The 113,291-nt window shown below is 45.8% G+C and overlaps 1 protein-coding gene across 6 annotated transcripts; it reads right to left on the bottom strand.

Moving 5' to 3' along the window:
- Positions 1-3,279: 3,279 nt before the first annotated feature.
- Positions 3,280-83,816, bottom strand: ACADVL (acyl-CoA dehydrogenase very long chain). 6 transcript variants are annotated; one of them, XM_030187358.1, is made up of 21 exons: positions 36,237-36,439; positions 36,097-36,205; positions 19,068-19,143; positions 14,904-14,978; positions 14,726-14,798; positions 14,153-14,217; positions 13,866-14,000; positions 13,560-13,704; positions 13,348-13,477; positions 12,748-12,873; positions 8,348-8,546; positions 7,984-8,088; positions 7,641-7,727; positions 7,435-7,497; positions 7,196-7,297; positions 6,986-7,083; positions 5,368-5,440; positions 5,088-5,160; positions 4,863-4,935; positions 4,510-4,585; positions 3,280-3,897 (listed from the first exon to the last, which is right to left on the bottom strand). In XM_030187358.1, the coding sequence occupies exons 2-21, from the start codon at positions 36,156-36,158 to the stop codon at positions 3,760-3,762; spliced, it is 1,974 nt and encodes a 657-aa protein (XP_030043218.1). In that variant the 5' UTR covers positions 36,159-36,205; positions 36,237-36,439; the 3' UTR covers positions 3,280-3,759. The 6 variants fall into 6 exon arrangements, with proteins under 6 accessions (XP_030043218.1, XP_030043219.1, XP_030043217.1 ...); XM_030187359.1 differs by lacking the exons at positions 36,097-36,205; positions 36,237-36,439 and adding an exon at positions 83,696-83,808; XM_030187357.1 differs by having other exon boundaries at positions 36,097-36,439.
- Between the last annotated feature and the right edge of the window lie 29,475 nt (positions 83,817-113,291).

Genomic DNA, 113,291 nt, shown 5'->3' with positions numbered 1-113,291 from the left:
CAGATGGCTGCTCCTAGCTAGAGCCTGCTCTTTTTATTTTTGATGTAGGACCAGTATAGCTTCTGGTCTCTGACCCTCTCTAAGGACTTGGGCTGTTATGGAACATTGTCTGAATATGGTAAAAATATGAAGCAGACCAAGCTTCCTGGCATTCCATCTGCGGCAGAGAGAATGAGCAGGATTCATCTATTGTCTCCTCTCTGGAAAAGGTGGTCATCAGTTTTGCTAGAGCAATGGCAGCCTGGAGAAGGGGTAGACATCTTCCAGTTTATCTCTTGCCCCATGAAGACATGGCAATGCCCATTCTCATCTGTGCATCCTTAAGGATGTCATAACCACTTGTAACCACTCGCCTCCACCTACCTTCCTTCCCGTTCACATTAATTGATTTGATTACTTTATTTATTTTTTGTCTATTAGATGGTAAGCTCTTTGAGCAGGGACTGTCTTTCTTCTATGTTTGTGCAGCGCTGTGTACGCCTTGTAGCGCTATAGAAATGCTAAATAGTAGTAGTAGTAATATAGGAGATACCATTCTTGCTGTGGAACCTGTCAAGAAACTTTTGCCCTATGTGCCGAGCTCCATGGTTGAAAAGCAGCAGGTTTGCCGCAGTGACCCAATCTGCTCTCATTAAGCCCAAGTAGATGTAGAATAACTGTACGATGCCCCAGGAGGAGACATGACAACCCTGGACAGTGAGTAGCCTAGTGGTTAGTGCAGTGGACTTTGATCCTGGGGAACTGAGTTTGATTCCCACTGCAGCTCCTTGTGACTCTGGGCAAGTCACTTAACCCTCCATTGCCCCTGGTACAAAATAAGTACTTGAATATATGTAAACCGCTTTGAATGTAGTTGAAAAAACCTCAGAAAGGCGGTATATCAAGTCTCATTTCCCTATTCTGGATAACGTAGAGGGTTTGCCACAGTTCCTCAAGAGAAACTTCATAGGAATAGTGGACAAGGGAATATGGAAGGCACATGCTAGAACTGATCTGTTTTAGAGATAGGTATTGGACTTCAGATCCAACATACCTCCAAAGGGCTGGGTAGAGAACCACTGTATTACCATTTGAAAACAGATTCCTGATGCAACACGTGCTCAGTCTGTTTTAAAGAATCGCACTAGGCCCAACATCCAAGGGATTTATATGTTCATAAATTGCTCTCTGCAAATTTACTAGTGTAACTTTATACTCCAAGTGGAAGACTGGCTTAAGGGTTAGTGCAGCAGGCTTTAATCCTGGGCTCCAGTCCCACTGCAGCTTTTTGTGACCCTGGGCAAGTCACTTAACCCTCTCTTACCACAAGTACAAAAACCAAGATTGTGAGCCCTCTAGGGACAGGAGGAGGACCATAGCTTGTTCTCCACTTTAAACTTGATGGTTATGCCAGAATTAAAAATTTAAATTTCACTAAACTAAAATTTAGGAGCATAAGTAGTGGGTGGGGAAAAAAGTTTAGCACTGAATTTCAGTAGTGGGCTTATTAATTCAGCTCATAAATCTAGGCAAATACAGGAAAGATCTAAATTTATGAGCAAAAACCTTAGGTTGGTTTGCAAATAGGCATACATTTTTTAAAATACTATTAGAATTCAACATCTCCCCCCCCACCCCATTTTATTTCCAGGATACCTTCACTTAAAACAAATGCAGAAACAGCCTACTGCCACCACAAACATGTTTGTTCTGTTTTCCCCCTCCTTCGCTGAGTATCACTCCTCATAAAACCTCCCCACAACTTTGTCTTCTCCTGGTAATTGCATTTGTATGGAAGTAAGCGGATCCATATTCTGCCACGGTGCACGAGTGTGAGCTTTCCTTTACATTCTCCAGCCCAGTTCTAGCAGAGGATGGTAGTCAAGTGTGCAGACTGTTATCTATTCTCTCATGGGTAAGCACTTTTTACCCCGGCTGATGTTTTTCATCATCTACAACCAGTAACCAGAGAGAAAAACATGCCCCCCTCCCCCTAATTTTAGTACCAAGCTTTGGAGTACCTTTTGGTCACTTTACCTTCTGCAGCATGGAGGCCACACATCCCTACACCCTGCAGTCTCTAGTGTAACCAGTCCCTCGCCGAGTTTACAGATGTCCTTATTGTCGTAGGACTCAGTAGTAAAAAGGGCAGCTGGGAGGCTAATCTCAGTGTTTGAAATTTCCATGGGTGCAGCTTGGTTCCATTTTAGTCACAGTGTTCACAAAACTGGTGTAACTTAAGTATAGGCAGACTTAAGAGGTGTGACAGGGTGTAGTTACCCCAGTGCGTATCATTTTTTTTTTAAAATAGCTGTGTCCCCGATTGCAGCCAAATGACCCCCCCCCCCCCCCCCGGTGAACATAAGACTAGTCATAATAGGTCAGACAAATGGTCCATCTAGCCAAGTATCCTGTTTCTAACTCTGGCCAAGCTAAGTCAGAAGTAGCTGACAGAAACCCAAATAGCAGCAGCAGCTCATGCTACCAATCCCAAGGAAAGCAGAATAATAATAATGTACCTATGGAGAACACACTTACATTGTGATATCAAATGGAGGTGGTGTGACCTCGTTGTACTTTAAGCAGATGGCACAGATATTAGGCCCTTATCTATTTAACCAGTCAGAAAAATAGTTGTCCCTCAGTGAACTGAATTTTAAACAGACTGCGCTCCATGATAAATTTACCCAGTTCATTTTAACTACAGATCAGCCCTATATCATCCAGTTTGTTTTCATTTATTTCATGACAGAAGTGAGCATTACAGGAGGCCTCAGCGGAATATAATCTTTTATTAATACAGAGAACAAAAAGGGTGACTGATGTTGCTAAACAGATCCCTGCCATTCCACAGCATCAGGGAGTACACTGTCAGCCAATCACAGTACAAAAAAACTGCCAAAATCGCCTGCCATTAGGCCTTGCAAGGGGGAACGGTACTAACAAAAAGAAAAGGTAGAAGGGGATGGGTAAAACATCATAGGAATAGCGAGTAGAATGTGTTAGATCTGTGAAACAGCAACATTGGGACCAGGGCCGCCGAGAGCCGGGCCCGGGACAAGGCCGCCCCCACCCCACGTCATTGTTGTCGCCGCTGGGCCCCCCCTCCACCTGCTACCGGGCCCTGAACTAACCTTAATCGCCTCCTTCAGCAGCAGGGCAGACCTTCCTTCCGTGCTCCGCCCTCACGGACGTTACATCAGGCGAGGGTGGGACACGGAAGGAAGGAGTGGCCTGCCCTGCTGCTGCTTGCCACGAAGGTGGTGAAAGGAAAGGAAGGAGGCGTTTAAGGTTAGTTAGTTCGGGAGTGAGGGCAGGCGGGCCTGACTGCGGTGGCCCCCGGTCGCGGGGACTTTTGTCCCCCCTGTCCCCCCCCTCGCGGCGGCCCTGATTGGGACCAAAATGGGCATACACTTGAAATCATTTCAACACCTACTACAAAGGGATTATTATGAGCTGAGACCCCAGATAGAAAGGCCCACTTTCATTCCAACTAAATACATCCTCATATTTCTGTACATTAGAGGCAAATGGGTGAAAAATCAAGAAAAAGGGTGCTTTAAGGATGGCAATGTCTTTAAGGCCACAGGTGTAAGAGGTATTTAAATTAACAGTGCACCCTGAAAGGGAGAAGGGGATAGGACCTCTATGAGTTTTGAATAAGTCTTTCATCGAGCCAGCCCTGGTGGTTATAGCCACGTTCTTGCCTTGGGAGTGATGCAGCTCGAAGAGACTTTCAGTACACCAAGACAGGATAAATCACAGCTTGGGGCTAGCGCCTCAGAAGCCCAGAGGGTTCTGGGTCACCACCCCACCATTCTCGACCAGCGCATGGGAGATCCCCCGCAGATTCTTGAACACTTGTTTCGAGAAGTCTGTGCTGAGAAATTTCAGGTTATCCTGGATGCGGTCTGCAGCCTACAGCGGAAAAACAGAAGCAGGTGGAGTTGAAGTAGTCTACAGCTGATGGACTCTTGTCTTGGAATGTTCCTGCCTCAATAAATTGGTTAGTCTGGAAAGTGCTTCTAGTTTTTGTCATTGTTGCTGTTCCACACTATTAATAAAAACCGCAGGGGAAGGGAGGTGTGTAGTGTTCAGTGGTCAGACTTGGGCTCCAAATTATACTGGAGGTTGCAGGGGCAGTTCAAGGACATTTGCTTGCTGCTACTTAAGCAGGGGTTATAATGAAGGGGCCACAGCCAGCTTTTAAAAATGATTTGGAGGCAGCAAGCCTATGGAACTTTGGAAGGCTAAGTGCTTTGAAAATATGCCCCTAGGGGTACTAAACCCAATGAAACTCACCCCAGGAGTTTGCTCAATGTTGCACCTAAAGAGCTGGCTCCTATGGGGGGGGGGGGGGGGTGTAGAAGCCAATATAGCATTAGTCCAATAAGAATACTTGTGTTGCCTACCTTATGCCTATTCCTAGGTGGAGCTCAGAAGGGGGAGAGGGTGCAGGAAACTTGCAATGGTGCTGCTTGTGTGGGGGTGCTTGATGTGAGAAGGCTGTACTGCATGTCAGGTACTTACCTCAACGCACCAGCTATCACACAGCATCTTCTCATGCTGGGCTGTGGGGTGCCCCAGGCTCAGGGAACGGGAAGCTCTGAGAGGAAGAAAGAGTTTGCATTAGCCTGTTACTTTTCCTTACGTTCAGTTGAGACCTCTAAGAGTCTAACCTCCCATATTCTTTTCTGTCTTACATCCTCCAAAAATGGTAACTCGGGAGTATAGGTAGGGTCCTTATTTCTGTCCCTGCCCTTCACTTAGGTCCCCACTGCTGGTTCTTACTCCTATGAAGCAACAAATGAGAACCCTGCCTCCATCCCAGATTGGCATCTCATCTCCACACCAACCCAAAAAGATTCCAGCAAGGAGAGTACCTGGACAGGACAACGATCATGGCATAGAGATCAATAGCACAGTCAGCCACTCGTTTTAGCAGGAACTGCTCATCTGCAGGGCAAAAACATGAGAAGGTCAAAAAGGGCAGAGCCCAGGCGAGAAGAGGTGCAGGGCCCAGCCTATGCAGGAGGAGAGCACAGCATGCACCAGAGGGAAGAGAAGAGATCACAAAGACTAGAGGTCATGCAGCAGTTGAGAATTACCTATGATTTTCTTGCCATGTTTTATCAGCAGCATCTCCACGGCTCCTCCAAACTGTTCTACAGCTTGCACTGTCTGTAGGGAGAAAGCCTTGGTCATCAGAATGAAACAACCGCACTCCTCTCAGCCTTCCGTCCCTTTCCACCCCCATCAAGCTGCTATTGTGCCCACCTTCACCATGAGCCCAAATTATGAATACAGAAGCAAGGTGTGAAGATTGAGGTGAGGGAAGATTAGTGAGGCTGCACACCACTGACTCACTGTGCCGTTACCGATACTCACCAGCTCCCCACTGTTCTCCAGCTCCGGGTGGACTGTCCCCTTCAAAGTGAGGCCAGTACCAAGCCCAGCCTTCCTGCAGAGAGAGAGGAGAGTGTGAGGGGTATTACCCTGAACTCTGGGATCCGCCTCCCACCCAGCCCCTATACCCCCTTCCCCTAACACACGTTCTCCTTCCCGTACTCTATTTCTCTCTCCCTTCTATACGTCTTCTCTTTTCAAAGTGGAGGAGCCGCTTAATGGTTAGAATAGCGGACAGACCCAGGGACACCAGGGTTCAAATCTCACCCACTGCAGCTCCTTGGAACCTTAGGCAAGTCACTTAACCCTCCACTGCTTCAGGTACAAAATCAGACCGAGTCCTCCAGGGTGATTGGAAATACCTACTGTCCATGAATTTAACTCACCTTGTGCTACTCCTGAAAATGTCACATGCTAAATCCAATGTTCCTCCCCAACTCCTGCTTCCTATGCTGATCCCCCAATTCCAAGCAACCTTCAGGTGCTGCTTCTATCACCTACAACAACTACGCTGTCTCCTTCCATACTTGGAGGAATCAAGTCTTGCCCACACTGGTTCTCGCCATAACATCAAGGCTGAGTTTCTGTAATCCAGTCTACATTTTCTGACTACATAGGGTTTGCCAACAAACTATAATGGAGAAGATACCTGGTCATCTAAAAGAATGTTCTTTATTAAAATAAACACTTGTAGGTCTATAATCTTACAGATATTAGGGTTCAGTCCCAATGTTTGAGTGACTAGAAAACTGAACCCTAATGCCTATATGATTTTAATAAAGAACACTGTTTTAGATGACCAAGAGGCATATTTTCAAAGAAACCTATGGAACTTTGGAAGGCTAAGTGCTTTGAAAATATGCCTCTTCAAGTTTCCTCTCCATTACAGTTTGCTGGTCATCTCCACTGTGGTTCTCCTACTGTATAACTCGTGGAGTTCGGTTCTTTCCCCATTTTTTGTGTTACAAAAGGGTTTGCACCAGCTCCAATTAATTCAGAAGGCCATAGCAAGACTGACAGAAGGTTGTAAGTGATGTGACCACTGCTGCATAAAACTTCACTGGCTACCAGTAAAATAGGCTAAATTTAAACCCAATTTTCATGGCCCTTACAGGAAATGGGTCACTTTGCACACCTCCAAGGTCACCAAGATCTTCCCAAGGAGTATCCCTAACCCACCCTCTCCAAAGGGCATCACACGATGTGACACCCCACCAATGAATCTTCTCTTCCTGAAAGGCTTTACTCAACACAATGTGTAGTTATTTGAGTATTTTTACTGCTGAAATTGCCTGTTGTCTACGTCCAGATTTTTTTTTTTTTGTAAAGAGGTGTGGTAGCCGTGTTAGTCCACTCTTAAGGTTATCAATAGAAATCAAACAAAAGAAAACATGGAAAAGAAAATAAGAAATTCACCCAAGTTAGTGTAGAGCAAAAACAAAGTGGTAAATAAAGTCATGATAAACCCTAACTAAAGAAAGAAAAGTGTTCCCCTCTCATATTTTTTCTATTTGTCTCTTTTCTTCACACTCCTCTCCTTCTGTCTTGTCCCGCACCCCCACACCCCAGGAGGATGTGGCGCATCCCAAGTGTCTCATACCTCTTAACTCGCTTGCTGGCCTCGCTCACCAGGAGCCCGGCATTCCCTAGTGGGTTCCTGAAAGCACTCTGCAACTGTTTGAGCTGGGTCCCGGCGTTCTGCACAGGGAGATGAATGGGAGACTCAGAAAGGATTGAAAGAGGTGAGAACAAAAGATGAAGGAAGAGAGGAGGAGACCAAATCAGCCCAGGCCCCCGTCTCTGCACTCACCTGGAACCCATTCAGGGCCACAAACAAGCGCAGAATGTCATTGGTCCCTTCAAAAATGCGGAATATTCGCAGGTCCCGCATCACGCGCTCTAGGCCGGCTTCCTGGAGGCACGAAAGAAAAGTGTCACGAGTGAGACAGCCTGAATTACAGGCACTGGTGGAGTTCAGGACTCCTATGAATTTCATTGTTGAATCTCTTGCTAACACACATCCTGCCTCCTGACTCTAGGCTCCCTCACCTTCATGTAGCCCATACCACCCAGGACCTGGATGCACTCGTCTGTCACTGACCAGGCAGCCTCCTGCAAGGAGAAAATTTAAGATAAAAAGATTCACAGACCTTCACTTGACAAAACATCACATCTGTGGCCGGGAGAGGCTGGGATTTGCATCCAGAGCCAGCGCCTCCTCCTGGAGAACTGTGAATTAACCATTAGATACTTACAGAGCCAAAGATCTTGCTGATGGCCGCTTCAATCTGAAAATCCTTTACACCCATATCCATATTGGCACTGACCATATATGCCATGGACTGCATGGCAGGGGGCATCAAAGGAAATAAAAAAAGAGGGGAAAATTATTACAGACCTCTGGAGGTCAAGTACAGAGCAACATTCTCCTCTTGTTCCTTCCGTCCTGTACCTCCCTCTCCCCCACCTTCTTGGTTTCCTCCAACCTCCTCCTCAGTGTTAGACAATGGTTCCTGTATACTTCCTACAATTCCTTTGATTCCATGTCTACCAACAAAAACAGGGAGAATCTTCCACCCTGAACCCCTCTCTCCTCACCTCTGTCACATATTGCAGCACAGCCATACGAGCAAGCTTCTCCTGTATCGCCCCAAATGTGTGAATCTTGCTTCCAAACTGGGTGCGGTTGGCAGCATGTTCCACCTAAAATAAAAATGTACATACAAGGTGAGAACATAAACGGAAGAGATAGAACAAGGCGTTTGAGACATGCATGGGGGAAGGAGTATTGAGAAGGTGTAGACAGAAACAGCCTGGGTGGGGGGGAAATGGGAGTACATACAAGGTGAGAACATAAACGGAAGAGATAGAACAAGGCGTTTGAGACATGCATGGGGGAAGGAGTATTGAGAAGGTGTAGACAGAAACAGCCTGGGTGGGGGGGAAATGGGAGAAGTCTCACTGCTTTGGTGATGGCAGCCTTCATGGTACCGGAGAGGGCGGCGGCCATGCCGAAGCGTCCATTGTTAAGGATATTCATGGCCACTTTAAAGCCGGCTCCCTCCTTGTCAAGCACGTTCTCTGCTGGCACTCGCACGTTATCAAAGTATACTTCGGCCGTGTTTGATGCCTTGATGCCCATCTTCTTCTCTGGGGGCCCACTGAAGAGGAGACCAAAGTAACATGGTGAAAACACCCTCAAAAACAATGCCCAGCAAGCCCTGCACTGATCTGAACTACAATTCCCAGCAAGCTCTACACTGCATAGTTCTAAGTGGCCCCTGACACATCCTCAGAATATAGACCATTCCTTTGGTAACAGCAATATCAAACATTATAACCTTTAAAAAGGCTGACCTTCCTCTATGCTCACCGTATTCCTGACCTACTGGCCTGTCACTTCTGTGCCCTTAATTTGATCATGGACAGGATCCTTACGGGAAAGGATCTCGGCACGGTTTTCGAAGCTCCCATAACACAAACACTGCTTAATACTTTAGCCAGGGATGCAAAAAGATTGCTAATCTAGAGAAGACAAACAATACTATTACAGTTTGATTTAATGGCTGTATTTGATACAGTGGTTCACAATCTTCTGTTGACTATGCTGAAAGAAATGGGTGTCTCTGGGTCTGTTTTTATTTGGTTTGAAGAATTTCTGCATAATACAAAAGTACAGGGTCAACAAGAATAATGTCTTCAATCTGGAACCCCACCAGCGGATCTCTCAGACTCTTATTATTCTTTTCTATTTATCCATCTACGTAAGCACATACACACACACATATATATATATATTTATATATATCGGCGAGATTCAAAATGGCCGCCGAGAATTGATGTCTCGGCGGCCATTTTGAATCTCGCCGAGACCGTCATCACAGGCAGCATACAGGAGGATGCAGAGCAGCGCGCTGGGCAGGAAAGAGGGGGCTCTTTCCTGCCCTGATGTCACTAGACCACCAGGGAAGATCGCGTGAGTAAGGGGAGAGGTGGTGACAGGGCCGAGGGGAGGGGAGGTAACCCTAGGGAGGGCGATCCCGAACTCGGAGGGAGGGAGATCCCAAACTCGGAGGGAGGGAGGGATTCGGACAAGACGCACCGGAGCACCTAGGTTTTAGAGGAGGGAAAAAGTGCGTCTTATAGTCCAAATTTTTTTTTTTTTCCTATTTCCCTCCTCTAAAACCTAGGTGCATCTTATGGTCCGGTGCGTCTTATAGTCTGAAAAATACGGTACTTTCAACTGAGCCTTTGAACCTTGTTAATGATTGTATGGTGTTGGTTGAAGGTTTGTGTCCGACTCATTTTCTTAAACTAAATGAGTAGTCAAAATTGTTAGATCTATAGTATTGTAAGACATTTAACCATATTTTCAAGCATCCCCTTACCAGTTGACAAACTGATCAAAGTTTCAGGGATCTGGTTAGATTTGTTACTTTCTCTGACCCTTCAGGTCAGTGCGGTATTTAAGAGAGTATTTTTCAAGCTGTATGAGTTACACATTATTAGATAATTTTTCCATGATGAACAATTTCATATACTGGTTCAAGCATTAATTCTGTGTCTTTTAGATCACTGCATGGTTTTCAGCTACTTCTAGAGCTGAGTTGCAGTTAATGCAAAAAAAAAAAAACAAAAAACCAACCACATCAGGAAAGCTAATCTTTAACTCTCGTATGATAGAACTACACCCTTACTGGTACAATTACATTGGCTGCCTATAGAGGCACGAATCAGACTAAAAGTATTTATTTAATTTTTAGCCTGCCCACCCGGAAGTGCACAGAACATGATACAAAATAACAAATTATTCACAAATACAACAAAACACCAACTGAAAAATAACAAATATCACTCAAAAATATTTAAGAACATTATAATAAAAACAAGTCTCCCTCAAATATTTAAAAACAAAACCTAACTAAATAAAAAAGGTCTTTACAGCTCTCCTAAACATCAATAATTGATTGATCTGAAGGATAAAAGAACTTTTGTTCCAATGAGGAACAGAGAGAATAAACGCAAGATCACGCTCGTTCAAGATGAAAAGACCTACCAGGAGGAACAACAATGAGTCTCACTCTGGGAACACAAACAATTAAGAACATAAATCAGCAGTTAAATTATAGAAGTCCCATTAATTAAAAGTACTAAAACTACATAAGATGGAATTATGAAGGGAAGTGGTTCTCAACCTGTCCTGGGAGAATCTCAGCCAGTCAGGTTTTCTGGATATCTGCAATGAATATTTATGAGATCAATTTGCATGTGACACTTCCATTGCATGCAAATTTCTCTTATAACATAATTTTATTTTTATATTCCACAGTAAACCTTACAGTTCTATGCAGATAACAATGGAAAAACAAACAAACTGAACAACCAGGAATTATAAACCACTTAAAATAATACATTGTACCAAAATACAACATACAAGTCTAGTACAAATAGAATCTAATTTCATAAAACAGATCTAATACATGCAAATTCAGTGTGGATATCCAAAAAACATGAATGAATGGGGTTCCCCCTGGACAGGTTTGAAACCACAGGCAAATTACAGATGCTGCATAAAGGGATAACTTCTCTAGGGGGTCCTTTTACTAAGGCACACTAGTATTTTCAGCTCACGCTAAACGCTAAGTACATAAGTATTGCCATACTGGGACAGACCAAAGGTCCATCAAGCCCAGTATCCTGTTTCCATCAGTGGCCAATCCAGGTCACAAATACCTGGCAAGATCCCAAAAAAGTACAAAACATTTTATGGTGCTTATTCTATAAACAAGCAGTTGATTTTCCCCTAGTCCATTTTAATAATGGTCTATGGATTTTTCCTTTACGAAGCCATTCAAACCTTCTTTAAACTCTAAGCTAACCGCCTTTACCACATTCTCTGGCAACGAATTCCAGAGTTTAATTACACGTTGAGTGAAGAAAAATTGTCTCAGATTCGTTTTAAAATTTACTACTTTGTAGCTTCATTGCATGCCCCCTAGTCCTAGTATTTTTGGAAAGAGTAAACAGACGCTTCACGCCTACCCTTTCCACTCCATTCATTATTTTATAGACCTCTATCATATTTCCCCTCAGTTGTCTTTTCTCCTACCTGAAGAGCCCTAGCCACTTTAGCCTTTCTTCATAGGGAAGCCGTCCCATCCCCTTTATCATTTTCATTGCCCTTCTCTGCACCTTTTCTAATTCCACTGTATCTTTTTTGAGATCAGGTGATCAGAATATTCGAAGTGCGGTCACACCATGGAGCCATAGAAAAGCATTATAACGTCCTAATTTTTGTTTTCCATTCCTTTCCTAATAACAACAAACATTATAATTGCTTTCTTAGCCGCCGCAGCACACTGAGCAGAAGGTTTCAATGTATCACCAATGACGACACCTAGATCCCTTTCTTGGTCGGTGACTCCTAACATGGAAACCTTTCATTATGTAGCTATAATTCAGGTTCCTCTTTCGCACATGCATCACTTTGCACTTACTCACATTAAACATCATCTGATGTCCAGTCTCCTAGACACAACCATAGGAATATCTGTATGCTAGTGTAACCCTATCTCTCTTTCTCCCTAGTGGGTCCAGCACATCTCCATCTCCTACTCTCCCCCCCCCCTCAAAAAAACAAAACAAAACAGGTCTAGCACATCATCTTCTAAGATCCAACTCCTGTCCGCCTCCATCCAGCATAGTTGCCTCCCCCACCCAAGCCAGCACATCTCCAGCTCCCTTTCCCCCACCCTTGCATTCATCCACCACTTCTCCCACACTCCCCACCCGGATCCTCCAAACTGCATGCATCAGTGGCTGAGCGGCAGCGATTAAAGTACTTCGCTTATGGCTGGGCTCAGGCCCATTTTTATTCCTCTCCAATGTCTTGCCCTCGTGGAAACAGGAAATTGCATCAGAAGAGGTGGGGCACTGGAGAGCACAGCAACAGGATGGGCCCGAGCCCGGCCGGAGGCAAAGTGCTTTAATTGCTGACGCTGATACATGGGGAGGGACAGAGAGAGAGAACAATGATTTTAAAAAACGACTTTTGGGGGGGGGGGGGGGGGGGGTCTGCTGGCAGCCGGCCTAGCCATTGGAAAACATGCCAGTTGGGAACCCTAGAACTACACCTCCCAAGTCCTCTCTGTGGTGTTATTTCCTGCCCCAGCGGCCTCACCACTTCCTGTTTTGCTCCTTGCCACACAGTCCTGCAGTATACCTAGTTCTTACTTTTCAACTCCTAATCTGTTTAGAGGACTGAAGTTCCATTTTATCCTACTACACAAAGCTCTCTCTCCTCCCATGCAGTGCCCAAAAGAGACAGAGAACAGGGGGTGGGGGGGATGGGGGTTCACTCACTGTGTCACACCCCCAAATGCCTTCTCCACGATAAAGGCCGTAATCTTGTCCTTCACCTCTCCTGTGCGCTCATCCTTCACAACTGTCCTGGCGAACACGGTAAAGATTTCAGCCAGACCGCCATTGCTATGCAGGAGGGAGAGAGAGAAAGAAAAGAGCTGAGAGAGAGCACGCATTCCCAAGTCCAATGCCTTCCTGTGCTCCTGCCATGAGGCACATATAGAAAGTAAACCTGGCTCAAAGCAAGGAAGACAACCTGTTAGGTCAGCCTGCTCTAAGACGTCGGTGTCTTGCAGAAGTGGTTTGGGGAATCTACACAAATGGAATGATGCCAGTGCTCGAGTCCTCTGCCAAAGTCCTACCAAAGGAAGTGGAGCCACAATATCACATTTTCAGTCACAAGGAGCTAGATCTATAGGAATCCCAGGGACCTACCTACCCCTCACAATAGAAACCATAACACTGATCCCCTCCTCTTCCGCCATGTACAACAGGGTGGGCAACTTACATAAAATGTTGGGCACTGTTAATGCAAGATAGCTGTCTCACTTGTGGGCATCTCTTGCCTCTCCCCATCCCCTACCCTCCACCACTGTTCACCTGATCCAGATTTTGCTCCCATTCATGGTGTAAAATTTCCCACACGGACTCTTCACTGCAGTGGTCTTGATGGAAGCTGCATCGGAGCCACTGGCAGGCTCTGTCAGGCAGAAGGCTGCAATATTTTCTCCTGCATTGAAAAGGGGGTATGAGGAGCAGAAGGAATAATCAGAGGCATCTCTTCCCACTTTCTTCCCGAGACAGTTACTAACCTGATGCCAACTTAGGCAAGTACTTCTCCTTCTGGGCCTCGTTGCCAAACAGCAGAATGCCTTTGAAGCCAATGGACTGGTGAGCGCCAAGGGTGATGCCTACTCCAAGGTCGTGCATGCCTACGATCTCAACCAGCCGGGCATACTGCAGAGGAGAAGGGGGAAGGGAGGTCAGAACCTGTGTCAGTCATAGCACTCAGTGGAGCGACCGGTGATCTCCAAAATCCAAATCCACAAGTAGATGCAAGACATTTTTTACACTAAAGGGAAACTGAGGCAAAGTAACGGAAGGTGGTCTATTATTACCTGTGTGTTTGAAAGGCCTAGTCCACCCAGCTCACTAGGGATCTGCAACCCAAAAGCTCCCAGGTGCTTCAGCCCCTCCATTGTGCTGTCCTCCACCTTCTCCAGGGCATCATTTTTGGATGGGTTGTTCACTTCCTAGTGGGTGGAAAGGGAGAGGTTTCAGAAATTAGCAGCACTTTGGGATCTCCTCAGTACAAAATGATCTCTATATGGCAGAAGTTGATGCTTTACTAATGCATTAACAAGCTTCTCTCCTCCATCCTCTCCTTCAGGGAGATTGCCCTTACCTCAAAGAACTTGGAAACAGGCCCCACAAGCTCCTTTAGGAACTGAGTTTGCTCTTCATTTAGGACTGGAAAGGAAATCAGACGCACAAGCAATGAATGAATGTATTTAAATAAGTTCCTTTGGAGACACATTCATTAACAAATTATTAGGCAGGTGGACTTGGGAAAGTCCTTGCTTATCCCTGGGAGCAAGCAGTAAGGAATGCATCTACTTTTGGGATCTGCCGGGAATTTCTTAGTGACCTGGATTGGTCGCCATCACAGAGGACCTCTGATTTGATCCAGTGTGACACATCTAACCCCACGGACATAGGAGTTCAGACCTTGAGGGCCACAAACTGGCTAGAATTTCAGGATATTCCTAATAAGCAAGCATGAGGAAGATCTGCATATAATGGAGGTAGTTATCATTCATATTCATTAGAGAGAGGTTACAAAACCGGTCCACTTGCGGCACTTGATGCTTGAACTCTTGCGTGCCTGTCGTATTCTCTTGTATTTAGTGTGCCATGTAGTGAGCGGAAGGCAGGGGACACACTTCGATGCAAGGTCTCCTAGCATGCTTCTGGTTACCTGAGGGAAAGGGGAAGACCTGGTCTGTGACTATCTCTCCTCTGAACATATTCCCAGCGAATGACTTGTTTTCCTGAAAATGGAGAGAAAGCTCTCAGCACATGGAGAAAAGACCCAACACAAAGTTACTGAAAGGCAGATGGAAGTACTGGGTGGGATATGATTCTCCGATACGCACCGTGGCAAGTGTCGCCTTCTCAGCAGCACTATGGGATGCGGACTCTGTGCCCGTCCTGGCCTTGTCGACGACAGCCTATAAAGAGGAAAGAGACCGCAGTGAGCTGCAATTGGGGGGGGGGGGGGGGGGGGGGGGGAGGGGTGAAATTAGAGGTCCTATTGGCAGGTGGCAGCATTCCTCCTGCACCATCTGCTTAAAAATGGAGGAGCCATTACATGATTATTTACAGACTACGTAATTGGGGGAGCTGTGCTCTAATCTTCAAACCTGTGTGACCTTGAGCAAGTGAGTTCCAATTCTACTACTACTAATCGTTTCTATAATGCTACTAGACGTATGCAGCACTACACATTATATGCCGGTACATTCTCAGTCTCTAGAGGGCTCCCAATTTAAGTTTTGTACCTGGGGCATTGGAGGGTTAAGCGACTTGCCCAAGGTCACAGGAGCTGCAGTAGGAATCGAACCCAGGTTGCCAGGATCAAAGCCTGATGCACTAACCATTAGACCACTCCTCCACTCCAATCGAACCCAGGTTGCCAGGATCTCTCTTCCACTGACTCTATGCCTCTGGATGAGTCACTTTACCTACTTGTGCTTTAGGTCTAGTCCCTGGCTGTCTCTGTGTGCGTGATCTAGGAGGAGTCAATTTCCTGCACCTCAATTTTTTTAAAACTATCTTTAGGAAACTGTAATTTAGTACATTTTAAGTATCACATAAAACAGATTTCATAAACCTACTACAAGTCCATTAACAGAGTGCCAGACCCTTAACACAGAGCTGGAAAGAAAATTAACAGCTTACTTCAGCTTGCAAGTAGTATAGCACTAACATAACCATAGAGCTGTTTTCGTATAAACAGGGCAAGATCCTGATTAGGAGAAAAATTTTAGGAATAAGAAGTGAGAAAGGGAAGCGGACAGGAATGAGAAATCTGAACAGCAAGAAAAACCAGGGATGAAAGAACCGTTGGGAAACGATCTCATGGAAACTTGGCATTCTGCCATTTCTATAACAAACTTATCCCATGTCCTGACTGTCTGTTCCATAAAATGAAGTGGACCTTTGGGTCACATCTCCGTCCCTCAGTGGAAATCACTGTATGACAAATCCAAGGAAAAGCCACTATCCCCCAAATTCTACAAATGGAGCCCAAAGTTATGCGCAGTTAGAGAGAATAGGACTGGCTGCGGCATAATGTAACTCACTGGCAATAAATAAAGAACTAATTGGCACTAATTCGCAGGTGGGCAACTGACTTACGCCACTTATTCTGTAAACCGAGTTTAAAGGCAAAGGGGGTGTTAACATGGGAGGGGCATGGGCGTATCAGGGGCAGTTCGACTACTCTTGAGCACACTTTTGCATTTACGTGCCCAACTGCCACCATTTACACCAGCCATACATACGGCATAAGTGGTTGCGCCTATACTTTGGCAAAAAACTGCGGTCTGTATTTTATAACAGATTAGGCGTGCAACTCTGCCGTTATAGAAGATTAACGGCCAGTTCTTTGGTGTCTAACATTTGGCAACCTATTCTTAATTTACTTCTTTATGCTTTTCTTCTTCCAAAAAAAGGTGTCTGAGGCAGTAGCGATCCTAGGTCGGCTGCCACCCGGGGCAGATCGCCGCTGCGCATCCCCCCCGCGTGCAGCGGTGTCCGTCCCCCCCAGGGTGCAGCACGACACTCCCCTTCCCGATGCAATGACACCCCCCCTTCCCGACGCAATGACAACCCCCCCCCCCCTCCCGGGTGCATTCTTGGCTGCTGGAGGGTGCAGAGAGCAGCCGCACGCCTGTCGGCTCCACTGGCTCCCTCTGCCCCGGAACAGGAAGTAACCTGATCCGGGGCAGAGGGAGCAAGGAACCAGTGGAACCGACAGGCTGCTCTCTGCACCCTCCAGCAGCGTGCACCAGGGGCAGACCGCCCCCACCACTTTGAGGATTGGCTTCCAATGCTGACCTTAGAGAATGTTATTTTTGTACATTACATAGAGCCATGTCACCTTGAGTCACCTATTAGGGACATACAGGATCATCGTTAATTTCTGGAAGGATGTTTCCTCCTTAATTAATCAATATTCCAGGTGTGTATCAAGTTTACTCCCAGATAATCTTTGATGATTATTCCACTGTACCATAGCCAGGGGTGTGCTGGTAAATTTTTAACAATGGGCTCTCTTTCTGGGCATAGCCGGCCCTGAAATTTTGGGGGTGGTGTGCGGGAATACATGCCTCTCTCTCTTCTCCCTTGTGCGGGCACACTAGGCATACTTTTGCCGAGCCCCACCAGCCAAGAAATGGACTGCCACTATTCTCTGCTGCTTGTTTCTGGCTCTGAGCAACATGATGGAACCTTCATGCACTTGCATGAAAAGTTCCAGCCTGATGATCAGCGTCAGAAACAAGGAGCAGGGAGCAGCAGCAGTCTATTTACTTGGCTGGTGGGGCCAGCATCACTGCCAGCAAAGTAAAAGAGAATTCAGGAGGGGGCCCAAGCCCACATTTTGGGAGTCAGTTGTTAAAGTAGCCATGGGGAGGCCTACTTTATCAACCGGCTCCCAAAATTCTTAAAAACTTAACAAACGGCTCTCGCGAGCCCATGAGAGCCCGCTCCAGCACACCACTGACCATAGCTGATTAAATAAGCAGCTGGGCTCCTTCAGTGAATGCTTATTTTATTAATAAGAAGTGCATTCTTTTGAATTGGAGGGTTAGGGGAGTCTCTACAACGTTTTCAGATCTCTACTGCTATTTCTCTCTCTAGCTCTTGCAATCTTGTGATGTGCCACAATGGGAAATGTTAATCAACTTCCCACTACATTCCTGGCACGCCTGTGCGTCTCTGCATGACCTCTGTCCTACATTCCTAAGCGAGGCACATGGTGACTTTTCACCTAGTGAATCCTTCAAAAGGTGGTGTCAATTCATACCCAAAGATAAAGCTTTTCAGGGCTGCGGGAGGGGAGACACACAAAAGCCAAAAGAAGAAGAAAAAAAAAAAAAACAGGGAAGGAAGAATGAAAAGGAAAAATGGATAAAGAATGAGACAAGAAATTATAAAATGGAAAGGAGAGAGAAGGAGGGGGAAAAATAAAGAATAAAGAGGAGTGGATAAAGATTAAGACAAGAAAAATTATAGAAACAGAAACGTAGATAAAGGTCATATGGCCCATCAAGTCTGCCCATCCTCTGTAACTTTAGCACACACTTACGCAGGTCATTCCCTTAAGCTAAGACCATTTTTATCTCTGGGGTAAAATGGCCGATTTTTCAATTTTCCTTGTTAATAGCCACATGCTAATTTTCCCCATTAGCGTGTGAGCTCCTATCGCCACCCAAGTCCTCCCACATTAAACCTGCTCTAACCGGTTAGAACACGGCAACGCCCACGCACTAACCAATTAGTGCAGAACACGCCCACTCTCCACCCCCAGTGCTACAAAATAAATTTTATTTTAGCACAGGGATAGCACGCACACACACCCAAATTACCACAGGACGCCTCAGCGCACCTCACAGTAAGCCATCAGTTGCTGTGATAAGAACATGTTAGTTCTTACCATGTCTTTGTAAAAGATAATAGAGTTTGACAAAGCCTGATGGGAGGAAGAATGGCCTAATGGTTAGAGCAATGGGCTGGGAACGGGACGGCCCAAGTTTATTATACCTGGCAAGATCCCAAAAAAGTTCAATACATTTTCTGCTGCTTATCCCAGAAATAAGCAGTGGATTTTCCCCAAGTTGTTTTAATAATGATCTATGGACTTTTCCTTTAGGAAGCCGTTCAAACCTTTTTTAAACTCCGCTAAGTTAACCACCTTTACCACATTCTCTGTAAGGTGCCCCTTGTATTTTTTTCTAATTTTAATTTCTTATACATAACCTGCAAGCTTGAAAGCTATCAGTGTACATTCAGGTATAGGTGGTATTAGACTCACAATCTGAGTTTGCATCTGAGGCAATGGAGGGTTATGTGACTTGCTCAAGATCACACGGCACAACAGTGGGATTTGAACAAGGTTCCCTTGGTTCTCAGCCAGCTGCTCTGACCTTTTGACTCCTCTAGTCTCTTTCCTCTGCTCCTGTACCAGTCAGTGCTCCCAACTTAATTCCCCAGGCCTCCTGCCCACTTTCCCTTTAGGGCTTCAAGTCTCTTACCTCTGCAGCCTGAGAAGCATAGAAATGGGCTCCTCCATGGACCCTTGGAGATGAAGCCAGCAGAGCACGGCATCCCCTGCAGATGACAAAAGAAGCATCAGGAAAAAAAGTTAGGCATTAATGAATTTGAGTATTGGGATATGCCTCGGCCCTGCCTGAACACTGATAGACTTTGCTTCTGCAAAAAAAAGTCACAGACTCCACCACACAGTTATGTCTGTACCCTGAAGGTGAAGTTGGGATGTACAAGCGATTTCAAGAGAGTGTATGCAACTTTATTTTTTGAAGAGGAAGTTAAAATTTATTTATTTTTTGAAATAAGACATAGGGTCCTTTTACTAAGATGCGGTAAAAATTGGCCTTCGCGAATCCTTATAATGGTCTATCCTGCACTCAAAGGCCATTTCTTTACTATGGCAATAAGAACCCTGATTTTCTACTTTTTCCATTAATGGCTGTGTGTTAATGCTGCCATTTTTAAAAGTTATCATGGGAGCACTTACCACCTACTGAGGCGGGGAAATAAGAACATAAGTGTTTGCCATACAGAGACAGACTGATGGTCCATCAAACCCAGTATCCTGTTCCCATCAGTGGCCAACCCAGGTCACAAGTACCTGGCAAGATCCCAAAACAGTAGAATACATTTTATGATGCATATCTTAGAAATAAACAGTGGATTTCCCCCAAACCAATATTAATAATGGCTTATGAACTTTTAGGAAGTTATCCAAACCTTTTATAAACCTTGCTAATCTACATGCTTTTACCACATTCTCTGGCAACAAATTCCAGAGTACATAAGTATCGCCATGCTGAGACAGACCAAGGGTCTATCGAGCCCAGCACCCTGTCACTGACAGCGGCCAAAAGAACAAGAAATTTGTCCCGCCCATCCTAGAAATACTGTATTCCCTCGTCCATTCAATAACATTCTATGTTTTTTTCCTCCAGGAAGCCATCCAACCCTTTTTTGAAGTCCGCGAAGTTAACCGCCTTAACCACCTTTTCCGGCAGCAAATTCCAGAGTTTAACTACACGTTGAGTGAAGAAAAATTTCCTCCGATTCGTTTTAAATTTACCACACTGCAGCTTCATCGCATGCCTCCTTGTCCTAGTATTTTTGGAAAGCGTAAACAGGCATTCCACATCGACCCGTTCCATTCCACTCATTATCTTATAGACCTCTATCATATCTCCCCTCAGCTGCCTTTTCTCCAAGCTGAAGAGCCCTAGCCTCTTCAGCCTATCCTGATAGGGAAGCCGTCCCATCCCCTGTATCATCTTTGTCGCCCTTCTATACACCTTTTCCAATTCCACTATGTCTTTTTTGAGGTGCGGCAACCAGAACTGAACACAATACTCGAGGTGCGGTCGCACCATGGAGCGATACAACTGCAGAATAATATCCTTATTTTTGTTTTCCATCCCGTTCCTAATGATATCCAACATTCTATTTGCTTTCCTAGCCACAGCAGCACATTGAGCAGAAGTTTTAACCGTATCATCGACGACGACACCTAGATCCCTTTCTCAGTTTGTGACTCCCAATGCTGAACCTTGCATGACGTAGTTATAGTTTGGGTTCCTCTTTCCCACATGCATCACTTTGCACTTGTTCACATTAAACGTCATCTGCCATTTAGACGCCCAGTCTCGTAAGGTCCTCTTGTAGATTTTCACAATCTTCCCGCGATTTGACTATTTTGAATAACTTTGTGTCATCGGCAAATTTGATTACCTCACTAGTTATCCCCATCTCTAGGAAGAGAAAACCAATATTATTACAAGGAGAAATTAGGTGTTACCTAATAGTTTTCTTTCCATTAGTCCTTTCCACTATTCCAGAACCTTTGAGATAGTTGTGTCCAACCACCAAACAGGTGGAGACAGAGAAATGAAAACTGAGCCGAGACATCTCTCTTAGCATCCAGTCCAGCTCCTCAGTATTTACGTAGACAAGCAGCAAGGATAAACTCAGAAAAAACAAAACAACCTTAAACAACTCACTAACGTAACACTAACCAGATGAGCAAACACGTGTGGGTCTCTCTCGTCTCTGGACAACTTGTAGAGATCAAGAGATACACAGGAATCACCATGTAAGGTGACTGTCTAATTTGACCCATTACTTAAACATCTCAGAAACCTCGAGTGGGCCTCTGGAATAGAGCCAAAAAAAACCAAGTAGGCAAACAGTCTGCTAAGTCCCGAAGGAAAGAAACTGTGGGGGCAGAGTCAGTCAAAATCGAAGAGGTCTTAAAAAAAAAAAAAAATCTTTATTAAAGTAGGTTAAAATACTGCCCGGGCAAACTGATGCATATACTCCTACAATGGTCTTACAGTTGAAATGTCTCAAATCAAATCTTGCACCAGACTGTGGATCAATAAACTCTCTGGTTCATAAATTCACACCACAGAATGAGCAGTTCCCACATCTAAAATGTCCATATGGTAATTGCGTGGCCTCATTTCTCATGCTTGAAGTGGATGGAACTAGTAAATCTCTGAAATTCTGTCCTTTTTTTATATGCCACAATTAGTTGCTTGTTCTTGAATTCATCCAGATGTTCAATTACATGCCAGCACATCCTTATTATCTTGGTAATGTTCCTGGAGAGATTGTTGAAAGGCAGAGTGCAAACATTGTCTTGTGTTGGCCTAGTAACAGAATGTAATAGGTCTGCTCTAAAGTCTCTCAATAGTTTTTAGGGTATCCATTGGCTTCAAAACATCTGCACATTTCACCAGACCTGGTCCAATATATTGTTATATTGAACTGTCTCTTAATCCTTAAAAGCTGGCTGAAAGGAAGATTGTCCTTTAATGATTTATTGTGACAACTTTTATAGACCAAGAATTTATTTATGTCTGTTGGCTTCCTCCAGGGTTTATCTCCAACCCTTTCCATGACGATGCCATCTATGTGCGTTTCCACAAAAAAATGATCTTGAAATTCATGGTTGACCAACTGGACTACGAGCAAATCACTCAGAACCAGAGGCTGAAAAGTGTGTCTATCCACCTGCTGGAGATAGAAAATACCGAGGAGATGGACTAGACGCCAAGAATACGTACATAAGTATTGTCACACTGGGACAGACCAAAGGTCCATCAAGCCCAGCATCCTGTTTTCAACAGTGGCCAATCCAGCATCCTGTTTTCAACAGTGGCCAATCCAGGTCACAGATACCTGGCAAGATCCCCCAAAAGTTCAATACACTTTATGGTGCTTATCCCAGAAGTAAGAAGTGGATTTTCCACAAGGCAATTTAATAAAGGTCTATGGGCTTTTCCTTTAGGAAGTCGTCCAGACCCTTTTTAAACCCCGTTAAGTTAACCGCCTTTACCACATTCTCTGGCAACGACTTCCAGAGTTAATTTTCCTTCACTCAGCGTGTAATTTTTCTCGATTCGTATTAAATTTACTACTTTCTAGCTTCGTCGCATGCCCCCTAGTCCTAGCATTTTTGGAAAGAGTAAACAAACAATTCCCATCTACCCGTTCCACTCCACTCATTATTTTATAGACCTCTATCATATCTCCCCTCAGCCGTCTTTTCTCCAAGCTGAAGAGCACTAAATGCTTCAGCCTTTCCTCATAGGGAAGTCTTTCCGTTACCTTAAACATTTTCATCGCCCTTCTCTGTACCTTTTATAATTCTACCATATCTTGTTTGAGATGTGGCAACCAGAACTGAACACAATATTCGAGGTGTGGTTGCACCATGGACCAATACAAAGGCATTATATCGTCTTCACTTTTGTTTTCCATTCCTTTCCTAATAATACCTAACATTCTATTTGCTTTCTTAGCCACAGCAGCAAACTGAGCAGAGGGTTTCAACGTATCAGCATCAACGATGCCGAGATACCTTTCTTGGTTGGTGACTCCTAATGTCGAACCTTGCATTACTTAGCTATAGTTTGGGTTCCTCTTTCCCACATGCATCACTTTGCACTTACTTGCATTAAATGTCATCTGCCATTTAGACACCCGGTCTACTTGTCTCATAAGGTCCTCTTGTAATTTTTCACAATCCTCTTGTGATTTAACAACTCTGAATAACATTTTATCATCAGCAAATTCAATTACCTCACTAGTTACTCCCATCTCTAGATCATTTATAAATATGTTAAAAAGCAGCAGTCCCAGCACAGATCCCTGGGGAATCCCACTATCTACCCTTTCTCCATTGAGAATACTGACCATTTAACCCTACTCTGTTTTCTATCCTTTTAACCAGTTTTTAATTCCACAATAGGAAACTATCTCCTATCCCAAGACTCTCTAATTTCTCACCTCAAATATGTCTCAGCTCAGTTTCAGTTCTCTATCTCCTCCTGCTGGTTAATGGACACAACTATCCCACAGCTTCTGGAATAGTGGGAAGTTACGTAATGGAAGACAGCAATTTTGAATACAAACATTTGAGAACATTCGATGGTCATACCATCTAAGAGAATATATCCCGTCATCCTTATGTCATATGCGCCTATGCAAGAGGTCGAATAAAGATATAAAGATAACACCACAATGACCACTACTGTCTTTTAAACACTGAGGTGCATTCGTCTCTCCATCACGATAGAGCACTTCCATGTTCGAGAATCAAGGCTTGATGACAATCAGGATATTTTGCAATGGAATCTTGCTCTAGGTCAGGTTTCAGTTCCTATAGGTGTTTCCCTCTTCCACGCATGCGTCCCTGAGATCATTTTCAGTGATCTTCCTGGAGTATTTCATTAATACCTTAAATTACATTTTGCCAGCAGTACAGAGGCCCTAGAATATTCCTAGGGTCTGTATCTTGAGATTCACATTTTGCTTGCTGCTGTCATGCTGATCCCTCCGCAGCTGATGTTAATACTCGTCTGGAAGAAAAGCATTGAGCCTGGGTATAGGATTATTACCACCAAGGGGATGTCTGGTGGCCCCTCTGCTTCTGGCTGGTACAGGGCCTATGTGAACGTGACTCCCTCTGTGTTCGTGGTTGCTTTGGTTGTGACACTTTGTGAAGCGAGGCATCTAAGACCCTCCAGGGAGACTTTACACTGGTGGTTAAAAGAAAGAGTGACAGGCCTCCTATTGCAGGTCTGATTGCAGTCACCGTTCCTGGATTTTGTGGATTCTCCCATTGGCCGGAATCAGAGCAAACCACAGCTAGTGGAAACGAATATATCATACATATATAAGAAAAGAGGCCTCTGCTGAATTTTGGTCTAACTCTGCTTAATGTAAGGAAGGTCAGGTAACCCATGGTCTAGTCTCAGTGGGATTCCAAAAACCACTGTTTCAATGCCCAAGAATGAACAGAACCACCTCCACAAGAAGCCTACGACAGAATAAGTCAGAACTGCTTCTTCCTATTAGTACTTCAGAAGACTCAGCTTTTCAAATGAATTTAGAAGTGGGCTTCTTTTTTTTTTTTTCTTTCTTGTTTGTTTTCTTTGAAAGCCTAGTGAATGTGTTCTGGATGTATCAGTCATTCTGTGGTCGTATACATATATAAGGTTCTTCTCTCTCTTTCCAGCTATTTTTAAATAACGGAAGAGAATTAACTTGCTCGCCCACACACACCATTTAAAGTGCATTCCAAGGTAAAGCAAGCTCCGAGCTTCATCACACTTAAAATATAAGTACATATGTTATCAACAATTTTACAGAGGTGGTGAACATTCAGTGCAGTGGGGTGTATGACGTCTGTGTGCTCCTGAAAAATCTGACACACACACAGGAAGCCATTATCTCCAAACTAAATGAATAGGCAAAGTCATCAAAGCATTGAAATCCTCCAATGAAACCTTCCAAAGACAGGTCCAGCCAGTGCAGGGCTACCAATCAGATCCATGCCATTGGGGGGTGGGCTCAGCCTGTCCCGATTTTACCCTGCTGCACCTAAGACTTGTAGGCTCAGTGCCTGATAGAGAAATGCAGAACCAGGAGATAAATGTTACAGGGACAGCGCTGCCCTGACATTTCTGTATAAAGTTATACCTGCTATTTCTGTGGCAGCAATTGCACTGATTTTCCCACCTCAAATTTAAAATCAGTTAACTTGGGCAGTATAAGGACCTATGTCCAAATATTAGCCATTCTGGAGAAGGAGAGCAACATTTTTATAAAGGGACTTGTATCCAGCAACCACTATTTCCTCTATGTTGCGAAGGGCTCTGGCGCATATGCTCCTACCATCAGGTGGCACAGCAATATCGCAGTTTCAATCACAATGCACCAAGCAAATTTCATGAGACTCTAAGGGGCCCTACCTGCCCCACGCAACTGTAATAAAAGTGAATTTTAAAGATTGTTTTTCAACTCTGTCTTGACCGACCAGTGCACTTCGGGGTCTGTATTGTTGATTAGAAGTAATTCTGTTTAAAAATGATTGTTTAACTTTGGTTGTGTGAAAATAAGTTGGAATGCAGAAGATAAGACACAGCTCTAATTAATTTGGTATGTGAAGAGGAGGATGGTGCTTGTTTTCGGAGTTCAGCCTGGCCACCTGGACTTGGAAAACGTGACCACGTTCTCACAGTATGGCTTGTTTACCTAAACAGAGAAGCATTCTGTAATTTTCCTTAGCTCTGAATATTTATTTTATTTATTTGTAGCATTTGTATCCCACATTTTCCCACCCATTTGCATGAGTTCTAAGCCTTATAAAAAGGGGAGTTTCTTTCAGTGAAATTGGGAGCTCATCTGTGAGTTACGTACGAACTGCGCAGAGAACCTTGTTCCTGGTCAAAGAAGCTCCTGGCTCTCGCTGTGAACTGGGCCCCCCCAGCTGATGTTAAGAGCCTGGATGATGTAAGGCCCACTGATGTTGTATGTATAGTGTATTATTGCTTCTTTTCCTGATCTAAGAACTCTTAGCATTGCTTAGATATAGAGACCAGTGATGTAATGATTGTTTATAGATAGGTATTGTTTCTTTTTAGTTATATAGCTAATCATTGTATGCATATAGCTTAATCATTGTATATTTTAGCACCTCTAATAAAGGTCTCATTTACCTAATACGAATCCAAAAGAATCCACAGTAATTATTGAGTAGTCTTATTATTGAGTGAGACAGGCTGTAAATCCATAGCAGTACAGCAACTGAAACAGTGATATTAATGTACCACTCTGAATGGTAAAATACAAGCAGCAAACTCCGGCACACTTTAAAGGGAACCCTGGTGTCTACTGTGCAAGTCCTTTCGAATATCTGCTCCTACACGTCCACTGATGCCTTAGAGGTAATACCAGACCTGGTCTGTCTGCTTCATCTGGACCAGACCTCTTCAGGCTAGGGGAAACACTTGCTTGAACATTGTCTTTTATCCAGTCTGAACTGGAGTTGGAGTTCTGCATTTCCCTTTTGGGAGGGATCTGGGGTCAGAGATCACAAGTCAAGTTTTCACCGGCATAAAGAATGCATTTCTTATTAGCATTATGGAGGAAGGGAAGCAGATTGGGTTATTAACTCCCCCCCCCCCCCCCCACACCCCCCAAAAAAGTGTGCTTTTCGATCCCTGGACAGAGTTACCGAGTTCTAAATAGAAAGCAATGCTGAAAAGAAATCACATGCAAATGAACTATATGCAATTTTAACAAGCAGGTCAGTAGGCAAAGCGCCAGTGCAAGCACAGAACAGTAACCTGATAAGCAGCGCATGCGTAGGTCAATTGCTAAGCATGGCTGCTATGCGCATGCCCTGAACACAGTGGTGCAGCTATGGGGGGGGGGGACTTGGGGGCCTGAGCACCCCACCCCCAAATTGGATCCAGGGCCCCTGTTTGGCTAGTAAGGGTCCTCAACCCCATCAGCAGAAGCCTCTCACTAGCGCTGTTCTATGCCGCATTGCCTGCCCCTCCTCACGTTGCATGCAGATACTTTGCACATACTCCATTTCTTTAAAATCGAGCAGGGCAGGCAAAGCGGTGTAGAATAGTGCTGCAAAAAGGCTTCTGCTAGTGAGGTTCAGGGACCTCCACCAGCCACGGTATGTACAGTTGCAGTGGGGAGGCGGGCCAAAGTGTGCCCCCCACTTTGGGCTCTGGACCCCCCCCCCCCCAACTTTGAGGTCTGGCTGTGCCCCTGCCTGAACAGCGTCAAAAAATGAGCCTGGGGTGGAAGGGAAATGTGAGAGAACTTTTCCTATTACCCTACCTCCCACCTGCTCTTTCCTAAACTTCAAACACACCCTTAGACAACCATCCCCATGCGCTCTAAATGGCATCCACCGATCCGACAGTTCCTTGCCTGCCACATACAAGAAACGATAGGAGGAGGCAGGAGAGGTTACCTAGATGCAGACAAGGAAATACCCAGCGTCAGCTACCCCACATTCAGAAATGCACATCCCAAACCAGAGTCATGCTACGACAGCTCCTGAACTCCTGTTAAAATTTCCTTGTAAGAGGTAGGGGCTACATTCTGTGCATCGCTTGGAATGCACATTTGAATAGTAATCAGTTCACTGTAGTATATGTGTATATGATTCCTGGTCTGCTATTGTGAATGGTAAAAAGCATGCAGAATCCCTTTGTGCATTTCTTGCTGAACACCATGCTTGCTAAACTGGCTAGAACCAGTCAAAAAAAAAAAATCACATGTTGCTAGCCTGGAAAGTTTTTTGCATCAAGGCCTGGGTCTCTAATCAGGGGTGTAGGTGCAAAGTAATTTGACCTCTGAGCCACGGGAGTAACTGACACACGGTAATGACTGAGATGGAGACCTGGTACTAGGCTTGATGGAAGAGACAGTGAACACAACCCTGTAGAATAAGACTGGCCTAAGCTGGGGTTGTCAGAGCAGGCAATATAGGGGTTCCCCCACACCTGTCAAGAGTGCCAAGGCTCGAACCCAAGACCTCATGGTCTGAAGACTACTGATCAACTTCTGCACAGCCTTTAGAGCTTTTGAGTGGAGGTGGTAGAAGAAGGGAGCCTACTTGACCAACAAGAAGCGTGTCTACTATATATAAGGAAGACAGCTCAGCTTACCCTTGCTGAGCTAACATTTGTACCCCACAGTTTCCCAACAGTGTCAGGCTCAATGTGGCTTACAACGCACCACAGAGGCAGACGCCAATGCAGTAAAATGAAGCTAATACAGCAGAAAACCTACAAGAGATACTGGGGAAGAGTAGGAATGGACGGAAGGAGTAGGGAAACTTTGAGGGAAGAGGGAAGGGGGATGTGTCCAAATGTCTGTAGATCGATGCGCTTCCAGCAGTGGAGTCACATGAAGAGGCCGTGGAATAAGCACTTCCAAATAACATGTCATCTGTTGTCCTGGGCCTTGCTTGTATCATTGTTGCTATCCCCTTTTATACCTGCCTATTTACTTGCTGTGTCCCACTGGCCTTCTCTTCCTGGTTCCTCCTGTTTTACCTGCTTGTCTGGGCCGAGCCTCTCCACCACAGCATTGTGCCACTGCTACAGCAATGGTTCTATGATTAAAACATGTGCACAGCTGCTAGACCTGAATGCAAATTAAGCTACTACTGAAAAGCCCCAAGCTAAATTCAAATAAATACATACAGAAGGACTCTGGCTGGTTGTGTTAACTGCAGGATCATAAAGGCCTTCCAGCTGACCAGATCATCAGTTCAACTCCACAATAGGCCTGGTCCCACAGACTTGGTGGGTGAGGGGAATTGTTGGTTTAAGGTTCTGGAGAAGCATTTTCCAATAATTCTAACCAGGATTTCTTTGTGCTTTCTACTGCTTCATTCTATCCAAGGTTAGCAGATTAAGGAAACACAAGAAGTAATGCACAGAGTTTAAGCTGCATGTGTTAGGAAGGTATTTAATTCAGCCTTGTACTTGAATCTCAAATTCTGAATTATAATGGGACATTACATAACAGATACACCCAGCCACACCAGGTATATAAATCTGCTTATGTGAGGAACCTAACCCCAGCAATAACTACAACATAAGACCTGCCAATATACTGGGTCAGACCAGAGGTCCATCAAGCCCAGTATCCTCTCATTTTTTTAAACAGTGGCCAATTACAAGAACCTGGTAGGGTCCCAAAAGAATCCCATTGGATTTGCAAAGAGTGAAAGAATGCTCTGGATGAACTTGCCTTTGGTTCTGGACCTTTAATGCTTGGAGAAAGTATGTGCTTCTCTATCTGTAAGAAGCTTGTTGCTGTAGCTTGATAAGTTGCAATTAAAATATAGCAATTTGGGGGGAAAAGATGGAAGCACTTCCTATCCTGGTACTCCAGAATTCTAACATGCAGGAAGCGCTCGAGCGCTCTTAAATGTAACAGTGGCCTTGCTTCCCCAACCCAGGACGTCTGGGTTCTCAACCTTGCATCACAGTTCCCTTTCATCCCAAAATATCACTTTTGGGAACCACAAAGAGTAAGGTGTTATGTGTTGGTTGTGTTACAGTAAAATAGTAAATGACGGCAGATAAAGACCTGAACGGTCCATCCAGTCTGCCCAACAAGATAAACTCATTTTACATGGTATGTGATACTTTATATGTATACCAAAGTTTGATTTGTCCTTGTCATTCTCAGGGCACAGACCATAGAAGTCTGCCCAGCACTGTTCTTGTACTAAAAATTCTGAAGCCAACATTGAAGCCTCTTAAAATTTACACTCCAGCCCATCCATATCTATTCAGTTATGATCAGGGCATACACAGTAGAAGTCTGCCCAGCACTGGTTTTGCTTCCCAATTACCGTCGTTACCACCCAATCTCCGCTAAAATTCCGTGGATCCATTCCTTCTAAACGGGATTCCTTTGTGTTTACCCCACATGTTTGAATTCCATTACCGTTTTCATCTCCACCATCTCCCGCTGGAGAGCATTCCACCCTTTCCATGAAAATAATACTTCCTGACATTACTCCCGAGTCTGCCCCCCTTCAACCTCAATTCATGTCTTCTAGTTCCACCACCTTCCCGTCTCTAGAAAAGGTTTGCAGATTAACACCCTACAAATATTTGAATGCATCATGCCACCCCTGTTTCTCATTTCCTCCAAGGTATACATGTTCATTGGGGGGGTGGGGGGGATTGAGGGGAGGCAGAAATATTGACAGGCATGGAAGGCAAAGAGTTTTCTGCAGAAGCTGCAGAGTGCTTACAGATAGAATCTAGGTCATTACCTGGAGCTGGGCAGGATAAACAGCTTTAATACAGTGTGTATATATGGGAACAAATATTTACTGTGCAATGAATACTCTAAATGATTCTCATGCAATACTGCGTTTGATATCGGAAGATACAGAGGACAGAAGTAACCTAGTTCTGAGTAAAAGCAGGTCCTTTCAGTCATATCATACTTAAAAGTAATAAAAAACTGAAGACCCAATCATTCCAAGGCATATGCGACTGACTTGTCCTACTGTCTATGGAGAACACCAGTTACAGGTAAGCAACAAATTTTCTACGGACAAGCAGTATATTGTGGATGATGTCATTCAACAGCAACGAGGATGGGAAATTCCCTAGCACTGAAGTACGTTTGCTGTCTAGTGAGCACATGTGGATTCCTATATATGCCCAATAGTTCAATGAGGTCCTCTCGGTCTTTGTCCTTCTGCAGCTCTAATAGGATGGGCGCTGCTGAATTCTGGTCCCGAGATTCCCTCATGAAACCTCAGGAACACAGGTTTTTCTCTTTTAATATTTGTCTTCCCGCCAACGTTCTCAGCAGCATCCCCGCACCTTCTAGCAGTCTGCCATCCTCTAGAAAATCTCTTTCCTTCAGTTAAGCTAATTCCATTTTCCCCATCAGATTTGAAAAAAAGACCGACTTACAAATGTCCATCACAGAAAAACGCAGTATGTCTGCATTGGCTAGGAGAAGACCACAATGTTAAGAACTGTTTAGTCTGTTCTGTGATGTCTAAGACCACACAGCTGCGAAGACTCAAGATCCAGGAGGTCTTACCGTAGAGAAAGGTAGCAGGTCCAAGTGAAGATATCGCCTTTTCTTTTTGGGAACGAGATGGTACCATTTTGGACCTCAGAACCCTCAACAAATATCTTCATAAGACAACGTACAAAAGGTCAACGTAGCCAGGATCTTATACTGCTACTGGCAATGGGGACAGACTATTCTCTAGACCTCAAAGACGCCTATACCCATGACATGACACAGCAGGATCTTCGGTATTTCCCTCATATTTGAGGCAGCCCAACCCAACCTCCAGTACAGAGCAGTTTCCTTTTGGTTGTCATGAGCACCAATGGTGTTCACAGACTGCCTGGAAGCAGTGGTGATGGCACATCACAGGCTCCACACTACCCACATTTTTCTACGCCTAGATGATTGATCATGATCAAGATCACCCTATCTAGTCCTCCCAATGTAACATCCCAATAGTTGGGCTTTGTTAGAAATTGACAGCGAACTACCAAAAGTCCAGTCTCGATCCTCCTTGTAAACACAGCACTTTGAAGGCTATTTTGAGTCAAAGAAAGCCAAGGTATTTCTGTCCTGGGCCAGAATAACTACATCTTCAGTACAAACTGTCTCGGCATGGATTTTAAGATGCCTGACAACATATCCCCTGGCCTAATTCTATAATCTTGTGTACATGTGTTCACACTTAGTGGTCCATTTACTAAGCTGCGCTAGCGGCTGTCCGGGCATTAATGACTGGAGAGCCCAATCACTTTGAATGGCTCCGTTGGCATTAGAGATGGGACAGCCACTAACGCGGCTTAGTAAACAGGAGCGTTAGTGTGTGAAACTGTGCACATAAATTATTGAATACTGGCAGTTAAAAAATTAGGAGCTAATTGGAGTTAATTCATTTATTTATTTCTGCTTGATATACTGACATATGGCCTGTTCTAAGCTTCAAAATGGTTTACAATACAACAAAATGAGAGGGAAGACAGAAGAAAAAAACAAAACAAACAAAAAAAAAACAAACAAAAAAAATGACCTAGTGAAAAAACCTGAAGCAAAGACGAGCGATTTCTTAAATGCAGAAAGAGTTGGTAGGTTCCTAATGTGAAGCAGAAGCTCATTCCACAGTTTTCGCCCAACACAGTGAAAAGCGGTGGAGCGTGAAGAGGTGAGATGGAGTTCTGAAGGTGACGGCAGCCAGAGAAGGTAACTGCTGCTAACTGGCACCAATTTGCAGTTAACACAAGAAAACACTTAATTGCTATTCCAAATAACTGAGGGACTCAAAGCTCCCTAAATGAAAGGTATCAAACATATAAACGGCGAGTGACCGAACTCACTCGCAAATGCACAGTAAAGACCCTCTCTGTCCCGCCCCCGCGTCAATACGTGATGACAGGGCGGGACAGAGAGGGTGTCTACTGCGCAAGGGGAGGGACGAAACCGCCGTCGCTACCGCTCCCCCCCCCCAAGGTCGCCGCCACCACTCCCCCCACCTGGAGTCGCCGCCGCCACCCACCCTCCACCCGGGCCCTCGCTCTGCTATAGAAACAGCGCCAACGCAGCACACAGCTCAGCTGAGCTGCCGTCAGCCTTCCTTCCCTGCCTGTGTCCCTCCCTCGCCCACGAGGGCGGGACACAGGCAGAAAAGAAGGAGGGCTGACAGCAGCTCATCTGAGCTGTGTGCTGCGTTCCCGCGCTGTTTCAATAGCGAAGCGAGGGCCCGGCTAGGGTGGAGGGGTGGCGGCGACTCCAAGGGGGAAGGGGTGGCGGCGACTCCGGGGGGGGGGGCAGCGGCGAGCTCAGTGGCGGGGGGGCCTTTCAAACCCCCCACCCCCCGTCCTATACTAGCCCGTTTTTACGGGCTCAACGGCTAGTATAAGAATATGGGAACACTAAACAGGCACTTTCAGAGGACCTAACACACATGGTACACTGCCTTGATGCTGTTCACTGGTTCTCACACCAGGAACACCATTTAACCAACTCCGGAACCAGAGGTGTAGCCAGAAAACAGATTTGGGGTGGGCCTAGGCAAGAAGTTGGTGGGCACCAAGTGTTCTCCCCTCCCCCCACCACCAAAAAAATATCTCAGCTTGCAGGAAAACGCTTCTTTCCACCTTGCGCTGAAAACTTAGCAGGTACAGGTATCATACAGAGTAGCATTTTTGTTACCATCAGGGGGGAAGTCTTCAGCTGGCAGAGCTTGGGATCCCCACCAGCTACTGCTAAATGTGTGCTACTGTTGGGTGGGCCTGAGCCCTAAGTGGGTGGGCCCTGGCCCACCTGTGGCTACGCCACTGTCTGGAACTATAATTCTTAACTCACCAGAGTGAAGAAAAGGGGCGATTTGAGGTTTCCAGGCACAAAGCACTGCAGTAATATTCCTTGGAAGGAATACTCCTCAAATTAAATCTCTAAAATGAGAAACTGCAGGCTCAGACTTTTTTTTTTTTTTTTTTAAGAGGCAGGAGAACCCACAGAGGGGAGAGGTGGGGAAGGGAAGGGTAGGGACCTACACCCAAAAAGGCTGAGAGAAAGCCTTTGCTCCAGAAGTTTAACTGAATCCCCAAGAAAATGTCAGGAGCCCACCACAGTAAAGGGGGGATGTGGTGGAGGAGGGGGGGGGGGGGGAGACCTGGCACCACCAGGTTTACACCCAGAAGGTCAATTTATAAAGCCCCGCTCAAATGAAACCTCAGAAAAAAAGAAAATAGGAGCCCACCATAGGAACCTGACAAAGCTAGTTCTACCACCTGCTGGAGATAGAGAGATACTGAACGGAACCTAGCGCACAGCAGCCTGATGAGGCAACGTTCTAATTTGCTCTCTTATCTCCTGTACATAAGTACAGCCCACAAGTATGGACTAATCCTTTGGAGAAACTAAGGAAAAAAAAACTGTTATAAAATCAGTCCCATTTTCTACAGTGACTCCTAACTCTAAACCCAGCATTTTGTACCTGTAATTGCGATTATGTTCATCACTCTGCACTTGTCCACATAAAATTTAATCAGCCATTTATATACCCAGCCTCCCAATATCCTTCTAAAACTCTTCAGAACACTCTAACACTGAATAATTTTGTGTCACCTGAAAACATGACCACCTCACTCATTGTCCCTTAAATCACTTACGAACAAGTTGTTAAACAGCATAAGTCTCCAGCCTGAACGCAATATGTAAACTGCTTTGTGCCACAGAAATGCAGTATATAAAATAAATGAATACAATAAAATAAAGATCATTGGGGCTCTTCTCTATTGTCCCGTTTCCATTTGGAAAATGGATCATTTTCAATCAAATCAATTCTTATTTACAGCTAATATCCCCTTCCCAGGGGGGTACAGTGTGGTTTATAGTCCTACTTTTTTTTGTCTTTCAGCCAAATTCCAATCAATAATAGCACACTGCTCTTATCCCAATGACATTTTAATCCTCTTTCCCCATGAGATACTTGTGAGTCAGTTCATACAGTGTAGCAGAATTTTCACAAAGTGTTTTGACATTTATCCATGTTGTTTATATATACACCTTCACAGAAATCCAATACAATGGTAAGGCAAGCCCTCTCTTTGGTAAAACCTACAGTGATTCATACCAGTCTCTGGATCTCTCTTATGCCCTATTTCTAACTTTTTGCACTTCCCCTAATTAAAGTAAGTGATTCCTGTTCTCAAGCCAATCAATCTCATCTAGCCACTCTTTCACCGGCATAGCCAAGTTTTGCATAACCTTCTAGGAGACCCCAATCTCTGCAAGGTCACTCGATTTCAAACTACACTGCTTAACCCAACCTAAATTTAATTGGCCTCAATTACCCCCCATACAGTAGAAGATATCGTTAAACCCCTTCCCCATTTCTTAAGCTTTAAAGCCCATTTCACAGTTGTTTCGTGACTCGAGCGCAGAGAAGCCAACTTTTCAAAATGATTACTACTACCACTTGACATTTCTAGAGCGCTACTAGGGTTACGCAGCGCTGTACAGTTTAACAAAGAAGGCCAGTCCCTGCTCGTAGGAGTTTACAATCTAAAGGACGAAATGACAAGTTGGGGCAGTCTAGATTTCTTGGTTAGGTGCCGAAGGCGACATTGAAGAGGTGGGCTTTGAGCAATGCTTTGAGGATGGGCAGGGAGGGGGGGCCTGGCGTATGGGCTCAGGGAGTTTGTTCCACGCATGGGGTGAGGCGAGGCAGAAAGGGCGGAGCCTAGAGTTGGCGGTGGTGGAGAAGGGTACTGAAAGGAGGGATTTGTCCTGTGAGCGGAGGTTACGGGTAGGAACGTAGGGGGAGATGAGGGTAGAGAGGTAGTGGGGGGCTGCAGAGCGAGTGCATCTGTAGGTTAGTAGGAGAAGCTTGAACCGGATGCGGTACCTGATCGCAAGCCAGGGAAGTGATTAGGAGTTAAATTTGTACAGCGCTGCGTAACCCTAGTAGCGCTTTAGAAATGTTAAGTAGTAGTAAACCCAACAGAAACCCCTCCCTGGACACAGTCCAGGAGTTTGCTCCAATACTGGGGGTGCTCAAGCTCCCACAGAACTGGTTCCTACATACCCTTGGGTATGTCCTGGAACAGCTGCATTCTTTTCCTCTTTCTAGTCCGACTTTTAGCTTTAAGCCCTCTGTTTAGTTCTATTGTAAAGCACTTTGTTTTGAATGCTAAATACTTACAGTAAGCTTAAACTGTGTAGAGTGCAAGCTCTATGGAGCACGCAAGTACTCCCCATACTGTGTCCAAGTTCAGGAGCAGGTGGGGGGGTAGAGGGGTTGGTGGTTGGGAGGCGAGGATGGTGGAGGGCAGACTGGGGGTTGGGAGGCGGGAACTGCGCAGACTTGTACGGTCTGTGCCCTGAACAAGGCAAGTACAAACATGGGAGCCAACTCTTCAAAATTATTGTGGGGGGGGGGGGGGGGGGGTGCTAAGACCAGTGGAAATAACCCCTCCCTTGACATATACAAGGACTTTTCTCAATATTGGGGGTGCTGAAGGGGCTCCTATGGGTACAAATCAAGGTAAGGTTGTTTACACATATGAGTTTGTCTTGTTGGGCAGACTGGATGGACCGTGCAGGGCTTTTTCTGCCGTCATCTACTATGTTACTATACAAAAGGCATGCAATCAGCCTGGCAGGTCCCCTCCTACTTACCCCCGGCCGCTGAGGCGCAGGAGCTGCTGGCAGAGAGCAGGGGTCAGCCGGGCACTCTGCATCCTCTGAATGGGTAGATTGCGCTCTCTCGGATCCTACGCGTTTAAGTCTCCCTGTGCGCGTCTAATCGTACGCGTGGCTTTCTCAGACTCCAGCCACCCCCGTGGGCATGACTTCCACGTGTCCCTCGCCCTCTGCCCTGGCGCCGTCTCTCCACCGTCCTCCTCGCCCTGCTGTGTCTGTTTCCAGTTTCAATCAACTTTATTGAAAGGACGTCTGGGGCGAGAGCAACGTTCAGTAGGTCAATACCACGCGCCGCCCAGCTGGGCTGTGCGCGTGAGGCAGTCACTCAAAAGGTCACAAACGGCCGCAGGAAGCGCGCATCAGCTCCGGGAGGATCCGGAAGCCAGTTCCTTGACCCTGCCCCGCACGGCATGCTGGGAGGTAGAGTTCCTCAGGGCTGCGCAAGACGTCCACGTGGACGTAGGGGGAGGGACAGACAGAGAAGAGTGCTGCTGTCTGACGTTGACAATTGACGTACATATGAGCATCCCCTGGCTTCAGCTGTTTTGGTATCTGTGATGGTTGCTCTGGTTTTTGGCTCTGCTTTTCCTTTCCAGCCCCCTCCCTCTCTCCCTTCAGTAGTTCCTCTATCTCTGGTTTATTGCCTCTGTTTTTCTCCTCCTGCCTCTGCCTCTCCCCCCCCCCCCCCCAGCAGTTTCTGTATCTGTAGTTATTTATTGCCCTTTCCCCCTCTCTCTCCCCCCCCCCCCAGTTCCTGTAGCTCTTATTGATAGTTTCCCCCCCCCTCCTGCCTCCCTCAGCACTTTGTTTCTATGGTTATTGCCCCTACTTTCCCTCTCTCCCTTCAGCAGTTCCTCTATCTCTGGTTATTGCCTCTGCCTCTCTCCCCCCCAGCAGTTTCTGTATCTGTAGTTTTTTTTATTTTTTTTTGTAAATGTATCTTTATTGGAGTTCACAACTCAAATATCCAGATTACTTAGATGTTGGTGCTTCAACATTCTGCACAAGAAACCCAATCTTTAACATTCAAGTTACAAGTCATATTGTCAAAGGCGCCCTGAAGCTTGGGATTCCTTCATACAAAAACTGAATAAGCTGCTCATCTTCAGAGAAAACAAAGATCGCCGGGAGTATCACTCAGGGGCGTATCTGGACTCTGGCGGTAGGGGGAGCCAGAGGGAGGGGGCACATTTTAGCCCCCCCCCCCGGTGCCACCGAGCCCTCCCCCGCCATTTCTGGACCCCCCCCCCCCGCCACTGCCAGACCCCCCCCTCGCCACCAGTGACACTCTCCACCCCCTCCCGCCGCCGCCAACCCTCCCCTGCTGCTGTCACTTACCTTTGCTGACGGGGGACCCCAACCCCCTGCCAGCCGAGGTCCTCTCTTCCATGCAGGCTGCAAGTTGCAATGCTTCCTGTTCTTCTCAGTCTGACGTCCTGCACATACAACGCGCAGGACGTCAGACTGAGTTCCAAATTCTGAGTCTGACGTCCTGCACGTCAGAACAGGAAGCGAAGCGTTGCAACTTGCAGCCTGCACGGAAGAGAGGACTTCGGCTGGCGGGGGCTTGGGGTCCCCCGCCAGCAAAGATCAGCGACGGGTTGGTGGCGGGAGGGAGGGGGAGAGGGTCGATGGTAGGGGGGTCCAGGGCGAAATCTGCGGGGGCCCAGGCCCCTGTGGCCCCACGCAGATACACACCTGGTATCACTCCTCATAACTTTGGCTTCTCCTGGTAATTGCTTTTGTATGAAAAGTAAGCGGATCCATATTCTGCCACGTGCATGAGTGTGAGCTTTCCTTTACATTCTCTAGCCCAGTTCTAGCAGAGGATGGTAGCCAAGTGTGCAGACTGATATCTATTCTCTCATGGGTAAGCACTTTTTACCCCGGCTGATGTTTTCATTATCTACAACCAGAGAGAAAAACATGCCCCCAATCTTAGTACCAAGCTTTGGAGTACCTTTTGGTCACTTTACCTTCTGCGGCATGGAGGCCACACATCCCTACACCCTGCAGTCTCTATTGTAACCAGTCCCTCGCCCGAGTTTACAGATGTCCCTTATTGTCACAGGACTCAGTAGTAAAAAGGGCAGCTGGGAGGTTAATCTCAGTGTTTGAAATTTCCCTGGGTGCAGCCTGGTTCCATTTTAGCCACAGTGCTCACATAAAACTGGTGTGACTTAATTATGGGCAGAGTTAAAGGTGTGACAGGGTGCAATTATACCAGTGTTTACCCCCTGATTTCAAAATAAAATTATGACCCCCCCCCCCCTCAAGGAACATAAGAATAGCCATACTAGGTCAGATCAATGGTCCATCTAACCCAGTATCCTGTTTCCAACAGTAGCCAATCCAGGTCACAAGTACCTGGCAGAAACCCACATACAGCAGCAGGCCATGCTACCAATCCAGCGCCAAGCAGAATAATAATGCACCTATAGAGAGCACCCCCAGACTGTGACATCAGACGTAGGGTTTGTAACCTCATTAGTGTCCCAGAGCACAGTTTGGGTAGCTCCAAGTGTACTTTGAACAGATGGCACAGATATTAGGCCCTTATCTACTTAAAGTTAACCAGTTAATTCCAGTCAGAAAAATAACTTCAGTTAACTGGAGAAGCAATTCCGTTAATTTTTAATTGGCTATTCATAACTTATCACCTTAACTCTGTGTGATAAATATACCCAGTTCATATTAACTAATATTAGCCCCATAGCATCCAGTTTGTTTTCATTTATTTCATGACAGAGGAGTAGCAGTGGGCATTACAGGAGGCCTCAGAGGAATATAGGCTTTTATTAATTCAGAGAAAGGGTAACTGATGTTGCTAAACAGATCCCTGCAAAAAAAACAAAACAAACAGCACAAAGGGCCTTTAAAAACAAAAGGGAACACAGTTCTTTCATTAAAAGTCCTTTAATAGTGAGCTTTGGTTGAAGACAGACCCGACACGGGCCGTGTTTCAGCACTACCGCACCTGCGTCAGAGGTCACACCAATGACAAAGGAGGCTTCAACAGACTAATTTCAAAAGGCTGATGCTTTCCAAAATTTTGTGATATATTCCTCCGAATGCAGTGCTAAGCTCACACACAGCAGCAGCGTAAGTCGCAATGGAAACAGATCCCTGCCATTCCACATCATCAGGGGGTACACGGTCAGCCAATCACAGTGCAGGAAGCTACCGAAAACCTCAAAGCAGACTAGGGATGATCTATTTCAACCTGCCCTTGCAGGGGGAAAGTTACAGCCACGTTCTTGCCCTGGGAGCGATGCAGCTCGAAGAAGCTTTTAGTACACCAAGAACAGGATACACTAGAGCTTGGGGCTAGTGCCTCAGAAGCCCAGAGGTGGCTGGGTCGCCACCCCACCATTCTCGACCAGCGCATGGGAGATCCCCCGCAGATTCTTGAACACTTGTTTCGAGAAGTCTGTGCTCAGAAATTTCAGGGTATCATGGATGCGGTCTGCAGCCTACAGCAGAAAAACAGAAACTACAGATGACCTGTGTTGGTAGGAGGAAGATCCAGATCTCTGCCTGACCACAGCTAGAAATGCGATGCAGGTGGAGCTGAAGTAGTCTACTGCTGACTTTTATCTTGGAATGTTCCTGCCTCAATAAACTGGTTAGTCTAGAAAGTGCTTCTAGTCTCCGTCATTGTTGCTGTTTTACACTGTTATTTTATTTATTATTAGGATTTATTTACCGCCTTTTTGAAAGAATTCACTCAAGGCAGTGTACAGTAAGAATAGATCAAACATGAGCAGGAGGCATTTAGAGCAGTAAAAATATTCAAACAATACAAAGTATGGCATGGTGTACTACTTGCAATGACAACACAATATGTACTAGAACATTATAATTGGTAGTGAAGGGTAACATAAATGAGTAGGAAAGTAGGAAGAATTAGAAAGTAAGGTGATTGATTTGAAGAAAGTTGCACGTGATGTCATAGAGATGGTTAAATATGATCTCAGCTAGGGTAGGAGTGGATAAACATGTCCCGCTGCAGTATGTGCAGCCCGAGTCAATCCTTGTGTGTGTGAGTGAGACTAACAAGTTAGTTACTTCTTCCATTAAAGGCTTGGTTGAAGAGCCAAGCTTTCACCTGCTTCCTGAAGTAGAGGTAGTCTTGTGTTAAGTGGAGCCTTTCAGGCAATGCATGCCAGAGTGTGGGGGCTACTCCGGAGAAGGCTCGCTTGCAGGTATCACATCGTGTAATGTCTTTTGGAGAGGGTGTGGTTAGTGATAGTCCTTGAGAGGACCTTAGTGTCCTTGGCGATGTGTAGAGGATCATCCTATTTTTCAGGTACTTGGGGCCATTTCTTTTGAGGGCCTTGAAGATCAGACAGAGTTTTAAATTGAGCCCTGTATTGTACTGGTAGCCAGTGAAGTTTTGCAAAGATGGTGTGATGTGGTTGCGTCACTTGCAACCTTCTATGAGTCTTGCTGCTGCATTCTGAATCAACTGGAGCTGGTGCAGGCCCTTTGTAGTCAGACCATTGTATAGTGCATTGCAGTAATCCAGTCTTGATATGACCAAGGCATGCACAACTGGGATAAGATTTACCTTATCGAAGTAAGGAGAGAGGCAGCATAGCTGTTGCAATAGTAGAAGCAGCTCTTGAAGGTTGCTTGGATTTGGGGAATCCACACTTACTCTGTGTCTGTATTCCAAGGTTCTTGACTTGTGATTTGAGGGGGAGTTCATACTTCCCAAAAAGGGATTTTGATGTCAGGTACGTTAATAAAATAAATGGGGGGGGGGGGGGGAGTGCAATGTCCAGTGGTCAGACTTGGGGTGCAAAGTATATTGGAGGTTGCAGGGGCACTTTGAGGACAATGAGTGTTGCTGCCTACGCAGGGGTGGTGATGAAGGAAGTGGGATGACCAAAGTTTGCCTACTTACTTTGGAGGCTGGGCCACAGGAGCCAACTTTTTAAAATGGATTTGGTGTGCTAAACCCAATGGAAATCATCCCATCCCTGGACACAATCAAGGAGTTTGCTCAATAGTGCACCCATAGCACCCAAAGATCTGGCTCATATTTTTGGGGGGTGGGGTGGGGTGGAGGAGGAGGAGGAGTAAAGGGTAAGACTCACTGGGTTGGGGTGTAAAAGCCAATACAGCATTAGTACATGCAAGAATATTTGCGCTGCCTACCTTATGCCTATTCAGAGGTGGAGCTCGGAAGGGGGGAGAGGGTACTGGAAGCTCGCAATGGTGCTGCTTGTGTGAGGGTGCTCTATGCGAGAAGGCTACTTACCTCGAAGCACCAGCTGTCACACAACATCTTCTCATGCTGGGCTGTGGGGTGTCCCAGGCTCAGGGAACGGGAGGCTCTGAAAGGAAGAAACAAGAGTTTGCATTAGCCTGTTACTTTTCCTTACGTTCAGTTGAGACCTCTAAGAGTCTAACCTCCCATATATTGCATTCTTTTCTGTCTTACATCCTCCAAAAATGGTAACTCTCAGGAGTATAGGTAGGGTCCTTATTTCTGTCCCTGCCCTTCACTTAGGTCCCCACTGCTGGTTCTTACTCCTTTGAAGCAACAAATGAGAACCCTGCCTCCATCCCAGATTGGCATCTCATCTCCACACCAACCCCTCAAAAGGATTCCAGCAAGGAGAGTACCTGGACAGGACAACAATCATGGCATAGAGATCAATAGCACAGTCAGCTACTCGTTTTAGAAGGAACTGCTCATCTGCAGGGCAAAAACATGAGAAGGTCAAAAAGGGCAGAGCCCAGGCGAGAAGAGGTGCAGGGCCCAGCCTATGCAGGAGGAGAGCACAGCATGCACCAGAGGGAAGAGAAGAGATCACAAAGACTAGAGGTCATGCAGCAGTTGAGAATTACCTATGATTTTCTTGCCATGTTTTATCAGCAGCATCTCCACTGCTCCTCCAAACTGTTCTACAGCTTGCACTGTCTGTAGGGAGAAAGCCTTGGTCATCAGAATGAAACAACTGCACTCCTCTCAGCCTTCCGTCCCTTTCCACCCCCATCAAGCTGCTATTGTGCCCACCTTCACCATGAGCCCAAATTATGAATACAGAAGCAAGGTGTGAAGATTGATGTGAGGGAAGATTAGTGAGGCTGTACTGAAATAAGGGCTGCACACCCCTGACTCGCTGTGCTGTCATCACCCGTTAACGATACTCACCAGTTCCCCACTGTTCTCCAGCTCCGGGTGGACAGTCTCCTTCAAGCTGAGGCCAGTACCAAGCCCAGCCTTCCTGCAGAGAGAGGAGAGTGTGAGGGGAGGAGAGTGTGAGGGGTGGACCCTCCTCCCACCCAAACTCTGGTTTTCAGCCCCTATACCCCCTTCCCCTAACAAACGCTCTACTTCCCGTACTCTATTTCTCTAGTCCTACTTTACATGTCTCCTCTTTTCAAAGTGGAGGAGCCGCTTAATGGTTAGAACAGCAGACCGAGACCCAGGGACACCAGGGTTCAAATCCCACTGCAGCTCCTTGGAACCTTAGGCAAGTCACTTAACCCTCCACTGCTTCAGGTACAAAATCAGACCGAGCCCTCCAGGGGGATAGGAAATACCTACTGTCCATGAATTTAACTCACCTTGTGCTACTCCTGAAAATGTCACATGCTAAATCCAATGTTACTCTCCAACTCCTTCTTCCTATGCTGATCCCCCAATTCCAAGCAACCTTCAGGAGCTGCTTCTATCACCTACAACAACTATGCTGTCTCTTTCCATACTTGGAGGAATCAAGTCTTGCCCACACTGGTTCTCGCCATAACATCAAGGCTGGGTTTCTGTAATCCAGTCTACATTTTCTGACTACATAGGGTTTGCCAACAAACTATAATGGAGAAGATACCTGGTCATCTAAAAGAATGTTCTTTATTAAAATAAACACTTGTAGGTCTATAATCTTACAGATATTAGGGTTCAGTCCCAATGTTTGAGTGACTAGAAAACTGAACCCTAATATCTGTATGATTTTAATAAAAAAACGTTCTTTTAATGACCAGGTTTCCTCTCCATTATAGTTTGTTGGTCATCTCCACTGTGGTTCTCCTACTGTATAACTTGTGGAGTTTCGGTTCTTCCCCGTTTTTTTGTGTTACAAAGGGTTTGCCCCAGCTCCAATCCTATATAATAATTCTCACCTCCAACGTTCTGTGCCTGGGACCGTGGATCCCTGGAGGTGGTCTGCTAGGCAGACACGCACTGACGTCATGACAGCTGATTCCAAGGCAAGGGGAGGAGTATTCCCTACTCCTCCCCCTGCCTCGGAATCACCTGTCATCCCCTGCGCTATGGCCCCCTCGACCCCCCCTTCCACAAACCTGTCGACCGCCCCCCCCCCCCTCCGCCGCTGTTGTGGACTACCTGTGCTGACGGGGGACCCAAACCCCCGACAGCCGAAGTGCTGTTGTGCCCTTCGCGTTGCTTCCTCAATCATCTTCTCTGCAAGTTTCTCTGCGTGTGTCTGATGTGTCCCTCTAACATCTCTTTTCTTCACATTCCTCTCCTGTCTTGTCCCACACCCCCACGCCACAGGTGCAGCATCCCAAGCACCCCATACCTTTTCACTTTCTTGCTGGCGTCACGCAACAGGAGCCCGGTGTTCCCCAGTGGGTTCCTGAAAGCACTCTGCAGCTGTTTGAGCTGGGTCCCAGCACTCTGCACAGGGAGATGGATGGGAGACTCAGAAAGGATTGGGAGAGGCGAGGACAAAAGATGAAGGAAGAAAAGAGAGAGGGAGACCAAATCAGCCCAGGCCCCCGTCTCTGCACTCACCTGGAACCCATTCAGGGCCACAAACAAGCGCAGAATGTCATTGGTCCCTTCAAAAATGCGGAATACTCGCAGGTCCCGCATCACGCGCTCTAGGCCAACTTCCTGGAGACAGGAAAGAGAAGTGTCAGGAGTGGGTGAGCCTGAATTACAGGCACTGGTGGAGTTCAGGACTCCGATGAATTTAATTGTTGAATCTCTTGCTAACACACATCCTGCCTTCTGACCCTAGGATCCCTCACCTTCATGTAGCCCATACCACCCAGGACCTGGATGCACTCGTCTGTCACTGACCAGGCAGCCTCCTGCAAGGAGAAAATTTAAGATAAAAAGATTCACAGACCTTCACTTGACAAAGCATCACATCTGTGGCCGGGAGAGGCTGGGATTTGCATCCAGAGCCAGTGCTCCTGCACAATTTCCTACAGCACCTCCTCCCGGAGAACTGTGAATTAACCATTAGATACTTACAGAGCCAAAGATCTTGCTGATGGCCGCTTCAATCTGAAAATCCTTTACACCCATATCCATATTGGCACTGACCATATATGCCATGGACTGCATGGCAGGGGGCATCAAAGGAAATAAAAAAAGAGGGGAAAATTATTACAGATAAGACCTCTGGAGGTCAAGGACAGAGCAACATTCTCCTCTTGTTCCTTCCGTCCTGTACCTCCCTCTCCCCCACCTTCTTGGTTTCCTCCAACCTCCTCCTCAGTGTTAGACAATGGTTCCTGTATACTTCCTACAATTCCTTTGATTCCATGTCTATCAACAAAAACAGGGAGAATCTTCCACCCTGAACCCCTCTCTCCTCACCTCTGTCACATATTGCAGCACAGCCATACGAGCAAGCTTCTCCTGTATCGCCCCAAATGTGTGAATCTTGCTTCCAAACTGGGTGCGGTTGGCAGCATGCTCCACCTAAAATAAAACATTATATATAAAAATGTACATACAAGGTGGGAACATAAACGGAAGAGATAGGACAAGGCGTTTGAGACATGCATGGGGGAAGGTGTATTGAGAAGGTGTAGCCAGAAACAGCCTGGGGGGGAAAAATGGGAAAAGCCTCACTGCTTTGGTGATGGCAGCCTTCATGGTACCGGAGAGGGCGGCGGCCATGGCGAAGCGTCCATTGTTAAGGATATTCATGGCCACTTTAAAGCCGGCTCCCTCCTTGTCAAGCACGTTCTCTGCTGGCACTCGCACGTTATCAAAGCAAATTTCGGCTACGTTCGTTGCCTTGATGCCCATCTTCTTCTCTGGGGGCCCACTGAAAAGAGGGGACCAAAGTAACATGGTGAAAAACACCCTCAAAAACAATGCCCAGCAAGCCCTGCACTGTGCTGATCTGGTCTGAACTACAATTCCCAGCTTACAGTTCTAAGTGGCCCCTGACACATCCTCAGAATACAGATCATTCCTTTGGTAAGAGCCATATCAAACATTATAACCTTTAAAAAGGCTGACCTTCCTCCATGCTCACCGTGTTCCTGGCCTACCGGCCCGTCACCTCTGTGCCCTTAATTTGATCATGGAGCGGATCCTTAGGGGAAAGAATCTCAGCACGGCTTTTGAAGCTCCCATAGCACAAACATTGCTTAATACCTTAGCCATGTACGCAAAAAGATTGTTAGTTTACAGAAGATTTACAGTTTGATTTAATGGCTGTTATTTGATACAGTGGTTCACAATCTTCTGTTGACTACGCTGAGAGAAATGGGTGTCTCTGGGTCTGTTTTTATTTAGTTTGAAAAATTTCTGGATAATAAAAAGTACAGGATCAAGAAGAAAAACATGTCTTCAACCTGGAACCCATGTGGAACACTACTAACGGATCTCTCCAACTCTTATCTCTCTATATAAAACGCACCTCCAACGTTCTAATGAAGCCTCAAGTCTCCAAACGTTCTAAATTTGTAGTTGTGTAGATCGCTGTTCCTCCATGAGTGTCTGCCCCGCCCTCGCGTCACAACGTGATGACGTCGAGGGCGGAGCACTGACACAACAAATCGCATCGCCCCCCAGTTGCTACGCGACGAAACGTGGCATCGCAAACCTATGCGAACGACCTGCAAGAAAGGTGGACTACCATCGCCCCACCCTCGCGTCACAATGCGATGATGTCGAAGGCGGAGCACTGACACTCAACGATTCGCATCGCTCATCAAAAACATGCTTCCTGGCTACTGTAAAAGCAAGAAGGGCTCCTTCTCCCACCCCGCCTGAGTCTTTTTCTTCTCACCCTCATGGACAGACCAGTGTGAGCTTTTGCAAAAAGCAGCAGACCAGAAACAAAGGCAGGCAGGCAGGCAGCCTGAACCGGAGGGTTGTAGGGAGGGAGCGAGCCAGCCTGAACATGGGAGGGAGGGAGGGAGCCAGCCAGAATGTGGGAGTGGAAGGGAGGGAGGGAGGGGGGCCACAACCCTGAAGCTGGGAGGGGGAGCCTCTGCCGCACACTCTCATTCTTTCTCACACACACACTCTCACACACAGACAGCCTCACTCTATGTCACACACACACATTCACTCTGTCTCTCTCTCACACAGTCACTCTCACACACACTCTCTCAAACATACACACTCCAAGGAAAACCTTGCTAGCTCCCATTTCATTTGTCTCAGAAATGGGCCTTTTTTACTAGTTTTTTTAAATATTTATATATCGTATATTCTTTCCTATACTAGGCCTGTTATATGGCTCTGCTGGTAATCACTATTCCTTGCTTTGCTGTCGTCAGCATATTTTTAGTTTCTTCCTGCAGCTGCATGTAAGCTACAGTACTTTCTCAGTAAATGAAAAGTACATGTTACATGTCAAGGTGACACTTGGAAGGAACTGAGGGTATGCGGCCCATGTATGGCAGATACACATGGATATAACCTTGGTGGTGGTGAGAGACCGAGGACCTAGCTGACCCCAAGATGTTCCAACGGAAATATGTGTTCAGAGAAGGACACCAGGTGTTTCATACTACTTACTTGTTTATTACATGGTTTTGCACGCTGGGAGCACACGTTACTGATAAGGAATTAGCCAATTGCCACAAAGTGTGCATGTGAACACAAGAGGAGAGGATGATAGAATGGAGGAAATTGCCATTTTTGTATACATATAAAAAAAATAACAGAATATTACAGGAAAATCCATATATGATCACGTTAGTTTAGGAGAAATCACGATTTAGGAGAAACAGAACTTACAATAGTATATATGTGATGGCTAGGAAAGTTTTGCTGAGCAGCAGTTTTGTTATTCAGTCTGTGCATCTGGCTACTGGGTGGCAACCTGCTCCAGAGAGAACAATTATTTTGTATTGGCTTAATGAGATACCAATAAAGATTTTTACTGGTTGCACCTATATCTAAGTCTGATTGTCTCTTTTATTCCAGCCTCTAGGGATGAAGTGTCCTCTCCTCCTAGGAAGCAAGCGACCAAGGGGACTTTACACTATGTCTGTTGTTTATATGGGACATGCAGGTCATGAACCATAAAATAACTTTACAACAGTAACTGAGAATTATGAGCACACCTATGCTTCTGTGAACAGGCTATGAACAGGTTAAGAATCACTGAGAAGCTAAATCATAAGAAATTATACAGAATGCGAGTCTCATGTCAGCTTGCACTTTCTGTTGAGACAGGCAGATATGGAGTCATAACAAAGATATGTGTGGCAAGAGAATACTGTAATGTAAGGGGAAATTTGCTGCTGACCATGGAAGCAGATAATGAAGGAGACATAACTTTTGTTGCTGGGAAGATGGTTTTTGCAAAGTAGGATAACCTTACTGACCGCAGGGAGTCTTGGCCGCCATTTTTTAAATATGGCGCTGCTGTGCATGGAGAATTAGCGGGGGCACAACGGGCAGGAAAGAACATGTTCCCCCCTAGCAGAGGCCACTAGATAATCAGCGGCACTTTTTAAGCTAGGCCTGGGGAGGGCAGCAGTGTGTGGTGGGCATCCGGACAGATTCTGAGCCCTTAGGCACTGCCTGGTTGCCCAAACGGTCAGTCCGTCCCTGGTGTTTGCAACAGGAACCTTCGATGCTGCCATGAGAAACACACAGGAAGCAGGGATGGAAAAACTACAAACATGATATACACTGTTTTATGGTTCTACACAGATGGATTGTGTGCCCCTAAGTTAAGAGGCCCAAATGAAGGGGGAGGGGGGAGGAAGGATGGACTCAAAGTAGCATAACACTAGTTAAAAGCAACGGTATTGCAAGGGAATATTAACCCCTTCCTATTGAGTTCAGATAATGACTGACTTTCTGCTAGGGGTATTCCAAATACCCTTCTCAAGGATGGCTGAAGAACCGTCCTCTATGAGATGTCACTCTGGTGGGTCTCATGGAGAGAGACAGAGCGAGTTATTTTTTTTTTCTTTCGTTTTGTTCTTCAACATTCCTCAATCTCACATCTTGGCAGTCTTTCAACATTTTCCCAGGCTGAAGGCTACATAGTTCCTCTAAAACTAGAAAAGTTCTACTGGCTGCCAATATCTAAACGAACTAAACTTAAAAATCCTGTGTTTTGTTGTTCAAAGCATTAAACAAATTAGTCCCCCAAATAAAAGTCTGACCTGCTGCTTCTTCTTATGCTACTTTTTATTCATCACATTTCTCACAACAGAGTTTTACTCCAAGTCCCTCAGGTTATCAAACTCAAGAGAGCCTGGAGCGCTGCCTTTTCATGAAGGGAGACAAAATTGTGGAAGGAACCTTGTTCCAACAGATATTTGGTTGGAGGATTCCTACTTGAGAGTTTTATTCTATTGGATTTAGCTCACACCTTTCCAGTCGCCACTTTTCCTGTTCCCGTCCTGTCACTTTTTTTCTACCTTTGAAGTCCGAGCATTTTATTTTCCCCATTTGATTTGATCCACGTGTCTCTTGTGCTTTTCTGTTTTTCCTGTCTTTCCAGTATGACATTCTTTCTCCTGTCCACCATCAATCGTCTCTCTCCGTGTTCTTATTTGTCCTGTCCAGCATCTCTCCTGCGTCCCTGTTCCTATCATAAGTACATAAGTACTGCCACGCCGGGAAGACCAAAAGGTCCATCAAGCCCACACTCTGTCTCCGACAGCGGCCAATCCAGGCCCCAAGAACCTGGCAAAAACCCAAAATTTAATAACGATCAATGGACCTTTCCTCCCCACAAGTTTAGCACTTGCCCTCTTAGTGTCCCTATCCTCTCCCTTATATTCAGTTGTCCCCTCTGTGTCCCTATCTCTATGGTAGTGTAACCTGGACTTTCTCTCCCCCCTCTTCCCAGCGGGTCCAGCACATCTATATCTCCGTCTGTCTCTACTACTACTATTTAGCATTTTTATAGCGCTACAAGGCGTACGCAGCGCTGCACAAACATAGAAGAAAGACAGCCCCCGCTCAAAGAGCTTACAATCTAATAGACAAAAAATAAAGTAAGCAAATCAAATCAATTAATGTGTACAGGAAGAAGGAGAGGAGGGTAGGTGGAGGCGAGTGGTTACGAATCTTGCATGGAATCTTGTCACTCTTTACGATTCCAGAATCTTGCTGTTTTTGGGGGTTCTACATGGAATGTTGCTACTCTTTGAGATTCTGCATGGAATCTTGTCACTCTTTAGGATTCCAGAATCTTGCTATTCTTTGGGGTTCTACATGGAATGTTGATACTCCTTGAGATTACTACTACTACTACGCATTTTTATAGCGCTACAAGGCGTACGCAGCGCTGCACAAACATAGAAGAAAGACAGTCCCTGCTCAAAGAGCTTACAATCTAATAGACAAAAAAATAAAGTAAGCAAATCAAATCAATTAATGTGTACAGGAAGAAGGAGAGGAAGGTAGGTGGAGGCGAGTGGTTACGAGTCAAAAGCAATGTGGGCTTTCAGTCTAGATTTAAAGGTGGCCAAGGATGGGGCAAGACGTAGGGGCTCAGGAAGTTTATTCCAGGCGTAGGGTGCAGCGAGACAGAAGGCGCAAAGTCTGGAGTTGGCAGTAGTGGAGAAGGGAACAGATAAGAAGGATTTATCCATGGAGCGGAGTGCACGGGAAGGGGTGTAGGGAAGGACCCAGGGCCCAGCATATCTCCATCTCCTCCTCTCTATCTCCCTAATAAAGGATCCAGCACATCATTTTCTAAGATCCAACACCTCTCCCTCTGCCCCCATCCAAATCAGCACATCTCCAGTTCCCTTTCCCTCCCCCCCCCCCCCCCCCCCCGCCATGGACCTGGCATTTCTCCCACACGGTTCCTCCAAACCTGCATGATCAGTGGCTGAGTGGCAGTAATTAAAGCCCTCTGCCTCTGGTTGGGCTCAGGCCCATTCCTGTTCCTCTCCAATGTCACGCCCTAGCGGAAACAGGAAATTGCATCAGGAGAGACAGGATGGGCCTGAGACTGGCCGGAGACAGAGTGCTTTAATTGCTGCCGCTGATGGAATGAGGAGGGAGAGAGAGGTCAATAATTTTAAAAACTGGCTTTTGGGGTCTGCCAGCAGTTGGCCTGGCCACTTGAAAACCAGCCAGCTGGCAACCCTAGAACTACAATTCCCAAGAAGGCCTCTCTGTGGAGTTACTTTCTGCCCCAGCAGCCTCGCCACTTCCTGTTTTGCTCCTTGCCACACAGTCTATGGTCCTGTAGTATCACTTCTCACAGTGCATTCTGGGAATCCTAGTTTTTCAACTCCTAAGCTGTCTGGAGGCCTCAAGTTCCATTTTATCCTACTACACAAAGCTCTGTCTCTTCTCATGCAGTGCCCGAGAGAGAACGCGGGGGGGGGGGGGGGGGGGGGGGGGGGGATGGAGGCTTACTCACTTTGTCACACCCCCAAATGCCTTCTCCACGATAAAGGCCGTAATCTTGTCCTTCACCTCTCCCGTGCTCTCCTCCTTCACAACTGTCCTGGCGAAGACAGTGAGGATTTCAGCCAGACTGCCATTGCTACGCAGGAGGGAGAGAGAAAGAAAAGAGGTGAGAGCAGGTATTCCCGAATTCAATGCCTCCCTATGTTCCTGCCATGAGGAACATACAGGTGGTAAACCTGGCACAGAGCACGACAGACAGCCTATTAGGTCAGCCCACTCTAAGATGCTGGTGTCCTGCACAAATGGTTTGGGAAATCTACACAAATGGAATGATGCCAGAGTCCTCTGCCACAGTCCTACCAAGTGGAGTGGAGCTTCAATATCACATTTTCAATCACAAGGAGCAAGATGTATAGGAATCCCAGGGACCCACCTGCACCTCACAATAGAAACTATAACACTGATTTCCCCCCCCCCTTCCCCTCGGGTCGAACAGGGTGGGCAACTTGCACGCACTTACAAAGAAGATTGGGCACTGGTCTGTGCATTATGATAAGGGGCAGAGATGTCTCACTTGTGGGTATCTCTTGCCTCTCCCCATCCCCTACCCTCTACCATTACTCACCTGATCCAGATTTTGCTCCCATTTATGGTGTAAAATTTCCCACACGGACTCTTCACTGCAGTGGTCTTGATGGAAGCTACATCGGAGCCACAGGCGGGCTCCGTCAGGCAGAAGGCTGCAATATTTTCTCCTGCATTGAAAAGGAGGTATGAGGAGCAGAAGGAATAATCAGAGGCATCTCTTCCCACTTTCTTGCCGGGACAGTTACTAACCTGATGCCAACTTAGGCAAGTACTTCTCCTTCTGGGCCTCGTTGCCAAACAGCAGAATGCCTTTGAAGCCAATGGACTGGTGAGCGCCAAACATGACAGTTACTCCAAGGTCATGCATGCCTACGACCTCCGCCATCCGGGCATACTGCAGGGAAGGGGGAGGAGAAGTCAGAGCCTGTCTATAGCACTCAGTGGAGCGACCGGCGATCTCCAAAATCGAAATCCACAAGTAGATGCAAGTCATTTTTTTTAAAGCAAAAATACTAACTAGAGGGATACTGAGGCAGAGTAAAGGAAGGTGGTCTATGGTTACCTGTGTGTTCGTAAGGCCTAGTCCACCCAGCTCACTAGGGACCTGTGACCCAAAAACTCCCAGCTGCTTCAGTCCCTCCATTGTGCTGTCCTCCACCTTCCCCAGGGCATCATTTTTGGATGGGTTGTTCACTTCCTAGTGGGTGGAAAGGGAGAGGTTTCAGAAATTAGCAGCTCTTAGGGATCTCCTCAGTACAAAATGATTTCTATGTGGCAGAAGTTGATGCTTTACTAACGCATTAACAAGTTTCTCTCCTCCATCCTCTCCTGCAGGGAGACTGCCCTTACCTCAAAGAACTTGGAGAAAGGCCCCACAAGCTCCTTTAGGAGCTGAGTTTGCTCTTCATTTAGAACTGGAAAGGAAACCAGAGGGACAAGCAAATGGGTTTGTGAATAAGTCTATGTATTTAAACAAGTTTCTTTGGAGACACATCCATTAACAATTATTAGCCAGGTGGACTTGGGAAAGCCCTTGCTTATCCCCCAGGAGCAGGCAGTAAGGAATGCATCTACTTTTGGGATCTGCTGGGAATTTCTTAGTGACCTGGATTGGTCGCTGTCACAGAGGATGTAGGGTTCAGTGGACCTCTGATTTGACCCAGTGTGGCACATCTAACCCCACAGACATAGGAGTTCAGACCTTGAGGGCAAAAAAACTGGCTAGAATTTCAGGATATTCCTAATGAATATGCATGAGGAAGATCTGCATATAATGGAGGTAGTTATCATGCATATTCATTAGAGAGAGGTTACAAAACCGGTCCATTTGTGACACTTGATGCTTGAACTCTTGCGTGCCTGTCGTATTCTCTTGTATTTAGTGTGCCATGTAGTGAGTGGAAGGCAGGGGACACACTTCGATGCAAGATCTCCTAGCGTGCTTCTGGTTACCTGAGGGAAATGGGAAGACCTGGTCTGTGACTATCTCTCCTCTGAACATATTCCCAGCGAATGACTTGTTTTCCTGAAAATGGAGAGAAAGCTATCAGCACATGGAGAAAAGACCCATCACAAAGTTACTGAAAGGCAGATGGAAGTACTGGGTGGGGTGTGATTCTCTGATACGCACTGTGGCAAGGGTCATCTCAGCACCACTATGGGATGCAGACTCTGAGGCATATTTTCAAAGCACTTAGCCTTCCAAAGTTCCATAGAAACCTATGGAACTTGGGAAGGCTAAGTGCTTTGAAAATATGCCTCTCTGTGCCCACCCTGGCCTTGTTGATGACAGCCTATAAAGAGTAAAGGGGGTGGGGTAATTATTGTCAGGTGGCCGCATTCTTCCTGCACTGGCATCTGCTTAAAAATGAAAGAGCCTTGACATGATTATTTGCCGACTGCGTAGCTGGGGGATCTGTGCTCTAATCCTCAAACCTGTGTGACCTTGAGCAAACCAGTTCTAACACATCTCTCTTCCACCGACTCTATGCCTCTGGATGAAGTCACTTTACCTCTTTGTGTCTTAGGTCTAGTCCCTGGCTCTCTCTGACTGCATATGTTGTGACCTAGAGGGGAATCACTTGAATTTCCTGCACCTCAATTTTTTTTTCTTTTAAACTATTTTTACGCAGAGATAGTTTAGTACATTTTAAATATTACCACACAAAACGGAAGTTTCGTAAACCTGCTGTAGAGAGGCGTGGTAGCCGTGTTAGTCCACTCACACGTGTTAGTCTACTCTTAAAAGGTTATCAATAGAAATCAAACAAAATAAAACATGGAAAAGAAAATAAGATGATACCTTTTTTATTGGCCATAACTTAATACATTTGCTTATTTCTGATCTGACGAAGAAGGGCAACCTTCGAAAGCTAATCAAGAAATGTATTAAGTTATGGCCAATAAAAAAGGTATCATCTTATTTTCTTTTCCATGTTTTATTTGGTTTGATTTCTATAGATTCTACATGGAATGTTGCTATTCCACTAGCAACATTCCATGTAGAAGTCGGCCCTTGCAGATCACCAATGTGGCCGCGCAGGCTTCTGCTTCTGTGAGTCTGACGTCCTGCACGTACGTGCAGGACGTCAGACTCACAGAAACAGAAGCCTGTGCAGCCTTCTACATGGAATGTTGCTAGTGGAATAGCAACATTCCATGTAGAATCTCCAATATTTCATGCAGAATCTCCAATAGTAGCAACATTCCATGTAGAATCTCCAATGGTATCTATTTTACTGTCATAGTAATGCTTGAATGTTTTCACTTATATACACTGTCAGCTAGCACATTTGCTTATTTCCGATCTGAGGAAGAAGGGCAACCTTCGAAAGCTAATCAAGAAATGTATTAAGTTATGGCCAATAAAAAAGGTATCATCTTATTTTCTTTTCCATGTTTTATTTTGTTTGATTTCTATTGTAAACCTACTGCAAACCCATTAACAGAGAGCCAAATTCCTCACATAGAACTGAAAAGAAAATTAACAGCTTACTTCAGCTTGCAAGCAGTACAGCACTAACATAAGTATTGCCATACTGGGACAGATCAAAGGTCCATCAAGCCCAGCATCCTGTTTCCAACAGTGGCCAATCCAGGTCACAAGAACCTGGTAAGATCCCAAAACAGTACAATACATTTTATGCAGCTTATCCTAGAAATAAGAAGTGGATTTTCCCCAAGTCCATCTTAATAACGGCTTATGGACTTTTCCTTTAGGAAGTTATCCAAACCTTTTTTTAAAACTCCGCTAACTGCTTTTATCATATTCTCTGGCAATGAATTCCAGAGTTTAAATTACACATTGACTGAAGAAATATTTTCTCCAATTTGTTTTAAATTTACTACTTTGTAGCTTCATTGTGGGCCCCCTAGTCCTAGTATTTGTGGAAAGAGTAAACATGTGATTCACATCCACCCATTCCACTCCACTCCACTCATTATTTTATAGCGAAAAAAGGTGCCGGTACTCAAATCCTAGGCCACCCTTCAGGTGTGGGGTGATCATTGAGGGACTCACCCCACAATAGCCAGGCCCCCTGCAACCAGTCACAGAATCTAAGACAAGGCAGAATTGGTGCGTAGAGCCTGAGCTCTTTCATTAAAACTTGGGGTCCACGGGTCAATTTTAGCGGACAATGGAAAAAGGTGCCAGTACTCAGTACCCCCAAGTACCCCCTCAAAAAAAGCCCTGATCTTATCAGAAGACCAGGAGATAGCAGAATGTTCCTCAGTCAGGTCAGCGGATGCAGGCTGCATATCAGATGCAATCCGACAGCAACTTCCTCGATCCAAGTCTGCAGCCCCTCTTATAGTGACAAGAGACCAACTGCAGCTAGGCGATGATGTGCATACCTCCCCCTTTGTTGTCAATGCACAACCTGTTGTGGTACTAAGGGCCACAATATTATCCCACTGGCACCACACTGAAGAGCCACCCTAACCACAAGGTCAGTGCTTCAGGTAAACAAGACGTGCCACCAAGTCAGAAACAATAAGCTTGGAACCTCCCAAGGCTGCTTCAGAGCAGTGGCGTAGCTACGGGGGGGGGGGGGGGGGGGGGGGGGGGGGGCGGGGGGCATGGGCCTTCCCCAAATTGGCTCCGGGGGCCCCCATTTTGGCTAGTGGGGGGGGGGGTCTCCAACCCCCACCAGCTAAGGCGTCTGTCCAGCGCTGGTCTTACACTGCCTGGCGCCCTGCCCTGTTTTCAGCAGCGTGCACCCTTGTTTTAATAAAAACTGAGCATGTTTGCGCATGCTCAGTTTCATCGAGCATGCACGACACTGAAAAACAGGACAGGGAGCCAGGCAGACTAGCACGGGACAAACGCTGTAGCTGGCAGGGGTTGGGGACCCCTGCCAGCTAGGGTACCTTCCAGTAGCAGTGGCGGGGTGGCAGTGGGGAGGCGGGCCAAAATGTGCCCCCCACCTTGGACTCTGCCCCCCCCCTCCTGGCAAGGTCTGGCTACGCCCCTGCTCAGAGAACCAAAACATTACATCACATTCAGAACGGAACCATTCTGAGCAGAGAGTTGCATTATTCATGGCCACAACATCTTGTTGCACTCTTGCTTCTCCAGCCGTATATGCTGACACAGATAACAAGGGAATTCCCAGCAGTCCTCAGGGATTTAATATTGCAAGGCGCTCAGCAACAGGCTTCAGCAAGAAAAGATGAAACTGGCCAAAGTCTGCAGTTTTAAGGTTCAGGTTTAAAAGCTGGACAGTACCATGTAGTGCTGTACATACTGCTTCCATGTAGCTAAATTCAACGCACGACACCACGGGACAGAAGCGTTCTGTTGAATTCCTTTGTAATTTGTAGATGTGGATTTCCACAGCTGTGGTTCTACATTTGAGATGTTCTCTCTCTGCTTTTCCTTCTCTTTTGGGTCACCAGAAGCCATAAGAAACCAGGCTAATGACGACATAAGATTCTTGGGTTGGGAGTAAGTATTGGTGGTGGTGGTGGGGGGGGGTTATCTATAGATGGGATGATGAACCCTCTTTTACTTTTGGTGTCGTTAATCTTGTATGCCTGTTTTATGTTTGAATGCTGCTTGATTTTGGCTCTTGCCTTATTGCATCGAGCTTTAAATTTGGGTTGGGGGGTGGGTTTAGGATGGGGAATGATAAAGTGTTGTAAAATATTGAACGAAATGTTCTTCATGTTGACGTGTGTTCTTCATGTTGACGTGTACTTAAAAGTGTCTTTGGCCTGTACCACCACCAATGTGGCATTGTACCAATTTTCACTCTTCCAATAATCTTATTAAATTTTGCAGAGATAAGGTTCCCCCTTAAAACCATTCCCTATAATGTTTAACATTTTCCTTGAAATTCTTATCATGTGTTTCTGTTGCTCCTTCGCATGCTGGATTTTAAGTCTTTTTCTCAGTTATTCCTGCGTGTGCTTTTTTTTGTGTGTGTGTGTGTGTGTGTGTGTGGAAACCATACTGATCTGTTGTCTGTAAATTTTAGAGTTTAATGCCTTTGCGTTAACAGGGAAACCATTGGAAGTGAAAAGGCCAAAACCCATGACGCTAAGTGTTGAAATAACAGAGGTTGACATTTAAGGGTAGTTTAAACTGGGGATCAACCAGGCCCAGGCAATGATATTCAGTGGCGTTATGCGGATAATTCTGCTGAATATCATGTCTGACTGTCTCAGCACAATCCAGGTAGTGCCGAGGGCAGAACTGGAAGTTATGTCCCTAATTCTATAAACTTGTGCACACAATTTTATATTTACCCCCTAATTCTATAAAAGTCGCTAAAAGATACAGGTGCAATTTAATTGACTAACGAGATAATTAGCACCAATTGGCTTTTTAACAAGCAATTATTGGCACTAATTAGATTTTGATATTTACATACATAAATGTAGGTACGGGATCTGCGCCTAAATTTTACGCACTAGTTCGAAAAGTGTGTGCAGAAATGGGAGGGTCATGGGTGGAACGGGGGCATTACCAACATTTACGCATGCTGTTAAAGAATGAGGGGAGGGGCACGCCTATTGTAGGTGCAAGTAGCCGCGCCTAAAGTTAAGCGCAATTCAAGGACTTAAGCCCCTTCATGCAACCGTCAGCAGAATGAACGGATTAATTGGAGACCGGTGGTTCTGAAGCAGCGGAGGCGAAACGGGTCCTGTTGACCACGGTCTGTAGAACAGCTGAAGAAGGCCAGCCTGCCTCTTTAGTTAAGTAACTGTTAAATCACGTTAAGGCAATGCTTTTTTACCCGTTAAGAAGACAATTTAATTAGATAAGGCGGTTTTTAGCCTGTGATGAAGAAGCCCTAGCCCTCTGCCTGTTAGAGTACGGAAGAGGAGCTTCTTGTGGCGTTTTCCTCCTTTAGAATGGACTACTAGTGCTTACTTGGACTGCGTTTCTATATTAATATGCATGTATTCATTTGTATCCCACATTTTCCCACCTATTTGTAGGCTCAATGTGGCTTACATAGTACCGGAGAGGCCTTTGCAGACTCCGGTGAGAACAAATAGAAAGTGATGTTATAGCAAGATAAAGTTCATTTGGCATGACCACATTGGGGAAACGTACATCGGAAGAGTTGAGTTTTGTCCATTACGTACTTTAGTTTTGTTGTGTTGCAGGGGCCAGGCATTTACGTTGGATCGGTGGGGTATGCCTTTTTGAACAGGTTAGTTTTTAGTGATTTCCAGAAGTTTAGGTGGTCGTACGTCGTTTTCAAGGCTATTGGTAGTGCGTTCCACAGTTGTGTGCCTATGTAGGAAAAGCTGGATGCGTAAGTTGACTTGTATTTAAGTCCTTTGCAGCTTGGGTAGTGGAGATTTAGATATGATCGTGTTGATTCTAATGTGTTTCTAGTTGGTAAGTCAATCAAGTCTGTCACGTATCCCGGAGCTTCACCGTAGATAATTTTGTGGACCAGGGTGCAGATTTTGAAGGCAATGCGTTCTTTGATTGGGAGCCAGTGTAGTTTTTCGCAGAGGGATTTTGCACTTTCAAATCGCGTTTTTCTGAATATAAGCCTAGCTGCCGTGTTTTGAGCGGTCTGGAGTTTCTTTAATGTTTGTTCTTTGTATTCTGCATAAATTTAACAGAAGCTGAACAGATTAAGTGACAGTTTCCTCTTCTGTTCCTTGCCATGCTCCTTCCCAGCATCTCTAACTGTCCTTTTCCCACCTTCTCTTTTTCTAGGATCCCAAATCCCCCCTCCCCCCACCTTTAATCCACATAAGCTTTCTTCCTCCCTTATGTCTGTAAGATGCCCCTTGTATTTTCTTTCCTAATTTAAATTTCTTATACACCACCTGCTAGCAAAGCAGTGTACATTCAGGTACAGGAGATATCTTTTTGTTCCTGTAGGACTCACAATCTGAGTTTGCATCTGAGACAATGGAGGGTTAAGTGACTTGCCCAAGATCATAAGATGCAACAGTGGGATTTGAACCAGGTTCCCTTGGTTCTCAGTCAACTGCTCCTCTAGTCTCTTTCCTCTGCCCCTGTATTTTTACTGCTTTTGCCCCAGGCCTCAGTGCTCCCACCCCATTCCCCAGGCCTCCTCCCCACCTTCCCTTAAGGACTTCAAGTCTCTTACCTCTGTATCCTGAGAAGCATAGAAACGGGCCCCTCCATGGACCCTTGGAGATGAAGCCAGCAGAGCACGGCATCCCCTGCAGATGACGAAAGAAGCAACAGGAAAAAAAAAAGTTAAGCATTAATGAATTTGAGTGCTAGGATATGTCAACAGAAAACCAACACAGAGACAATTCAACTTTGTATTATGGATTTACCGCAGAAGGGAATGGTGAGGGACTCTTTTATGCAACTCCCTCCCTAGTCCCATGTGGCACCATTAAACCCAACACCCCTGCCCCCAGAACAGATAATCTTAGTATCAGCATCCAGCTGCAGAAGAGTCTCCTTAGCTGGGAGCCAGTTAACAAACCAGTGGACAAAAATCAAGCTACTGAGCTCAACTATCTTGTTTCCAGCAGCTGAAGCCATGTCATCACCTCCACCCTTTTGCTTAAAGCATCACAGCAAAGAGACGCCTCCAGTGAGGGAGTCTTCAATAACTAGGATAAGATGAGGAGTCCAAGTAAGGAATTTTCACCATCTCAGAGCTGTATAGAACAACCTAGCCCATAGGTTGACTTCCCTTCCAAAGACGTGGAGACAAACTGAACCAAGGTGGATGCCTGCTTCCTGTATAAAGGGTGAGTTCACATCCCCCACCTCTGCTGCAATCTACTGGCTGTATTTGTTTCCCCCATTCTCCTGAGTAAAATACCTGCCAAAAATAAAACTCTAAAGAAAATAATCTTATGAGAAAAGTCTTGTCAAGACTTGAAGGAAGACTCCATGACAGAACTCAACTACAGTACGATTCCACTGATCTCAGGCATCTAACCACAAGATGTTATCACTCCAGGGTTTCAGAGACCCTTTGCCTCATGCTGCATTGATAGCATTTACTGGAAAATGTATCAGGCTACTTTTAAACCCTTTTCAAACCCCTATATAGAAAATCTAAAATTTTGGGGGGAAGGTTTGTGGTAGGGAAAAGCTCCCCAATACTGCACTGGCATGCAGGAAGTTTTGACTGGTGAAGTAAGCCGACGCTTCGTTGACTACACCATAGTCTTAGTTGCTTTATTTGAACATCCTTTTTCATGGCAAAGCCTTTTTTCAAATAGGAATGCAGCCAGGTGGCCAGCCTACTGACTTGGCAAGGAGGGACGAGTTTGCTTGCTTGCTCAGGTCTTCTGCTCCTTTGATTAACCAGAATGGGGCCAGCAGAGGTAATGCTCACAGTACAGAGCCGCATGGGAGCGGGGATCCTCTCCCGGTCCATTGGATTCCCGCGAGGATTCCCTCCAGGTCCTTTTGGTTCCCAAGGGGATGGATGTAGGTCCTGCGGGGGTTTCCGCATAAGTGTAGTGCCAGGCCAACCCACCTATTCTTTCCTTGTGTTTCTAAGCTAGCTTTCAACCAAGACAGGGTATGTTCCAAAAGGCATACCCCACCAACCCAACATAAGAACCAGAAAGCCTGCTACACAACACCACCAAGACTTTAATGGCCTCACCCCTATCTCCCTCTTCACACTTAATGTTTCCCAATGCATTTACCGAATGTGAAAAATACCCTACCACAATCACACCATGTACTTGAGCTCACTATGTATTTGCTCAGACCGGAACCGGCGACCGCCGCTACGGCACTATGTAAGCCACATTGAGCCTGCAAATAGGTGGGGAAATGTGGGATACAAATGCAACAAATAAATAAAAAATAACACTAAAAAAATTAATAGAGATGTTTGATAGCACTGAAATCCCTATAAGCACCGAGAGGAGAAGTTGGGTTACCTTACCATGTCAGGTTATTTTAGTATAGGGGATGGGTGGGAATAGAGGAGATTACGTGTGGGGGATGGGTTAGATTCCAGTGGGGCAAAATTTCTGTCCCCATGCAACTCTCTAGCTCACAGCGCAACAAGAAGGAAAGCTGAAATACCTTCATACCGTATTTAACCCCAGCTTGTGCAGATATTGCCTTCCAGTTGACTGTTCCGACCTCTTTAGTCTCCTTGCTGCTTTCATTTTTTTTGTCAAGTCTGTCTCGTGTTATCAACATAGTTGTTCATCTTGTGGTGAAAACAGCCCTTAGAAATGTTGTTTTCTGTGTTGGGGAAGATGTTTAGGACCAAAATTACCACCCAAACATGCCTTTGTACTCTCTATATCTCTTAAGGTTCTTTGGATATGGTGTTTGGATGCCTGCTCTGTTCATGCCTCTTGTCATTCCGTTATCCAATGTATGGTATTATGTCTAGTCCACTCCATTTCTTTTATTGAGTTGCTATCAAGACCGTGGTTTTCTGGAAGGCTTAGGGGCTTGAGGTGAATGGCAGGGACATATATTGAAAATGGCAACCCTGCTCTTGCAGTATTTTTGATGAGTTTATAAGCAACTTATGCATGCTTTGGATCGGATGTGAGAAATTTTCCACTCAGTGCTAACCCAATGACGGACACTACTGACTCCAATTTCAAGAGGCCAACTCTTAACAATTTATGTTTTGTTATTACCTATTGTACAGGATTAAATATACTCATTCTTCTTTCCTCATGGGAGCTGGATCTACAAAGCATTGCGACTCTTCTGGTCTCTTTTTAACAGAAGTAACTGGATAAATCGCTGTGTCTGAGGAATGAAGTTTGAACTATCATATACACCATTTGTCCAACGTCACATGGACCACTCACCTAGAACGTTTGTGTTCACATTCAAGAAAGCATGGGACAAGCAGAGGATCTTTGAGGAAAAGGAAGGGATTGTAGAGCTTAGCAGTTGGTATGAATGGAAGACCGGTCTTCACCTATTTTACACTGTCTCCATTTCTTTTTGTACTTGTTTAAAAATAATGCACTAAAAAAGGTAAAGGGAACACCCACTGGACGTAGACATCTGGGCATGGCATTTTAGTATCCATGGCATAAGAGAAGCTGTGCCGAGTGAGACCGGTCCAAAAGTCCATCGAGCCCTGTATTACATCTTCAACCGTGGCCAGTTCAGGTCAGAAGCACCCAACAGATCCCAAAATCCACATCCATTTTTTATAGTTCATTCTCAGGGAGGAACAATGGCTTTCCCAAGTCTATATAGCAAGTCTTTTTTTTTTGTTTGTTTTTTTTACTGGAGTTTTCCTCCAGGAACCTGTCAAAAACCTCTTTTGAGCCATGCTATGTTAGCCACCATGATCAAATGTGTTTAAAAAACACTTTATATAATTTGTTTTCAATCTGCTGGTAAATTTCATGGAATGCCCTCTTTTTTCGTATTGTCTGAAAGATTAAAAACCAATCATTCTACCCATCACATGATTTTATCTTATCTCATCTTCTCTCAAAGATGTAGGCTGTGTTTCCTGCCAGGTGTGCCAGTCAGTTGTACACTACTGAACTTTCTGCTTCTCACCCCGCCAACATGTCTCTCTCCTGCTGCTGTCACATCTGCCTGTCTTTGACTACCACCTGTTCTCTTTCCCCAAGGTTGGCTCTTACATTCTGCCATGCAACCAACGGGGACTGCAGCCAACCTCAAAACAAACTAGATTCACAGCAAGACAGGAAGTGTGCATATAGCCTAGAAGATGGAATAAGACCCTATTTAGCCACTGAAAAAAAGGGCCGACCTACCCATACTACAAAGTCAAGGAATCTCTATAAATGATATAATATGACATCATCTAGAGATGTTGAACTATATACATAGTGATAAAGTCACATCCAGGATAGTTGGGTTAAGGCAGTATCAGTTTGAAATACAAGTCCCAGAAGGTATTGCAGGCAAGGAGCCAGGGGGGGGTGAGATGAGGAACCCGGACTGGACTCCTAGCTGCAATGGGGGAAGACATGGGTGTAAGCTGGCAGGACGTGTAGATGGGCTGCCACTAGGGGGAGAGAGAGTTAGGAAACCCTGTGTGCAGGAGCTCATCATTAGTCTAATGCTTAACTCAGCTGGTATGGATGTGGTGGAGGCTAATGGAAGGAGAATGATTGGTGGTGAGAGCAGAAGCCAGGGATTGATTAGGCAGGTGGGAAGGAGTCCCAGGGAAGAGAAGCAGAAAGAGAGAAGCAGTTGCAGGCTGAAAACCCTTGGGTAAGAGAGGTCCCTAAAGTACTGAAGCAGGCTGAAATCCCTTGGGTGTGAGGAAGTCCCAAAAGTATTTGCAGGCTGAAAATCCTTGGGTAAGGGAGGAGTCCCTAAAGAATTGAACTCTCCTGAAGGTAAAGAGAGTAGAAGGTAGAAACTGCTGCTTTGTGATTTAACTGTGATGATGAACTGAAAGAACGGCTTCTATTTGGAACTGAACTACTGTTTATTGTGCACTGGATAAAAAGCCCAGACTGGAGCTGACTGTGAGCCTGTATGGAATCCTGATATGTGCTGATAGCCTACTGCTTAAAGGGGACTATTTGCCACACACTTTCAGGTGGCTTATATGTGCTTAAGATTGAAGGTGAATGCTGCTGTTGGAACTGTGTATCAGGTCTACTAGAAACCTGCATGGAATAAAGTCTTTAAGACTGAAGTTGCGGGTGGACATTTATTTCTTGACTGTACCAGGAGCCTGTGGCTGGAGGAGATTGTTCTATCCTTGGCTGCACTTAGAGGTACCGGGTTACAATATATCTATATATCTATCTCCTAAATAATAATTTGCACCTCCAACGGTCTACGTCTGGATGCCTGGGTTCATAACACAATTCCCATCGGTCCGCCCTCACGTCTGAACGTGATGACGTCAGACAGCGGATCAGTGAGAAGAAAGGGAAACCAGTGCCAGCCAGCCACAGAACGTTGGAGATGAGGATAGTTGGAGGAGTGGCCTAGTGGTTAGCGTGGTGGACTTGGGTCCTGGGGAACTGAGGAACTGAGTTCGATTCCCGGCACAGGCAGCTCCTTGTGACTCTGGGCAAGTCACTTAACCCTCCATTGCCTGCCGCATTGAGCCTGCCATGAGTGGGAAAGCGCGGGGTACAAATGTAACAAAAAAAAAAAAATCGCAGGAGAATCGCCCCCTCCCCCCCCTGTCCTCCGAGTTCCATGCCCCCTCTCCTCCCTCCCTTTCTCTCTCCCCTCCGAGTGGCAGCCCAACCTGCGTTGCCCGCCCTCTTCTCCCAGTCCTCCGCCTGCCCCTTGCCTTCCTGCGTGCCGCCCAGAATTTAAAAGTTCTTACCTCGGGGTCCAGCGGCAGCAGTGAAAGGCGAGCAGGCATGGCGCTTCAGCCTGCCTTCCCTTCTGTCTCAGCTCTGCCTCTGGTCCCGCTCTCATTTCCTGTTTCCGGAAAAATGTATACTCTCCTGAAATTACTTGCATGCAGGACCAGGGTTGGACTCTGGGGGCTCAGGGCTCAAATTAAGGAGTGGATCCAGCTGGTGCCAGGTGCCATGAAGCTCTGCCTCAGTGACATCGCTCAGGTTTGCCAAGTGGGCACCCTTGTAGGATGCAGCCTTGGGCAATTGCCCACTAAAACCAGCCCTGCCTACACATCGATGGCAGTCTTTGCTTCTGCAAAAGTCATCATAGACTCCACCACTCAGTTATGTTTCCAAGTTTATTCAATATTTGCTACTCCGACCTAAGGAGACCTTCAGGGCAGTTTACAATAAGACAGAAAAAGGAAAAAAAATAACAGCATGAAAAAAAGGACAGGACACAAAAGGGTAGAATTTGTCATCGAGGGTTGCAAGCTTAACGAATTAGGGAGGGCATTCCATAAATGGGGTTCTGAAGGTGAAGTTGGGATGTACAAGTGATTTCAAGGGTGTACATAACTTTGGTTTTTGAAGAGGAAGTTAAAAAAATATATTTGTGGGGGGGGGGGGGGGGGGGGGGGAATAAGACAAAGAGGGGCATAATCGAAAGGGGTGCCCAAGTTTTCTAGAGGACGTCCTCGCAGAACGTCCCGGTGAAGGGGTGGGGAAACCTGTATTATCGAAACAAGATGGGCGTCTATCTTTCGTTTCGATAATATGGTCGGGGACACCCAAATCGACATTTAGGTCGTCCCTAAAGATGGCCGTCCTTAGACTTGGTTGTTTCTGATTTTCGGCGACAATGGAAACTAAGGACGCCCATCTCAGAAATGACCAAACGCAAGCCCTTTGGTCGTGGGAGGGGCCAGCATTTGTAGTGCACTGGTCCCCCCGACATGCCAGGACACCAACTGGGCACCCTAGGGGGCACTGCAGTGGACTTCAGAAAAAGCTCCCAGGTACATAGCCCTTATGGGTGAAGGGGGGCACCTAGATGTGGGTACAGTGGGTTTCTAGTGGGTTTTGGAGGGCTCACATTTACCACCACAAATGTAACAGGTAGGTGGGGGATGGGCCTGGGTCCGCCTACCTGAAGTGCACTGCACCCACTAAAACTGCTTCAGGGACCTGCATACTGCTGCGATGTACCTGAGTATGACATTTGAGGCTGGCGTAAAGGCTGGCAAAAATTTTTTTGAAACAATTTTTTTGAGGGTGGGAGGGGGTTAACCACTGGGGGAGTAAGGGGAGGTCATCCCCGATTCCCTTTGGTGGTCACCTGGCCAGTTCAGGCACCTTTTCGTGGCTTGGTCGTAACAAAAAAAGGACCAGATAAAGTCGTCCAAGTGCTCATCAGGGACGCCCTTCTTTTTTCGATTATGGGTCAAGGATGCCCATGTGTTCGGCACGCCCCAGTCCTACCTTCGCTACGCCTCCAATACGCCCCCCGGGAACTTTGGTTGTCCCCATGACGGAAAGCAGTTGGTGACGTCCAAAATTGGCTTTCAATTATGCCGATTTGGGTGACCCTGGGAGAAGGACGCCCATCTTCAGATTTGTGTCGAAAGATGGGCGTCCTTCTCTTTCGAAAATAAGCCTGATAGGGTCCTTTTAACTAAGCTGTGGTCTTTCCCCACACTAAAGCCAATTTTTTTTTTTTACCATGGCCATAAAAACCCTGATTTTTAATTTTTTTCCATTAATGGCTGTGCGCCAATGCGGCAATTAGCATGCGGCCATTTTTAAAAGTTATCATGGGATCACATGCCACCACCTATTAAATAGACAATTATCTATGGTGCTAACAAGTTAATATGTGGTAATGCAGATGTGCTAACTGGTTAGTGCAGGAACACTCACTCCCTGCCCCGATACACCCCCTCAGAAAGAAAAGAAAAGATGGGATTAGCATATACACATGGCAAAACTAATTAGGAATGCTTTTAGCCCGAGTACCTGCAACACAACAAAGCCAAAGATCCTAATGGACATGTCCAAACTTCCCTCGTCCTCCCTAACTTCCCCAATATATCTACCATACATAAACCTTATTCTACCACAATAACATCTTGTATTTGTTCATACCGGAACTGGCGAATGCCATTTCGGTACTATGTAAGCCACATTGAGCCTGCAAATAGGTGGGAAAATGTAGGATACAAATGTAACAAATAAATAAATAAAGCACATCCTACATAAGTACATAAGCACTGCCATGCTGGGAAAAGACCAAAGGTCCATCAAGCCCAGCACTCCGTCTCCGACAGCGGCCAATCCAGGCCCCAAGAACCTGGCAAAACCCCAAAATTTAATAACGATCAATGGACTTTTTCTTCAGGAATCTGTCCAGACCCCCCTTTAAACTCAGCAAGGCCAGCTGCCGTCACTACCTTCTCCGGCAATGAGTTCCAGAGTCTAACTACGCGCTGAGTAAAGAAAAACCTTCTCCGATTTGTTTTAAACCTACCACATTCTAACTTCATCTTGTGTCCCCTGGTTCTATTATTATTAGAAAGCGTAAACAAACACTTCACATCTGTCCGCTCTACCCCACTCATTATTTTGTAGATCTCTATCATATCACCCCTCAGCCGCCTTTTCTCCAGGCTAAAGAGTCCTAGTCTTCTTAACCTCTCCTCATAAGGTAGTCATCCCATCCCTTTTATCATTTTCGTCGCCCTTCTCTGCACCTTCTCCAATTCCTTTATATCTTTTTTGAGATGTGGCGACCAGAACTGAACACAATACTCCAGGTGCGGTCGCACCATGGAGCGATATAACGGCATTATAACATCCTCATGCTTGTTTTCCATCCCTTTTCTAATAATACTCAATATTCTGTTCGCCTTCTTAGCCGCCGCAGCACATTGAGCTGAAGATTTCAACGTCCTATCCACGATGACTCCCAGATCCCTTTCTTGGTCCATAACTCCTAAAACGGAACCTTGCATGACATAGCCGTAATTCGGGTTCCTCCTTCCCACATGCATCACTTTGCACTTGTCAACGTTGAACTTAATCTGCCATTTGGACGCCCAATCCCCCAGTCTCACGAGGTCCTCTTGTAATCTTTCACACTCCTCCCCGCGACGAGACGATCCTGGATAACTTTGTGTCATCTGCGAATTTAATTACCTCACTAGTTACTCCCATCTCAAGGTCATTTATAAATATGTTAAAAAGCAGCGGTCCCAGCACAGACCCCTAAGGGACCCCACTAACTACCCTTCTCCATCGAGAATAATGACCATTCAATCCTACTCTCTGCTTCCTATCTTTTAACCAGCTCTTAATCCACAATAATATACTGCCTCCGATCCCATGACTCTCCAGTTTCCTTTGGAGTCTTTCATGAGGCACTTTGTCAAACGCCTTCTGAAAATCTAGATACACAACATCCACCGGCTCCCCTTTGTCCACATGTTTGTTCACCCCCTCGAAAAAATGCAGTACATTTGTGAGGCAAGACTTCCCTTCACTAAATCCGTGCTGACTTTGCATTAGATCATTTTTGCTGCATGAGGCAAACTAATGCAGCTTAGTAAAAGGGTCGCATAATCTGATAGAGATTTTGCTATAGCGGTGTATGATACTCTTCTAGAAGTGGTTTAAGAAATTAATGTTCCAGAGTTTTTGTAACCTTTGAAGCTATTTCAGAGCAGCGACTACTGGAAACTGTCCATTCTGTATACATTGCAAAACATTTGTCAATTATTAAATGGAGTTTTAAAAAAATAGTTAATTATTCTCCTTGAGGTGGTGGAGATGAAAACGGTAACGGAATTCAAACATGCATGGGATTGGCATAAAGGAATCCTGTGCAGAAGGAATGGATCCACAGAAGCTTAGCTGAAATTGGGTGGCGGGGTGAAGAGGGGTTGGTGGTTGAGAGGCTAGGATAGGGGAGGGCAGACTTATACGGGGTCTGTGCCGGAGCCGGTGATGGGAGGCGGGACTGGTGGTTGGGAGGCGGGAAATACTGCTGGACAGACTTATACGGTCTGTGCCCTGAAAAAGACAGGTACAAATCAAGGTAAGGTATACACATATGAGTTTATCGTGGGCAGACTAGATGGACCGTGCTGGTCTTTTTCTGCCGTCATCTACTATGTTACTATGTTTAAGATTCTTGTAGTCACTACAGCCTTTAGTTAAAACTTATTAAAAAATGACAAGCTTTCAGGAAAAGAAAACCAATAATATTACAGGGGAAAATGAGGTCTTAACTGATCATTTTCTTACCCTTAGTCCTTTCCATTATTCCAGAACTTCTGAGATAGTGGTGTCCATCAACCAGCAAGTGGAGATAAGAGAACTGAAAACCGAGCCATCTCTCTTTTGGCATCCAATCCAGCTCCTCAGTATTTACGTAGGCAAGCATTACGAAATAAACTCGGAACAAACAAAACAACCTTAAACAATTCGCTAACCTAATCAGCAAACGTGTGTGGGCCTCTCTCATCTGTGGACAACTTGTAGAAGAGATACGTAGGAAGCACCATGCAAGGTGAGAGTCGTTATTTGACCCATTACTTCGCACTGACTAAACATATCAGAAACCGTAGGAAAACGGTCTGCTAAGTCCGAAAGGAAAGAAATTGTGGAGGCAGACTCGGTCCAAAAAAACAAAACAAAGAGGTCTTATTAAAGTTGGTTAAAAATACTGCCCTGACAAATCGCTGCATAAACTCCTGCAATGGTCTTACAGTTGAAATGTCTCAAATCAAATCTTGCAGCAGAATGTGGATCAGTAAATTTTTTGGTTCTTAAATTCACGCCGCAGAATGAGCTGTTCCCACATCTAAAATGTCCATACGGTAATTGCGTGGCCTCATTTCTCATGCTTGCAGACAGTACTGGTAAACCTCTGAGATTCTGTCCTCTTACATGCCACAATCAGTTGCTTGTTCTTGAATTCATCCAGATGTTCAATTACATGCCAGCGCATCCTTATTATCTTGGGAATGTTCCTGAAGAGATTGTTGAAAGGCAGTGTGAAAACATTATCTTGTGTTGTTCTGGTAACAGAATGTAATAGGTCTGGCTCTATCCATAGTTTCTACTCTCTCTTCTAACACCTCTCAATACAATTTTTAGGGTATCCTTTGGCTTCAAAACATCTGCGCATTTCACTAGATCTGGTCCAAAATGTTGCTGTATTGAACAGAGTCTCTTAATTCTTAAAATATGGCTATACGGAAGATTGTCCTTTAATGATTTATTGTGACAACTTTTATAGACCAAAAATTGATGTATGTCTGTTGGCTTCCTATATACATCTGTCATAAAAGTTCCTTCATCATTAGTTAGAAATGGTATTGACTTATCACTATACGCAATTAAAAAAAAAGTTATTACCTAAAGTATTTAACCATACGTGGAATCTCTTTAGCTTTATCTTTCCGTATCATGAGGACATCGTCTATGTGCGTTTCCACAAAACAATTATCTTGAAATTCGTGGTTGACCAGCTGAACTAGGAGCAAATCACTCAGAACCAGAGGCTGAAAAGTGTGTCTATCTACCTGCTGGAGACAGAAAATACAGTGATACCTCGGTTTTCGTTGATAATCCATCTGAAAACAATCGGCGAAATCCGAAACCGACAAAAACTGAGGCAACGCCACACTGAGCAGGAGAACGCGTGGATCGCCCTTTGTTTTCGCAAAATTAGCAGCGAGGCCACGTGGGCACACCGACGAAATCCGAGACAAATTTTTCGCGGAAAAAATTGTCGAAAAACGAAACCGACGATAACCGAAGTCAACGAAAACCGAGGTATTACTGTACTGAGGAGCTGGACTAGATACCAAGAATATGTCTCAGCTCAGTTTTCAGTTCTCTTATCTCCACCTGCTGGTTGATGGACACAACTATCCCACAAGTTTTGGAATAGTGGGAAGCTATGTAACGGAAAAGAACAATTTTGAAAACAAACTTTCTAGCCAATTATATGGTCATACCACCTAAGAGAATACATCCTGTAATTCTTATTTATTGTCATATGCGCCTATACAAGAGTTTGAATAAAGGTATAATGATAACAATACAATGGGCCACTACTACCTTTAAAACACTGAATGCCTTTGTATTGCTCCATGGTGCGACCGCACCTCGAATATTGTGTTCAATTCTGGTCGCTGCATCTCAAAAAAAGATAATAGTGGAATTAGAAAAGGTGCAGAGAAGGGCAACGAAAATGATAAAGGGGATGGGACGACTTCCCTATTAGGAAAGGCTAAAGCGGCCAAGGCTCTTCAGCTTGGAGAAAAGGCGGCTCAGGGGAGATATGATAGAGGTCTATAAAATAATGAGTGGAGTTGAATGAGTAGATGTGAAGCGTCTGCTTACGCTTTCCAAAAATACTAGGACTAGGGGGCATGCGATGAAGCTACAATGTAGTAAATTTAAAACGAATCGGAGAAAAGTTTTCTTCACTAAACGTGTAATTAAACTCTGGAATTCGTTGCCAGAGAATGTAGTAAAGGCAGTTAGCTTAGCGGAGTTTAAAAATAGGTTTGGACGGCTTCCTAAAGGAAAAGTCCATAGACCGTTATTAAATGGAATTGGGGAAAATCCACTGTTTCTGGGATAAGCAGTATAAAATGTTTTATACATTTTGGGGATCTTGCTGGGTATTTGTGACCTGGATTGGCCACTGTTGGAAACAGGATGCTGGGCTTGATGGACCTTTGGTGTGTTCCAGTATGGCAATACTTTTCTACTTATGTACTTGGGATTCTGAATGGAATCTTCCTACTCTTTGGGGTTCTACATGGAATCGTTACTCTTTAGGATTCTAGAATCTTGCTATTGTTTGCAGTTCTACATGGAATGTTGCTACTCTTTGGGATCTTGTCAGGTATTTGTGACCTGGATTGGCCACTGTTGGAAACAGGATGCTGGGCTCGATGGACCTTTGATCTTTCCCAGTATGGCAACACTTATGTACTTATGTACTTGTAATGCTGCGGTGCATTCATCTTTACATCGTGATAGAGAACTTCCATTTCCGAGAATCAAGGCTTGTTGACTATCAGGATATTCTGCAATGGACTCTTGCTCCAGGTTAGATTTTGATTCCTATAGGTGCTTCCCTCTTCCACACATGCCTCACCGAGAACATTTCCCTTGGTCCTCCTGGAGTATTTTGTTAAGACCTTTGAAGTTAGAATGATTGAATATTTTAACACCCAACAGAAAGGACTTAACAAGGATCTGGGGTTCCTAGCCCATTATAAACCATAAAGCTGTATTTCTCTGTTGATCACCCCACCCCTCACCTATCCACACCCATCCTGTTAGAATATCAATGATATGCTTTGATGTCCCCATGCATACCTCCTACCCACCCCCATCCTCCCACCCTGTCAGACTGTCATAGTAATGCTTGAATGTTTTCACTTATATACACTGTCAGCTAGCACATTTGCTTATTTCCGATCTGAGGAAGAAGGGCAACCTTCGAAAGCTAATCAAGAAATGTATTAAGTTATGTTCAATAAAAAAGGTATCATCTTATTTTCTTTTCCATGTTTTATTTTGTTTGATTTCTATAGATTCTACATGGAATGTTGCTATTCCACTAGCAACATTCCATGTAGAAGTCGGCCCTTGTAGATCACCAATGTGGCCGCGCAGGCTTCTGCTTCTGTGAGTCTGACGTCAGACTCACAGAAACAGAAGCCTGCGCAGCCTTCTACATGGAATGTTGCTAGTGGAATAGCAACATTCCATGTAGAATCTCCAATAGTAGCAACATTCCATGTAGAATCTCCAATAGTATCTATTTTGTCATAGTAATGCTTGAATGTTTTCACTTATATACACTGTCAGCTAGCACATTTGCTTATTTCCGATCTGAGGAAGAAGGGCAACCTTCGAAAGCTAATCAAGAAATGTATTAAGTTATGTTCAATAAAAAAGGTATCATCTTATTTTCTTTTCCATGTTTTATTTTGTTTGATTTCTATTGATAACCTTAAGAGTGGACTAACATGGCTACCACACTCCTCTTGTTAATACCTTAAATTACATTTTGCCAGCAGCACGGAGGCCGTAGAAAATTCCTAGGTTCTGTATATTGAGATCACATCCTGCTTGTTGCTGTCATGCTGATCCCTCCACTGCAGCTGCTGTTAATACTCCTCTGGAAGAGAAGCATTGAGCCTGGGTATGGGGTTATTGCCACCATGGAGATCTGTCTGGTGGCCCATCTGCCACTGGCCGATACAGGGCCTGTGTGTCCATGGCCCCCTCCGAGTTCATGGTTGCTTTGGTGCAATAGCTACAGGTTGTGATACTTTGTGAAGTGAGGTGTCTAACGCCCTCCAGGGAGATCTTACACTGGTTGCTAAAGGGAAGAGCAACGGGCCTCCTACTGCAGAGGTCTGGTTGCAGTCGCCACTCCTGGATTGTGTGGATTCTCCCACTGACAAATCTGTGTCCATCTGCCTGGAATCAGAGCAAACCACAGCTAGTGGAAGCGAATATATCATATGTGTAAGAGGCCTCTGCTGAATTTTGGTCCGACTATGCTTAACGTAAGGAAGGTCGGGCAACCCATAGTCTGGGCTATTCTCAGTGGGCAGTTTCAGTGCCCAAGAATGAAAAGAACCAGCTTCACAAGAAACCTACAACAGAATAAGTCAGAATGGCTTCTTCCCATGAGTATTTCAGGAGACTCAGCTTTTCAAATTAATTTAAAAGTGGGACTCTTTTTTTTTTTTTTTCTTTGAAAGCCTAGTGAATGTTTTCTGGATGCATCAGTCATTCTGTGATCGTGTACATATATCGTTCTTTTCTCTCTTTCCAGCTATTTTTAAATAACGGAAGGGAATTAACTTGCTCGCCCACACACACCATTTAAAGTGCATTCCAAGGTAAAGCAAGCTCCGAGCTTCATCACACTTAAAATATACGTACATATGTGATCAACGTTGTTACAGAGGCGGTGAACATTCAGTGCAGTGGGGTGCATGACGTCTGTGTGCTCCTGAAAAATCTGACACACACACAGGAAGCCATTATCTCCAAACTAAACGAATAAGCAAAGTCATCAAAGCTTTGAAATCCTCCGATGAAACCTTCCAAAGGCAGGTCCAGCCAGTGCTGGCAAGACAAGCCGGGGCAGGGCTAACAATCAGATCCATGCCATTGGGGGGTGGGCTCAGCCTGTCCCGATTTTACCCTGCTGCACCTAAGACTTGTAGGCTCAGTGCCTGATAGAGAAATGCAGAACCAGGAGATAAATGTTACAAGGACAGCGCTGCCCTGACATTTCTGTGTAAAGTTATACCTGCTATTTCTGTGGCAGCAATTGCACTGGTTTTCCCACCTCAAATTTAAAATCAGTTCACTCGGACAGTATAAGGACCTATGTCCAAATATTAGCCATTTTGGAGAAGGAGGGCAAAAGTTTTAAAAAGGGACTTGTTCAAGACTCTCATAGGCTTGTTACCTTAAAGTCTCTGATACCTTGGAGTATAACCTTGGCACACCAATCACCTGAAGTCTCTATTATTTTTATGAAGTCTCTTTTATTGAATAAATCACAGATCATTTACTCACAGTCAGATGTTCAGAAGCGCTGCCCCAGGGAACAGAGACTCCGCAGTTCTAGGAGCTGTTTCAGTGGTTGGAGGTGAGATCTGAGGAGAGGTAGCTTTATTGTAGGTGAGAAATAGTTGAAAAGATAGAAGTGGTTCAAAGCTTGGTGCCTGGAATGTGCAATATCTCATTAGGGAGGAGATATATTCAAAGGTAAAAACCCAAGTTCGTTCCAGGGAGTCGGGAGCAGGACAAGTACTGGTCAGAAGCAAGATGGTGAATGCCTCGTGGCCAGAGAGGCAGGGGGGTCAAGAAGGCTCACGAGCCCAGGGAGGAGGCGTTAAAGACCAATCGGGACAGAGCCTGCCATAGGGTGGCAAGGGTGGTCCAAGAGGACGGCCCTCGATTGGAGGAAAAGGTCATGCCTAGCTGACCTCTCAGGACAGGGTTAGTAAGAATGATCAGGAAATGACCGCAGTTAGAGAAAAGGGCCAAGCTTGGCTGCGAAAGAGAGGCGGTCTAGGCAGAGACCCAAACCAATGGTAACTTATACAAATAGGCAAGTGTGGCTGCGTTGACCTGCAAACTACATTACACACAATGCATTGCTCACGTAACCTTGCAGTGAGAACCGCAACCATGAAAGTCCTTAGACATGAGAATAACAGTAAAGGCATTAAACACATTTTAGGATCACATTACGAACTAGTGCAAGGCTGGAGGAGGACAGAACAGGACTTGTATCCAGCAGCAGGTGCAAACCACTATTTCCTATACGTTGCGAAGGGCTCTGGCGTATATGCTCCTACCATCAGGTGGCGCAGCAATATCGCAGTTTCAATCACAACATACCAAGCAAATTTCATGAGATTCCAAGGGGCCCTACCTACCCCCACGCAACTGAAACAGCAATATTAATGCACCACTCTGAATGGTGCATTTTTAAAAAAGCCATGCGAAAAAGTACAACAAAGAAAATGTTCCATTAAAAGAATAAAGCCTTTCTTCCCAAGAGAAATATTCCGCAGCTTGGTACAATTATTGGTGCTATGCCACCTAGATTACTGTAATGCCATCTACGCCGGATACAAAGAACAAATCATTAAGAAACTCCAAACTGCCCAAAACACAGCAGCCAGACTCGTATTCGGAAAAAACGAAATACGAAAGCGCCAAACCCTTAAGAGAAAAACTACACTGGCTCCCACTTAAAGAACGTATTGCGTTCAAGATCTGCACTCTGGTTCATAAAATCATTCACGGCGAGGCCCCGGTCTACATGTCAGACCTCATAGACTTACCAACCAGGAACAGAAAAGGGTCAGCACGCACATTCCTGAATCTCCACTACCCCAGCTGCAAAGGACTAAAATACAAATTAACATATGCATCCAGCTTCTCCTACATAAGCACGCAACTATGGAATGCACTACCAAAAGCCACAAAAACACTTCCGAAAATTACTAAAAACCAACCTATTCAAAAAGGCATACCACAATGATCCATCCTAAATACCAGACAACGAAACCTATACCAGAACTGGACAAAACCAAACTCTCTACACTCGACTGCTTAATTCACTTTGTCACTAATGAACTTTAATGCAATACCTCCTTGTATTTCTGATTCCGGAAATGGCGATCGCCATCACGGCATAATGTAAGCCACATTGAGCCTGCAAATAGGTGGGAAAATGTGGGATACAAATGCAACAAATCAAAAATATAAATGGCAAGAGGCGTACTCACTCGCAAATGTGCAGTAGAGAGCCTCTCTGTCCCGCCCCCGCGTCAATACGTGATGATGGGGGCATGACAGAGAGGGAACCTGCGCACCTGCGAGTGAGGGAACCGCTGTCGCCACCGCTCCCCCCCCTAGGGTTGCCGCTACCGCTCCCCCCACCCACCCGGAGTCGCCGCCGCCACCCACCCTCCACCCGGCCCGGGTACCTGGTTTCATTATTCAAACCGCCGGAACGCAGCACACAACTCATCTGAGCTGCCGTTGGCCTTCCTTACCTGCCTTTGTCCCGTCCTCGCCGATGTTACGTCACACGAGGGCGGAACACACGCAGAGAAGAAGGAAGGCTGACGGCAGCTTAGATGAGCTGTGTGCTGCGTTCCGGCGGTTTGAATAGTGAAACCAGGTACCCGGCCCGGGTGGAGGGGTGGCGGAGGGGACTCCGGGGGGGGGGGGGCTTTCAAACCCCCTCCCCTTCCTTTACTAGCCCGTTTTTACGGGCTCAACGGCTATTAAATAAATAAAATACAAGAAGCAAACTCCGGCACATTTTAGAGGGAACTCTGGTGTCTACTGCGTAAATCCTTTCGAATATCTGCTCCTAAATGTCCACTGATGCCTTGGAGGCAGGTGCGTAGTCAGACTTCGGCGGGAGGGGGGGGTCCAGAGCCTGAGATGAGGGGGCACATTTTAGCCCCCCCCCCGGTGCCGCTGCCCCCCCCTCGCCATTTTGACCCCCCCCCCCCGCCACCACCACCAACTTTGACCCCCCCTTCCGCCTACGACCCTCTCAATCCCCCTCATCCGCCACCAACCCTCCCCCGCCATCGGCTACCTTTGCTGGCGGGGGACCCCAACCCCCGCCAGCCGAGGTCCTCTTCTTCCGCCGCAAGGCTTTGTTCTGTTTCTGCGAGTCTGACGTCCTGCACGTGCAGGATGTCAGACTCAAAGAAACAGAACGAAGCCTTGTAGATCAGCCGGCGGCCGCGTTGCTGGCTGATCTGCAAGGCTTCGTTCTGTTTCTTTGAGTCTGACGTCGCAAGGCTTCGTTCTGTTTCTGTGAGTCTGACATCCTGCACGCACAGAAACAGAACAAAGCCTTGCGATGTCAGACTCACAGAAACAGAACGAAGCCTTGCGCCGGAAGAGGAGGACCTTGGCTGGCGGGGGTTGGGGTCCCCCGCCAGCAAAGGTAGCCGACAGCGACAGCAGGGGAGGGTTGGCGGCGGGAGGGGGGGGGTTGAGAGGGTCATCGGCATGGGGGGGCCAGGGCCAAATCTACGGGGGCCCAGGCCCCCGTGGCCCCATGTAGCTATGCCACTGCTTGGAAGTAACACTAGACCTCTGATCTGTCTGCTTCATCTGGACCAGACCTCTCCAGGCCAGGGAAACAATTGTTTGAACACTGTCTTTTAACCTGTCTGAACTGGGGTTGGAGGAGTTCTGCGTTTCCCATTCGGGAGAAACTGGGGCTACCTGGGGCCACAGATGAAACGTCAAGCTTTCACAGGCATAAAGAATGTATTCCTTATCATGAACTACTACTACTTATCATTTCTATAGTGCTACTGATGGGAACCGCAAAAAAAAAAAAAAAATCAAACTATGTGGAAGTTAGGCGATCGCCTAAGTAATACCAAATTACCTGTTTTTGACCTGCACATATAGCTATACACATGTATCCTACTTTGTAATGTTACTACTCCAGTAACTTAGTTTAGCTGGTGCCCAGGCAGCTGCCTAGGCATGGCATTATAGTCCTATATATTACATTATTTTAGCTAATATTAGTAAACTGCATTATGAGCTAAGTCAGAGAATAGCCAAATTCCTCACATTCCTTCCCATCTGATAAGGAAAGAGGCCTCAGACAGAAACCAGTTCTTTCCTACATGGTCAGGGATTTCCCTATTGGCTGATAGTTAGCCTGGGATGGTCAGGGCTGAGGTATATCCTTGAGTACCTTTCAGGCTTATTTTCGAAAGAGAAGGGCGCCCATCTTTCGACACAAATCGGGAGATGGGCGTCCTTCTCTCAGGGCCGCCCAAATCGGCATAATCGAAAGCCGATTTTGGGCATCCCCAACTGCTTCCTGTCGCGGGGACGACCAAAGTTCCCGGGGGCGTGTCTGAGGCCTAGCGAAGGCAGGACTGGGGCGTGCCTAACAGATGTGTGTCCTCGAGCGATAATGGAAAAAACAAGGGTGTCCCTGACGAGCACTTGGCCGACTACTTGGTCCATTTTTTCTTACGAACAAGCCTCAAAAAGGTGCTCGAACTGACCAGATGACCACCGGAGGGAATCGGGGATGACCTCCCCTGACTCCCCCAGTGGTGACTAACCCCCTCGCACCCTGGGAAAAACAACTTAAATTTTTTTTTGCTAGGCTCAAATATCATACTCAGGTCCATTGCAGCAGTATGCAGGTCCCTGGGGGGGGGGGGGGGGGTGTCAGCGGAGGCATAGCAAAGGCATGGACGTCCTTCTTTCAAACATTTTGGATGTCCTGAATTGCCCCCCCCCCCCCCCCCCACAGTGACAGCCAAATTTCAAGGGAGTGGAGGAGTAGCCTAGTGGTTAGAGCACTGGTCTTGCAATCCAGAGGTTCAAATCCCACTGCTGGTTCAAATCCCACTGCTGCTACTTATAATCCAAAATCCAAATAAAGGGGGTGTCGGAGGCATAGCAAAGGCATGGATGTTCTTCTCACAGAAACATCCACATTTTGGACATCCTCAACTGCCCATTGCAGGGATGGAGGCATAGTGAAGACGCCGAACATGTGGACTTGGACGTCCTTCACCCATACTTGGACTTGTGTTTTCTTAAGGTTGTAGGCGGCTATTATATACGCAGCCTGTCTGCATCTATGAAGCCGTCTTTGGCATGCGCAGAGCAGCCACGCATAAAGCTTGGCTGCTCTGCACTGGCTTCCCCTCCTTAGAAAGGAAATCGTGTGCAAATGAGCTAACAGCGAGCAGCTCATTTGCATGCGATTTCCTTCATGCATGCCCGTTCCTTTCCGAATTACTAAGGGATCGGTAAGGTAAGGGCTTTTTCCGTTCAGTTAGTGCATCAGTTAGTCAACTGCAGTGCCTCCTAGGGTGCCCTGGCACGTCAGGGGGACCAGTGCACTACGAATGCTGGCTCCTCCCATGACCAAATGAGTTGGATTTGGTCGTTTTTGAGATGGGCGTCCTCGGTTTCCATTATCACCGAAAACCGGGGATGACCATCTCAACATTTAGGTCAACCATCTCTAAGGTCGACCTAAATGTTGAGATTTGGGCTTCCCCGACTGTATTATCAAAACGAAAGATGGACACCCATCTTGTTTTGATAATATGGGTTTCCCCGCCCCTTCGTGGGGACGTCCTGCGAGGACGACCTCAGGAAAACTTGGGCACCCCGTTCGATTATGCCGCTCTTTTGTCTATTTTGGCCCCCTTTGTCTTCGTTCATTTCTTCCTCTCCACCCTTTCTCCTTGACTCTCTGAGAACCTGAGCATAATCCCACGTCTGTGGGCAGGGAAGAGAAAGAAGCCTGAGAATTTGCTGTTTGAGCTTACGATGTTGAGGCAGGAAAACTTTCCCCACCTGGGTAATGAAGCACCCTCCCAGAAACTCCAGGGTCTTGGTGGGGTTGAGATGACTCTTGCTGTAATTCAACACCCAACCCAACGCAGAAAAACCTATGGAAGTTTGGAAGGTTAAGTGCTTTGAAAATATGCCTCTGTGTGTACTGCGAAGGCTCTCTTGATAAGAAGGCGCCCAAACTAGTCAATTGTCCAGGTAAGGATATACCTGTATCCCTTGCCAGCGAAGAAAAGCTGCCAACACCACCAACACAACTTCTCGCCTGGCTGGCCCGAGACTATGACATAACGAAGAGTCTCCATGCGGAAGTGAAGTACTCCGAGAGACTTGCTCATGCCTCCGAGATCCAGAACTGGGCGAAAAGAGTCTTCTTTCTTTGGGATGATAAAATAGATGGAATATCAACCTGTGTCCCTTTCTGCCACAGGAAAGGGCTGAATGGCCCCCAGTCACCTTAAAGAGGCTAAAGGTAGTTAGAACTGTCCAACTCTTTGCACAGCTGCTGCAAGGGAACAGCATAAAAACATCTGCGAGTGGCTTTGAAAATTGTAGCTTGTAGCCATGGAGAATGATAATGAGGACCCACTGGTCTGCAGTAATGGTGGTCCACTCCTTGTGAAAGCAGGAAAGACACCCACCTATGTCAAATGAGGTCCTTTCAGTCATATCATAATTAAAAGCAATAAAAAAACCGGAGACCCAATAATTCCAAGGTATATGCAACTTGAGTTGTCCTGTAGTCCATGGAGAACACCAGTTACAGGTAAGCAACTTAATTTTCTCTACAGATAAGCAGTATATATTTTATAAGTTGCATTTGTAAGTAATGTCATTCAATAGCGAGGATGGGAAGTTCCCTAGCATTGAAGTACATCTCTTGTCTAGTGAGCACATGTGGATTCCTATATATGCCTGTGAGGAGGTTTATAGAACACTGTCCCTCACCCTTAAGAAAGTCCCTCTCTAACTAGCCTGGGCCACCTTAACAGAACAGATCCTGCCCCAGGAGGAAGTGAGCCAGGAGGGATGGAATCAATAACTGGGAATTTAAAAGACAGGGCTAGGCTAAGGAGGCCCAGAGAAGGAAGAACTGAAGCTCCAGTTTATGCCTTTAACTAAAAGTGTTTAGCTGCTGTGGATGAGGTAAGCCAATGTTGTTTGCTGAGTGACCTCTGAGAAGACCCGAGTTCACAGGCTATGTTTGGGGGCAGTGCAGGGCAGCCCCACCAGCCACAGATTGCTTGACCTGCTAGCCAGAGACCTACTCAAGACAGTTAACTAATCCAGAGAAACCACTGAATCTGATATTCCTGGCCTGTGAGGTACCAGGTCACTAAACATTTAATTTTCACCTTTATACACCTTGTCTGGCTGAGTTATTCCCGGGGCCACCCCAGCAACCTTGCCCGAGGTCTCACAATGCCCAATAGTTGCATGAGGTCCTCTCAGTCTTTTTCCTTCTGCGGCTCAAATAGGATGGACTCAGCTGAATTCAGAGATCCTGAGGTTCTCTCGTGAAACCTCGGGAATGCAGGTTTTTCTCTTTTAATGTTGGTCTTCCCTCCAACGTTGTCAACAGCATCCCTGCACCATCTGGCAGTCTGCCATCCTCTAAAAAATATCTCTTTCCTTCAGTTCAGCTAATTCCATTTTCCCTGACAGGCTTGGCTAGGAGTAGACCGCAATGTTAAGAAGTGTTTAATCTGTTCTGTGATGTCTAAGACCACACAGCTGCGAAGACTCAAGATCCAGGAGGTCTTATCGTACAGAAAGGTAGCAGGTCCAAGTGAAGATACCTCCTTTTCTTTTTGGGAATGAGGCGGTACCATTTTATTTATTAATTTATGATATTTATATCCCACATTAGCCCACAATAGAGTCAAGTTCAATGTGGCTTACAAACAAACAATACATTTTGGACCTCAGAGCCCTCAACAATGTACAAAAGGTCACAGTAGCCAGGATCTTATACTGCTGCTGGCAATGGGGACCGACTATTCTCTGGACCTCAATGACGCCTATACTGATGACATGACACCAGGATCATCGGTATTTCCCTCAGATTTGAGTCAGGCCAGCCCAACCTCCAGTACAGAGCAGTTTCCTTTTGGTTGTCATGAGCACCCATAGGCGCCCGGTATAAGAGGCTTGGACAGGCTAAGCCTCCCCTGCTGTGCTCTAAGGGGTTTAAATTGTTGATTTACCTCCATCCTCAGAGCAAGGAGACTCGATTTTAATTACCACTGCACTGATTAACCCGTCCTAAATTTAATTTGTCCGATTTTAACTCTAAAGGGCCTTATTTACCCACAGGATCCACGTTTTACGCGAACTCGAAGATATATTTAACCCCTTCCCCCATGTCTTGAGCTTTTAAAGCCCTATTTGCAGTCATTGCGTGAACCGTGCGCATAGAAGGCAACTTTTCAAAATGATTAGGAGGTGCTAAACCCAATGGAACCCCCTCCCTGGACACAATCAAGGAGTTTGTTCAATATTGGGGGGGGGGGGGTGCTCAAATCAGCCACGGAGCTGGTTCCTAGACCCTAGCGTATGTCCTGGAATAGCTGCATTCTTTTCCTCTTTCTAGTCTGACTTTTAGCTTTAAGCCCTCTTTAAGCTTGAACCGGATGCGGTACCTGATCGCAAGCCAGGGAAGTGATTAGGAGTTAAATTTGTACAGCGCTGCGAAACCCTAGTAGCGCTTTAGAAATGTTAAGTAGTAGTAAACCCAAGAGAAACCCCTCCCTGGACACAGTCCAGGAGTTTGCTCCAATACTGGGGGTGCTCAAGCTCCCACAGAACTGGTTCCTATATACCCTTGGGTAAGTCCTGGAATAGCTGCATTCTTGTCCTCTTTCTAGTCTGACTTTTAGCTTTAAGCCCTCTTTAAGCTTGAACCGGATGCGGTACCTGATCGCAAGCCAGGGAAGTGATTAGGAGTTAAATTTGTACAGCGCTGCGTAACCCTAGTAGCGCTTTAGAAATGTTAAGTAGTAGTAAACCCAAGAGAAACCCCTCCCTGGACACAGTCCAGGAGTTTGCTCCAATACTGGGGGTGCTCAAGCTCCCACAGAACTGGTTCCTATATACCCTTGGGTAAGTCCTGGAATAGCTGCATTCTTGTCCTCTTTCTAGTCTGACTTTTAGCTTTAAGCCCTCTTTAAGCTTGAACCGGATGCGGTACCTGATCGCAAGCCAGGGAAGTGATTAGGAGTTAAATTTGTACAGCGCTGTGTAACCCTAGTAGCGCTTTAGAAATGTTAAGTAGTAGTAAACCCAAGAGAAACCCCTCCCTGGACACAGTCCAGGAGTTTGCTCCAATACTGGGGGTGCTCAAGCTCCCACAGAACTGGTTCCTATATACCCCTGGGTAAGTCCTGGAATAGCTGCATTCTTGTCCTCTTTCTAGTCTGACTTTTAGCTTTAAGCCCTCTTTAAGCTTGAACCGGATGCGGTACCTGATCGCAAGCCAGGGAAGTGATTAGGAGTTAAATTTGTACAGCGCTGCGTAACCCTAGTAGCGCTTTAGAAATGTTAAGTAGTAGTAAACCCAACAGAAACCCCTCCCTGGACACAGTCCAGGAGTTTGCTCCAATACTGGGGGTGCTCAAGCTCCCACAGAACTGGTTCCTATATACCCTTGGGTAAGTCCTGGAATAGCTGCATTCTTGTCCTCTTTCTAGTCTGACTTTTAGCTTTAAGCCCTCTTTAAGCTTGAACCGGATGCGGTACCTGATCGCAAGCCAGGGAAGTGATTAGGAGTTAAATTTGTACAGCGCTGCGTAACCCTAGTAGCGCTTTAGAAATGTTAAGTAGTAGTAAACCCAACAGAAACCCCTCCCTGGACACAGTCCAGGAGTTTGCTCCAATACTGGGGGTGCTCAAGCTCCCACAGAACTGGTTCCTATATACCCTTGGGTAAGTCCTGGAATAGCTGCATTCTTGTCCTCTTTCTAGTCTGACTTTTAGCTTTAAGCCCTCTTTAAGCTTGAACCGGATGCGGTACCTGATCGCAAGCCAGGGAAGTGATTAGGAGTTAAATTTGTACAGCGCTGCGTAACCCTAGTAGCGCTTTAGAAATGTTAAGTAGTAGTAAACCCAACAGAAACCCCTCCCTGGACACAGTCCAGGAGTTTGCTCCAATACTGGGGGTGCTCAAGCTCCCACAGAACTGGTTCCTATATACCCTTGGGTAAGTCCTGGAATAGCTGCATTCTTGTCCTCTTTCTAGTCTGACTTTTAGCTTTAAGCCCTCTTTAAGCTTGAACCGGATGCGGTACCTGATCGCAAGCCAGGGAAGTGATTAGGAGTTAAATTTGTACAGCGCTGCGTAACCCTAGTAGCGCTTTAGAAATGTTAAGTAGTAGTAAACCCAACAGAAACCCCTCCCTGGACACAGTCCAGGAGTTTGCTCCAATACTGGGGGTGCTCAAGCTCCCACAGAACTGGTTCCTATATACCCTTGGGTAAGTCCTGGAATAGCTGCATTCTTGTCCTCTTTCTAGTCTGACTTTTAGCTTTAAGCCCTCTATTTCGTTCTATTGTAAAGCACTTTGTTTTGAATGCTAAATACTTACAGTAAGCTTAAACTGAGTAGAGTGCAAGCTCTATGGAGCACGCAAGTACTCCCCATACTGTGTCCAAGTTCAACATGCAGAATAACAGCAAAAGGCATGCAATCAGCCTGGCAGGTCCCCTCCTACTTACCCCCGGCCGGTGAGGCGCAGGAGCTGCTGGCAGAGAGCAGGGGTCAGCCGGGCACTCTGCATCCTCTCAGCGGGTAGCTTGCTCTCTCTCTCTGCTGCCCCTCCTACGCGTTTCTGATCGCATGTGGCTTTCTCCAACTCCAATTACCTCCGTGGGCGTGACTTCCACCTGTCTTGGAAGTCACGCCCACGGGGACGGGGGGAGGTGATTGGACTCTGAGAAAGACACGTAGCATGTATACACCATGCCAAGGAGGTAAATACCATACGCCCAGGTCTCGGGCTGCGCACGCGCATCAGTTCCGGATACTACGTCCTTCTTTGGCCCTCGCGGCATGCTGGGAGTTGTAGTTTACTTTTGTAGGGCTGCACAAATTGTCCCTGCGGGAGGAGGAGGGACATGTAGATTGTCCTTTCTTCAAAGAGAGGATAGAGTTTTCTGTCTGACGCTGGCATAGATATGAGTATCCTCTGCAGCTGTTTTAGTATCTGTGATCGTTGTCCTGGTTTTCCCTTTCCTGTCCCTCTCTCTTCCTCAGAAGTTCCCGACGTGTCTCTGGCTATTGCCCCTGCTTTTCCCTAACTGCCCCCCTCTCTCTCTCCCCGCCTCCACCCCCGCAGCTGTGCCTGAACTCTTCTTTGCTTTTCCCCTCTCTGCCCTTCTCTGCTGTCTCAGCAGCTCCTCGATCTGTGGTTATTGTCCCTGCTTTTCCCTCCTCTCTCCCCTCAGGAGTTTCTGTTGGAGTGGAGTAGTAGCCTAATGGTTGGAGAATTATGGAAGCCCTATTCAGACCTCACTGTGGCTCCTTGTGATCTTGGGCAAATCATTTAACCCTCCTTGCCTCAGGTACAGACTTCGTATTGTAAGCCTTCCAAGGGTAATAAAATATATACTGTACCTTAATGTAACTTGCCTTGAGCCAAACCTTTTTTAAACTCCGCTAAGCTAACCGCCTTCACCACATTCTCTGGCAACGAATTCCAGAGTTTAATTACAGGTTGAGTGAAGAAAAGGTTTCTCCGACTCGTTTTAAATTTACTACATTGTAGCTTCATTGCATGACCCCTAGTCCTAGTATTTTTGGAAAGCGTGAACAGATGCTTCACATCTACCCGTTCCACTCCACTCATTATTTTATAGACCTCTATCATATCTCCCCTCAGCCGCCTTTTCTCCAAGCTGAAGAGCCCTAGCCGCTTTAGCCTTTCCTCATAGGGAAGTCGTTCCATCCCCTTTATCATTTTCGTCGCCCTTCTCTGCACCTTTTCTAATTCCACTCTATCTTTTTTGAGATGCGGCGACCAGAATTGAACACAATATGCGAGGTGCGGTCGCACCATGGAGCGATACAAAGGCATTATAACATCCTCATTTTTGTTTTCCATTCCATTCCTAATAATACCTAACATTCTATTTGCTTTCTTAGCCGCAGCAGCACACTGAGCAGAAGGTTTCAAGGTATCATCAACGACGACACCTAGATCCCTTTCTTGGTCCGTGACTCCTAACGTGGAACGTTGCATGACGTAGCTATAATTTGGGTTCCTCTTTCCCACATGCATCACTTTGCAGTTGCTCATATTAAACGTCATCTGCCATTTAGACGCCCAGTCTCCCAGTCTCGTAAGGTCCGCTTGTAATTTTTCACAATCCTCCCGCGATTTATCCAGACAATGTGGCTAGCCCAGTGAAACTGGTGATGTTTGAGCATCTTTTGGATCCTCTCACTGTTTGCCATTTCCATAATCTGCCAAGATGGCTGTCCCCAAAAGCCATTTACTACTCTTTAAGATACAATAAAATTAATCAGGTCAATAGTTAAAAAAGCACGTTTCTGGGTTGCAGCACCTGCTATCCAGATGGTGCTGCTGAAGATCATTAGTGACCAGTGATCACCCTGCTCTATTGCATAGTGCCAGAGTTTAGCATGGGTGGCGCCTGGAGTTATCCAGACAGCAGTGAGATTCAGTCCATGTTCCAGATAAGCTATTCAGACAGTTTAGGGCAGCCTTTGGACTGAACATATCGCTATCCCATGGAGGTCCTTGAGGGCCACAACCCAATCGGGTTGTCAAGATTTTCACAACGGATATGCATTTACTGCTTCTATCATATTTGCAAATCAATCTCATGCATATTCGTTGTGGAAATCTTGCAAACTCAGTTGGGTTGTACCCTCAAGGACAGTGATTGTCCACTCCTGCACTATCTGGATAATGTCACCACTCTTTCCAGATATTCAGCGCTGCCCACTATCCGGAAAACGGCGCTAAGTATCTGGATTGTTTTAACCATTGCCACAAGCATTAAAAAAACAAACAAACCACGAACTATGGCGGTTCAATATTGAGTCATAAAGTTTCTAAATAAATAAATCTTCCACTGTTGGACAAGATGAGTGTTGCAGATTTTGACATCTTGTGCTGTACTTGTTGGGAAAACTTTGCTATCTGTCACTAACCCCTTTACCTAGCATGTAGCTGTCCTCCAGGCTCCCTGAGAAATCCTTAAATGCACAGTTTGCAGCTAGAGATTAACAGATTAAACCTGGCTCCACCTTCTGAAGATGCCAGTGGAAAGTTGAGATGAGCCTCCGACCAATCTGCTTCTTGCTGGCCTCCCACTTAGTCACCTCTCCCCTCTCCAGTCGGTTCAAAACTCTGCTGCCCATCTCGTCTTCCGCCAGGGTCGCTTTACTCATACTACCCCTCTCCTCAAGAGCCTTCACTGGGTCCCTATCCGTTTTCGCATCCTGTTCAAACTTCTTCTACTAACCTATAAATGTACTCACTCTGCTGCTCCCACACTCGTCCTTCCCTACACCCCTTCCCGTGCACTCTGCTCCATGGATAAATCCTTCTTATCTGTTCCCTTCTCCACTACTGCCAACTCTAGACTTTGCGCCTTCTGTCTCGCTGCACCCTACGCCTGGAATAAACTTCCTGAGCCCCTACGTCTTGCCCCATCCTTGGCCACTTTTAAATCTAGACTGAAAGCCCACCTCTTTAACATTGCTTTTGACTCGTAACCACTTGTAACCTCTCGCCTCCACCTACCCTCCTCTCCTCCTTCCTGTACACATTAATTGATTTGATTTGCTTACTTTATTTTTTGTCTATTAGATTGTAAGCTCTTTGAGCAGGGACTGTCTTTCTTCTATGTTTGTGCAGCGCTGCGTACGCCTTGTAGCGCTATAGGAATGCTAAATAGTAGGGACTGTGATGGGAGATACTTCCAGTAGTGGAATGGGATCACACTGCCATGTGGGTAGTGTGCACTGGGAGCCCCCTGAGGACCTGAAATAAGACGTTTAGTCTTTTTGCCATCTTTTGGCCAGTGCTAGGTGTGGTTTTATATTGGCTGATTCATGATGGACATATGGGCATGGGGTTTGGGATGAACAGTGGCTGGAAAAGATGGAGGAGATGCTAGAAACATGCAAAGCGGGCAGGCTCTGAAATGGCAGAGGTAATTTGTGGGATGTAATCTTTTCCCACTTTTATGTACCCGCTTTTCTGACCCTTTGTGAATCTTTTTTTTTTCCCTGTTCCTTTGAATCTCAACTCCCGAACGAACCTTTTCTGGAGATGCGAAGGAGGTAGAACGAGAGGACATGAAATGAGATTGAAGGGGGGCAGACTCAAGAAAAATGTCAGGAAGTATTTTTTCACGGAGAGAGTAGTGGATGCTTGGAATGCCGTCCCGCGGGAGGTGGTGGAAATGAAAACGGTAACGGAATTCAAACACGCGTGGGACAAACATAAAGGAATCCTGTTCAGAAGGAATGGAATCTAAGGAGCTTAGCCGAGATTGGGTGGCAGAGCCGGTGGCGGGAGGCGGGGATAGTGCTGGGCAGACTTATACGGTCTGTGCCAGAGCCGGTGGTGGGAGGAGGGGCTGGTGGTTGGGAGGCGGGGATAGTGCTGGGCAGACTTATATGGTCTGTGCTGGGGCTGGTGGTTGGGCGGCGGAGATAGTGCTGGGCAGACTTATACGGTCTGTGCCAGAGCCGGTGGTGGGAGGCAGGGATAGTGCTGGGCAGATTTTAACTCTAAAGGGCCTTATTTACCCACAGGATCCACGTTTTACGCGAACTCGAAGATATATTTAACCCCTTCCCCCATGTCTTGAGCTTTTAAAGCCCTATTTGCAGTCATTGCGTGAACCGTGCGCATAGAAGGCAACTTTTCAAAATGATTAGGAGGTGCTAAACCCAAAAGTAGCACATATGAGTTTATCTTGTTGGGCAGACTGGATGGACCATGCAGGTCTTTTTCTGCCGTCATCTACTATGTTACTATGTTACATATCACAGTCAATGTAACAACAGTCCTGGATTAGGAGCTGGGAATCAGGGCTTCATCCAGAACCCTGCAATCATGAACCCCTAACTGTGTGTTCTTCAATGCAAACCCAGGGGGCCAATGGTGACCTCTTTGGTGGCTCCCACCATCTTTATGCTTTTTCTTCCTACCTCTCTACCCATATTCAGGATGGGAAAGGGGAAGTGGATGGGGGAGGGGGGAAACGGAAACATGACGGCAGATAAGGGCCAAAAGGCCCATCCAGTCTGCTCTTCCTCAGTAACCACTAACTCCTCCTTTTCTTAAGGGATCCCGATTCCCACTTGCCTGTCTCATGCTTTCTTAAATTCTGACACAGTCCTCAATTCCACGACCTCCACCGGGAGGCCATTCCATGCTTCCACCACCCCTTCCGTGAAAGAGTATTTCCTTAGATTCCTCCTAAGCCTATTTCCTCTTAACTTCATCCTATGCCCTCTCCTTCCAGATTTTCCTTCATTTGAAAAAGGCTCACCTCTGGACATTAACGCCACTGAGGCAGTGGTGTTCCTAGGGGGGGGGGGGGGCGGTGGGTGCACACCGCTGGGGGGGGTGTCATGCGCCTGTCGGCGCCGCTTGTTCCGTGCTCCCTCTGCTGCGGAATTGGTTACTTCCTGTTCCGGGGCAGAAGGAGCATGGAACGAGCGAAGCCGACAGGCACGCGGCACCCCCCAGCAGGTAAAAATGCACCCGGGAGGTGTCACTGTTGTACAATGACTGGGATTCCCTACCTCCCGCTTAAGGGCAGTGATCGCTGCATCTGGGGCATCCTTAGCCCCAGATAACCCAGGGAAGCCCACTGCTCTAACTGGGCTGTAGGTGTCACTGTTGTACAATGACTGGGATTCCCTACCTCCCGCTTAAGGGCAGTGATCGCTGCGTCTGGGGCATCCTTAGCCCCAGATAACCCAGGAAAGCCCACTGCTCTAACTGGTCTGTAGGTGTCACTGTTGTACAATGACTGGGATGCCCTACCTCCCGCTTAAGGGCAGTGATCGCTGCGTCTGGGGCATCCTTAGCCCCAGATAACCCAGGGAAGTCCACTGCTCTAACTGGTCTGTAGGTGTCACTGTTGTACAATGACTGGGATGCCCTACCTCCCGCTTAAGGGCAGTGATTGCTGCGTCTGTGGCATCCTTAGCCCCAGATAACCCAGGGAAGTCCACTGCTCTAACTGGGCTGTAGGTGTCACTGTTGTACAATGACTGGGATGCCCTACCTCCCGCTTAAGGGCAGCGATCGCTGCGTCTGGGGCATCCTTAGCCCCAGATAACCCAGGGAAGTCCACTGCTCTAACTGGTCTGTAGGTGTCACTGTTGTACAATGACTGGGATGCCCTACCTCCCGCTTAAGGGCAGTGATTGCTGCGTCTGTGGCATCCTTAGCCCCAGATAACCCAGGGAAGTCCACTGCTCTAACTGGGCTGTAGGTGTCACTGTTGTACAATGACTGGGATTCCCTACCTCCCGCTTAAGGGCAGTGATCGCTGCATCTGGGGCATCCTTAGCCCCAGATAACCCAGGGAAGCCCACTGCTCTAACTGGGCTGTAGGTGTCACTGTTGTACAATGACTGGGATTCCCTACCTCCCGCTTAAGGGCAGTGATTGCTGCGTCTGGGGCATCCTTAGCCCCAGATAACCCAGGGAAGCCCACTGCTCTAACTGGGCTGTAGGTGTCACTGTTGTACAATGACTGGGATTCCCTACCTTCCGCTTAAGGGCAGTGATCGCTGCGTCTGGGGCATCCTTAGCCCCAGATAACCCAGGGAAGCCCACTGCTCTAACTGGGCTGTAGGTGTCACTGTTGTACAATGACTAGGATGCCCTACCTCCCGCTTAAGGGCAGTGATCGCTGCGTCTGGGGCATCCTTAGCCCCAGATAACCCAGGGAAGCCCACTGCTCTAACTGGGCTGTAGGTGTCACTGTTGTACAATGACTGGGATTCCCTACCTCCCGCTTAAGGGCAGTGATCGCTGCGTCTGGGGCATCCTTAGCCCCAGATAACCCAGGGAAGCCCACTGCTCTAACTGGGCTGTAGGTGTCACTGTTGTACAATGACTGGGATTCCCTACCTCCCGCTTAAGGGCAGTGATCGCTGCGTCTGGGGCATCCTTAGCCCCAGATAACCCAGGGAAGCCCACTGCTCTAACTGGGCTGTAGGTGTCACTGTTGTACAATGACTGGGATTCCCTACCTCCCGCTTAAGGGCAGTGATCGCTGCGTCTGGGGCATCCTTAGCCCCAGATAACCCAGGGAAGCCCACTGCTCTAACTGGGCTGTAGGTGTCACTGTTGTACAATGACTGGGATTCCCTACCTCCCGCTTAAGGGCAGTGATCGCTGCGTCTGGGGCATCCTTAGCCCCAGATAACCCAGGGAAGCCCACTGCTCTAACTGGGCTGTAGGTGGCACTGTTGTACAATGACTGGGATTCCCTACCTCCCGCTTAAGGGCAGTGATCGCTGCGTCTGGGGCATCCTTAGCCCCAGATAACCCAGGGAAGCCCACTGCTCTAACTGGGCTGTAGGTGTCACTGTTGTACAATGACTGGGATTCCCTACCTCCCACTTAAGGGCAGTGATCGCTGCGTCTGGGGCATCCTTAGCCCCAGATAACCCGGGAGTAGGAGATCAGAGCCAAGAATCAAACCTAGGTATTCCTTGCATAGTAATGAGCAGCAGCAGCAGAGCCACTGAGCCATCAGGCTGCCCTAATTGGTCTAATTTTAAAACTCCAGTCCTGTCTCCTAATATCTGTTTCCCACTCATGCTTTCAGTTCCCACCTGTTTGAGCTTCCTCCCAGCCTTGTGAGGAGCAATCTGCGGAATATTCTGTTACTCTAAAATCTGTTACAGGGGATGTCTTGTACATGGTTCACTTTAGATCAGGGCTGTTAAAATGCGTTCCTTGAGGGCTGCTAACTAGTCAGGTTTCCAGGATATCTCTAATGAGTATTCATTACATACCAAGTAACTACCAAACTGTTATCTACATAACTATGTATTGAAAATTTCAAGCCATAAAACTTGATAAAAGCACAAGGTTCACTTGCTTAACATTAATTCCACACTCACATTCATACATATCACTATCACCCTTTTACTATTGTCCTATGTGAGTAACAAACATGCATGAAATTTACTACTACTACTATTTAGCATTTTTATAGCGCTACAAGGCGTACGCAGCGCTGCACAAACATAGAAGAAAGACAGTCCCTGCTCAAAGAGCTTACAATCTAATAGACAAAAAATAAAGTAAGCAAATCAAATCAATTAATGTGTACAGGAAGGAGAAGAGGAGGGTAGGTGGAGGCGAGTGGTTACGAATCTTGCATGGAATCTTGTCACTCTTTACGATTCCAGAATCTTGCTGTTCTTTGGGGTTCTACATGGAATGTTGCTACTCTTTGAGATTCTGCATGGAATCTTGTCACTCTTTAGGATTCCAGAATCTTGCTGTTCTTTGGGGTTCTACATGGAATGTTGCTACTCCTTGAGATTACTACTACTACTACGCATTTTTATAGCGCTACAAGGCGTACCCAGCGCTGCACAAACATAGAAGAAAGACAGTCTCTGCTCAAAGAGCTTACAATCTTAATAGACAAAAAATAAAGTAATCAAATCAATTAATGTGTACAGGAAGGAGGAGAGGAGGGTAGGTGGAAGCGAGTGGTTACAAGTGGTTACGAATCTTGCATGGAATCTTGTCACTCTTTAGGATTCCAGAATCTTGCTGTTTTTGGGGGTTCTACATGGAATGTTGCTACTCTTTGAGATTCTGCATGGAATCTTGTCACTCTTTAGGATTCCAGAATCTTGCTGTTTTGGGGGGTTCTACATGGAATGTTGCTACTCTTTGAGATTCTGCATGGAATCTTGTCACTCTTTAGGATTTCTTACTACTTCTCCGTCTTGCCTATCTTCTTAGAAATGAGGGAGAAGGTAGTAGGACATTTAATGTATGTTAGATGCTCACATAGTCAAGACGATAGTAAAAGGGTGATAGTTATATGTATGAATGTGAGTGTGGAATTAATGTTAAGCAAGTAAACCTTGTGCTTTTATAAAAAGTTTTATGGCTTGAAATTTTCAATAAAGGAGATATAGTTTTATACATTTAGTTAAGTAGAGAAGCATCACCATGCTGGGACAGACCAAGGGTCCATCGAGCCCAGCACCCTGTCACCGACAGCGGCCAAAAGGACAAGCAATTTGTCCCGCCCATCCTAGAAATACTGTATTATCCCCTCGTCCATTCAATAGCATTCTATGGCTTTTTCCTCCAGGAAGCCGTCCAACCCTTTTTTGAAGTCCACTAAGCTAACCGCCTTAACCATCTTTTCCGGCAGCGAATTCCAGAGTTTAACTACACGTTAAGTGAAGAAAACTTTCCTCCGATTCGTTTTAAATTTACCACACTGCAGCTTCATCGCATGCCCCCTTGTCCTAGTATTTTTGGAAAGTGTTATATAGTTATATATTACAATTTGCAACTAGATTGGAAAAGAGATACTCAGAATATTAGATTGCAGTAATGAATATTCATAAGATATTGGCAAGCATTGTCTCCGTTATATGCGCATACATCTCATGCATATTCATTAAAGGTATCCTAAAAACTTGAGTGGCTTGCAGCTCTCCAGGATTGTAGTCTGATGGATGCCCCTGCTCTTGATTCTGACTTTACTAGAAAGAACATTCATTCCATAGCTATGACAATATGTTATACAATAATCATGTCACATCTTCTGTAGCGTTACATGGTTAAATTGTGACACAGTCTTTAATAACAATGTTACTGTCTATGTCTGCAAGTACAGGGAGCAGAGCACTGTGCTGACCACAAATCGCATTTTGTGTGACCCAGTGCTGGGAACACAGAGTTGTGCAAAGATAAGCTCTAAGGAGGGTGGGAATGGGTTGGAAGGGGGGCTCTTCTCTCAGGCATTAGATTTCAGCCCTGGGCAGGAGGATGTTCTTTGCAAAGATGAAACACAGAAGAACAAACCTCCGCAGGAACATGCAAAAAAAAAAAAAAAAGAAGAATTGGAGACGACTGGAGTTGAGGACTCAAGGAGACACCATTTAATGGTCCTTCAAGGAAAGAACTTTATTCACTTGTTCAGAACTCTTATTTTATCATCCTCACTTTAATATTCCCTTATCTCTTGTTTGTCCTGTTTGTGTGTCCTAATTAGATTGTGAGCTCTGTTGAGCAGGGACTGTCTCTTCATGTCCAGTGTACAGCGCTGCGTACGTCTAGTAGCGCTATAGAAATGATAAGTAGTAGTAGTAGTCTTTGGGATTCTGGAATCTTGCTACTCTTTGGGATTCTGCATGGAGTCTTGCTACTCTTTGTCCTTATCCCTTACTTGTCCTGTTTGTCTGTCCTAATTAGATTGTAAGCTCTGTCGAGCAGGGACCATCTCTTCATGTTCAAGTGTACAGCACTGCGTACGTCTTGTAGCGCTTTAGAGATGATAGGTAGTAGTAGTAGTTTTTAATGGGCTGGGAAATGGGCCTGCACTAATATTGAAACTAGCGTGCACCTATTTACCGCCACCCACTGACCTAGTGGTAAGGGCTCACGCGCTACCCATGTGGTAACCATGGAGCGCGTGCCAACATGGGTGCACTGCTGTAATGCCCTTGCAGTAGAAAATTTTCTACCATGGGATTTGGCATGTGCCAAACTCAGAATTACCGCCGGGTGCACATGCCACCCCGGCGGTAGTGTTGCTTGGCCGCACGCTACCCGCGTGTTAGGTCTCCCGTGCCTTTGTAAAAGGCCACCTAAATACATAACCATAAATAGGAGACCCAATATAGCTGTGTTTCAGAAATGAGCCTACGTCAGGAGCCCAGAAAATCGAATTTGTTCTGAAAATGCTGGCTGTAAGTGCAGTGTTTTGACAAAGAATTAATGTCCTCTTTCTGGCGACAATTCTGGCATTGGTGGGTGAACCATGTTTAAATTTATCTAGCTCCAGAACAAATTGGATTTTCCAGACCCCTATTGTAGGCACATCACTGAAGCATGGTGATGTTGGGTCTCCTATTTCTTGCCCAACGTGTAATTAGACTCTGGAATTCGTTGCCGGAGAACGTGGTACGGGCGGTTAGCTTGACGGAGTTTAAAAAGGGGTTAGATAGATTCCTAAAGGACAAGTCCATAGACCGCTATTAAATGGACTTGGAAAAATTCCGCATTTTTAGGTATAACTTGTCTGGAATGTTTTTACGTTTGGGGAGCGTGCCAGGTGCCCTTGACCTGGATTGGCCACTGTCGGTGACAGGATGCTGGGCTAGATGGACCTTTGGTCTTTCCCAGTATGGCACTACTTATGTACTTATGTACTAGATTGTGAGCAATAAAAGTTGTGTCCTTGAAGGACCATTAGTTGGATGCTGTCTGCACTTTACTCTTACTAATCAACCCCAGATGTCAAAAATCAGCTTTCTGGCTCTATGAGAAAAAGGCATTTGGAAACAATATGTCCTTTCACATTTTTCTGTTTTGGCCAGGTCTGAGTGCGGCGTCTGTCATCCTCCTGGCTGAGCAGCCGAACCAGCAAATCCTCCCCTCCCAACTCACATCCCTACCGGTTTCCCAGAAATTAGTGGGGAAAATCCACTTTTCCAGGACTCTATAAAAGTCAACAAAAATTGTGCATGCAAATTTAGACGCAACCCCCCCCCGAGTTGCGTGCGCAATTTAATAGAATAATGAGCCAATTAGTGCAAATAATTGGCTTTTTAACAATTATTGACACTAATTGGAATTAATTGGGAACTATGCGTGTCAAGTTAGGCATGGGATCTGTGCCTAACATTTATGCGCTGCTTGAAAAAGGGGGTGCGGAAGTGAGAGGGTCATGGATGTTTCGAGGTGGTTTGGAGGAGTGGGGGTTGAGTTACGTGCGTAACTGTAAAAGGGTCCCATATTGCCTAAGCATTATTCTGCAAATACCTGCTTCACTTACACTGGGGTAGATTCAATACATAAAAAAGTTCAGGATGGTTTATAGAATCACTAGTGGAACCATGCCCATTTCCTCAACAATGAAACGAGCCCTAGGAAGGCTGTCATGTAAGCTTTTTTTTTTTTCTCTCTCCCCTGCCCTCCCCTCCATGTCCAGCGATTCTCCTCTTCCCTGCCCTCCCACCCATGTCCTGCGATTCTCTCCTCTACTGTCCTCCCATCCCATCCATGTCCATCAATTCTCCTCTGCCCTGCCCTCCCCTTCCCTTCCTCCCTCCCCTCGATGTCCCGCGATTCTCTCCTCTACTGTCCTCCCATTCATGTCCATCAATTCTCCTCTGCCCTGCCCTCCCTCCTTCCCCTCAATGTCCCGCGATTCTCTCCTCTACTTTCCTCCCATCCCATCCATGTCCATCCATTCTCCTCTGCCCTGCCCTCCCCTTGCGATTCTCTCCTCCCCACGATTTGTACCTAAATGTTCTCTGGCTGGCTGGCGCTGGCTTCCCTTTCCTCTCACTGTTCCGCCCTCTGACGTCATTACGTTTTGACGCGAGGGCGGGGCAATGAGTGGTTATGGATGTTACGAACCCAGGCATCCAGACGTAGAACGTTGGAGGTGCAAATTATTATATAGGATGCTTAAATATTATGGTCATGCATAAATTTAGGCGCCACCATTTGCACCACCAAAAATGTGGTGCAAATGCGCACACCTAAATTTACACGCGGAGCACCCTTAATTATGCATGTAGCTCAAAGCCACACCCCCATTCTGCCCTAAAACGCCTATAATCATCCCCGTTCCACACCTCCTTTTTCAGGCTGCTCGCAAATTTTAGCTGCAGATTATGTACCTAACTTTACGCACGTAACACCCAATTAAATCTAATTAGTGCCAATGGCTTGTTAAAAAGCCAATTATTGGCTCTAATTGGCTTATCTTATTAAATTGTGCGCAACAATCAGCACCGAGCCTAACGTTGCACACACGGGGGCCCCTTTTATGAAGCTGCAGCAAAAGGGGGTCTGTGCTGGCGTCAGCTCGTGTTTTTGACGTCTGCCGTGGCCCACTTTTACCACAACAGGTAAAACTACTACTACTATTTAGCATTTCTATAGTGCTACAAGGCGTAGGCAGCGCTGCACAAACATAGAAGAAAGACAGTCCCTGCTCAAAGAGCTTACAATCTAATAGACAAAAAATAAAGCAAACAAATCAATTAATGTGTAGAGGAAAGAGGAGAGGAAGGTAGATGGAGGCGAGTGGATACAAGTGGTTACGAGTCAAAAGCAATGTTAAAGAGGTGGGTCTTTGTTTTTTCAAGAAGTGGTCATGTGGCAAGTGCAGCCATTTTGGGGGGGGGGGGGCACTTATCGCCACCCAAGATCACAAGGAGCAGTGGTGGGATTTGAACCAGCCACCTCTGGATGTCAAAACCAAAGGCTCTAACCACTAGGCCACTCCTCCATTTAGGCAGTGCATTGGTATTTATGTCTATATGTTCACACATACCCAACTATATGCCAGTATGCTGGTCATTTAGGACTGAGACCTACCACTCAGAAACATAGCCAGATCATCTCGAACATTCCTAAACCTCCACTATCCAAACTGCAAAAACATTAAATACAAAACAACCTATGCGTCCAGCTTCTCCTATACAAGCACACAATTACGGAACGCACTGCCAAAAGTTCTGAAGACAACCTATGACCACCTAAAATTCAGGAAATCATTGAAAACCTACCCGTTCAAAAAGGCATACCTCGCCGACCCAACTTAGATGCCTGCACTCTGCAACACAACATAACCAAAGCTTGTACTAGACACGAAATAATCTTTCCTCTCCTTATTCCGATTGTAACTGAAACATATGTTCCTTACTCAACCATAATACCACCTGTATTTGTTTCTTTACCGAACTGGCGAATGCCTCTACGGTACTATGTAAGCCACATTGAACCTGCAAATAGGTGGGAAAATGTGGGCTACAAATGCAATAAATAAATAAATAAATAAATGTACCCGCTTTCTTGGTACCTAAATTGTGGGACCCTCCTTAGAGAATTATCCCCAAAGAGTGATCTGTTAATGAGCCCCAGGTCATCAGATCCCTATTCCCCAAATCTGGAAAGTGGAATTTCAAGACCCAGAAATGGGCTGGGCTAAAACTAGGACCTATCAACCTGCCTCTGGTGACCTGGAGTTGGCGGCGGCAGACCAGCGGCATTCAGCTATCCATCGCAAAGCAGGTCACATTAGGCAAATATGGCTGATATAATCATTTGAATTATGAAATGCAATGAGACACATACAGATGGTTAATATGTACATGCTACATTATTTGCATAAAGCCAGCTCAGAGTTTGGCACAAATAGGAGTCTTTATGGAGAAGACCCAGAATTAGAAAAATAGAGGGAGCTGCTAGGCAGGACTGAGGTACACTGGCAGAGCTGTATGAGTATGTGTGTGGGAGAGGACTCTGGGTACTGGAATAGAACGTGGTGTTGCAGGGCAAGGTTGAAGTTCATTGACAGGGTCTGTGGGTGCGTGTGTATTGGGAGGTCTCAGTACTGCAATACTATGAGGTGTCGCAGGACAGAAGTGAGGTGCACTTGAAGAGATAGTATGTCTACGTGGAAGGGAGTATGTCACAGCAGGGGGTGCTACAAAGCAGGACTGAGGTACATTAGCAGATCTGTATGAGTATGTGTGTGGGAGAGGACTCTGGGTACTGGAATAGAACGTGGTGTTGCAGGGCAAGGTTGAAGTTCATTGACAGGGTCTGTGGGTGCGTGTGTATGGGGAGGTCTCAGTATTGGAATAACAGGGTGCCACAGAATAGGACTGAGATGCTTTGACGAAGCTATGTATTGGGAGGTCTCAGTACTGCAATACCTTGAGGTGTCGCAGGACAGAAGTGAGGTGCACTTGAAGAGATAGTATGTCTACGTGGAAGGGAGTATGTCACAGCAGGGGGTGCTACAAAGCAGGACTGAGGTACATTAGCAGATCTGTATGAGTATGTGTGTGGGAGAGGACTCTGGGTACTGGAATAGAACGTAGTGTTGCAGGGCAAGGTTGAAGTTCATTGACAGGGTCTGTGGGTGCGTGTGTATGGGGAGGTCTCAGTATTGGAATAACAGGGTGCCACAGAATAGGACTGAGATGCTTTGACGAAGCTATGTATTGGGAGGTCTCAGTACTGCAATACCTTGAGGTGTCGCAGGACAGAAGTGAGGTGCACTTGAAGAGATAGTATGTCTACGTGGAAGGGAGTATGTCACAGCAGGGGGTGCTACAAAGCAGGACTGAGGTACATTAGCAGATCTGTGGGAGTAGGTGTGGCTCAGTAGTACTGAAATAACAGTGGAGGTTTCAGAGGAGGAATGGGGTGGGGGATTGACCAAGGTGGGGAGACATTTCAGTACTGGAATAGCCTAGGATGTTGCTGGGTAGAACTGAGGTTCATTGGCAGAGCTTTGTATGTGTAAGTACAGGAATAGCAGAGGGTGCTGCAAGGCAGGATTGAGGTGTATTGGCAGTGCCATGGAGTAAGGATCTCAGTACAGAAATCGCAAGGAGCTCTACAGAGCTTATTGAGGTGTATTAGCTTCCTAAAGTTATCTTAGGATGCTCAAAATATCAGATACCCGAGTTTTAAAGCACGAGAAAATGAAAAACCTAAGCGACTGCTTGGCACCATGTTTCCTTCCTTCTTTCTCTGTCTGTCTGTTCTCCCTTTCCTTTCTTTGGCTCTCTTCCCCCTTCCCCTCTTTCTCGGTCTGGCTTTCTCTCTTTCTTCCCAGGTGACCACACTTGCTGGCGGGTTTCAGTCCTGTCTGGAGTGCCTTCATTTCACTTTTTAATTGCAGAATTTGCAGCATCCTCTGAACATTCCTAAAGAGAGGAATGATGTGAAAACTATTAAGCAATACATTAGTCACCAGTCAAATGATTCCCCTAAGTGATAAAAGCGAGAGAACATCTGCTCCACCGCTTCTGCTTCTTACCGGGTTTAGATGTGCGCGGGGGGGGAGGGGGGGGAGAGTTGTTGGTGGGGAGTTGGGGATAGGTTTAGTCGAAGAGTTAGGGGATGGGGAGCTTGGGTTGGCTCCAGCAGTACGTCTGCCTAGGGAGGGCACACCTGTAACTCTAGCCTGCTGGAGGGTCGTTGGTGGTATGATATTAATGATATTGTCACATCCTCCTAAGCTGTATATACAGAGGGGTGGGGGGGGGGGGTATCAGTGCTTCTAGTTCTGAAATCTGATCTTGTCCTATCCTAAGTGCTCTTGTATCTGCAATAACCACCCACCTTTCCTCTCCTTCTAACTGCATTAACATTATTAGAAAATAATTACGAGTCTTTTTATTTACCCCATTGTATCAATTTCCCTGCTTTTAGTTGCCTTTTTCTTTCTACCTGCACCTCCGACCTCCCGGTCCTTGTGTCCCCTCCAAGGCTGATGAATTGCTCACTTCTTCAGTAAAAACGAAACGTTTTGCAGCCAAGATTTCCCCTTCTTTTATGCATTTTCTTTTAGGGGGGGGTGGCACCCCCCCCACAACACACTCCTTGACTTGGCATCCTGAGAGAGAATCATCGGCGTGGGATGTTGCTCTGTCCACCCCCTTTCTCCCTCCTTCCTTCCTCCACCCCCTCCTTCTTCCAAGCTCTCCTCCCCCTCATCTCCTTCCCTTCCTTACTCACTCACTGTCACATCCCTCCCCCTGTACCCAAAGCCTTTTGTAAGTCTGTGTGTGTGTGCGCGCGCGTGTGTGTGTGTGTGAGCGTGAGTGTGTGTGTGTGTGTCTTGCTTTCTCAGTGCATGCACATAGCATTCATACCCTGCCTTAGAGAGAGAACTGTCCTTTCCTCTTTTCTTTTATCTGCTCTCCATTCCTCTCTCGCTCTCTTTCGCTCTCTCTCTCTCTTCCCCCTCCCACCTCACTTCTATCTCACACTCACAGTCTGTCTCCATCCTTTTCCCCACTCCTCCTCCTTTTCATCATCCCTCACCAGCTCTTTCCCTTTCCCCCTCCCTTTAAAAATATAACAAACGGAAAAATTTGCATATTTTTGTACCTTCTCGGGCTGGATTGAAAAAAAAAGGGGGGAAAAAGAGGGGCAAGCAGGATTGAAAGGGTAGGGAAAGGGCAAGGCCGGCAGAAAAGGGACTCCAGTAGAGCTTTTCGGATGTACCACAGAGCCGCGAGGCAGTCACTTGTTCCAGACGCCAGACAATGGACTGTCTCTGCATCGTGACCACCAAGGTAAGGAGGTTGCTGTCTCTGTGTGTGTGTCTCCAGCCCCCAGCTTCTCGCAGCCCTCCGTCCTGCTCCTGGGTCAGTCACTGTAAGCGCTATCCAAGGTGCTGAACTCGGGCCGCCCCCTCACCCTTCAACCTGCTGTCCAAGGTGCTGAAGACATGGGCCCCAAGCGCTCCCCGTATCCAAGGTGTTGAATGGAGGCTTTCCGGCCCAAGCAGTTGCTGGCTATGACACTGGTACCAAATTTGCCTTCCTCTCCCTCCCCCTCCCTACCCATGGGCCCTTCTAGCCATGATACTGAAATGCTTCTTTGCCACCCACTCTCTTAGCCATGGAGGAGGCTGCTGGGCCTGTCCACCCACCAAAAAATCCCTCCCTTTTCTCAACTCCTTGGTTCCCCAGGAGTAAAATAAAACCCTTCAGGCCCTGGCTGCACATTCCCTCCCTCCCCTTAGGAATTTCATATTATTGCCTGGTCTTGATTTGATCTATAAGCCTTGAAAATGTTTGAGAATGAAGGTGGGGGTGGGGTGAGGAGGAATAGAGGATGGGGAAACCAAGGGGTTACCTCTGTATCAAAGACACATGCAATGCATTTTTATTCTGATCCATGCTTTTAGTTGGTAAGGTGATGCTTGGTTAGGGGGGTCTTGTCTCTGAATAGCAACTGGTAGGGAGAGATAAATCCATGTGTGGGAATTGCTACAGTCTTTCCTTACTGCTCATTAGCATCAACTAGGCGTGAGAAAGGAAAGCAGGGTATGCTGATTTCTGGAAGATTTATAGATTTTGTTGCTTTTTTTTTTTTTTTAAAGTGTTGTTTGGAATCCTTTCACTTGAATTCAAATGGGTTAAGCCCAGATTTGTGTACGACGGAAAGAAGAGGCGGTGGATTGGTGTGGGTTGTCATGAATGTAGATTCTCTTATGCTTCTCAGGTGTGTTGCTAACAGGTGTGGGAGGGGAGCTTATCCTATTGGCCACTAATAATGCTGGATGGAAGCATGCTCCTCTGGGGTGACAAGCAAAAGAGTGTGACAAGGAAGAAATCATTTTAAAATAAAAGGTATCAAGCTTTTCAACAATACAAAGTCCTCTTTCTACCCTCATTCAATAGCATGTGACGTACCACCTTCCTCCCCCTCTATGCTATTTGTGTTGGGAAGAAGGTGTTGGGGGAGGGGGAAAATAGGAGCTGACCTGGAAGGGGGAGGTGAATGCACAGTAGTTTCAATTTATTTTTAATGCTCTCGGCAAACCCTCAAATTAGAATCATAATGGAATGATATTGTTGCTGTAGGTATTCATTTTTTTTTTTGTTGCCATTGGATAAATGGGTGACCTGCTGTGTGAAGGAAAAAAAAACTTTTCTAGTTACTTTAGAAAAAATGTTAAAGGTGGGGAGAGGAGGGGTGTACAGTAGAGTTGAAGTCTTAACAGTAGGAGGGTGTGGAGGTGGCTCTCCCTGTGTCTCCAAGGCATTAGTGGGTAGCTCCTGCCTGACTACACTGAATCTTAATTATCCAATGTGCCAGTGACTCAGAGGGAGAGAAAGAAAGAGAGGCCACATTGTGGAATTTATAGATAGTGTATTATTTCCAACAAAATGTCCTGAAAACTGGATTTGAACAGGAAACCCCTGCCTCGCTCATTCCTGATTCCCTTTCTCAAGTTATATTTAATTCACAGGCATCTCTGAATGGACAAAGTTGGTCATGACTGAAGTGGAAGTTGGGGGAGTGGGAAAGTGGTGGTGAACACATGACTCTTTTAAGGTTGGGCCAAAAGACCTGATCAGTCTGGCAGCCTCTCCTCCAGCTCCTACCAGAAAAGGCTCCTAAGTCATTAAATTGTTCGCCCAGTGGCTTCTACTTTGAAGCCATCCTTCTATCAGAGGTTAGAGAATCTGTACAGCAGCAAAAGAGAATAGAGGAAAACTTATGAAGTCCATGCATTATTCAAGAGCTAACACATGCTGATGGCATGCATTATTGATGGATCACAACACAACTTGAACCTTGTGGTGTCAATGGCTTCCAGCTACCACAGTAGTGCAATTAACACTTGCATGACTTATTCTGAACATAATTTCATTTTTAAAGCTATTTTACAATAGTGTAGTGGAATATTCACATGGGGAGTATGGTGAGGATTTTCTTCCTACCATTTTTATAGTTAAGAATTAAGGCCATGTTTCATAAATACAAACATTTTTTGGGACATCATCCACCCAAGAGATGCTAATAGTACACTATTACTAGAAATGGAATCCCAATCTTTCTTCTCTTTTGTCATGACCTTGGCCTACTAGACTTAGTCAACTGAACCATCTTAGTGTGCTAATTAATAATTTTCTCGATTCAGGTAATTTGGAATCATCCATATTTATCTGCGCCTCATTAAATCCACCAAATCTACCTCAGATTTCTCCATGTCTTCATTATCAGGAGGGTGATTTGTGATATGATATTATTGCATCCTTTTATAATTATATCCTTTGAGCATTCCTCACTCTAAACCACATGCTCCTGAGAAAATACTGGCTTCCCCTATGATCTTTTTCGAAAGCTGCTCTATCTCCTTTTTAACTACTAGCACCAACGGTTGTGTTCCATTCTGGTCTGGGGGGAGTCCAGCCCTTCAGAACAGGTTTCCACCTTCCCAAAAGGTTCTCCAGGACCTTACCAATCTAAAGCTTTCCACTTTGCATACATCGAGGCTCTAGCGCTCAGCCTGTGCGTGCAACTGGGGGCATTTCTCAGATTGCCACCGTGAAGGTTGCCCCACCATGTGGAAGACATGGGTTCTGGGGCTCTGGTTTTACTCTCTGATGCTGTGGAGGCTGTGTTCAAAGGATAAGGGAGTCTTGGCCATAGCTCAGTTGTGATAATTAGGAATAATTCTATAACGAACTGGCTAAGGTTAGGTGGTATGTATGCATGTAAATGCAATTAAACTAGTCATTTTCATATGCATGTAGATGACAATAATCCAAATATGCGATATTCTGTAAGGACACATACGTTGCAGGTAGATGTTCATATGGGCAGATTCTGGGTGGAGCATGAGCAGGACACACAATTACAAGCGTAGTTTTTAGAATACTATGAGGTCAATAGTCAGCCCACAGAAGGCAGCCTGCCTAAGTGCCATGATCAACGCTAACCTCAGATATTTGATGCTAACCCTGGGCCATTTCTAGTGACCAGCATTGAATATCTGGGATTTTCTTGGCTGACTCAAACATAACTGCCTTCAAATCCTTGCTCAAAGCCCACCTCTTCAATGTCGCTTTCGGCACCTAACCATTGTACCTCTATCCAGGAAATCTAGACTGCCCCCAATTTGATTGACTGCACTTTTTGTCCTTTAGATTGTAAGCTCCTTTGAGCAGGGACTATCTTTCTTTGTTAGATTGTACAGCGCTGCGTAACCCTGGTAGCGCTTTAGAAATGTTAAATAGTAGTAGTAATATTCAGTGCTAAGTACATAAGTACATAAGTAATGCCATACTGGGAAAAGACTAAAGGTCCATCGAGCCCAACATCCTGTCCCTGACAGCGGCCAATCCAGGTCAAGGGCACCTGGCAAGTTACCCAAACGGACAAACATTTTATACAAGTTATTCCTGAAATTGTGGATTTTTCTCCTATTTGTTTTAAATTTACTACACTGTAGTTTCATCGCATGCCCCCTAGTCCTACTATTTTTGGAAAGCGTGAACAGACGCTTCACATCCACCTGTTCCACTCCACTCATTATTTTATATACCTCTATCATGTCTCCCCTCAGCCGTCTCTTCTCCAAGCTGAAAAGCCCTAGCCTCCTTAGTCTTTCTTCATAGGGAAGTCGTCCCATCCCCGCTATCATTTTTGTCGCCCTTCGCTGCACCTTTTCCAGTTCTACTATATCCTTCATGAGATGCGGCGACCAGAACTGAACACAATACTCAAGGTGCGGTCGCACCATGGAGCGATACAACGGCATTATAACATCCTCACATCTGTTCTCCTTACCTTTCCTAATAATACCCAACATTCTAGTCATGCTAGTCAGTTAAGTTTATAGTGGCCAAAGATAGAACTGCTATTTAGGCGGTCCAGTTTGGCCGCTAAACTTAGTTAGCCACTGCTGAATATTGCCGGTTTTCATGCAATATCTTTTCAGCTCTAACTGGCAATATTCAGCGGAGATAACTGGTTATCTCATTCTGAATATTAGTGGTTAGGCGCCAGAATGCTATTTAACTGCAGCCGTTTTGGGACGGTTAAATAGCGCTCAATATCAGCCGGCATAAGTTACATGTGTATCTTAAGTACATAAGTATTGCCATATTGGGACAGACCAAAGGTTCATCAAGCCCAGGATCCTGTTTCCAACAGTGGCCAATCCAGGTTACAAATACTTGGCAAGATCCCAAAAAAGTACAAAACGTTTTATGCTGCTTATCCCAGAAATAAGCAGTGGATTTTCCCCAAGTCCATTTTAATAATGGTCTATGGAATTTTCCTTTAGGAAGCTGTCCAAATCTTTTTTAAACCCCACTAAGCTAACCACCTTTACCACATTCTCTGGCAACGAATTCCAGAGTTTAATTACACGTTGAGTGAAGAAATATTTTCTGAGATTCGTTTTAAATTTACTACTTTGTAGCTTCATTGAATGCCTCCTAGTCCTAGTATTTTTGGAAAGAGTAAACAGATCCTTTCCACTCCACTCATTATTTTATAGACCTCTATCATATCTCCTCTCAGCCGCCTTTTCTCCAAGCTGAAGAGCCCTAGCCGCTTTAGCCTTTCCTCATAGGGAAGTCGTCCCTTCCCCTTTATCATTTTCGTCGCCCTTCTCTGCACTTTTTCTAATTCCACTATATCTTTTTTGAGATGTGATGACCAGAATTGAACACAATATTCGAGGTGCGGTCGCATCATGGAGCGATACAAAGGCATTGGAATACTTTTATATATTCTAATATTCTTCTGAATCTAGGCACAAACATTTGCACTAGCTCTATGGTTGGTTTAAGTGCTCACACCTAAAGACATGAAGGGACGATATTCAGACTGCAGGAGGTGGAGGGGCTGCCTCCCAGGGTCGGCGCTGAGCCCGGACGTCATTTCTGGTGACCGACATATCTGGGTGTTTTTTGGTTGGTATAAATTTAACTGGCCAAGCTGATATACAGTGCTGGCTGGTTAAATTTAAACTGGCCACCAAACTTAGCTGGCACTGAATATCAGCGGATAGTCGATTATATCACGTGATATAACTAGCTTTCCGCTAAGCGCTAACCAGCACTTATCTTCTACTGAGTATTGTCAGATAGCCGGTTAAGTGCCGTTTAACCGGCCAGGAGCCGTTCCTGGCTGGTTAAATGGTTTTAAATATCTGACGGATGCGTGTATAGACCCAGTTACACTAGTATTCTGTAAAGGAAAGTGGGCTACTATTTTCTTATAAAATAGGCTTCAAATAGGCATTCAATTACAGAACTGCGTATTGAGCTCTGGAGGGAGCTGAGCTGAGGCCTCAGGCCAAGGACCTCAGATGCAATGGTTAGGGTGGTGGAGGGAGTTTTATAATAAAGATAGGTATAAATGAAGGCTGATGGTATTGTTGTTCTGTGGAAACCATTTCTGTTGTGATGAAAACCAGAAAAGGCAGAATGAAACCGCTGGGCAACAAAGACTTAAAAAATGTCAGGAAAGGTATATACTTTGCCTAAAGCAAGGATTCAGACAGTCTCACAGGTTATTTCAAACGTTATTAAGGTAAACACAATGTTCCCTGACAAGGAAATACCTAAAAACAGCATTATGTCACTGTGTGGGTTGCTTGTGTACACAGCACTGTACCTGGGAATAATGTACTCTGTCTGAAGAGATTACAGAGTGAGTTTGGGTGTAGGGGAGATTTGGAGTGCCTCACACTCACACAAGATCACACTGTGAGTGCTGGATCTTTTCTGCTTTTGTCACAAAACTCAGCAATTATCCTCTGAGCTCCTATCATTTTCCCTCGCTTGCAGCTCAAGGCAGATATCGGCACCCCAGGCAATAATTGGTGGTACAGCCCTAACCTTTGAGTTGTTGGATCCACAGAGACAGGGGCACTTTCTCTTCTCTCCATCCCTTCTTGTGCTGTGTGCATGTCAGCGATGTAGGCATTGGTGGGCCCGGGCCCACCCATATTGGCCTCAGGCCCATCCAGTATTGGTGCTCCCTTGGTAACAGATTCAGTAAATGACTTCCAAGGTTAGGTACCGTTATAATCTGCACTAAGATAGTATTCAACAAAGGGAAAGAGACTTGGACTTGATATACTGCTTTTCTGTGGTTTTTGCAACTACATTCAAAGCGGTTTACATATATTCAGGTACTTATTTTGTACCAGGGGCAATGGAGGGTTAAGTGACTTGCCCAGAGTCACAAGGAGCTGCAGTGGGAATTGAACTCAGTTCCCCAGGATCAAAGTCCACTGCACTAACCACTAGGCTACTCCTCCACCAATAAGAGCCAACCTCATCAGTGATGTCACAATGGCTTGATTGCCCGATACTTGGCTCACTTCTGATATTGTGATGTCATAAGGGAAAGGGGGAAAGGGAAATGGGACTTGATATACCGCCTTTCTGAGGTTTTTGCAACTACATTCAAAGCGGTTTACATATATTCAGTTACTTATTTTGGAGGGTTAAGTGACTTGCCCAGAGTCACAAGGAGCTGCAGTGGGAATCGAACTTAGTTTCCCATGATCAAAGTCCACTGCACTAACCACTAGGCTACTCCTCCACTCATTCCCCCAATAAGAGCCAACCTCATCAGTGATATAACAATGGCTTGATTGCCCGATACTTGGCTCACTTCTGATATTGTGATGGCATAAGGGAAAGGGAAATGGGACTTGATATACCACCTTTATGTTTAACCCATGCATGTTTGAATTCCATTACAGTTTTCATCTCCACCACCTCCCGCGGGAGGGCATTCCAAGTATCCACCACTCTCTCCGTGAAAAAATACTTCCTGACATTTTTCTTGAGTCTGCCCCCCTTCACTCTCATATCATGTCCTCTCGTTCTACCGCCCTCCCATCTACGGAAAAGGTTCGTTTGCGGATTAATACCTTTCAAATATTTGAACGTCTATATCATATCACCCCTGTTTCTCCTTTCCTCCAGGGTATACGTGTTCAGGTCCGTGTGAAATGCTGGGTGCTAAAGCACTGTTCCCTCCAAGCTGAGCCGGGAGTCCTCCACAGTAGGAGGTGCTGTTTCTTTATCACATTTTCAATAGTGAGGGCCAAGCAAGCTCTGCAGGATTCTAGAGAACCCGCCTGGCCCTAGTGATTGAAAATGCAATATTGAAGCACTGCCCCCTTTTGGCAGCAATGCAGGTGGTGGGATTCCACTGAGCTTAGATGGAGCAGTGTTGCTAAGCGTGAATTTTGTATCAGTAATTATGAGTAGAATACTAGGGTAAGTCCACAGTTATGCGCCTACATTTAGGTGCAAGCACTAATGGCAGCTGAAAGGCTGGTGTAAATGCCTGCGACTGTTTAAATTTGCTGATGACACAAAGTTGTTTAAGGTCGTCAAATCGCGGGAAGATTGGGAAAAGTTGCAGGAAGATATTGCGAGACTAGGAGCCTGGGCGTCTAAATGGCAGATGACGTTCAATGTGAGCAAGTGCAAAGTGATGCATGTGGGAAAAAGGAACCCGAACTATAGCTACGTCATGCAAGGTTCAGCGTTAGGAGTCACGGAACGAGAAAGGGACCTGGGAGTCATCATTGATGATACGTTGAAACCTTCTGCTCAGTGCGCTGCTGCGGCTAAGAAAGCAAATAGAATGTTAGGTATTATTAGGCAAGGGATGGAAAACAGAAATGAGGATATTATAATGCCACTGTATCGGTCCATGGTGCGACCGCACCTCGAGTATTGTGTTCAATTCTGGTCGCCGCACCTCATAAAAGATGATAGTGGAATTAGAAAAGGTGCAGAGAAGGGCGACAAAGATGATTAAGGAGATGGGACGACTTTCCTAAGAGGAAAGACTAAAGTGGCTGGGGCTCTTCAGCTTGGAGAAAAGGCGGCTGAGGGGTGATATGATAGAGGTCTATCAAATAATGAGTTGAGTGGAAAAGATAAATATGGCGCGTCTGTTTACGCTTTCCAAAAATACTAGGACAAGGGGGCATGCGATGAAGCTGGAGTGCATTAAGTTTAAAACAAATAAGAGAAAATTTTTCTTTACTCAGCGCGTAATTCGACTCTGGAATTCGTTGCCGGAGAATGTGGTTAAGGCGGTTAGCTTAGCAGAATTTAAGAAAGGTTTGGACGGCTTCCTGAAGGAAAAGGCCATAGAATGTTAGTAACATAGTAACATAGTAGATGACGGCAGAAAAAGACCTGCACGGTCCATCCAGTCTGCCCAAGAAGATAAATTCATATGTGCTACTTTTTTATTTGTACTGTCCTCTTCAGTGCACAGACCGTATAAGTCTGGCCAGCCCTATCCCCGCCACCCAACCACCAGCTCTGGCACAGACCGTATAAGTCTGCCCAGCACTATCCCCCCCCACCCAACCACCAGCCCCGGCACAGACCGTATAAGTCTGCCCAGCACTAGTCCTGCCTCCCAACCACCAGCCCCAGCACAGACCGTATAAGTCTGCCCAGCACTAGCCCCGCCTCCCAACCACCAGCTCTGCCACCCATTCTAGGCTAAGCTCCTGAGGATCCCTTCCTTCTGCACAGGATTACGTAGGGAAAAATCCACTATTCCTGGGACAAGCAGTACAAAATACTTTGCTCCGTGGATCTTGTCGGGTGATTGTGACCTGGATTGGCCACTGTCGGAGACAGGGTGCTGGGCTAGATGGACCTTTGGTCTGTCCCATTGTGGCAGTATTCTATAACTAGTGCGTGCAACTTTTGTGCGCTAAGCATGAACTTGGGAACCCAAGATTACAGAATTGGGGGGGGGGGGGGGGTTAATGTGTGTGTAAATCTTGAGTGTCTTTGTTCTAGAATTTCCCCTTATATACCTAAGTTTATTGGGTGGGCAATTTCGTAACAGGAAAACACAGAAGACCTATCCTCCACAAAACAAAAACAAGCAATAAACATAGCGAAGATGACAATGGACAAATCCTGAAAGTATGATTGTCAATTTTATTGACTGACAGAATCATGACTCAACATGAATCGTGCGTTGGGCAACAAGGCCTTCATCAGGAGTCCTGCGATACCGCCACGGTTTCACTATGGTTTGAAAACACAATTGGGAAATGCGTCTCAGGTTCAAAAAAAGGACTAGCGCTGAACAACAGTATCAAAAAGTAAGAAGATATCAGCAAAAACCACTCATACACTGGCTAGCTAAGTACCATCCATCAACGAAAGTGTATCCCTGCTTTGCAATGCATTTCCTGTTTGTGTTTTCAATCCATAGTGAAACCATGGTGGTATCGCAAGACTCCTGATGAAGGTCTTGTTGCCGAAGCACGATTCATGTTGAGTCTTGATTCTGTCAATCAATAAAATTGACAATCACCTCTTCAGGATTTGTTCAATGTCATCTGTCATCTTTGCTGTGTTTGTTGCCAATTTCGTAACGGTGGATGCGAGAGAGGGAAACCAAGATACACTCACGTCAGAGCAGAGAACAAGAAGCCTTCAAGATAGAGGGCATCAACTCTAGTTTATTGGACAGACCCGACATGGTCCATGTTTTGGCAGAAATTTCCTGTGTCAGGGGTTTTAAGACAATGCTTAAATGTCCAAAAGAGTGCATAAAATAGCAATAAAACACAGCTCAATCTGAAGACGCCAAAAGTTACGCCCCCCCCAAAATAGCTGAATTTCAAAAATCAAACCAAACTGCTTGGCTACAAAGCCGGGAACTGGCTGTGTTTTATTGCTATTTTACGCAATCTTTTGGACATTTAAGCATTGTCTTAAGACCCATGATGCAGGTTTTCTGCCGAAACACGAACTGTGTTGGGTCTGTCCAATAAATTAGAGTTGACACCCTCTATGTTGGAGTCTCCTTGTGTTTTTTGTTCTCTGCAGTTTGATAACAGACCATTTTCACACAAAAAGCACTACTTTAGCCATGGAAATGGCCTTGAAAATTACCCCCTTTGGCATCCAGAACCACTCCAATTACATTTACATGCCAACATATACGCTTATAGTTCCAAAGCAAGTCTAAATATGTGTGAGCAGGGGCCATCTTAGAAAGCCATTTTCGCTTGTACAATGCGTCTTATAAAATTACCCTCCCCAGGGAAATATATGTGCCATGGCAAGATATAGAGAGACAAAGCGGGGTTCACACTCTCCACAGCAATCGAACACAACAGAAATAGGGTGGAGAGGGCTCAATGTCAAGAGATCAGTCACCACACACAAGGGTAAGATGCTCCAAAAAACTTTAATCAGGACCCAACACGGTCCGTGTTTCGGCTATATCAGCCTTCCTCAGGGGTCAATCAATTGGGATTCAGCAATACATCAACTGAAGGAGCATTTAATAATCAATTAGTAATGATCACAAAAACCTGAGATTTCCCACGAACGATCCCGCAGCTTTCCTTCTCTGGTACTCCGTCTCTTTGACATAACTTCTCCACCCTATGGCAAGATATCACATACATGTACACGTGTTTGGTGTAGGTGTGGTCTGAGACAGAATTTGGCTGGAGTGTGAGTGGAGGTACAATTTAAGCAGGTACTTTGTAAAATATGTATACGCCCAGCAGATGTAGATATACCTGGGCACATTTTACCCATGATTTCTGTAGGATTTGTGTTTTATAAAGACACAACTAGGTTCCTTTTTGCTCTCTCAGTCTCGGCAACTTTTGATAAAATTACTCTCCTCCCCCTCCTCATGTGTACTCATTTATTTTTTAAAAAAATATACAGGTATTAGAGGTTTCCTACAGTGTGCAACCCTTGTGGCTTCAAAAAAGCATTTTAATGACTTAGTTGTCCTCTGAAGTTCTTTGGTGCTGCAGTGGAACATAAAAACATCAAAGTTCCTCTACTGGGTCAGTCCAAGGGTCCATCTAACCCAGTATTTTGTTTTCATCAGCAGTCAGCCCAGGTCAAAAGTATGTGGCAGAGTCCCAAAGAGTGCAAGATTCTATGCTACTTACCCCCAGGAATAAGCGTTGGCTTTCCCCAGATCTATCTTAATGAATGTTTACGGGCTTTTCCTCCAGGAATTTGTCCAAACCTTTGTAAAACCCAGCCACATTAATGCTGAGCTACGGTTCAGATGATTTTATTGTTGGCTATGAAAACAAATTAGGTGTAGACAACCTGGAATCTGTTAAAGGGTTGAAACCAACAAATCTTGGAACTGATTGGCAGGCATGTAGCAGAGTAATAAATCGGTGAGGTTAGAGTCAAACTATATTTCTGCAGTGGGAGGAGGGGAGGAGGAGGCAGGGAATAGGATGGGTTCGAGTTTGAAATGTTGTTTGTAAGTTAATAGTTAATATTGTAGGTTATCTAACCAGACTTATTGTGTGGTAACTGCTTCTTGGCCTGTATTGTGTTCAATACAGATATTTAATCATAAAATAATATGCAGGAATATCACAACTGTGCCCCTGCTCCACCCAAACCATCTCTCCAGCAATGCCTACACATGGCAGGTGTATATGTGTCATCTAGTCAAAGGGAAAGGGAGAGGGAGAGGTAAAGGGGATGGGATTTGATATCTTGCCTTTATGCATACTTTGCAGGCAAAAACAACTCATAAAAATACCCCCCCTTTGTTTAATCATTGAATTCCAAATCAGCTGGGAGCAGCCATGACTGAAGCAGTCTCACCATTGACATCATGTCAGAACTCAACATGATTGGATTAGACATCATGCTTGTGGTAGTCATTTGTAAGAGCACAGCTGTAGTGGATGGGTGCATGATGTCACATGACTCTCTGGCTAGGATGGCTGCCTTCATCAAGCAGCTTCATGAACCCGATTATGGTGTAATTCTGTAAGCAGCTGCCTAGATATAGACAGCAAGAAGGCACACAAATGCCAGTGCGTGTGAATGTTGACACAAACCAGGGTTCTATAGAACTTACTTAGAAGACTTAAAAAAGGGTATAGTTGGAGAGCTTCATACAGTAAGACATAAGAAATAAGCATCGCCACACTGGGACAGACCAAAGGTCCATCTAGCCCAGCACCCTGTCTCCGACAGTGGCCAATCCAGGTCACAATCACCTGACAAGATCCACGGAGCAAAGCATTTTGTACTGCTTGTCCCAGGAATAGTGGATTTTTCCCTATGTCCATTTAATAACATTCTATGGCCTTTCCCTTCAGGAAGCCGTCCAAACCTTTCTTAAACTCTGCTAAGCTAACCGCCTTAACCACATTCTCCAGCAACGAATTCCAGAGTTTAATTACATGTTGAGTGAAGAAACATTTTCTCCGATTCGTTTTAAATTTACTACATTGTAGCTTAATCGCATGCCCCCTAGTCCTAGTATTTTTGGAAAGCGTAAACAGACGCATAACATCTACCCATTCAACGCCACTCATTATTTTATAGACCTCTATCGTATCTCCCCTCAGCCGCCTTTTCTCTAAGCTGAAGAGCCCCAGCCGCTTTAGTCTTTCCTCATAGGGAAGTCGTCCCATCCCCTTTATCATTTTCGTCGCCCTTCTCTGCACCTTTTCTAATTCCACTATATCTTCTTTGACGTGCGGCAACCAGAATTGAACACAATATTTGAGGTGCGGTCGCACCATGGAGCGATACAGTGGCATTATAATATCCTCATTTTTGTTTTCCATCCCTTTAATAAATGAGAGTAATAATGAGTGTATATAAATATTTTGTGTGAAAAGGAGAAATTCTCAGAGGTAAGACTCACTCCAGCGGACAGCCCAAGGTTTAAGGCTATTCCTAGAGGGTGGATGGGCTTCTCTATCATAGAAAATCTCCAATTGTTCTAAT

Source organism: Microcaecilia unicolor, chromosome 14, assembly GCF_901765095.1.
Source record: "Microcaecilia unicolor chromosome 14, aMicUni1.1, whole genome shotgun sequence".
NCBI lineage: Eukaryota > Metazoa > Chordata > Amphibia > Gymnophiona > Siphonopidae > Microcaecilia > Microcaecilia unicolor.
The sequence above is the reverse complement of the archived record's forward strand: the minus strand, read 5'-3'. Positions and strand labels throughout refer to the sequence as shown.

Coding starts and splice junctions, on each gene's coding strand:
- ACADVL (XM_030187359.1), bottom strand. CDS start 83,757: ATGCAGAGTGCCCGGCTGACCCCTGCTCTCTGCCAGCAGCTCCTGCGC. Junction 7,084..7,195: donor TGGCCCTGAATGGGTTCCAG/GTGAGTGCAGAG, acceptor CTCCCTGTGCAG/AACGCCGGGACCCAGCTCAA. Junction 5,161..5,367: donor TGGAGAACAGTGGGGAGCTG/GTGAGTATCGGT, acceptor TTCTCCCTACAG/ACAGTGCAAGCTGTAGAACA.